Source organism: Anabas testudineus, chromosome 14 (assembly GCF_900324465.2).
Source record: "Anabas testudineus chromosome 14, fAnaTes1.2, whole genome shotgun sequence".
NCBI classification, from domain to species: domain Eukaryota; kingdom Metazoa; phylum Chordata; class Actinopteri; order Anabantiformes; family Anabantidae; genus Anabas; species Anabas testudineus.
Genome location: NC_046623.1, coordinates 8,713,137 through 8,834,744, shown reverse-complemented (window position 1 = coordinate 8,834,744; position 121,608 = coordinate 8,713,137). Strand labels below are relative to the sequence as shown.

The following is a 121,608-nucleotide window of genomic DNA, read 5'->3' as shown; positions in this document are numbered from 1 at the left end:
ATTGTGGAATAACAACACTAGAACTCAAAATGATATCACACATAAGTTTTCTGGAAATCTCACAGGCTTCCCTTAAATACTCTTGTATATGTATATAAAACCGACCTTTAAAGACTGTTCCATTTATGTGCAGTTGAGCCACATTGGAGTCAAGCATATTTTTTCCAAACAGACCTTGTTAAACCGGTCAACAAGGCACACTCCACGACCATCTTCCCAAAACTTCATCTGCAAAATCTCAAGGACAGATTTGCTTTGATTTTACCATATAAAGGTCCATTCAGACCCAGATAGAGCCGCAACACAGCTGCAAATTCCAGTGCACCATCCATGCATGAATAAAGCGAGACACACCTTGATATTCAGTGGGAGTTAATGGGCATTATGACTAAAAGTGATTCACAAGTGGAAGAACACAGCATTTGTGCATACATGTCACCATAATTTTTACTGTTCATTAGCAGTGTTGCAATCTAACTGAGGCTTATTTGCTTTATTTGCCTTTTTGCCCCCTAAGTAATTATGTACATAGTTTACAGGAGCATGTATTAAGGAAGAAATATTCATGCTGTGGTCCTGGAACCAGCCAGCAGGTACAATAGTTACTTCCTCATATCTTGCAAATTTTTTTTTTCCAGCTATAAAGAAGCAACAACAAAAACATCATTGTCTTGTCCCTTGTTATGTATTTCAGAGTTAAACGAATGGCCTTTAAAATGAAAACTGCTAACAAGCTACCCCAAGCTTGCAACATTTTGTAATGCACAGTAAGTTTGCAATGCAGAGAGCTGCTCACCTCTCATCTTCAAAACTGGCTGCAGGCAGATAGTTGACAAGTACAGACAATAACATTGCTTTGTTAGCTGTGCTGCTCTCTCTCTCCTTTTTTTTGTGTGTGTGTGTGTGTGTGTGTGTGTGTGTGTGTGTTGTTTGGTCTTTGGTCTTAATTTGTCAATTATTGTGCCCAAAATAACTGTTTCCGCGGCCGTGCAGCATGTCAGTGACAACATTAGTGTTACATGTTTCACTGAAACTCACAAGAAATGATCACAGATAAGCCAGATGTGACAGCAAATAAGGCTCTTCACATGCTGACAGATGTTTTTTTTTTTTTTCCTTTTGGGTTGGGACTCCTCTCTGTTTCTACTTAGGTGTTGTTAAACTCCACAGAAACTGTTAAACTGCACTTATTTTATTCACGTTGTGCTGCAACGTGTGAGGTGAGACAAATAGTGTAGCTCCTGGTATTCACAGAATAGCACCTACCCTGCCTATAAGTCACACATTGTTTGAGGTGGAGGATTTTGAGAAAACCAAACCAAACAAAAGAGAAAAAACAAAAAAAAACAAAGAAGAAGAAGAATTACTAGCTTGTGCCCCTTCCGCCAGAACAAGTAAAGCGAGGAAATATTTGCTGTATGACCAGATTTACATGTTTGGATAGAACTGAAGTGAAAACAGATACAGCACAGGGTCTCAGTTTTCCAAAACCAACAATTCTTTGAGGAATTTTCCAACTGAAATGACAGGGATTTACTCATAAAGCCACTTTGTGAATGCATTTGTGCATCTAAAATGAAGGATTCAAGAGTTCACCCTATTCACACATTGGACTCATATATGTCTATATACATCAGTAGCACTGTAACGACTGTAAATGAATTGCAGTGACATCTGGAGAAGCAGAGAGTTCACCCGAAACGCTGCTTGTACTTTTGTCCCTTTCAGAAAGACAGCAGAGGTAACATAAATGAGTTATCACAGTGCTGTCTTTTCTGGAACACGGTCCAAGTGGTATAAATGATTAATAGCCTTGTTCACTTGTCTTTCATTTCACAAGAGCCCCTGTCTATGTCAGCCTTGAAGCTGAGACAAAGAATAACATGCCACCAGTCTCCACAGATTCTTGCTCAACTCTTCTTTGTGATTCACACTTCATCTCACCTTAAACATTACGCCAAGTCTGCCATACCCGTTGTTGTCACAGTGACTGTCAACGATTCAAGCCGAGCACATTGTCTCTATTTTATCTGTACCAATTGAAATTTCAAAACAGGCTGTTCATTCATAGTAGTAAATGTTATGTCAGAAAATAAGCTCTATGAGTTTAGAAAGTCATAGCTCAGTGCGAAGGATTTTCCAAGGGAGCCATCATTAGAGTCACTGTCTTCAGCCTTTCCATCAATATGTATATCATGTCAGCTAGTGGAGAGCCATAAACTCTCCTCACCACGTCTGTCTTTCAGCAGCCCCCTTGGAGGTTTCATGGGTGACCACATGATAAGTGCAGAGCTGCAGTGGGCTCCTTTGAATGCCATGGGAAGCTCATCCCCTCGGCAAGGCTGTTCTTCAAGTAAGCTGACACTTGAAGAACAAGTGTCGACGGGTAAAAAAAAAATGTTGGAGCAATTTTGCTTCTCCCTAGGAGGAACGAACATTCATCTTCCAGTGACTGCCCTGTCAGAAGCTTGGCCAAGACCTTGAATGACCACACAGGTGACTGGCTGGCTGTCAGAGCCGTGGCAGGTGGCACTGGGCATGAGAAGGAATGCCGTAGCATTTCAAAGCCCAGATTCTGACATCCTCTTGTTTGTCCTGCTGTCAGCTGCTGGGAGCTTCCACTGACAGACAGCATCCTACTTTTGCACATGGTCACACACGTACTGTAAAATCAGGCTGCGATTGTTGTATAGGGGCAGAAGTAGAAGGTTAAAGTGCCCATTGACAGTTTAAAAATGAGAAATGACTATTATTTGCCTCATTCATTGAACACAATGACTCTTGCATGATGAATGTACAAGTTGGGAGCATAAAGAAGCAGTAAGTTGATGTTCATGTATTCACCGAACGGCTTGAAACCAACGTCAGTGTCACTTATTAATTGTCAGTGTCACTTAACGTATTTTCCTTTCAGGCAATAAATATATTATTAGAATCCCCCTCCTCCCCCTCAGTTGCAGTTCAGACCCTAATACTTGTCACTCAATCAGCTCAAGAGATGAATAAAGTGGCACCTATAGCCTGCGGCTGAGTTGCACTGGTATGTGTGACGCAACGACAGGTGTTGAACCAAACAAAGAACAGACACTGACAGTTGTCTCTGCAGTGTGTGTTTAGTTTGTTTTTTTTATTTCCTGCTGATTTCCTTTTAATTGTTTTCCATTTCTTATGAATTCCAGAAACTGTAGCCACAAGCCTTGGCAGCACCCATCTCACAGGAAACAGTGTACACCCCCCTAAAACATCCCACACGTCACTGAAAATACAGCTCTATGTAGATGGGGTTTATTTATTTGAGGATTTATACAAAGGGTCACAGACATGCAGCAGTGACACACACACACAGCAGACATTTGAACATGTCATTGCAGGAAAAGCACAGGTGTTACAAATAATGTTGTCCTCAGGTAGCAGTAGTCAGTTACAGTGAGTCAGCGTAGACAATACAGGAGCCTAAAAAACAAGCGTGAAATTCAAACATCATTTATTTTATTATCAGCACATTGACTTTTCCTGCTATGACATGTTAACAGACTATCCCTCTTTGATATTAAAATCCAACATAATGCAGTGGTGTACTGATTATAATAATGTTTCCCCATACTTGTTTCCTTTTTTTGTCAGCGTGAGCTATAGTAAACACATCTTCTTTAAAGTAACGTAATAATTAGTGATTATTTTTACTGCATGATTGACTGAAGCCAGTTTCTTGTAATACAAGCTTTTGCCAGGAGGTGGTGTTTAACTCCATGTAATGAGATACCAGATTTCCTAAACCTCACCCACAGCACAATGCAACAGAGCCTGACATCTGTCATTTTACTATTGGAAATCTGCCATTTAAAAAGTTCAATAGTGCAGAATATGTTTTATACTTTAAAATGTATTATTTAAACTCTTACAGCAGTGTAAGACTAAACTGTACACACTGTGCAAATTAAACATTTTAAATCTACTATAACATTAGAAGATTTATGTTTTTTCATGGCTTAAATTCATAACTTAATGTTATGAGACAAAAACACTGTTTCGAATGTACACAATAAACAAGGTGCACATTTAGTATTTATTATGGAGCCTTTTCTTTATTGTCCTCATTCAACCAGGGTAAATATTATGATTCGTAAATGTCTAATTAAGTGGAGACTTGAGATTTTCCCTCTGGCTGAGAAAACTACTAGAGACACTGACTGACCCATGCCCTGTGGTTGGTCAGGTGAAAACTGTTAATCAACTGCTGGCAGCAATGGAAGAGGTGAATACCTTCCAGTCGACACTCAGGGTGAAAAGGGCCCTGTAGCTGATGCTGGTGTCCTCATGAAATATAATATGAATTACGTACAGACAGTTTTTATTGTCAATCAACTACTAATTTACTAATATATATGTTCACATGATCACTGCTGGGTGGCACAGTGGTGGTGTGGTCAGCACTACACCAACACTCAGGTTAATTGGTGACTCTAAATTTGTCTGTCTCTCTATGTCAGCCCCTATTAATGTTTGATACATGCATTACTCTCAAGATCAGACTGGAAGTGTGCACTTTGTCACTTTAGGCAGTTTCAGAAGTCTCCAAAAAGAGGAAAAGCCACATAAAAACACAAAATCTGTCTAGTTTCATATCCAGTTTTATGGAAGTGTACAGTTCACAGGGGTCAAGATCCCATCTAGCTAATCTAATCTACACTGATAGGATGCTACATCGCCATGTGTGTATTTTAATTAATGTATGAGTTAGATTTTCCTAACATAGGTGTAGTCGTGTAGTCCAGATTTGTTTGACTTAAGTACAGTACTCGAGTATATGTACATAATTATTTTCCACCTCTGGCCACATGTAACATGTTTTTCACTCAACATAGAGACATTAAAGGCTTTAGAACTGGAAAACCATTGGAACTCCTAGCACCAGCTCTGCTACTGAGACTGATATACCAGGAGGATAATTGTAAGCTACAGTGTGTCATTACGTGCTGCCGTGGACAAGTGAATGTATTAGCAGCCCTGAACGTCCCCTGCTGCTTATTAATTAGGAAGCTGGGGATTGGAGAGAAATATTAGGGAGAAAAGGTTGCTGCAACCTAGGGATCCTGGCTACTGTTAATTAGAGGAGTAGCTTGTTCGCTGTTGTTGCATTTATTAGTGGGCCAAATGCCATTTCACCAGGCTGTCAGTAAAGCAAGCAGCATGCACTGTCAAGAGGAAGTGACTAATCATAGAGTAGTGCAGTAGTGAGCTAAAGTCACTTCACTTTTTGTACATTTGAATTTATTGGGACTTGGGTATGTACAGTGTGGCTGCCTGATCATTTCACAGCTTACAGAAGATAAAGGTGGAATATTGTGGATTTACCGAGTCAGTCACCTTATCGCAGTCTGACTGAGATGGATTCAAATTGTAGAGGATCAAACTAAAGGCAAAGACACGCCACAGCAAACAAGAGCTCAAAGTGCTGGGAAGTCGTGGAGGATACTTTTTTTTGTATTTAGTTTGTCGAACTACTTTGTTAACCCTAAACATTAAGCGCTATGGTTAAAAGGAATATAACTCAATAATATTGAACTTAGTAATACCTGAATCAAAATGTGCTGACTGTTGATTGGTCGTTTGCGAATGTCGTCAGGCCACATCACAGCCGTGTTGAAAGAGATTAACATGTTTTTTCACACTTCAACTTATACTTTCTGCACATTTAGTAATAAAAAAGAGAAATAAGTGAGGTTTGATAGCACATTTGTTGGGAGCTTTACCCGAGAGCTCCAAAGCTGAGGTGTGAACAGTCAAACACACCAACCTTTTTCAGATTAATCCTCCACACATTATTTTGCCTTTTTCAAAATGTCAAAAGCAGCACAAAAAAGAATGAGGGTACATTATGTTTTTAAAGACCAGCAAGCAAAGGGTGTAGGTAGAATAATCAGCTTTTTTTTTTTGGTAACATCACATAGAGTTGCACAGCTGTATGGTAAGGTATCTTGTGATTGCGTGATTACATACTGAGGCTCCTATTCTCACCTGTGTCGAAGCTTAGCAGGTGTACAAGTCTCGTGTGATAGGTATCTAACAAACCCCAAAGCCTGCTTCCATGCACATACACAGACTATGCAAAATCAACCCGTTGAGATATTTGTCCTTCATGCGTCTCACAAAACAACACACATCAGCTAAATCAGCGAACATCTGCCTCGGGACACACGAAAATCCCAGAATCCAAACTCTCAGTCTGTTTTCATGAAGAACTTGCACGTGGCACGTCACACTCTTCACCTGCAATGAGCAGAGGGTAACTCAGAGGAAAGCTGCAGTGACATCCCTGCAGCAAAACTGAGAGCAGGCAGACCCAGCTACCAAAATTATATTCACAGCGATGTCTCTGCACAACACCAGAAAAGTGACACTTCCTCAAGCAAGTCTGCCGACACCTGTGGGTGTCTCATGTCTTTAACAGCTCAGAAACTGTCTATTAGATTTTATGCTCCCTGAATACTATTGATACTTTTTATATTTGAGCAGTTCTTTCAGTTTGTGTTTTTTCCTGAATGATTATCACAGAAAAGCATTTATCATTTATGATCATTTGAATGTGTCAGCTCTAATGAGAATTCTACCATTAGCCTCTGCCAGTAATAAATCTTTTCAGTCCGCAGCCCCGTGTTCTAGATGCTCTGCTTGGATTCAGCCTGTTTAGATGACCAGAGCTCGTCCTTGGCCTACTTTTCGGTCAGAGGCATCCCGTAGAGCCAAAAGACTACAGTCTTTAAGCAAAGCAAGATGGATGCAACATATTTATGGGTGAGTGCAATCCAAGTCTTAGAGAAGATTATTATAATGGAGGTGTGTTAATATACAGTAGAAATGCTCTCAGTACTCAAGCTTGTCCACGGGGAAAGGTTTTTCCTCTTTGCTACTTCTGGCATGATATATTTTTAACAGCCCGTGCATGTGTAAGCGTGTGACTGTGTATGCGCCTGTGTGGGTGATGTGGGGGCGATGAAAGGCTTTTGTGTTTAACATATATGCTTTTTCTTCATTTACATAATTGTCAATACCATGCAGTTTTTTCCTGTAAGTCAATATTATGTCAGTTGAAGCTCGAACTGTTCACAATGTGCAACAGAAGGATCATAACTTTGTAAATGTGAGAATACTGAAGTTTTGGCAAGGAAATGTGAAAACTGAGCTGCTTGCTCACTCAGAATTACATAATCTTGTATTAATATCATCTTGTGAGAGAACATGTGTGTGTGTATGCTGTAGTACATATGTAGGCCATAACTCCAACATCACATTCATATGCAATAGAAAAATGCATATTTACCACCGGCGTTCATGCCACTAGCCTACCTCACTGGCACACACCCTTGTATTAATTACCAATGCCTAGTATTAGTATTAGGAGTATGAGTATGATTTGATTCTGTTTTCCTACACACAGAAAATGTTCCCTCCTTCATGTATGGACCGTTTTTCTAACAGGTTTTAGTTATAAGTAGAAGAGAGCCTCTGCCAAAACTGTTAAAACAAGTCCACAGATGTGATAAGTGGATTTTCTAAATGATCTGTGACATTTACAGGGGATTTCAAAAAACGCATTTCTGCTGGCACTTAGTCACTTAGTAGTAGTACAACAGAGCAGAGGAGCGTTCCACCGCACACGACAATGTCACACTGCAGAGTGAGCCACAGATTACAATAGAGTTTCTTCATTTTGGATGATTTTTTTAAACGTCCTGGAAAGATTGATGATGATTGATGAGTTTATACACAGAGAAGTTCACAACAACACTTGGTTCATATATTTTTAAATCAGTCTCACATGATTCATATATACATATTTATATAAAGCCCATATAACATTCTGTTGACAAATGAAAAGTTTATCCGACACTACGACAGTCTGAGTTAGACAAGTGGGCGTCTCCCTCTTTGTACCTCAACTGCACTTGATTTGATTTAGTCGGATTTAAGCTGCTGAAGCCTCCTATTGAGCTGAGATGTGATCATGTTGGGATCTTTTAACAGCACTATCAGCAGGAAGTTTTATTGTTCATATGGGCATGTAAAGGATGTTATAAAAATGAAAAATGACGACCTATCCAATAATCCTTCAATTTAATCAATTAATAGAACATATTAATATAAATGTTAATAAAAAACTAGCATATATTTGTGAATTCTAGTTCCTCCGATGCAAATTTGCCTATATTCTCTCTCATAACAAAAAGATTAATGCCTTTCTTGAAACCACGTTTTATTAAAAAACACAGGACTCCTGTGGATGATGTATAAAAAAACAACAAAATATTCCCATTCTAAAAACCAACGAGCTAGGAGATAAAAACATTTATTCCTCTTCGTGGACTTCTAACTCATTTTTTCCTTCCTATTTATAATTGAAAACAGACTAAAGTACTCATAGAAGATCAATCTTCACAGAAAAAAACCTTTTAGTCTTTAAATGTATAATAAATAGAGTTGTCGGAAGACGTCAAAGGCTAGTGGGAGTTATTAAATGATACATGACGGTGAAATATTGGGATCTCTGCTGGATATCCCAGGAAACTACTGTCACATTAAGCTGCTGTACAGTTTCTAACAAGTTAGGCTATCAACTCACTGAATCAAAAAATGACAATACGCATAAAACTAGTCTAAGAATAGATTATCAGGAATGTTTTAGAATAAAAAGTTAGACCGTCCTCGTGTTTAATTACAGTGCTTGACATTTGTGAGAGCATGACTGTGAGTGTATTTATAACAGTGGCCATCTGTGGATGTGCAGCAAGTGTCTGTGTTTGTTGGACTTCACTGTACATTGCGATCAAAGCCTGTACTTTTCACCCCCGGGAATAAATGTGTGTTCATTATGGAGAATGGCTTTACTGCTACACCATTGCTCCAGCAGTGTGGTGTGTTGGGGAAGTGGGGATGTGGTGGGTTGAGCAGTGGATTTGTACAATTATAGAGCTGATGATGTAAAGACAGTGAAGCACACGTTCCCCCTTACACAATCCACAGTGGCACAGTCCACAGCCTTAAAGGCAGAGTGCATACATTTTATTTTACACCATCTTATAGCTAACACAACAGTTAACATGATGGGAAAAGGGTTTCGAAATAACAAACTAAATGGCTTTTATTAACCAGACGTGATGACATTTCTGGTCATTAGCTTTCAGTGTGTGTGTGTGTGTGTTATTTAACAAAAACACACGTGTGCACAAGTGCAAACATACACAAACTGATTGTGATGCACAGGTGTGTGTAACCAGTGCAGAGCCCCTTACCGTGTCCTCTGCACTACAACGGCGACCATATGATAACAACAAACCTCCCTATTGCCATGGCAACAACTGCACCATTGCTAAGGCAACAGCTGCAGAGTGCTACAACAAGCAGGAAAACCTTCACACATTTTTAATCTCATTATGTCTCCTAATGCTGGTTAATGCGCACTCCTGTCTGATTTTGGATGATTTTGGGGATGCTGGGTGTTCTTTAGGTCGCTCTCACGGTACTTCGTGTTTGCTTTTACTGCGATGCATATGTAATTCACACTCTCCTCCTCAACACATTTGCTTTCGGTCTAATTCCTTCTGTCTCACACACACACACACACGTACACACACACACTCACCCACTCTCCCTCTCCTTTTCTCTCTCCTTCTCTGTCCCCTCCCTCAGTTCTTCCTCTCCATCCATCGCTGTTTTGCTGTCTTATTCTCTGTTTCTCTTTTTCCCTTTCTTTCCTCGGTGTGAACCTCCCACCCCTTTTTTAATCCCTGCCACCTCTGCTTTCCATCTCCATCCTCCCCTTCCTCCATCTCTTTTCATATTCATCTCATCTTTTCTCCTTCTTTTTCTCTCTTGCCTCCAAAAAAAAGGACATACTCTCACCTTCCCCTTTCTCCGCTCTTTCTCTCTCTTCCTACAAAATTCCGAGACCACCCTCTTTCCTCTCCTCTCTCTTTTCTTTGCTCACTCTCTCTATTTCCCTTTGGCCCTCCCCCTCCCTTTTCACGTTTCCCCCTCCCTCCATCGTCTCTTTCCCTCGCTGGTTCAGTTTAGTCAAAGAAGAGATTCACGGAAGGAGAGAAAAGGGGGGAAAGGCAGGACGAGAGTGAGAGTGCAGGAGTGGGGCAGGCTGGGGAGAGGGGTGTGGGGTCTCAGCCCTCTGTCGTGGGGGGTTGGGGGGGTTGAGATACACCCCAATATTTTGTTCTGAGTACCATGGACTGCCTCTGCATTGTGACTACAAAGGTAAGCCTAGCTGTTGTTCATTACTCTGCCTGTGTGCGTCTGTGTGAGACAGAGTCAGTGGTCCCACAACTGTACTGTATGTATACAGAAAAGAAGGAAGCACTCATCTCCCTGTCATCTGTCACATCTCAAAGTATGCTATCTACATCTCATTTCGTCTCGTCTAAGACACAAAAATTTTTCTATTTTTTTAGGGGGTTTGTATATTTCTCAACATCTCAGGCTGAGCTGAGCTACCTGAGTGGCGTGTTGACACAACGCTCTTTGATATCTCCATCTCTAGATGACCCTCTCTCCCACTCTCTCTGCATCTCCTACTCTGTGTCATGCTTTGTGAGTGTATAAACAGCGGCTGGCTGACCTGCGTGGATGTAGTAAAAGCAGCAGCGGACCGGTGCTAGGGTATCATGCTGGAGCTGCAGAATGTGTCAGGGAGAGACCATGGGAGAGCATTGATCTTTTCAACTGCTCAATCTTAACCTCGGCCGTAGGCACACGTTAGAGCTTCCCACTGTGCATCTGCATACATCTGCCTCTCGCACATAGGCTGAGGGATGTGTTATATCACACACATGTGCTCAGCGTCAGCCCTCAGCCCGCCCCCTCCGTGGAGGCGGTCATAAAATTGGCTAATGAAACCAAAAAATGAAGGTTTTATTAATGTAGTCTGACTCCATACGCACTCTGGGGTCTAACCCTGTTTGCTCAGACAGCTACAGTCTGCACTAGACCTTCAAATAATCCTGGTGGACACACTTATTCACACACAGATTAGAAAACAATGCACTATAGCAGCTGCACTTGTATGCAGTTTCTGGCAGGAAGTGATGACAATAAAAAGTGGGAAACAGAAATACACGTCTTCCCACAGCAACTCACGGAAAAGGTGATGATTATTTCATCATCAAATTATTCTCTGACTTGATGCATGTAGAGCAGAAGTGAGTGCAGCTGGCCCTTTCAAATGTATTACATAAATTTGTGCTTAACTGTGGCACATTACATTCATTTGCTCATCAACCTCTCAGTTTCCTTGGCAACAGAGATTATTGGTCAGTTAAAATAGATAAGTAGGTGCAGTCAAATGAACAACGAGACAGCATTTTACAATGTCGAGGTTTATATTAAAGTGCATTCAATACATTATTTGTTCATACGAGATAAAAATAATAGATTCTTAAAAGAGCTTCATCTCACATTTTCCTCAAACTGATAACTGCATATTCGTTTTACAAGCCTATTTTTGTTACCTAACACGGTGCAGTGTGACAAAGTCTTTGTGAGAAAAGAAAAGATGTAAATGTCAAGGTATCTCTCAGTAATCAGTCCCTCATGCACCTTATTTGCCTTGAGTGTGACTCACTGAGTTAGACTGAAAAGAAGAAGAAGAAAAAAACTGTGTGAGTGAGAGACCACAGTTGGTAATAGTGTATATTTTACCAGAGTTGCTCCAGAATCCTGCATCGCTTTCTAAGCGAGAAAAGACTTACTGTAAAGCTGGCAAAGAAAAGTCAAGGATTGCCAAGAAACTGCAAGACAGATGGTCAGTTTATAAAAAGGAAAGTTAGTGCACAAATGTGCATAAGCAGATCTTTCACTATTGACAATCAACAACTTTAAATCGCTGTAAATAGCTGAACATTTCAACAGTCGTCAACTTCTCTTAAACCTCCTTGGTTTCCAAAAAGGGAATACAAACAGGCGTCCGCTGTTACTTCTATTAACAAAAATGGTGACAAGATATTAGTCAAGTGTCATCTTTTGCCATGAGGACACAACTGACATCATGAAACAATAACTTGGACTAAATCTCTAGACAACTTTCCTGGCAATGAAAGAGGTGACTAAAAGGGTGTCAAAATGGAAACTTAAATCTAAATTCTAGTTGAGGACAACAAGCAGACAAAACTTCTAGTGATATTTTTTTAATCAATGACACTATCTAGATAAGCCTTTTTCCCCTCTCCCTCCGAATGTTCAAGTCATTTTTTTCCCTTAAGGTATTAATCTTTATCAAATTCCAATAAATAAGCTGCAAAACGTACAAGTCAAGCCAAAATTGTTGATTGTTGATTGGTTAAAAAGGTGAGGTGAATAGCTCAGCAGGGCTGCCAGTGGCATTCAATCAGTCACAGGAAGTGTTCATAGCATCTCACCACATTTTGGAGAATGTTTCCACTCAGATGTTTGAAAAAAAGTATATACTTTAGCTTTAATTCAACTACTAAAGGCAGTAGACATGATGTGTTAGCATCTTGCTATAACGTGTGATTGCAGATAGTCTCATTTAAGAGTCAGATAACAGCAAGATAAGATGGTTAAATGGTTAAACATGCTGTCCATGCTAAAGCAAGTTCATTCATGTTTATGCAGCTAAATGTAATCATCACATTTGTGTTTTATAAAATATATATATTTGTTATATTCATTATATATATCTTCTTTAGTTTAGTGATGAATCAAATCAAATGAACCTTTCTGGCACCGTCCTGACAGTAACCTTACATGGGATTTATTTATGGCAGTGCTGCTGTCCAGGACTTTAACTGTGTAGAGTTTTCTTCTTGTTTTTTTTTTTTTTAAATACAATAAAGGTTTGTGTTATGAAACATTTCAATCACAGCAATGACTGACTCATACTGAAACAGTTAGGTTTCATTTGCATGTTTCCAGACATTGTTTTATCCTCCTTCATCCCTGAATGTAACAGAATTACTTCCAATAAAAACATGAGGACAGACTCTCTGCAAAGCTGCAGTTTTGCTCATACAGCCTATTATGTAGTTTAGGTTCATTTAAATTTTATTTTAGCCTAAAACTACTTGGGTAAAATCTTTTCTGAAAGCACTTTTTTGACAAAAACGCCCACTCTTCGTCTTGACTAAAAATACTAAAACAATCAGAGTTTGAATGAAATGAAAGGAAAAACATAAGGATGACTAATATGACTAAAAAAAGGTGAACCTTTCATCTCAGCCCTAAAAACACAGGACACTAAAAATAGCTTACCAAATTTAAATGACTGAATGTGAACAACTGTGCAAATTGATCTGTATCACAGGTCTGATTCACTCAAAACTTGGCATATTCCTTTAAATGTGAGTTATTAAACTTTAATGGAGGCAGGCTGCATTGCAGGTGAGCAGTGTGGCTTGTCATCATGTAGCAGATGATGGGTGAGCAGCTCCCTGGGTGAGCTGTTCCCTGACACCCACATACTGTAGAACAGGTTATGTGAACAGCGTTGCTTCTCCGTGCAGCTCTGTGCACAAAGTTTTGCAGTGTGGGTGAAGCCACAGTGAGCCAGTGGGTGACAAATATCTAGAAACAAAGCACACCGAGATGAACTAAAGGACCACTGTGCTCGGTGTTAATTTTAGCTTGAGCAATAGCAGCCATACGATACAACACAGGCTCCTCTCAGCCATCTTTACGACTGAAACAGCATCCCCCTGAGCCACCGTGTTGAGTACTATATCTTGATAGAAAATTCACCTAAACCAGTTAGATGTAATGACTGCACTTCTTTTAATAGCAATAGAGGCAGAATTAGAGCAATTCTGTGAGGAACAATACATCAGTTTGAGCTAAATATGAATCTAATGTTATTTGAACAAGACTTTTTTTTTCCTTTATTCCTTTTCCCTTGAGGCAACTGAATTAAATTAGAGTATGAAAGTATTTCTTTTTCTTATAATGCCAGCATTATCTTTACATGACTGTCTACCTTATGGCTGGGAGGATTCTGATTTTGAGAAGTGTGCAATTTCATCAAATTTACAAGACAAACGAGGCAGGAACGCTCTGACTTTGAATTCCTACCGAATAACGAATTCACGTTTTCTCTCCTGGACTGTTTTAACCAGCTTATGTAATTTTCTGCTCCTTCCTACACTAAAATCTAAGCAAAATAAATAATAAATTGCAACATATGATAGCAATGCATCATACAGAAGTGCCATTACATAACATTTGGAACTGCAATATCAGGGCATATCAGCTTGAGGAGACGTCAGAGGATTTATATTTGGTTGCGAGCTTGACAATACCTTTGACTCTCCCTCCCTGTATGGCACTGAGTCAGAGAAAGATGGTTTGATGTTTAAGAGGCGAGAACAAAGATGGTGTGCACAGAAAAGGGATGTGAGCTCTTAAACCAAGTCTGATGGAAAATGACTGTGTAAAGACTCAGCTACTGTATGTCCATGTAGCTCTTGTGTGGAAAGGAGGATACAGTAGCATACAGTATTTCTGTTAACTCTCTGTTCCTTCCTCCTGCTTGTCTTACGCTCCTTTGATTACGACTCTCCCTGTTGTCTCCCTCGTTCCACTTCTGTGCTCTCACATTTCCAATTCTACATTTTCTGTCCTCTCTTCCTCCTTCACCTCTGCAATCCCTCATTCACTCATCTCCGTCCATCCTCCTTCCTCTTTTGTCTCATTTTACCCCCTTTCCCCCTTCTGCTAATGCTCCTCTTTCCTGCTTTCTACTCTCGAGCTTACCTCCTGCCCTCCTCTTGAGCACTTTCGAGGCTTCCCTAGTCAGTGCTTCTTCAAATAAATTATACATCTGACAAGATGTAGGCAAGTCAGCAGGTCTGTGTGCTCGTTACTGGCTTCTATGTATGGCTTCATGCTCCAACATGAACATCTTCTTACCTGGAGTGGGTTTTCGTGTTCACAGTAATTATTTGGTGTCTTTGTTGGCTGTCGTATGGTTTGATATATTTGAATATGTACAATATATTGTGAACATGCATACAAGAAATAGCTTACTCTTGTCCAGACTCTCCAAAATGGATTTTAGAGGATGGCAAACACGCTCGTCAATATACACTGAGTTTTCCTTAGCGTGCCTTCACGTTGCTGTGTGTTGTGTGTCTGTCTTGGTGTGTGACATACAGTACAGTGTGCTATTGGTTAGCATTAGTAATCCAGTGGAGAGCTCATATGATCTCCACTCAAGGGCACAAGAGCCCATGCGGCCTTTGTGCGCAGCCACACAGACACTGATCCTGCCGAGTTGCTCCCAGGGCACACCGAGGCGAGGCTTGCCCCGGTGCAAGTCTAAAGCCGCGACTGCACAGCTCTTAACTTCTCTGCTGTCCAATAAAACAAACAAAGAAACTGCACAATTGTGGGGATGACAGAGATGTTATAGAGACAGATCTTTGTTCTCTTCCTTGATTTCTCTGTCACCTTTTCTACTTAAATTGCATCCTACTTTTGTGCTCATGAGGAAATATTGCAGATGTATGTGGTCAGCCACGGTTTTGTTTCACCCACACATTCAACCACATGAACACACACCTACAGGATCAGACAGAACTCACACAAAATGCAGGGCATCCTGCACCAGCACATGTGGCTTCTGCACCAGCACATTTGGCTTCTGCACCGTGAATTGTAACTGCAGCCTTGATTGAGTTAAGAAATGTGTGCAAGTTCTTAAAAAAACTTGTCAGGAGATAGAGACTTGCTGGATGGTGTCCTTTTGTTTTTACTGCTGGTGCTAAATTAAAGCATCTGCAATTGTTGTGAATGGTGTTTTCCACATGCAAATTACCACTGGTGATGGCTTACTTCAAATTTCACATTAGTCTCCCTCTATGATAATGCGTTGCCAATGCTAACCTCAAGTCTCTCAACTACTTTATAATACCCTCCACCCCCACCAGAAGACTTAGCCAGCAAGGAGGCTGTTAAGACCTTCTCTTTGTCAAATGCACACAACACAATCTGTGCCCCACTCTGTTCACTTCACTCTGCTCCACTTATCTAGTGAGAGGATGAGCAATGCTGTATAATTTCTTACGAATCTAACTTTCAATGTTTAGATTCTACTGAACAATAGTCCTTCTTGCTTCAACTTGATTTTCCCATTTGGACAATTAGATGTTTGTCTTTATTTTATTTATCTGTTGTTGCTTTAGAGGACATACAATAACCAAAACAGCCTACACATGATTTAATAAAATGTATTTTGTATTTCACAACTAAGCTGCCTACTTGCTGTCCACCAGCTGACCCTGCTTAGAGGCTCTGCCATTTAATTTCAATGTTTTGGCTGTCAGCATCACTGTCCATCCTGAAATTGTCCATATGACAGGTGACAGATCAGATCCATCATTGGATGTTTGGGATGAGACTTTGTCATCTCACATTGAGTGAGAAGGCTAATGGCGAAACATGAACCTGCTATGGTGGACAAGGAGGAGGACTGAGGCAGACATGCTGTTCTGTCCTGACACTAGAGGAGGAACACGACAAATTGTTGTGTCGGGGGTGTAAACAATACTGAGAAACAGGAATATCAGTAAAATGGTGATGTATATTTAATGATAAGAGTAGATTCAATACAGTTAGTCTTCTTCCCACCAGGTCGGCTTGTGATAAAACCATATTATCACACTACAGGCATTTTATGCATGTGTGTGATATGACTGTATTTGACAGTGTAAGTATGGGAGTGGATGTGAGCAAGTGCTGAAAAGAGTAAGATGGGAGGAAATGACAAAAGCAAGAATGACGAGAGCGGTGGTTCTGATGTCTTCGATGTGAACAGCACTTGCATTAGCCTTGCAAATGGGATCAGATTTTAGTACAGTGCTGTGATCATTTCTTTCAATACAGCACACAATGACACCTTGTGGCACATTGTTAAACTACAGCACAAAAGTCCATGACAATCTAGCTCACGGATATGATCAAATTTCAGCTGCTATCTTGTCCAACAGCGGGATGCTTGGACACTACTTTGCTCTATATTAGGCCGAGCCTTAGAGTACTTACATGACCTGCATTCAGTTATGTCATGGACTTTTTCTGATAATCAATTAATGAATTACTGGGTCAGTTAGTCACAAGTTATTCATTTTTTGTCACAGCCTCATAATGTTCGGCTCTGAAATTGAGCTCATAGGGTCTGTTTGGCATAGAGCTTAAGACTTCCCAGAGTAGAAGACATATTTGAATTATATGCTTTCTAAGTCCAATGATACACCTTGCTGACTAATACAAAAAAAAAAAACCCTCAACATTTGAATGAAAAACACGACGTGAGCTAATGACAGTGAGAGAGCTCACACACTCAACACAGCAAAGTACAAGCTCACATATTTTGTGTGTTTTGTTTGTCTCTGGCTTTTGTATCTTCATGTTCCTCTTATAGGTGATGTCAGTTGCCTAGCAACCAAGCAATCGGGGCCCGATTGTTGCCATGACAACACGGCAGGGGTATCATCATGGAGAGAACAGAGATGAAAGGAGGAAGGGAGGGAGAGAAGAGAGGAAAAGAGAGATAGGGAGAGATAGAGAGGGCGCTGCCATTGAAGGGTGTTGATAATGTGAAGCCCACAGTGTTCAGGTAGGAGGATGACCTCTGTGTAGGCAGCAGCAGAAAATGCTCATGAATGTAGAGAATAGAAAATTAATGTTTGGTCTTATGCGGCTGCATCCGCGGGTTACGCAGCGATTGACACTGTTCTACAAAGTATGAGCCTCACTCCAGATGGAAATGTCACAATGGACTCCAGTTGTCTTTAGTCACAGAAAGTGAAGCTGATGCAGAAGCCACAGCTCAGTGTGTCGCTGAGGTCCAGAGGGCTTTGGGCCTAACCTCTGCAGGTGTCATAACCCATCCATCACCCGTCAGCAGTCCACCGTGAAGCAGTCCAGTAGGGTCACGGTGCGTTTGCTCTGTTTATACCCTTGCTTCCCCCTTAATATGGCCGAGCAGCAGCAAGAGATGTGGCCAAGGAGAAGGCAGGAACTGCAGCTACACACAAATACACCCATTATGATGCCAATTAAGCTAGTACATGGATCAGATTAGACACAGAATTATATTCAGTGTAGATACTGACTACACTGATTGAATTAGTGGTACAAACAAAGGTTATATTGTAAAAACTGGTCAAGCGTGTCTACGCTTCAAAGACTGACCACACAGCACAGCTGTGAAACACAACAGTAATCCATTACAATTATAGTAAACAAATATGCAAAATGTTCAATTTGGACTAGATGTGTTTTGTAGGCAAGAACTAGAAATGCCTAAATAGAGTTTGACTTGGAGACAAACAGGTTTGCAGTTCCACTTATATATGTGTTATATGTGTTGTTTTAAACTGATATGGATCAGTACAGTCGGATAATAAGGCGCTAAACACTGTCACACACTTTGAAAAGAATGAAAAAGAACGCCCAGCCAACCACACTGGAAGCTATCACTCTAGTTTTGAAGATGAATTATATGTAAATCAAAATGACATCAAATACTGTAAATAAAGGCTTTGGATATTGCCAAGCCTTTTGTAATGCAAAAATATATTCATCCATTTTGGGACATTAGGAAATAAAGCGACTTTCATGTTACAGTCAACAATATGTAACAACTTGAAAAAGACAGAGTATGACTAATTTATAACCTTTAGAGAAAACAAGAGTGAATTGGATTCACTCAAATAAATATTTAATCAATATACACAAGCAGCATATTGGCCCAGCATATCCCTGCTAAAAGTAGATAGAGTAGTTTCAGGTGCATAAACAGTGTTAGAGGATGATGTTGATGACAGAAGTCACTGTTTCACTGACCTGAAGTCTGTGAAATTGAACTTATAACCAGAAGTGATTCTGAACTGCTTCAGCTCAGCCACAGTGGGAACGCCTCCTTTCATGTCATTCCACAGCATCTCTAATGGCTTGAGATCTGGGCTCCGACTGGCCCAATCCAAAAGGTGGATGTTGTGTCTCCAAAGCCATTCTGTAGTAGATTTACTTTGATGCTTAGATATTTTTTCCTGCTGCATCGCCCAGATTCCTCTAAGCCTCAGCTTGTGAACAGCTACCCTGACATCATCCCTGTAGGAGACCTTGATAAACTCTACAGGTCCAGAGGTGTGTCAGTGTTTCGCTTATGGTTAAACAGGAAACCATTAAAAAAGCCCAGGAAACTGCAAACAGTGCCATTAGTTTTTCTTGCAACTTGAGTTTCAAGTTGCATTTCCATTGTTTTTCAAAGTACTTCTGAGCCCATGTGGCTATATTCATCACAGAAGCATGACTGTTTCTCATGCAATTATGCCTGAGGGCTCAAAGGTCACATTCAGCTGTGGTTTCCACCTTTGGCCTTTATGCACAGATTTCCCCAGAGTTTCTGAATCTTTTCACAGTATTATGTATTGCAGATGGTGGAAAAGATGATGACAGGAAAGACCTCATTTCTTTCTTGCATTGACAAATATTCTCTGATGAACTGTTCATAACCTTAAATTTGATTAACAATTTAAAACCATAAACCATATTTTGTTCTATCAACTAATCACTTCATAATTTAGGATTCAGAAAATCAAATGTACTGTAAGTGTGGACTTGAAGACATAAGCTTGGTTGATTTGTTTGCTGTCTTTTAGTGTGAGCAGTAGAACTGTTCTGACCAATGTCAAGACAGAAATGATGCCAATGAATAGAATTAGCACCTCACAAATAAGCATGTAGGTCACAGTTAAAACACTGGCTGCAAAGAGATAAATATGTAATTACATAATAGTTGCGTAACAGAAATATCTGTGTCAAAACCTCCCTCCTTTTAAATCGTCATATTAGGATTTAGCCTTCACTTGATGATTGCATACGTGTCGTGATGTATGCAATGCGTGTGTTGTGTTGAGAGCGAGGGCAAGGAGCCGCGTGGATGGCAGCACCCAAGAAGAAGAATATTTTAGAGGTTTACTCTCCCGTCTCTATGTCTCCTTCTCTCCCCTCCCTCGCTCACCGTCACTAACAAACATATTTTATGAGTCACGGCTGGAGCAAGCTGCCAGTTCTCTCTGTGCAGACCCCTGTCTTTAAAATCAAGAAATATCAACACCACCAACTCTGGCTTCCAGGAAAAAGTCTCTCTCCTCGTCTGCTACGATAACCCCCCCATCCCTTTCCCTTTCTCCCCTCCCTCTTTTTTTAATTTCCCCTTACCCTTCCCCAGCCTCCCATCTCTCTCTCTCTCTCCTTCTCCCCATCCCTCTCCTCCTCTACTGCGGGTGTCTGGGAGGCTGTTTTTCCTCTGTCTCTCGCTCATGAAGGGCCGCACTAAGCTCCCTTCCCTCTGCCCGTGTGTGGTAGGTAAATTCACCTCTCTGTTTGTGTCGTCCTTCTCCTTCCATCTCTATGTTGCTGCCTCTGTTTTGCATGTTAGCCTAAAGTCTGCTAGTCAGTCTGGCAGGCTTTAGGGAGATCTGCATCTACATTTGTGTATACTGCATCGAACATTTTGCAATTTCCTCTACTGTCATAGATTAATCAGAATTATATGTATGAGCATTGCTTTTATTTCCTTGTGCATTTGCTCTGGGTAGGTTTAATCATGCACTTTGAGCATCACGTATGAGCGTGGCCTGGAACATGTGGGTGTGTATGTACCAGTGAACATGTTTAGGTATGCCGAAGGAGTAAAACTCTGCTAGACTTGTTGATTAAAGCATTTCAGATTGAAGAAAGCTATCGTCCTATTCTACGTTTGGGTAGTTTCCTCTATATGTGCAATATTTGAACACAATTGATATTTGTGTGCACCTCTCACTTTGTGAGGACGCTAGGACACGAGCCTCAGTGTCTGTGAAAAATTCACAAAAAGCAGAATGGCGTCACTTTGAAGGAGGTCATTTCGTGTTTAGGGTTAAAGGTTTAGCATCACCTTCAGGGTTAGAGGTGAAGGAACGGGTTTTCTTCCCACGCCCAGACTATTAGACGTCCCATTTTGTTGTGTGTGTATACATATGTATATTTATATGTGCAATTGTGTGTGTCCATATCTCCTCCCATCTTAATTAGCTCAGTGGACATGAAGAGCTGATACTGTGCTGGTTGAGTGTTACGACATTAAGATGCCACTAACAATTGTGCATGTTCATCAGTGGTCTAAAGGAACCCTGCACCGGTCATTATGCACATTAGAGCTGTAATTGCAAATGTGAACACAAATATAGTCCGTTAGCTTCAGCAGGTGGAATTCACTGTGCAGGTTTATTCTGCAAGCAATTTGATAAAGGAGAATGATTTCTTATTGATTTTGTGATTGGAATATATGGAACAGTCAACGTATAGCACACTGACATATCACTGTTGTTTTGACTGTGCACCTGAAAGTTAAAATCACGTCTCACTGAGGTGTTTGCATCCACATCAGAGGAAATAAATGTACCCCAATTTTAGAAAATGACTTATCAGTGGACCTGGAGTCAGGAGCATCTTGGTAACTGAATAGTTACAGATCATGTCATATAGCTGCAATGTTGGAGCCCAACTGGGGATCCTTGTTGCACGTGACTCTCTATCTCTCTCCCTCATGTTTCCAATCTTTCTCTTCACCATTCACTATGAAATAAAGGTTAAAAGTGCCCAAAAATAAATTTCTGGAACTGATTCATTAGCTCATATCATGCTTTTCATTCAAATGTTTTTTTTTTTCAGGCATGAAGCCAGCAAAGTGTGTAATTAGACTTAGAAGGTGCCAGTAAAGTAGGCCAACGTGAAGCTGAGCAACTAGAATAAACTGGTGTTTGTTACTGTGTTTGGGAAATGTGACCAGGGAAGACCAGAACAGAGTGAATGAAGGAAGAATAAGAATCAAGAATCATGCAGGTGCATAGAGACATGGATGAATTTGTAGGTAATTATCCGCAAAAACAGAGGATACTTGAATTATCTCTGAAAAAACTTGAAAGTGACAAAAGCACACGCAGATAAGCGATTTCTGAGACTTCTCCACCAATCAACAGGGAGTTCAAGCCACTCTTCTTGAACACACTGTCTCAGATTTAAAGTCTTTACCAGGCCGCATGTTCCATCTCTTTCCATAGGTGCTCAATAAGATTTAAATCAGAGTTAATCAAAAGCCACTTCAGTAACCACCTCACTTTTTGTCTGTGAACGTGCTACCTGCCATAAAGCATTTGTCTAAAGTACATTCTCTTAGAAGCATTGCGGCGTGTCAGTCTGCATTTTAGCCAATTCCAGTCTGGCCTCTTTATGTTTTTCTTTCAACAGTGAGGTCCCCTATGGAGCCTAGTTTCTCGAAAAGCAACCAATGGTACGATCAGACACCGATGCTCTAATACACTGATCTTGGACTTCAGCGTCTATCTCTTTGGAAGTTGTCCTTGGTCCTTTTCTACCATATGCGCATTTCCTTCTTACAGCCACATTCTGCAACTTTGGCTATAAGTCCTACGGATCTAGCTGCATTGAGATCGTCTTAAAGCCTTTAAATGCTTTTCTATATAGTAATTTTCTTATCTGTGAACGTGTGTTGTGTCAATTACAGTGAAGAGTTTTCATTATCACTATTAAGCAGTTTTTCACAGTCTTTTCTGTCCAAAACTAATTTTGATTTGTTTTGTGAGTTTAATTGAGTTCAATCGAAACGTAAGCAAAAGCAAAGTCTGTTCCTTTTCATCTGTTTAAAGTTATGCATTCTTTCTTTTTCTGTTCTTTTTTTTTTTGTTGTTGTTGAAGGGTACCAATAGATTTATCCACGTCTGTATTAGAGACAACCATCAACACTATACAATGCCTATATAACCTCAGTAGAGTCAGCACAAGGTGCACACCTTCAGACAACCAAGTTTCAGCGAGTACTTCTGGAAATGTTGAAGAGTTCTTGTGAATTCTTGTGTTGAGTGTTATGTGACACCTGAGACAGAGATTGGTCTGTGCTGGAGCGATAGATAAATTAAACTGTCAAAAAAATACAAAGAGCTCATAACTCAAGGCATTTCACTTCATCTGTCAAACATGGTAAAGAGGGTGTCATGGCTTGGACTTGTATGACTGCCAGCTGAATAATATGAGTTCATTGATCATCTTATTTCTAACAATAAAATGGCAAACACTAGCTTCATTACTTCTTTGAGTTCTAGTTAGTGAGAGAGCTTATTTTACTTTTGCAGAGAGCTTGAAGAGTAACGTAGTGTAAAGGTGTGTTAATGGTAACTTTCAAAAAGCAGATTGCTCCAGTTCTCTGCATTTTATTTTATGGTCCTCTTCCTCGTTTTCCTCTTTTCTGCGACTCTGATAACAGCCTAGATAGTAACCAAACATTGCTTACTAGTTAGCACACTGGGTAATTATGGTAAGCTGTTAATTGCTATGCTCTTATGTCAGTCCTAGCCAGACAGCCTACTACTGTTACTTTAGTTTCTCCTAATTGTCGCTGCCCAAAATAAAACTGTACCACAGAGACAATTCATATTGTCAAGGAAGCCTGCATCTGCCCAAAGACGCTGCACATACCAGTAAGCACGTGACATTCTCTGTCCATTTGTTGGTGGTGTTTCCTGCAGTTTCAAGTCACACACCAGTACTTAGTTATGCTTGCAACAGAATTTGATGAAAACAGTCTGTGTGTAAATCTCATGGCAACATGGATCATTTTCAGATAACTGTGGCAAGCGACTGGAGTATAAATACAACCATGCACCTGTTGGCACCTGGTGGCTCTGTTTTTATCATCTTGGCTAGAAGCAGTGCCATGGCTGACCAGACTGGTGCCACGCTGTGCTCACTAAATGCAGAGCCAAAGTATCAGCGGTATTCTGAGCCTCTTTGTTGCATTTCATCAGAGGTAACTCCAAAAATATATACTTTTACACTGTTTAAAGTGGGAGGCAATTTATAACTTTGAGAATGTGCACACAGCAAGGTGCAGAGCCTGCAGGCCTGTGAGCTTCAGTGTGAGCCGATTATAATTAAAGCACATCTCATACTGTAACTCTTCTCTAGCACACAAAGAAGCATCCGTAAAGAAAACTGCTCATTTGCACCAGAATATATAGGTACATAGAGAAACAATATGGACAAATCACTCTTGTTATACTAAATTAAACCAATTATACATCGTGTTAACTGTTACCAATGTGCAGCATCTCTGTGGCAGCAAGTAAGGTAATGAACCAGCTCTCTGCGCCCTAATTAAAGAAGAATCAAGGTTGTATGTTAAAGCATAAACTTGGATAGCAATGTACTGTCCACTAAGTAAGTCCTGGTAATGGCCATACTAGAAAATTCACACAACGACACAAAGCTAATTTCATGTCTAATTATAGACTGGGCTGTAGTGACGTCCCCAGGCAAAAAAAAAAAAAAAGCATTTCTATTTCCATCAGTAAGTGTAGTCTCATTATAACTGCTTTAACTTGGTGAAGAGATAGTAAGACATGAAAGAACTGTAAATAAATTAAGTTTAGAGCTACACAGTGAATACCGTGCATAATATTAGTGCCTACAGAAAAGCGAGCATGTTCGTTAAGATGCTCGTAAGGTTAAATATTACGGTGGATGGTGGCTGCTTTAAAGAGCAGACAGGCTGGGAGGAAGCCTTTTAGCTTGTGGGTGGTTCTGGCTTACGATGGCCAGATTTTGGTACCAGTTGGAGCCTCACTTCACAGTCCATAGTGTTCTTTTGTCCACATTTTTACCACTATACATGTTTAGGTCTGAGATGGAAGACAGCTGGCAGAGGACGGCCTCAGCATTGTGGACAGCACAGTGCTGTTGTCTTTAGTGTGGGAGGAGGCACAGAAGAATGAGACTGCGACAGAGGAAGTGAGGTGATAGCTGCACAGAATTAGACCTGTGGTTTCTGTGAGACATTCCTCGCTTGTCACAGGAAGAAGATCATCTGTTGGACTTTTCGTGATTATGGTGTAATGTTCTTATCGCCATTGAGGGGGATGCAGATAATTATTCCCAGGAGCTCAGTTTAACCATTTCATAGCTGTCTCAAAGCATATTTAAAGCAACCAAAGGATAAAACAAGAGCACTCCCAGGCTAATCGATTTTATGTCTTCTGAAGTGTGTTGAAGGTGTAGCATGCGCACTATATTCATGCATAATGCATCGCTCTAGTCTGTCGGCGATGACTCCATTCTGGCATGTTAAATTTACACAGCTGGATGGTTTTGCAAGAGACAGAACCACGAATATCAGATGTGAAACATTACCATTTGCCTTTATAGCAACCCTTAAGTGCTACTGTTGGACACGTAGCTGATCTAAGGCAGGACTCTAGGAGTGAGAGTGTCCAGGGTTTTGGTTTAATATTGTTTTGTTCATTGTACCAAGACGAATGAATTCCTCTGAAACGTATGGGGAAGGAGGAGCGGGGTTTAAGGGTGAAGAGAGACTCTAATTTAGTATAGAATAGTACTTTGTTAAGATGCATTTAACATGCATTTGATAGACCTCATTTTTACTACATTTTACTTCTTAGTGTTTCTCCTACTCCTATGTACACTGAATGATACTACTGATGGTAGCGGGCCACATTATTACCCCTCTACCACCTCGCCTGAGTCAAACTAGCGTGCCCTGTGTCCATGAAGAATCCAACCATCAGCCCAGAGTGGAGTGAGTAATCTGTCTTTGGCCAATTCTTGGTGCTTCAGTTTGTGTTTGTTATTTAATGGTGGCTGTGATTTAGTCTGTGTTGCCCTGCCAAGAACTTGAAGGACTCTAAACCCTGCACTTCTACAGATTCAGGGCTGTAGTTTAGCAAAAATAATGGCACTGAAGGCTAAAGGGTTTCTGCCAGTTTTATACTTATTATTTTTTTATTTCTAATTTCTAATAGTCACTTTATTATTTTTAATTTGCAGCTTTCTTCTCAACACTTGTTGTGCAAAAATGTCTACCCTCATTAGCAAATCCAAGTTATCACACCTCAACATTCAGGATATTTTTAAAAATGTGATGTTGCATCCTTAGTGTTTTTGGATTCTAGCTGCGTTGATTTTTTTTATTTTTATCACCAGAACAGGTGGCAAATAGTTTTCTTCACTAATGTACATTTATTAACCCATGTAGCTTACAGCTTTGTTAAGGATGAAGAAATGCACTCACTGGCCACTTAGGTACACTTGTACAATCTAATGCAATCCAATACAGCAGCAGTGCCACAAATTCTACTTTTACCAGATTGTAGTTTTTCCAGTGTTGAAACTGTCAGAAAGGTCATACTTCTACTGTACGTTTATTATTAAGATCATAGTTGGTGGTGAAGTCGTACTAATGTTTCATATGTGGATTACCTTAGATTGTACAGGTGTACCTAATAAAGTGGCCAGTGAGTGCATAACATACAGTAAGTTAAACAAAGTGAACATTTTCAGATGTTCATGCAAGCCAAGTTCAATGACAACTAGTTCGTCCTGTGGGTTTAAGCCTATTCCACAGTGATACCTTCCTATTTCACATTAATTACTGTGACTCTGCATCTAATTAAACAGATAGTTTGACAGTGTCCTAAATTACTGACATCTTTAGGGAATACTACTGAACCTTGGGAAAATGTTGCACGTTTGTGAGGTTAGCTCTCAGTAGAAAACTTGAGAAATCCCTCAATAAATGTCCAAAATACTCCAAAATAAATGAACAAGTAGACCATGAATAACCCTGTATAACTTTGTGGTGGTTTAAGCTATTGCTCCACTACCACACATAGATACAGGTCATCACTGCTGAACCAAATCCCATGGGAAACACTGCTTCTTGTACATTTTTGTTATTCATTTTTTTGCTAAAAGAATAGGTGAAATCAGATATTCCAGCAGAAAGGAATCTGATATAACAGGTTCTGTGTAGGTGTGAATACTACAATTCTCACCTTGGGTGTTTTCCTAGTAAGTAGAGCTGAGGTAGTCTCAACGCCTCAGGAGATTCCCCGTTGTGTTTGCACTTTAGTTAGATTATTTCAGTGTCAAAGCTTCTGAGTGCTGGATCTTATTGAAGGCTCAAGACTGGAGGCTTGTTGTGTAAGAAGGATTCTCATTCACTTGCTCCCAAGTTAGGCGGCGATGCACTGTTCTGATTAATTTAGAAGCAGTGCTTTCTTTACTTGACGTCGGTCAAAAATACACTGGATGTGGTAGCTTGAATGTGCTGCAGTCTGAAATGATATCAGAGCGGAAAATCATCAGTTTTACATCATAATCGATGTTGTAAATGAATTGTTTAGAAAAACTTCAGCGAGGATAAAAGAGTGAGAGAGAGAACGGGCATGAAACTCTAGCTCGTTCCTCACAAGTATCATGATACAAGACAATCCCTTCCCATTTCTGATGCATACATTTGAGTTCCTTATTATGTATGTACGTAATATAATTCTAATTACTGCAGAATTACCAGTTCTTCAAAAAAAGGCCTAAACTCTGTTGTGTAATTAAATTTTTTATAAAAATATCCTGTATACAGTTCAATCTGAGATGGATCAGTATATGAATCTGCATATTTTTAAAAGGAAGCTCCATTATAATTAAGACTTGTGTATAAGATGTAAATATTAATATTAGAAATAATATTAAATCCACAGTTTGACAAAGTTCATCAGCAATTACAGATCACATCTAAACTAATAAATGGAGCTAATCTAAAATTAAGGTTCAGCAGATTCAAACTGCAAACAGAGATATAACAAAAGGGATTAGCTAGAATCTGGATCAAAGCCATCAGTACTGATACAGTCAGGGGCATTTACGTGGGCTTTTGATCATGCTTTAATTTCCTCTACTACTTACGTAAAGCTAAATTATTAATCGGATGTCTTTTTCTCAACCACTTTTGATGACAAGATTCAAAGATGGCTGCCGAAAGCACAAGTGGCCAGGAGAAAATATGAGAAAATGGCACATCTGGTTTTGCATACAGTGTATTAGGTTTAGCACAAATAGTGGCACTTGCAGACTTTGTGACCTGCTGTAACAGCCAGTGGTGAATATGCTCTAATGGTCGCAGTGCTTCTTGATATTCGCTGTGTGTTTGAGAAAACACTGGCATGTGTCACACTGGTGTCGCGTGCAGCAGCAGCATGAGGCACCTGCTTTAACGCACACAGTCGCCCGTGAGAGATGCAGCAACGTTACTGATCTGTTGACCAGAATGCCGCTGACAAGTGGACTACTTGTTAGAGATTGGCCACCCCCTGCAGATGTTGTCATGGAAACACTGGCTCTTTTGGGGTTCTCGCTCTCTCTCGCCCTCTCTTTCTCTCTCTCTCTCTCTCTCTCACTCACTCTCTTTCACACAATGCAGCGTTAGGATGTTAATGCTATACTCAAAGCTGGAACACCACAGTTCAGGTTTCCATGTGACTCCCACGCTTACATAATACTGTAGTGGAAGAGGGAAGTCACTTACAGTATATGACAGCATACAAATTATACTGTCCCTGTGTTGGTAATAGATAATGTTAGTCATAGCCATCACTAGGTATTAGTTTCTCAAAATGCTGCTAGAGCCAAACTAAGTGTAGGTCAATGTATTGAAATGTTTTTGAAACTTTAAAACCATTTGTTACAGCTGATAAATGATACACCCCATAATAACTGTAGCAAGAATACGTTGTGTTATTGCCTATAACTAAATAAGGCTTCCTTTCTTGTATCCTTCCCGTTTGTATATTGTATAAAACATTTGCAACATGACAGAGTGCTGATTAGATGATAGGATATTGTCATTAGATCCCTCCTAATAACCTTGGGTTAAGAACTCGGTCACTGTCTTTCATAGTGCAGTTTGATTAAGAGGAACATGCACAGAAACTGTGTGACGCAACATTAAAAAAAGAGTAATGTGTGGAACCACCTTGTGGGAGCTCGTAGAGGTGGCCTATTGTAAGTCTGTTACTCATCGTTGCGATCTTTTTCAGTGTACGGTCAATGCTAGAGTCCCTTATTAAAATGTATTCACTGCTGCAGTCAAGGGCAGAGTTTTCATTTTTAGAAAGCAATATCCATGGAAACTGTTACGGGTTTGAAAAGTCTTCTCACTCTCTCCTTGTATTTGATGAGGGATAAACGTTTAAAGTCTTATCTACTGTGAAGAAATGGCTCTTAATACATCAGAGTACTAAAAAAAAACTATGTGAGGACCACTATGCCCACACACTGAAACATACATACACACAAAGCTAAATATTACAGAGGACCTGAGAGCTGAATAGGGTATTCATGTCCTTGTTCTGGAAATCGTATTATTATACAATACAGTACATTGATCTGTTGATTTACAGTGCAGGAGATTTCAATGTAAAGAGCGTTTTAACTAAACAAGTGCCACTAGTGTTGAAACGAGCGGCCTTCCTCTGAAAGCCTGTGACAAACCTGCTGATGTACAGAATTTGGCACATTGCAGATTTCCCAGGATATCCCTAACGCTCTGGGAGGGTGATGAGGTTAAAAAAAAAAAAAAAAAGACTCAGCTGCACACTGGTGTATTTGGAACAGTCTGTGTTCGATTTAACGCTGACGTCACCCAGGAGTGTTGAGCCCTGCGCCGCAGTCAGTCCTGAGATGAATGCACAATATTTAAATACAGCCTACCTGGTTCTCTTACTCCACCCTGTGGGCTTAGCATGTCAGCACAATCACACACAACCTGCCTAAAAACATTTAAAAGATTATATTAGTATTGCTGGTTATCCTCAAAAAGTACAAATAATAATGATAATATAATAATATTTTAAACTGCTTTTATTTGTAGGTATGGGGTGATGCTATGTATTTAAGTGAACAGTAAGACCAAAGAAATAAAAGTAAAGTCATCTTGTATAATTTTAACATGAATTCATTTTATAATTTTAAATTTGTTTGTATGTTTAACACTTTTACAAATAAAAAGGAAACTTTCTGTCAGTGCTTCGGTGAACTACTGTCACAGTTTAAAGCAATTTGATTGTTCCTAAGAAGCTTTACACCAGAATTTTTAATTTGCACTTTGTCAAACACATCAAATTTGAATTAGTTACCTTAAACCCGCTGAAATTAAACTCTTAACAGCTCCTGTGTGATAAGTGCAAATACTATATTCATGCAGTCATGAACAAATATTCACTAATCTTCCTATTTACATAAGAAGGTTAGTGAATATTAAAGACATGCTGATGTTGTTGTGCAGCAGCAGTTGAATCTATATGTTCTAGTGAGTTATTCACTTCACTTCATTGTTTGTGAATGCACTTGTTTCACAGGGACATGCATGCAGATCCTCCCTGTTAGCTGCTGTGAAGGATTTCTGTTCTGTCTTTGTTAGAAAATGCCCACATGTGGTATTTGGTCTTATCTATGACGCTGGCGATAACCTTGAGCGACGGCTCCGTGACACTTGGTTTTGGCTCAATCGGCGAGGCGGAAACACGAAGACATTTTGGAGCCTTGTGCACTGATGTGAAACATTTCAGCACCCTGGACAATTCCTGCAGCGCATCTTCGATCATCCATCAGGGGGCGCAGTAATCCCACTGTAACACGTTGCGGTGCTCCACATTGTTTGATGTGGCAAGACAAATGTTTCCCCGTCTTCACAGCTATTGAGGAGCATGCCTTGATGTTTTCTTTTTCTTTTAGAGCTCCGGTGCCATTATAATTTAATGCTGACTCAGGGAATAACTGATGCGCGCCTACACCTCCTGCAGTCTCTCCAGTGCGCACCCTGATTCCTGCTGCGCCTCTAGTGCACACTATACGGTCAATCAAGTGGGAGAGAGAGAGAGAGAGAGAGGGAGAGAGGGAGAGAGAGAGAGAGAGCATTGTTGCCGGTGTCAATCCTTGGTTAAACATGACCACGTATAGCGAGTGCTTTAAAACGTGACAACCATGCACGACCTGAAGTTGCACAAAAACACGCCCAGTGGACCCGAGTGTCGCCACGGTCACATCTAAGCGTGCAGCCCCCTTCTGAACAGGCAGCAGCGACCTCCTCCTCCTCCTCCTCCTCCCCCCCTGTCTCTCTCATCCAACGGCATCGTGGTGGAGCGTGTGGCGGCGGACCGACGAGCTGTGGTCTGTGCTGTCCGTCTTGGTGTGAGGCTTTGGACTGATGTCTCTGCCTGTCAGGAATTTAAAGTGTCTCTCGCCGGTCATGTGCCAGTGTAAGGTCATCTGCAGCAACCGGACCCTCTCTCTCATGTTCGGGTGCAAGGTAAGGAGCAACTGAACTGAACGGACAACGTGGACTGTCACTTTGTACGAATGTGTAAGAACAAATGAGACAGAGGGCCTCTTTGGGAAAATGCGCTTTTACGCGTTATGTTGGTGCCAGTGGTCGGATTGCCGTCACCTGCTCATCTGAACCGCGCTTTTGTCGAATCAGATGAGTGATCCCACTCACCCACTGCTTCCATCTCTGGTCCATATGCTCTCAGACACCAGCTTCCAGCTTATTCCCAGCAAATAATGGTCAGCAGCGTCGTGAAAAGGCACAGTGGGTTGTACAGGCGACAGCATCCATCGCAGGTGACAGTTGTTCCTTAACATACAGCTGGTTTACATGTAGTGAATCAAGCATCAGCCACTGTGAGATGTGCCCTTGGCTGTAAGGCAGGTCACGCTAAGGTAACTACGGGTCAACAAGCTGAATTATACTCTGTTGTTTTCATTCCGGTGAAGCAAACTGTGTGCAGTGCTTGTGACCTTGGGAAATGCACTTTGTTGCTCAGGCCCACTTAAACATCATTCATCATCAGACACAGCACTCAGCAAGAGAGGCCTGTGATCCCAGTTTGAAATCAGGTGGCATGAACAGTGTCCCCGCTGATTTCTGTGCCCTACTGATGAATCAGAACCAGGCAGGTCGTTCTCAGCCATTTCTCATCAAGAACAACAGGCTATTATGTTTCGCTGTGCGTTTTGCATTGTGGTTTTGCTCACTGTCTGTTTCAGCCACGATGAGGACTGTGTGATCCAAATAGAGAGCGTGCTCACTCATTCATTCACTGATTGTCCATCGCATCCCAGATTCCCCTCCCTCTGAGCTTCAGGTGTTTCCGTTATGGCAGCCAGCTCAGAGTTCCCCTCCACATGGCACTGGAGTCTGTTAGCTCTGCAAAGCCAAATCCCACTACACTGGACCGCTCGGGCCAGGAATTGTCCCCACACTTGCCAGAATGATGTGTACTTGTGTACAGAGCTCCAGATAATTTGTTTGCTGATTCAGGTCCAACATTTTGGTTTGTGTTCTGTCTTTTTTGTTACAATCGGATCCACATCTTGAATTTGATTAGTCACGTATCGTACGATATAAAAAAGATGGATATCCCCATTACTTCATTCATTACAATTATGTGCCAATTGGGGCCAATTTCCACATTTGAAAGACACCACCTGTAAAAAATAATATGTATTATTGCTTTCTGTGTTTCTGAAACTGTGTCGCTGCTGTGCTCAATGTTGAGTATTAGTTGCACAAATAACCTCGTGTGTCCCCACGCCACACTCCCTCGTGGCTCATATCTTCCCCCATATCTCCATCTGAAACACCATACTTTCCTTGTGGGAAAAAAAAAAAAAAAAAGATCTCCTCCTCCCACAGACTCATGTTGCCTCCACAGTCATCATGACCAAATACTGAAATGTAACACCAGAGCAAACAGTTATTCCGTAATAAGAGCAGATTTCACAATGGGATTAACGGCTCAATTAAAATCAATTGTGCTTTGTTTGCAGTATGTAACTCTGGTTAGAACAGATCTGGCTTTTCATTTTAATCTAAGTTACACATTACAAGCAGATATGTGGTGTTGGAGCATGATATTAGCCTCTGCAGTGTTTTTTCATGCCCAGACTCTGGTCTGTGAACATATTTCCAGCAGGTTCTGTAGCTCTTACAGCTTGTGTTGCAGTCTCATGGCGGGTTGTTATCAGTTTTACAGGGATATGGTTTTACTGTTCCTCTACATCAACTCCCCTGTTGCTGTATATATTCTTATCCTTCGCTCTTGGTTTTCGTTCTTTCTTTCCCCAGGACGTGACATAGTTTTGCTAAATGTCCATGTTTAGCTATCACATGACGTGATAGTAATTTACAAGGTGATCTTCCAAGGTTATTTGTGTCACACTCATTAGTCACTTCCTGTTTTATTTTGAAATTTACTGCCATGTCTGGTTGCTCTTTACCTGAATTCGTCAACTTACCTGTAATCAATCAAAATATTTCCACCTGTGCCTCCCCGATATGAGCAGCACCTTCTTGAAGTCACTCTCCAGCACTCATTACTGGGTCTGTTCTGTGACCATTTCTGACCTGCCAGTACTGACCCAGGTCCTGTTCTTCTCTATCTTGGCTGTGAACTCCTTTCTGCCTCTGGACCTTGACCTCTGCTTCTGGCCCTTATCTACTCACTGGCTCTCGACCCTGGCTCTACTCTGGACCTCCCTCTCTGGATTGTTGGCTCCATCTGGATCTGTCTCTGGCTTTCCCTCCTCTGGCTTTATGATGTGAATTGTGTTTTGGACCTGGTTACTTGGATTCTGGATCTGAGAAGGCCACCATCTTGTTCACGGGAGCCATCCGCCATCTTGCGGCTCCGCAGGCGCTTACCCTCAGCCATCCTCCTCATGCAGCAACCCCAGGAACTGGCGACCAGAGCTCACTCTCACCACACCAGACCTCTACACTGACATAAGCCTCACTCACCTGTTACTCTTGTTATTTCCCCTCAGTTCCCCCCTCAAAACCAAAACCCAGGTTTGTTCGACCTTTTCTCATTATTATTATTTTTTTTAAAGAGAAAGCGCAGCACACACCCCCCAAAGTCATTTTTAGTTCAGGCTCTTCATACATTTTATGTGTTTGAATGCATCCACCAGTGTTTTAATGTGCTCTTTTAAGCTTAATGGTCATTGATGGCCTCACAACATTTAAAAAAGGCAAACTGAAATCTGTCTTTAAGCCACAATTCAGTGCGTTTACATAGAAGGTTGCTTTCTGTAAATTATCCAGAGGACAGTTTAAGTGCAAACAGAGGATCAGTATAATGAGTCAGGATGAGTGTGCCTTCATCTCAATATCAAGATTGATGATTACCTCACCCCGAGAATCGATTCTCCAACATCTTTACAGGGAAACGACACACGTCACTCATTGCCTGCCAAGCATCAGAAGGTGAAATCAAAACAGAGGTGTTAGACATGTAGTCTGTTCGGTCGTATGTATGTGTGTGCAAGATCACTGCTTTTTGTGTTTCACGTCTTTACTGTAACAGTTTTTTAGTTTGCAAACACACATTTTCTCCTATGGCTTTGACCTATTTTATCCTGCTGTTTGTGTCATCTTCCTTTACAAAGAGCAGCGAGCCTCCGCTCTGACAGTAAGCTCAGAGAAATGCAGCAACAATAATGTGCGGCAGCAGATACTAATGCTCTGTTAAGGTCTAAAATTGAACCATTCAGGGTCGACCCTACCTTGCTAACTTGGTCTTCTTGATTTGTCCGCTATCAAATACTGCAGCCGGCGTTGTGTAAGCAATGGGTGTACATGATGTAGGAGTAAGTAGCACACTCAACATAAAAAAACTACCACTACAGAAATGGCCCTCGCCTATCTATAAAAACATGTAACCTGATGCTGCTCATGTTGGTAAACATGCTGTGAATCGAATGAATGTGCAGAACATATTGAGCTTTATATGAGAAACTTAATGTCCTTTTTTTATATTTAAGAACAACATCATCCTTCACAAATGTCAAACCTATGAGAAAGAAACCTGCATGTTGTTGTAGGACAGTTTGCCTATTTACACAGTTTGCAGAATGGAAATCTCCTATATCAAAGCAGCACCAATGGTGGTGGGCCAATTGAAGAAAGAACTAGTCACTGTTAGGACCTGGCAGAACTGGAACAGACAAACGTATGGGGGTCAAAGAGAGCACTTCAACATTACAGTAAGTCATTGACCAAAGAGTTGACAATGTTGGTCCTCCTCCTTTTAAAATCTGGATTTGGTTTGGATTGGCATTATGTCCGCAGGTGAATAACACTGCCTCTGTCAGTTCATTTTAGCGTTTATGTCTCTTTTATCACAGGGAGAACAACAGCCAAACAAAAAGGGAAAAAAACATCTTTATCAAGTTTTCTTTCTTTTTGTTGGTCTAACATCTGCCGTGCTTTTGTGGTGCAACGTCGGGCTTTTCACATTTTCTGGCCCAGGGTTTTTGTTTGAAGTGGTGAAACAAATTTGAGTCTCCCTTTATTTGTCTGTGTGTGGTGAGAGTGCATCAGTAGAACAGGTGTGAATAGATACAATAGATGTTTGGAAAGAAATTACTCTTTATCTATTATCACATAAAACCTAGCTTGTTTGATTATTAGATGCTCTCCCAAAAATATTTGTTCTTCCTAAAGCTTAATGGTAATTTGCACCACACATGTATACTATTGTATGAGCTCTGCAGTTGAGCATAGCACAGCATACAGTATGTACAGTAATCAGTGTGTGGTAATATCACAGGTTTTACAAGGGGAAGCTTTAAAAGTCAGAGCCTGCAACCTCGGGTTCTTATTTGTCTATAAGATTGTTGAACAGCAAAGTGTAAAGCACACAGTTTGTCATATTGCATTTAAATGTTCTTTTGTGTGCGAGGAGTATTAAATGTGTACTGTACTTGGAAACAAACAGAGCACCTGAAGTTTGTTTGTTTCTTCATTTTTTTGACTATAATAAATAATGAAATTCATTGAATTGCATAAAATCACTACTTTGCATCGCCCATCGTCGTTGGGGTTGAATATTGTATTGCATTTATTTAGTTGCTACATATGTGTCCTATGCACTCTATCAGATCAGTGTATCCGTGGTGCTCTGCATCAAAGAGTTTTAGACCTGTTTTTGTAAGTAATGCTGGTGATCATTTGAAAAAAAAAAAAGAAAAACCATTTGTGCTATTACAGCACATTTGTTCCTAGTGAAACCATTAACCAGTGCTACAGTGCAGTGTATGTGTGTCATAATGGCCTCTTGCATGACTATATGTGGATAGAGTACGGGGGAGGGTTAATTCTGCAAGCACCCACAACATATATAAAAATGTATTTGCTCAGCATAAAAATGATGTATGTACAACTCTGTGGGGAGAAGCGGAGGGTATAAATAATCAAGACTACTGAGCTTTGTGGTAAGGTTTAAGACCAGTCAAATAAACTGAGGAGAATAGGTTGCACCTACTGCATGAACTACAAAACACACAATGAATGTGTTGTTCTTTTTGTGTAATTGCATATTATATATTACAATATATAATATTTTATACTGTTAAACTATATATACTTTAACAGTATATTGCATTTGTGTGAAAATGATGATGTGATAACGATACATCTGTGTGGGTCATATCAATGATGAATCATCCTACAGTAGATTTAGTTGCATTCATTTAGGTTAGATGGACACAAATTAACAAGCAAAAGAAGAATATATGTATAAATATATATCTTGAAAACAGTTCTGAGCATTTATCCAGGGAGTACTGTTTTCTTTCTTTATTTTTCATGACTTTATCTGTAGTAACACAAGGCTTCTGGTGGTGAAGAAAGCCTAACAGCACTTCAGGGATATTAGTTTTATTTTTAGAGAAAGTTTTAAGTCAGTTGGGACAATAATAAACTTCTAAACATGTAACACAGAAAGTATTTTTATATGTTTGATCAAAGCCTTAGTCTGATATTTTAAATAGTGCTGTTGGGCACAATGGGCACCTAGATCATCTCTCTATGGACTGAGTCAGTTGAAATACTGCTCATTGTAAAAGACCTTCACTCTGCTGCCCAGAACCAGAATAATCTTCACATTTTATAAATTACAGAAATACACGCTAGAAAGTGACTTATTTAGACGCCTGTTGGTTACAGTCTTAGTTGGATTTTGGGTGGACTTGATTTAACAATGAGACCGTGTTGCTCTGGGCAATGATCTCTTCTTTAATCCAGCTGCACTCAGCTGATAGTAGTAGACAGCGAGCGTCTGCGGCCTTTGTTATTGTAAAAAAAACGATTAGAAATCTGGTGACGCGTTTACTTGTCTGAGTAATCGGAGTTCTCTGGGAGAAAGCTACCTCGGGAAATCAGGTATCTTTAACCCTCTACCCTGATTACATGACAGTTAAGAAATGAGCCGACTGTAACTTGGTTACAGTCGTCAATCGCTGGTCCAGACTTTGGAAGGTCTTCTGTGTAGTAGCCCCACATTTTGATTTAGGCAGATTGGATTCATGCATATAAATCCCAACTTGTACAGCTGTAAGTATTCTGCCCCATGGTGAATAAAGTCTGTTGTTGTTGCTGTAGCATACATAGCTTCAGGATACCAACACTTGTCAAAGTGTTATGTTGAAGCACCTTGGAGAATAAACTGAAGTTAGAATTGGATGAAGATGAGTGAATTTCCTGTCTTCTGCGGTTTACATATACATGAAAAAAACTATTGTAATTGTGGGTGTTGGCTGGCAACAGCAGTTGTGATAATGCAAATTAGATGAAAGCTGTGTTTGGGGTTTGGCACTTGTGAAGACACTTGAAAGTGAAAATCAACTGAGAAAGCAACAATGGCTGTATTTTGATGGGTGGAAGTGGAAAAGAGAAAGTTCAAATGACCATCAAAGAGGAGCTTTGTTCTCTAATCAATGGTTTGTCGAAGTGATGATGAATCATGATGCTCTGCAGCAAATGTGTAATTTTTTTTACAGTGTCCTTCAGATACTATTTGTGGCCGATTTATAAGTTCTTGTGGGTTGGTGTGAGGGTAAGCCTGTAGACCGATAACATTTGACTGAGTCGCTGACCCAGTGCGCTCTGTGCTGGCACACGTGGTGGAGCATACAGCAGCGTTCACAAATGGTGAGTGACAATTACAACAGATTACAATTTCAGAGATATCATTAGCGGCTGCAGGCCTTCTTGTCCTGTGTTAAATTTTTAATTTTGTATCTGTTCAAATGTACTGTACTTCATTGAGATTGTGATGTGCTGCATACAACTAATTCTCTAATAACTCGTTAATTCTTACAGTATGAAGCATCAAACAAACTTAACACATACAAGATACCATCCCAATTCATCCAAGCAGCAAATGTTGAAATGAATCTAGATGTATAATAAAATTGACTCATTATCAGAAATTGCAAATAGATTCATTCAAAAAAGCTTAAATTCTGTGAAGATGCAGTAAGGATTTGCCATTGTTATTAACACCTGAAGAGTTTTGTACAGTTCCTGTAACACCTTACACATCAAGTGCACATTTCTTGGAAATGAAATACCTGAGAGGTGAGGTTAGATTTCATTCTATTACCTAATGCGAATCATTTAAAAGCACAGACTTGGTCCAGCATACATTTTTAACCATTGGACTGAGATCATTTTTTTAAAAAGGGAAATTAGATTCTTATTTAGGGTTAAGGTAAAGTAAAATAAGTGTGTGTGTGTGTGTGTGTGTGTGTGTGTGTGTGTGTGTGTGTGTGTGTGTGTGTGTGTGTGTGTGCAACAGTACAGGTGCTCCAACAAAACAACTGCAATACTGCTAATACTGACCTTTACAGACTACAGACTAATTCCTTAAATCTGTACTGGTTGCCTTCCACTATGATATACTGATACAATAAAGCCTGGGTACCCCAGAGGTATTTTGTCGCAGTGGTAATTTGTACAGTTAGAAGCAGAATTTAATTGTTGCAAGCTGTTATAAACCTCCTGCTTGTGAGAAAGGAACCTTAGGAAGCCACATTTCATTGACAAAGTGTCCAATTATGTTTATTAAAACAGATGATATATTACGTTAGCTTGGCTCCTGGTTTTTTTGCCTTTCTATTATACTATTGCAAAGTTATCTTCATATACTGTATTATAAAGTCTGTTAGTACCTCTACCCATCTCTTATTGTGCTCAGGTTTATACCAGTATGCAGCTTTAATAAAAGCCTGGATTCAAATTACGCTGTGAAGGAAATAATCAGTTGTATGTACATTGCATATTTCTAAGGGATTGAATGTACTAATGTAAAACCCTTGAGTTTTATAAATGTATATATTGCCATTTTGCATATGGATTCATGTAAAAAGGAAAAGCACTAACAGCTGCTGAACCTACAATCATAAAGGTAAATGTCACTGTACAATAAGGTGTAATCATGTGTGAAGTCACAGCTGTTTGTAATTGTTCTGCAAGTTCACGTGGCAGTCATGATGTTGTATAAATGTAACAACGCATATTTTCCGTGCAGGGATTCATACTGTTGCACTTCACACACACACACACACACACACACACACACAGAAATAGTTGGAGAGAGAAGTTCACTTGTCGGCTTTGGAAAGTTACAGAAATGGCTGAACACAAGGGACCCATGTACTTCTCCTGAAATCCCCTCTCAGTGATAAATATTTTTAACTTAAATCTGTATTCTGAACGTTGAGTCGTGGTCATGGTCATAATCTCACCTGGGTGACTGATAATCTTCACCAACAACTTTTACAACATAAGATTATATTATTTGCGTTTGTCATAATTTGGCTCCTGCTGCCTAATTGGGTTTCAAAAACCGCGTTTTATTTTCAATGTCTAATTAGTCAGTCAGTATTTATTAAGAGGGAGCAAATGCAAATGCTCTCTAGAAAAAAATGCTTTGTAAGATTAAGGGTCACATCAGCCCTCCGGTGGAACAGAAGGAAATGTGTCAGCGTGAATGTTGGTGGTACAGTATGGGATAGGCCGACAAAGACGAGACCAAAGAGTTCAGGGCTACTTTAAGCTGTGGTTCATTTAAATATCTTTACAACTTTTTAATTACAGTATCAGCTCATCTGTTAGTTTGTTAGTTAATAAAAGTCTAAATTTGTAGAGTTTAATGACATAGAAAGTCATGAGAACTGTTTAATAAACAGCAGCTGTTCAGTGCTGTAATATACTGTAATTGTTTGTATTCAGCTACATAACCATTAATCTGTGTTTGCGTTTATGTGGCGATGCTTAATGAACAAAAATCTATTTACCAACTTGTAAATATGTTTCTGTTGACAACTATTAATTTTCTCTCTGGTTGTTTCTCATGCTGTTATTTTCTGCTAGCCTTTATTGATGGTCTCACTTTTTCATTTTTACCCATCCCCCTCACTTTCTCCTCTATCTCCATCTCTGTTTCACTCCTCCTCTTTCTTGCTGTCTCAGTGTAATGTGATCCAGGACTGATGCTGGCAGCCCCAACTGTGGCACTGCAATCTCTGCTCTGGTTGCTAGGCAGCCTGTCTGAGACGGGGATTGGTGATGCACCTCCCTCTCCGTCTGCCTCCAAAAAGGAAAAAAAAAAAAAAAGAGGGGGAGAGTGTCAGGGCTGGACAGCCTGTTATCAGCCAAAATTCAGATGATCCCTCTGAATTTCTCAATTTCCAGAATGGGCAGCCTCACATCTGCAGTGCAGCAGAGCGGGGCTAAGCTTTGTACCAAAAATACAAGGACTAAACCACAGGATGGTGGCACATCCCTACTGTGATGTTGCCCACCTTCTGATGTTTGTCATGGAAAATGCTGTGTGCAGACTTTGTGTCATCACGCCTAGAATGAAACCTACCATGTGTGGCTAACACAGTGGGTTGCTGGAAGACTGCCCATGTGTGGGATATCAGTAGGGGAGTAAGGTTACTAGGAAGAAGTTGCATGATCTGCTACTGTAGAGCCACTATGAGTCATAAGTTGCTCCATGTGGTTGTGGAGGATGAGCACTTTACTCAGTGCACAATGCTGAATGAGGCCTCTGTTTCTGTCATGTCTTCACTTTGCACTTGTAGGCGTCACACATGAATTACAAGCCGTGCACAAAGATTGTCCACAGCTAAATTTCATTATGGGTTGGAAATACTGCACTGTGTGCTTAATATTTACACTGTTATCTGTAAAAGGAGATGAGACACTGGCTCATAATGAGGCAAACAGTAGGTTCTGTTTGTTAATTAAACACTGTCAACCTTTGACACAATGGGCATTGTTTTTCAAAATGAATTGCACTCACACACAAGCAATCGGACTGCAAGCATTATCTGAATCTCTGTCTGTGTGTGTGTGTGTTTCTGCAGAAGTACAGGTACCAGGATGAGGAGACGCCCCCCTTGGAGCACAGTCCAGCACATCTGGCTCCAGGGAAAAGTGCCGAGATGCTTCATATGAGTGACAAGAACCTTGCTGCCATGGAGGCAATACATGGCTATACACCTCATACACATATATCTCCTGTCAAGGTAGGACACACACACACACACACACACACACATACACTTATGTACCTTATGTACAAAATAAAAAAAAGAATTACATTTATCATATAGCAACAAATCACAAGTCATCTCTAGAGACTTTACAGTGTAAGGTTTAAGAATTATATAGGAAACCCAACAGATGCCACTTGAAAAAGCTCTAGGTAAGAATTCCCTGGACGAAACGTCTAGTGGAACTAGGGTCAGCGCTTGCGGCCATCTGCCTCGACTGGTCGGCGTGAGTGGAAAGTAGAGAGACAACAACAAACAGCCAGCAGCAGACGAAACACTGGGCAGGATAGAAGTGGATTATTTTTTTCAAATGTTGATGTCAAGGTGATAACTTACCAAATTAAACTAAAATTAGATATTTATGAGGCGAAAATATCCCCAGCTACAAGAAGTAATTCTGCAAATCCCCAATTTAACCAGACAGGTTTATAGTCATAGTAATGTGATTTGCCTTATTCAAAGCTCAAGGCTTTGTACAATTTATATTAGGTTTCATTTGACTCAGGGCTCATTACAACATTTTATCTATTATAACTTTGCACTTAAGATTATGTGTTGTGTGAAATGCTAATTCTTCAACATAAAACGTTTAATGGCGATATAACGTAATTAAGGGGAAATACAACCCTTGGCATGTGTAAGTGTCAGATGAACTTTAAACCTACATCAACTGTGAAATCTGAGAACCGCCTAACAGCATGAAAATCAAATGTGGTCAGATGAGTGTATTTTAATAGGTGTATTTTAATAGGTTTAGGTTTGTAGAGGAAAAATAGAACAAATGACCTGACTGACATATGTAGTTACATGTACAGGTTGCATCCTCTTCTTCTTATCCAGTGGTTTTGATCATTTCCCCTAGCACAGACCCTGCACTGTTTATTTACTGTATTTACTCCAGACGTGTCTTACACATGCAAAACTGAATCGCCATGACACCTCAGTGAGAAGTGAAGAGACACTGACACAGACGACACAAGAGCTACTGGTCATAGAGAGGCCAGAGATACAGCTGACATCAGTAGGAACATGAGCGCAGTCACTTTGCCCGGAGTGCAATAACGATTACACACTGTAGATACAAATGCAAGCAGGTGTAAGCTATGAGGCTCACTTAATGACTTAATAATGATCCATGTCATATGGCCAAATCTGTTATTAAACAACCCACTTGCTATTGAGACTATAAGGTTCCTGTAGTTATTTGTTTTTAAGTGTTTCTCAATTTCCCACCTGGAGTACACTGAAATCCTTGAGGACCAGATATGTCCAGTAAATTATCACTTTTAATGAGCAGAGAAGAGAAACTAAGCGCTTTACTGCCATTATTTAAAACTGCAGTGGCCGTGGAGATGTCTCCTTCCTGGTGCTAAGAAGGTGCTCTGTTTAGAATCGCTGTCAGATTGAAGATCTGCGCAGTGGCATTGGAGAACTAGCTTCAGTCATCATATGAGACACTAGAAGCATTGCAATGTTATTTTATTATTAAACACAATAAGCATCAAATCCACATTACATAATCACTGCAGGAAATCCAGGGGTACCGCAGTAGATGTGTAAACACATGAAACTGCGTAGATAATGTGCTGTCCCTTTCTGACCTTCCTTGCTAATTTGATTAATTCACTTTGTCCCTATGGAGTTTGTCATTCAGCACATACCGTCAGTAATATCAGTAATTATTATAATCAGTTGACGGGTGCATTTATTACAGTGTTGGGGAGGGAAACTTACCCATTTCGCTAAAATCCACCATTATGATACCATTTAAATCTGTTTAAGAGAAAATGTAATGTGTGCCCTCAGGCATTTCAGATCTATTACACAACTCATTTAGCCATTTACCAGGGGCTTGTGGTATCAGAAACTGTTAGTAGTGTATATTGTATCTGTGATTCACATGCAGGATCTATCATTTTATGAAAAAAGGTTCATATCTTTCAGATTTCATTAAAATATGAGATGCCATGGAAAGACTAGAATCAGTGAATGCATCATAACAGTAATGTGTGCAATGATCAGTATTTACAGTAAAACTACAGAATTTACAGTAAAACAATAAAACATCAAGTCACAATGTACAGGGTGGCATGTTCCTCCATTATACACATGGGAACTCTAGTTTAGTTTGAGTCACTGTCAATCCTGCCGTTCTGCTTCCATAGATATTTAGTAGCAGAATATTCCCCCTCAAAAAATGCACAATTACACCATCTACTCCTGTTGGAGAAAGATTTGCTAAAAGCTACAGTCTCCAGCTATTTTAGGAAATGACTGAGCCCTCTTTATGTAAATACCTAAGTCTAAGACTTAGCATCTTTAGTACCCAAACAGAGTGGAAATTAGAAAATATTGTTAGACTGGCTGTCAGGTTTAATCGCTTCATTAGATTTTATGAAAATAATATGTGTGCATGTGCATATATATATATATATATATATATATATATTTATTTATTTTACAGTAATACCTGATATGTCCAAATTGAGCATATTGTGAAGCCTTTGTAGCTACAGAACATATATTAAACTGGTTATCTAATTCAAACTGCATATCTTATTCATATCTACCTGCAGTGCTGCTAATAAAACGTGGGCTGCTAACTGCACTTTTGCATAGACAGTAATTGGTAGGAGGTAAACAGTCCAGATTTCTCAATATGCACAGAATGCAGTTTGCCACACAGGATGTTAATGTTATGTCTTTGCACTGTGTACTGGCTGCACTACAGTCATTAAGTGTCCTAGTGCATTTCTTTGAAAGCACTGAACAAAGTGCATTTTGCTGGATGGCTGATCTTGTACAAGTGATTTGTGATAAAAGAAGGAGCCGAAACATCACTAAAAGGCAGCCGAGTTCAAGAAGTTGCACAGTGCTCAGCTCATCATCAGTCAGTGGTGTTTCTGTAACATGACTTTCTCCCCTTAATTAGCTCCATATTCTTTATGTGATTTTCTGGAGTGTCTCTTTTGGTCTTATGAACCTATTTTACATATCAGTCTTAAAAAGAGCTGACGTGGTTATCTACTGCTTTGTGTGAACTGAGAATGTTTCATACATCATGTAATATGACTATGTATAAACATATGAACATCTGAACACATTTGACAATTGTGTAAAGACCTTTAAGACTGTAGTGTGGTTGTCTTCTCACTACATGTTCGCTTCTGTCTGGAGAAAACGTGTGGTTGAAAACACGGCTGCAAAACATTTTCTTCATTCTGTCCCTCCAGACATAGACTGTTCTTTTGTGCAAAATTTATTAATCATAAAGTAGAGATGAGTCAGAGAGAAATGTCCAAAGGAGAAAACTTTGTTTGTCCTAACATTGTTTCCTAACAGTAGACACTGGAGAGTTCATTCAAATGCAAAAATGAAATTCTGGTGCTCAACATGTTGACTGAATCAATCAAAACTGACAAAGCAAGTGAAATAGAACATACAGAATATCAACATGCCGCTGTTATTAATATACCTAGGCTGCAGCAAAATTGCATCCTGAGAATATTTTTTCCCTTAGACATGAAAGGGAGGATGTTGATGTTGTTTACAATGTTTTGGGAACCAGGATTGTCCCTATTTCTATTTCTGGAATGCTGCCATTATTTATGAAGTCTTGTGCCTCTCTTCAGGGACAATTCACTGAATTCACTCTGAAGTATAAAGGTTTGGGCTCACTTAGTGCAAAGTGAATTGTTTGCATAATTTTATGTCGGTGTCCTGCATCTGTGAATAGTTATAAAAAATAGATATAAATAGAAACCACTGAACCCCAGGCGTGGATAACTGAGGACAAAGACTGTTGGAGCCACTTTGTTCCCACTAAGCCTCATGTCATGATGATGATCATATTGTATTGTGCTTTCTTCTAACCTATTATGAGGGACGTACAAGCACACAGGCCCATTTCATGCAACCAATTATTAAAAGTGAGGATAATTGTTATGATGTTAAAGAGTTTTGTTTTTCTATTTGATGCTGCTCATTCCTGATGATGATGGTTGTGGTGGTAGTGATTGGTTTGTACTGGCATTGCTTCCTCACACACTCTCATGTTAATTCAGTCTCGATATTTTGGTTTTGTTATTATGTTTATTATTATTTTCTTTTAGCTTCATATCTCTTATCAGTTAAAAGGTCCTCCTTCTCTTTTCCACATTAGACATTCCTGCCTACAACCCTCTCCCTGCTTCTGGATTCTGCTAACTGAGATATTAAAGACAGCGCCACTAGTGAAATCTTTGGCATTTTCAAATAAATTAGAAATGTTCCACTATTTTGCAACTGTAACAACTAGCCCTGATGTGCCACTGAGCAAGCAATTGAAGCCCAAAGTAAGGACACATTAATAGAAGGCCATGTCTATATTAGGAATGAGAGGTGCACAGATAGTATCTGCAAATATCATGATCGGCATGAATCTGCCTCCCAGGTTGTCCTACTTGGATCAGCATATACAGCTGCCCCAACATTCATACTGTAATGATGTGCTTTGCTGCAACATAAAACTTTTTCCAGCGGGAGAAAGAGTGTCTCCTGACATGTGAAAATGCTGCACTGCTGCTATTTGTAAATTCATAGGTACAGGATGTATTGTTTAGAGTAGCAACTTTGCTGTGTGAGGGTAAAATCCCAATCCCGCAGTTCCTCAATGCTTAACCAGTTCTGAACAAGCTGTTTCATTAGTCCATGCAAATTGTGCATTTTCAGATTTTTATTATTAGTCATCTTGTTTTGTGGTTGAAGATACAAAGGAAGTCTGTGCATAATGTGATCAGATTCATTTATACAGGGAAAGCATGTGTCTATAAACACAAAATCTATAAGTCACAAATATAAAACACAAAGTGCTTAAGCTAATAACACTTAAATAATTCCAATCTTTCTTGTCTTTAAACATATTTATTCGTTCCTCGTGTGGGTGTTGGTAGAAAAAAAGCAAGTGAACCCATTGAACCTCATATGGCAGCAATAACCTCAAAGTGTTTCCGGCAGCTGCAGATTAGGCTGCACAGCATTCACCCGGAATTCTTAGGATGTCTGGTGTGAATGAATCTCTTGAGCTCATTACACAGCATCTCTGCTGGGTTGAGGTCTGTGCTCTGACTCTGAACCACTCCAAAAGGTGGATTTTCTCCCTCCACCACACTTTATAACACAGTCCAGATAATGTTTTCCTGTTGGTATACCGTTATCTTTTTGCAACATATGGAATGTTGTGTTCTCTCCCAAAAAGCACCACACGTGAAGTTTGCCACCTTGACAAACCACAGTGCTACTGGGAAAATTAAAGTAAAGTAGAACTGTTTCCAGCAGCACACATGATGTAAAAAAAAGGGTAAAGCAACATGAAACACCATCCTAACAGTGACATATGGGGGAGGGAACATCATAATTTTGGGCTCCTTTGCTGCCTCAGGTACTGGACAACTTTCCATTTTCAAAGAGGAAAATTAATTCCCATGTTTATCAAGGTATCCTACAGGATAATCTCAGTAAGCTCAGTGGAAGTTTGGGGATGCATCAGGACCATGGCCCTAGACATCAAAGCCAGTCTGCCACAGAATGGCTTCAAGAAAGAAAATCTGCCTTTTGATAATAATTGTTTGCATACTATTAGCTTAGGCACATTGTGTTTGTTAGTAAATTCTTTCTTTATGGTACATCAGTGTCTTGTATATGTATGATTCAAGTATGGGCATGTTATATTTAAAGCAATAGTAATGCATTATTGTGGGTTTTATTAATAATATACTAATATTCACACATCAACATTCATAGTAGCCAATCTTGGCCTCTGCAACTCCAGATGTGAGTGTATGTGACCCCTCTGATGAAACAAGAAACAAACAAAAGCACAAAGCGGTGCCCGCTGTTCTTCCCCTGTGCCCATCTGCATGCTCTGCACAATTACCCTCTCCCTTCTGTTGTTTTGCAGCCTGTGTTGATGTCTACGGGACACACTCCAATGTACACCTCTGCTGTTTCCACACTGGTAAGAGCACAGCGATCCGTGCCGCTCTGTCACCCCGAAAGTTACCAGTATCACCATCAGCCGTCATCATCAGCGTGATCTGTATCCTCATTTCGTGTCTTTGATGGATTTGGTGTCACTCAACATTCGGCTGTCTGATTGCATAGAGACAGCTGCCTGTTCAGCCCCATTGTAGCTGTACTGCCAACGAGTGTGAGGTCATCTGTTTTCTGATGATATCAGTGTGTTCATGCTCATTGTCATTCAAATCTGCTTTGTCTGACAGATAAGTCGCTTGCATTCGGTTACCATTTTAGTAAAACACTGTGCTTCTATCACACTATGTCATATTCATAGGAAATTATTCTATTCATATTTCTATGCAGAAAGTGAAACAATCACAAGAATGACATTATTATAGCCACATCACCTAAGCTGCTGTGCAGTAAATGCAATAAACATATAATGTGGATCTTGTTGCAGTGTAGCATGAGGTTTGGTAGACCGACCTCTTTTTGCAGGGAAGACTGAAACCTGTAGGTGTCAGTATTAGACTGTGCACTGACTTGCACTAATATTGAAAACTTGGCTAAGCTACATTCTCAGTAAAACATTTTTATGGTCGCTTTAGTCTTACATGGCATGAACTGCACACATGATTTTTCTAGCAAGACAGGAGATGAGTATACATACTGTAGTAATAGGAGAGGAATTCATACTTAAGTATGTACACAAATGTGGTTGGCAGTCTCTTCTTCGCTGTTTAATAGGGAGTTACTCTGTTAACTACCGTACACATCCTTTCTTGTTTTTGTCTGCTCGCCCTGACTCTGAACATACCACATCCAATATTGCCTTCAAGCGCTTTACCATATGAGGCATTTTGCACGCTTCAGCAGAAAGTCTTAAGTAGGAAAATGTATACATCCCCTCCCACTCATACAGCAAGCACTTCAGTCTGCATGTATTTCATTATCTGTGCCGGTTTGGTAAAGCATGTTCTGTGTTCACGATGTGCCGCAGTAACGCTGGTGCATATGGATCTCATCGGAGCCAACGTAGTTGTCATTGATGTGTAGGTGGTGTCGTCAGTCTGTCTCTTTATTACTCTAATGGTGTGGGGATTTGCCAGAACCACTCCAGACCCCATTGATTAATGAGAAGGATTGTCTCGAGAAGCACTGCAATGGTTTGGCAAAGTAAGGAGAGATCTTTGGGTTATGTACATGATTAAACGAAAAGGTGCTTTAGCGTTAAAAATGACACCTTTTTGGTTTTAAAGCAGAGCATTATGTAATTAGATTTTTTTTTCACGTTTGATATTGATCTGTTCTTTTATTCTGTTCTCCCCACCTCTATTACTGTATTGTGTGTGTGTGTGTGTGTGTGTGTGTGTGTGCCACCGATAGTGATCTGTCAATGAGCACAACAGCAACAACAATGCATAAAGAATATTTATCTTGACAGATTGGAGTTCTTGGGCTGAAAACATTACACAACATATTTGCTATGTATCCTTCAGTGGGAGTGAGAACCAGCAGGGGCTAAGTGCTTACAGAAGAACCCCACCGCTTAGTTTATGTTACACCCTGTCTCCTCCAATGGAAAAGGATATAGATCAACATTTCTCTACTCGCAGAATTGTTCATATAGATACTACTTTTCACACAGCTCCTCTTTAGATTAAATGCTCACCCCCTTTTTATGACATAATGTGGCACACAATGATCACTTTATGTAAGGATTCAATTACTGATTTCTGTAGTGTCTGCCCAAAAACCTCCATTATCACCTCCCCTGTCTGCTTGGCACTCGCTGTCTGGTCGCTATCTGGCTTCTATCTTCAATTCCCTGTCCTCCTTACTTTTCTTTAATAAATGTTTAAAAGTGTCCCTGCAGCTTCGGTGTAATTACTGTGCAGCAGCAGCTCAGGTCCTATGGGAAGAAGCAAGAGAGAGAGAGAGAGAGAAGTGAAGAAAAAAAACCATGCAGAAAGAGGAAGGGAGAGTTATTCATGCTGAATGGTGGAGTAAGACAGATAGAGGGGGCCTTGCAGTTAGAATGGTGAGAAAATTAGATAGGTAGATGGATGAATTTTATTTAATAAAATGAGAATGTCAGCTGACAGCTTGTCCTTCAGCATGTCCTTACATCCTTAAGTCTGTGTGTGTGTGTGTGTGTGTGTGTGTATGTATGTGTCCATAATACACGCCTGTTGATCCATCTGTCTTTCAGAAAGAGACAGCGCGAGAAAAAAGCAGTTTTTCCTGTAATAACTCGAGTGCCCTCCCAAGGCCACATCCACCATTTAACAATTTGTTTGAGGAAAAAGAAAACGAAATGGCAATGGCAAGCTGGATTTTGTTTCCTAACAGTCTATGGCGTTCGCTTAACCCTCGCTGCTCGTCAATGTAAGGCTGCATTCAGACAGACATTTGCTCTACCTTATAATAGTGCAGGGTACTGAATTGGTGGTAAAAAAAAAACAAATAAAATAGAGGAGGTCCAGATGGAGGAGCAGGCGTAGGTGTTGAACACTTAAAAATTAAACACTAAAACACAAGACAGTGGTTTGTAATACTTTACAATTCTAGAAATTTCCCAGTGGCAATTGTTTCATCTTTGGTTGTGACGAGGTAAACAAAAAGTAATTGCCATCAAACTTTCCTGTGCACTCCTTTTTCCTCTCAGCAGTGGGGATGGGAGGGGTACAGTAGCAGCAGAAAATATGAACCGCTGAGCGCAGACCAGTAGCAGGGAGGCACCGCTCTCGCAGTCCACTGCCACGGATAACGAAGAATGGAAAGAGCTGTTTGGAAATTCTCCTTTTTCTCTCTGGATGGGTGATTTCTGACGACAGCGCGACTGTCTCTGAGAGAATAAAGAGCCCCACCGGCGGCAAGAAATTTTTATAACTCGAGCCTTGGTTTGGAGAATAGTATTGGCCTTCTATGAAATCAAGCTTCCAGCACCGACTCACCAAGAGGCAAACACTAATTGGACTGTGCTTTTTCTTTCCGGATTTAAAATGTTATAAATATGCATCCTCTGTCTAAAGCATGCTATCTATAGTACTAAGTTTTAATTAGACTGAGTGGAAAGTAGGCTTGAAGGCATGTGCTAAGTTAAAAGAGGCAATCTGGACTCTCTGTGGTTTCTGATCAATTGTTATGGCAGGGCCTAGATCGAATGCTTCACAGTGCAATTATGCTTGTGTGGTTTTTCTGAAGGCACACAGTGGGAGTGTATGTCATTTTGGGAGGTGAATACAGTTTGTTTTCCGACATCAACAAAAAGCCAAAATTTGGCACTCGAAGCAAAATGTTTCTGTCTGTGTGGTACGCCAAAAAGATGGGTTGCCGATTCCTCAACAATGTGCGGAAAGTCAAGAAGCATCAACGTCATAAATTGGTAAGCATGTTTTCAACATGTTTACAGTTTATTTACTGTGATTGCACCTAAATATCATTAGGAAAATGTTGTTTATAGATATAGACGTAGGTTACATTCACTTGCGCTGCTGTTTTTATAATGGGACCAAGTCTTTGTTTACACAGCTTAGGTCATGGCTCCACTTACGGCCTGTGATAGATATTTAATCACACTGAGCTTGAATAGAGCTGTGCAATATGGGGATATATCAGTGTTTCCTATGCATTCATCAACACTGACCACCACATGTTAATTTTTTATTATTTATTCATTTAAAGTGTGCAAGAGGTCATATTTCACTGTAGAGCTGTGCAGTTCATTGATTAGTGTCTGTCTGTCTGACTGTTAGTACATGTCACTGTCAGTGCTGTGCTCATGTGTGATGTGTAGTTGTACAAGCCCAATTGCAAAAAAGTTGGGACATTTTTTGTTTTTTTTAGTGGTACATTTTCTGATATGTTTACTTTGCTCTATGATTACATTGAATTAAATATGGGTTTGCGAAATTTGATTACATTCTGTTTTTCATGCAGATTTTTTCTGTCCAGACTTTTAGCTGATGAGGATAGCTAAGCCAACATTATAATACAGCAAGGATCGTGTGAAATTGTACAGAGTTAGTCTACAGATGAGAACCTAAAAAGTACGGTTGAGTGCTCAAAACAAACCCCAGACTCAGATGTTGCAAGATGCTTCCGCCTGCGGCACACCATATGGCGGAGAATCATGAAGGTGGAAAGAGATGTAGGCTACTATTGCAAGTTACATGTGTAAAGACATGGCCGCAATTTATATGGTCATGCATGTTATATGCTTGGTTGAAACTAAGCACAAAGGTTCTAAATAAAAGCAGATAAAGAATCAAATATGAGCAAGTACAGAAAATGTGCTATATTGTGATATCTATCTGAATTTGAAATTACCTATATCAGCATATGAGATTTTGTCACACAGCCCAAATAATCAAAGTCTGGATGATTTAATCACTTAATACTAATAAAATCCTACTAATAAAAGTGAGTGTGTGCGTATGCATCAGAATTAATGTTTGTGAGTCTGCTCTAAAGGTGTGAAGGTGCAGTTTTGATCTTTCATTTAATATTCAAACACACATGGCTGTGCATGACCACTAACTTCACACCCCCACAACGCACACACGCTGCCACCTTATCCCACGCTCCGCACATGTACGTGGGATTTAATAAGGAGCAGACAAGTGAGCAATGTGCTTTATGTGACGTCCAAATTAGCCTCCGTCACATCCTGCACTAAAACCCACACACCGGCACAGAGGTAGCTAAATCACCAGCCATCCAACCTGCCACACGAAACTCCCGGCTACACGTTAAAAACACTTCTCACAAGTCTTGTCTTCTCATTTCCATTTCTTTAATAGCCCTGCACAGCCCTAAGCTAAGGGCTCTAAATCTGGAGTCTTTGGTCCTTACTGTTATCTGTCTGTAAACAGCAGAACAGCTGTTCAAATACACACCCTAACTGTACAATACCCACGATGCTTGACTGCAAAAAAAAACATCTTCTTTATTACACACACACACATAGTGTATGGTTTGACATAGCATATTTCAGGTGAACGGTGTTAAAGGATTTAAAGTTGCATGGTGTGCAAGATATGCAGCATGAAAGCTTCTCTAAATAGGACTGAACACGTTTCTCTAAATCAAGTCACAGTTTTATTAACACTTCATTATTTAGTGCGATCACTCAATCATGTTCAGACCAAAACAGTCATGCAATAACAATGAAATCATGCGTGCAGTATAAAAAAAAAAAAAACGGAATAATGTGTGATGTATGTGTATGTGTATGGTATGGAGTGGAGTGGCAGCGGACTCGGGGAGGGTGGGGTTGTATCACAGTTCCAACCTCTGGTATCGCAAACAAAATGGTGGATGTTTGTATGTTGGTTTCAGTCAAACACTTGATTCTAAAGCAAGCATCTCACATAAGATGTCATCACCTTCAATCATACTGAAGTGGAAGGAAAGACGGCAATTGGTGTTTTCTTATATGTCATTATCACTGGGGTCATTTTACCTCTTTCAGTAAAATTCCCACTGAAGGCACCTAGGGGTGTCAGCGTTTACAGGATGGGCTAGACAGGCCATGCATGAAGCAGTAGAGGTTGATCTGTAAGTCTTGTCATTCAAATTAGGAATAAGCATGTAAAGTACACTACGCACAGCTTTAACACTGCCGTAATGCTCATGGGACCCACTGCTAAATTGCCAACAGCACTTAATTTATTCAGTATTTAATAGAGAAAAGAAATTGATTTAAACGCGCTGCTTCACCCTTTTGCTGCCCTGTTTTCTTGTGTCAGCATAGTGCAAGCGTGGATATTGATTTCTATTCTTTTATTAAGGAAATTATTTTTTCAGCATCACACAAGCGAAGGAAAATCTGGAAATCAGAGCAACTACACAGATCGAAACAAATCAGTTTTAATGTTTTCGGTTGTTTTTGACTGTGTGTATTCTGGCAATTTGCTCTCAGCACACCAGGCCATCAAACATGTGGGTGTGGATGGATGTAAAGACATAACAGAGAATGGGTTAGTTCAATAGATGGTGCTAAAATATAGGGGGCCAAGAGCAGCCAAACGCTGTAAATCCTAACAATCCTACCGGTGAAAGGCGTGAAAGAGCAGCGAGAGACAGAGTGAGCGAGAAGGCTCTGTGGAAGTCCCTGCAGGGAAACTGCCTGCACTGGGTTTAGATTTCTGCTGGCTATACTCATTATTTCTGTCTAGATAAGGATGAATTTGACGTAATGCTCAGCAGCATGGCCCGTTAGACACAGCTACGTGATGAAGCTCTGCATGGACAACTGCTGTAATCAGACAGTGGGCAGTTAAAGATGAGCTCTAGTGTTCTGTGGGGAGCTGGTGCACAGTGTTATGTCTTTACCTTATGTGGACGAGTATATTTTTAATTACACTTGTGACAAACATTCAGCTTGTGCGTGCCTGTTTGCTGGAACTCTGACTGAAACAGAGCCACTGTTAATGTCATTAGCTACATGTGTCCTGTAATGACAAGTCTGCCATGAAAAAGGTCAATAGGTCTTGTTTACTGGGACGCTGAGTGGAACTGAGCCATTGTTAACAAAATGTGCTTTTCCTCCACTGACGTCAAAATGTCTACCATGAAAAAGATCAGAAGAACAGAAATTTGCCATTATAATAATAAATATCTTTGTAAAGAAAATTGATCAGCTTGTTGTAAAAATACATGTATGATTTAAATATTTGTGGGCAAATTTTACACTAGAATTGAAATCAATATTGATATAAGACCTTAAAAAATGATCTGACTGAACCGGATGTACCTTTTCCATAAGGACATTGTCACCCGTGGACCAGTGTTAGGCTAAATGTTGCACTCTGTAACATTCACATCCCTATTTTACACTACATTATGATGCTAATACCGTAGATTTTTTTTTTTTTTTTGGATGTGTACAGAATTAAGTTCAGGAGTTTTCAAAGGAAATATAAATCACTCTAATATATCTATGCAAAAACGCTGAGCATTTTTTCTTTGAGCACAGATGACAAACTATCTTAAAGAGAGTGTTTACTGTTAGTACATTTCCATTGCATCCCATAAAGCTCACTGTGTGTAAATGTAAATGTGTTTTTCTTAAAAGCTAAGTTGTGTTCAGTTTGGTTCTGTAGCTGTTTGTGTGTTTTCAGAGCTGTCAGTCCTCTAAAGGTCAGCAGGCCGGTTTTATGCTGCTCTTTGCTGTTCTGTAAGCACTTTAGATGTGTAGCATCTTTCCCATACTAATCAGCGTGGTACAGAACGATGACAAAAATAAATACAGAAGCTCAGATAGGCCGTCAGACGGTGTTTTCCCAAGAGCACTGTACATAATGGTGCATTTACGTCTTCCAGCATCAGGTACCTTGATCAGTGTAAATCCTCAAAAGAAACATGAAACAATGAAAATATAAGAGGATTAAAAGGAGAATTTTAAGCATATTGTGTAGAGGTTAACTGTCACACTTCAGACAGGCTGACAGAGAAAAGTCCCTGCAGGTAAACCCAAACCACATCAATAGCAAAAATCTCACCCTCTCTTCGACTGTGTGGCTTTGTTCATGATGAAATGCTGACGTGTTGATTCAGTCTGGTTTTACACTCTGCATAGACTGTGCTGCATGCAGCATGGGAGAACAATTTTGATGAGAGTAACTGACCACAAGGCGAGCTGACGTGAAACTCATTGATAGATGATAATCAGAGTAACTGTGCCGCCTGTCGCCGCCTTGTCACCACGCTACTGTTTCTTCATCATCGTCTGGGCGTGCTGTCAGTGTGCCTGCGACTGAATCACTGAGAGATTTGTTTTGAAAGGACTGGTGGGTGGGAGGTGGATGACCATGTTCACAGTATTCACTAGATAGCCATGTGAAACATCAGTAATATGAGCTATACTGTAATTCAACCACTAGCTAACACAAAGCAATAAGATTTCAGGGTATAAAATGTGGCCTATAGAGTGAATTATGTCTGTGTCCACAACAAATGGCTTTCAAGCTGTGCTCTCTGTCCTTTATCACGGTGACAACCACAGCACAGTGAGAATTGTGTTATCACAGCTAAAAGCTAAAATGGCCATCAGTCTTGGCTGTGACTGCAGGTTTCAGGAATATAGACTGAGAGTTCATCCTGGAGCTGCCTCATCTTTGAGTTTCTGCTGTTATTTCTTAATAATGCTGCTTCTCTCTCCGCCTCCAGGGAAATACTCCTCCAGTGGTGGTGAACACCGACACACTCGATGGCTCCCCATATGTAAGGATTATGTTTAATCTTACATTTATTGTATTATTATGTTAGCCTCAGCCACATGACTAACTTCAGATTTATTCTGCATTATCAGGTATTCCATTCATTTCCCAGCAGGCTTTTGCTCATTGTTTCAGTCTGAATAATTAATTTGAGTCTATTTTAATTATAATTAGTTTTCAGTCGGGTGATATACATTTGACAGAACAAAAATATGACTTTGTTTAATTTACAGTTCTTTAAAGATACCGTTTTAAAATGAAAGCAGTGAGCATATCATGAACTGCGAGGGATTAATGCAGCGAGTGAGGCTTCTCAGAGACAAGCCTGCCATCACACACCAGCATTTTTGCACCACAGTAGCACTAAGAAAAGTTGTTTTCTAGGTCAGATACTAAAACAGTAAAGTCTGAAGTTCTTTAAATTCCCACTTCCTCAGGGACTTGCTTAATTGCAGAGGTAAAGCTGATGTGTTGCTAAGTTGTTCAGCCAGGAGGTGAAAGAATAGTGCTGCTATTATCATCCACACATACTATACATCATCTCAAATAAGAGCAAAATGAGTGTGGATGAAAGAAGAACATCTGGTTAATGGATGCTATATGGATATATATTGATACTGGACTTAGACTTCATTTTCCTCATTTGCACAACAGTTAAACTGTGTAATAAATTGTAGAAATATATAAACTAACACCCCTTTCTCACAGGTGAATGGGACAGAAGGGGAAATCGAGTATGAAGAGATCACACTGGAGAGAGTAAGTTAGAGAAAACTGTGATTAAAACAGGCTTTAATCAAATGTATACTTACAAAACTACCATGTTAATTGTTAGTAGTTTTAATCCAACACATGATACATCCTGCTACAATTATTATTATTAAGTTTAATGTGTGTTTTTGCTTGTAATTGCCACTGCAGGGTAACTCAGGCCTGGGCTTCAGCATAGCTGGGGGAACAGACAATCCTCATGTGGGCGATGATCCCAGCATCTTCATCACCAAAATCATACCTGGAGGAGCCGCGGCGCAGGATGGACGGCTCAGGTAACGCCACACACTTAGCTACAATAAATGTTCATGTTTACACATCTAAGACATGTGAAATCCAACTGTCTAAAGCACGTGGTTAGTCCTACTCATGTTTCAGATGAGAGAAATAATGTTCTGCTTCCCCTATTTCACCTTTTATTGCATTTTTTATAACATTTCTGCCAGCAAACACACTTAGAGCAGAGCCAAGCACAGCTTTAGTTGGAGATTGACTGCTCCTGACCTCATCTGGTGGAGGATTACACCTGATTTCTTCACCAAAACAAAAGCTCAAGCTATATTTTCACTCTCCCTCCCACTGTCTCTCTCTACATTTCTTAGTGTGAATGATTGCATCCTATTTGTGAATGATGTTGATGTGAGGGAGGTGACACACAGCCAAGCTGTGGAGGCTCTTAAGGAGGCAGGTGCTATCGTCCGCCTTTACGTTCTCCGCAGGAAACCAGCAGCTGAGAAAGTCACTGAAATCAAACTCATCAAAGGGCCTAAAGGTTTGTGGACTGTTGTACAGCATCAGTGTTGTTTCGTGAGCTTAAGGATGCTTTATTCCTGGCTAAGCTGTGCCCCCTGGATTTAACAAATCTGCTCTGTGTTAACTTTTGCCTCCTTTGCTCACTTCCTGCTCTCAGGATTAGGGTTCAGCATTGCTGGAGGGGTGGGCAACCAGCACATACCGGGAGATAACAGTATCTATGTCACCAAGATCATTGAAGGCGGAGCAGCTCATAAAGATGGGCGCCTGCAGATCGGGGACAAGATCTTAGCGGTTGGTAACTGTAATAATAACTAACTATACTGCTTTGTGTGTGGTGCTACATGCCCACACGCATACCTGTCACTGATTGCTGATTCACCTTTTCATCACAGAGACACATGTTCACACAATTGCAGTCACACATTTGTGTATATAAGTGGCACTGATGTATCAAGAACCCAGGTAATTAACACCTGTGATTTTCATGGCGTGACATTACTTTCATTAATGGGTGAATAGACCCAGAGGATGGAAAAAAATGTTTGTAGTATTTCTAGTAAAGTATCAAAGAGCATTACTGCCATCTACTGGAGAACAGAGAAATGTAACATAGCCGCCTCAAAATGGTGTCTGAGCAAATGGTTTTCCTCTATATGTTCTAAGGAGCATGCCTCTGCTCATAACTTCCTAAAATGAACCATAATAATAGCATTTTTATAACGATGAGACCAATTTTTCAACTCAGAGGGGACTCAGAGAAGAGAAGAAGAAATAATAGCATTATATACATGCATTTTAGGTTATTGTCATAATAAGTGGTGCTGACTAGGAGTGTGACACCTCTGTTTAAGCATCAGTTCATTTTAAATTAGCATTACTATGTTACTGTCTTGACTATAAATGTGGAGAAGCACTGAGTTTGACAGAGCTGTTCAATCGTTCAGCTGATTCTGATTCGAGTTTCCCTTCTTGTCATGACGATCAGGTGAACAACGTGTGTCTGGAAGACGTGATGCATGAGGATGCGGTGGGGGCTCTGAAGAACACAGCTGAGGTGGTCTACCTCAGGGTGGCCAAGCCCAACAACTTGTTTCTGACCAACTCCTACAACCCTCCAGACCTCACCAGCAGTACGCCTCTCTCTTGGCTTACACAAACATGCTGATATGGTTATATATTATAATATTATCGATTCATTATCTTTTTCCAAGAATTTATTTTTTAACAATGAACAGCAAGGCATAGTGGGGATACCTTTATAAATCACCACAGGTGACTGTTTAAAATTTCACTTCTTAAAAAAGTCTTATCTGTAACAAACGAATCATACTAAAGGCTTTAAGAAACTGGCATGAAGATATCCAAGAATGGAAGAATTCATACCAAAGATAAAGGAAATATCACATTACACAAATGCATTTAGTCGCTGGTAAAAGCTAGCGGCCGGGCGTTGCTGCTATTTCATATGACATATGTATAATAATACCTCCCTGGTATATTAAACCAGTTTTATGTCTTGTGTATGTTTGCAGCATATTCCCATATGGACACAGAACTCAGCCACCCGAACTACCTTGGGTCAGATTACCCTCAAGCCCTCACTCCCACCTCACCTAGTCGATTTTCTCCTGTTCTACATGGGATGATGGGAGATGACGACATCCCCAGGTGAGCAACGATCTTTCATTTATTTTTCATGTACAGTCACTTCAGAAAATATTCAGACCCCTGCAATTACTTCACATACTTGTGTTGTATAATGAGTTTTGATCAAATTATTCTGGGCTGTGGCTGCACCACTCAAGGACAGTCAGAAACCGACCCCAGAGCCGCTGTAGCGCTTCCTTAGCTGTATGCTTCAGTTCACTGTTGTGACCAGTCTCAGGTTGCACGGTTTTCTCCAAAGACCTTTCTGTATTTGAATGCATTGGTTCTGTTCTCAGTTCTGACCAGTGTTTCTGTCTCTGTTGCTGAGGCGCATCATAGCGTGAGAGCGTTTCACCATAGGGATGGTATTAGGGAGATGATGAGCAGTGCCTGGTGCTCCAGAGACATAGTGCTTGGAGTTTTGCCCAAAGAGATCAATGTGTGTTTCATCAGACTGGACAGTGTTTTCCTCAATGAGCTGTCATGTGCCTTTAACTCAAAGTGGCTTCAGTCTAGCCAGTGAAGGTCTGCTTGATGGAGTGCTGCTGAGATAACTGGTCTTCATGCAGACACCCTGAGCTCTGTACAGGACTTGTGTGACTGTTACGGACCCGATAACCTCATCAGAGTTCCTTGAAGTTCATAGCAATGTGATTTGTGCAACATTATATATTATATCCAAATGCAAAAAGTGAAGTCTCAACACCTTCTGACACAACTGCAAGTTCAATTATGATCAGTAGCAATAGCAGTGATAGTAGCTGTAGTAGGATTCATGGCATTAGTGAGTCTGTTTTGTGCATAGTATTATTGATAATGTCATGTTTTTCTCTTTTCACCATGTTTTTTACAGAGAGCCTCGCAGAGTTTTGATCCACAGAGGCTCCACTGGTCTGGGATTCAACATTGTTGGAGGAGAGGATGGAGAGGGGATATTTATCTCCTTTATCCTGGCAGGAGGCCCAGCTGACCTCAGTGGAGAGCTGCACAAGGGCGATCAGATCCTCAGTGTAAATACAATTATTTTCATCAAGCTGGCGCACAAAATGGCACCCCCTCGACACTGACACATAGTGGATTGATGATTGTTAACAGTTATGCTGTGTGTGTGTGTGTGTGTGTGTGTTAGGTGAATGGCGTAGACCTGCGTATGGCCACACATGAACAGGCAGCGGCAGCACTCAAAAACGCTGGCCAGACAGTGACCATCATCGCTCAGTACAGACCCGATGGTAAAACCTCCACACAGATAAAAGCTTTCTCATGATGTACAGATTTTCGAGTTAGGGTTATACAAGACAGCCTGGAAATTTTGAGTTAGTTTAAATTAGCTATAAAATCTGCTTGTTCTTAGTCTTTTATGAAAAACCATTTATGTGCCTGTGTGTAATACAAAAGGCCTTTATGTGTTTCTGTTTCAGAGTACAGCCGTTTTGAGGCTAAGATCCACGACTTGAGAGAACAGCTCATGAACAGCAGCATGGGCTCTGGGACCACAACGCTAAGAAGCAACCCAAAGAGAGGCTTCTACATCAGGTCTCACACTGTACCTCTGATACAATATTACATGAATTAATTAACTGTGGCATTGTGGTCTATTCATCTTTTGACTTCCATATAGTGGGAGTCCACTAGTGGTGAGATTTTTTACATTTATTACAGTTTTTAATAACATCAGTGTCTTGGCCTGTGCTGGTTTGATCCACAGTTTATAGTTTTAGCACATTGATTTTCTGAAACAGAGAAAATTTGTTGTTTTTTTATTCTTAAGAACAAGCTCTACTCAAACCATATGACGTGCCTGGTTTTTAAATTGGTACATTAAAGGTTTAAACTGTAAACAGATAAACACCAAACATTTACACAGGAGACAAAGCTTATGCTTGGGGTAAACTGCTGCCTACACATTCCCACCAACATTAACGCCATGTTCATTATGGGTTCCTGTGTTTTTTTGTTTGTTTGGTTTAGTTTGGTTTGGTTTATTTTGTATTTCTTCTATTTCCCTGCAGCTGAATTCTTCTTTGTATTAAAATTTGATCTGAGGAAACTTGGATAATTTGCATGAATATGTGTTTTCCAGCAGGTAACAGCAGGTTGTGCAAGCCCTGAACACCTAGAGTGTTACATTTGGTGCAGCCTTGACAAATTATATCTTGATCGTTTATTATACTTTAAACGCTTTTAAAAGACACCAAAAGCCTTCAAACTGTGGGAAAATGATAATTATGAAGCAAATGTAAAATGTAAGAAGACATTCATACAATTGTCAGTCGAACTAAGACTTTTTTTTTATTAACTGACTCATTTGATATCCTTCATATCCCTCAGGGCTCTTTTTGACTATGACAAGACTGCAGATTGTGGTTTCCTCAGTCAAGCACTGGGCTTCAAGTTTGGGGATGTGCTGCACGTGTTGGACTGTGGAGATGAGGAGTGGTGGCAGGCCCGTAAGGTCAGCCCTCAGAATGAGGCAGAAGAGGTCGGCTTTATCCCCAGCAAGCACAGGTTAGACACACTTTTCACTGTGCGTGAGTGTGGGAGAGAAAATGATTCTTCCATTGTGTAATTCACAGTAGAGCGTGATTCAGCTTTTCCAGTAGCTTGTTGACCATTTCAGCTTGATTGTGTTCTGTCTCTGAAATGGTCTTGTTCTTTCTCCTTGGCTCTACAGAGTGGAAAGAAAAGACTGGTCTCGTGTTAACACCAAAGAGAGGGTACGTTTATTCATCTCATCAGTTCCAATGAGGCCAATTCTCTCAAACTGTCTCCTAAGGCGTAATTCTCTGCTTTTGTTTCTGCTGTAGGACCATGGTCGAGACAGCTTGGGTACTCAAGGTAATTTGTATGAAGTATACTGCTCATGCATATCTACAAAGCAAGCTACCATTTAGACATTTTACTGTTTTTAAAGATCCACAAATGGACTAAAAAGAGAAACTGGATACATACACTATGTGCATGTTTATACAATATAATGACCAAACACACAATGTCGGATCCTGTGTTGTGGATCTATGAAAAGATTAATACTCAACTGAATGTGCAAGAATCAGACTGCAGATTCAAAGTTTACCAAATAACTTTTTCAGTCTTTGGTGTCTCACAACCAATTTGTGGAGGTTGACACAGTGCCAAAAGACACAAGCAAGTCGTCCTTCACATTTTCTGCACCAAGACACCTCTCTTGTTCTTGACAATATCCACATCTCATGCGTTGGCTCCAACATTTTAAAAGATGTAGGCACACAGATAAACATAAATGTAGTTTTACAATGGTAAAAGTAAAAGCGTCTGCATGCTTCTGTCTTCTGTTTCCAGGGAGAGATAAAACCTCACACAGTTATGAGACAGTCACCCAAGTGGAAGGTAGGGTCGTAAAGAATAATGTTTGCTTATTTAATATGAATAATTATATCAAATGTGCATTCTCCATGTTATCAATCTCTTTCTCCTGTGCTTCTCCTCATGCTAAGTTCATTATGCGAGGCCCATTATCATTCTTGGCCCTGTGAAGGACAGGATAAATGATGACCTGTTGTCGGAGTTTCCTGATAAGTTTGGATCTTGCGTCCCACGTGAGTAATTATGCTGTCAGTTACGGAGACTGATCCGCACTCTGGTTTTTATTTGATGTCACTGCTGCCACCTGCAGCCATTTTCTGGTGATGACTGCACAATGCATCCCCTCTCTGAGAAGTAATTGCTTTCATTTTTAGTTGTAGAGTGGTATGAGTGTATGCGTTGCTTTTATTAGTTTCTTCTTTGCCTGACAGACACCACACGGCCCAAGAGGGAATACGAGGTGGATGGTCGGGACTATCACTTTGTTTCATCACGAGAACAGATGGAGAAGGACATTCAGAGCCATCGGTTCATCGAGGCGGGCCAATACAACAGTCACCTGTATGGCACCAGTGTCCAGAGCGTGCGTGAGGTGGCTGAACAGGTGCGCAGCAACATGTTATACTGGGAAATAAGAATTCTTTGTTTCTTTGTCCATTAGAGAAAAGGATGTTTCTTGTTTAAAATGCTTGTATTCAATATTCTCTGTTTCCTTGTATGCACGCACGAGTAGCAGGGGAAACACTGCATCTTGGATGTATCAGCCAATGCTGTGCGCAGGCTACAAGCAGCTCAGCTTCATCCCATCGCCATCTTTGTTCGGCCCAAGTCACTGGAGAATGTCCTGTATGTACTGAAGAAGTTTTACTTATTTTAATACACGTGTGAAGTTCTTGTTTGAGAGGCAGTGAACAATCTGTGAAAGTTTGTTACAAGAGGTGATTTTGTTTGTGATGTTAACAGAGAGATCAACACTCGCCTGACAGAGGAGCAGGCCAGAAAAGGAATGGACAGAGCTCTCAAACTAGAACAAGACTTCCTAGAGTGCTTCTCAGGTAAAAACACAGAAGTAGTGTACATGGACTATATAGGCACAGGAATTATGTGTACACAAAGTAACACACACTAGCACTTTGTGCCAAACTGTACATACACTGCATACTTAGTAGTGGATTTGGGTTTGCAATATGGCAGCCAGCGTCAGATGGTAAACAAAAGCTAATACACCTGTGGTTGCACACCACTGTACACTGACTCATAATCCATTTGATGTGGAGTGATGAGCATAAAAACAGACAAACTTTTACAAGCAGCAGCTTATCTGTGCGCTTGGATCATCGCAGGTGTTTGCGCATACTTTAGAGCGAGTAAGAATACATGCATTTTTTTACTGTGTTTTACTGTTAAATGCTAAGTGGCAGTGATAAAACACGTCTCACCCACAATGATGAACTTCACGTCCATGTTCCAATCTTTATAAAATATGTTAAATAGACAAAATAAGTGCAGATTTAGGGCCTTTTTTAATTACAACACAACTCAACAGAAAATGAATGTTTCCTGGCAAGTCCACTGCTGTCTACAATTTCTAACAACTGTGGGCAGCTGTTGTGTGTGTGTGTGACATTTTATCAAACACTGAAAGAATGTGTGTGAGATTGAAAAACATGTGCGAGACTCCCTAGAAATACATTGAGAATGCAAATGCAACCTTTGTTTATGTGATTTCGCGCAATATTGACAATGTTCACAGATTATCGATCAGTTTTAATGATGCACAGTACAACAGTTGATTACACTCCACAACTTCTTTCAGACACATCTGATAAACATCTATCGTCCTCTGTGTCTGCCTTTTCCCCCTCTGATGTTTACATTTTTTGCCTTCCTGCTCGCTCTCTCTTGTCTTTGTTTGCCACTGCCTGTGCCAATTTTTTTCTTCATTCCTCATTGTCTTCTCCTCTTCCCGTGCACTTCCTGTGTCCCGCTGCAGCTGTCGTGGAAGGGGATAGCTTTGAAGAGGTCTATCACAAAGTAAAGACAGTGATCGAGGAGCAATCAGGGCCTTACATCTGGATCCCCACTCGGGAGAGGCTGTGATGCTGCAACTACCCCGGCTCCCTCATCCCTCCTAACCACCTACCAACACCACCCTTCACCCTCACAGCCAAGCCAGCCTCGCCTGCCTGTCTGTCCTCCAGCAAAGTCAGTGCTTAGGCAATCACCAAGAATGACACAGAGAGACTAATGCGTACTAAGACAAACACAAGTGACACAGCGAGGCGAAGAACGAAACCAAAAAAGGAGATGCTGAGACAGATGTGAACACAGTCATGTGTGATTAGACTGAAAGAGACAGAGAGAAGAGACTTTCAGTATTCCACTCTAATGAGACAGGACTGAGTATCGCGGCCCTGCTCACACTTAGCATTAAAATGCATATTGGCCACAAGTGGGCAGCTCCAAATACAGCTGTGGCTGTCCCCAAAACTGGTGACACAAATGTTGTAAACACGGTTTAATTAGCAATGCCAAACAACTTAGCGTGTTTTTCCTGTTTAGATGCAGCCGACATTTTCCAACAGATCAAATCAAACGTGAAGCCGAACCCAATCATAAGTGATTAGTTGAGAGATTTCCAATGCATTTTGATGCAGAGTGTGAATTGCATGTAGATTTAGATACAGCCTGGATATACCTGGATAGAAGGCACTACATCTGAGCCGGGCTTGAGAGAGAGTAGGGGGATGGACCCTGAGGTAGTATTAAGACCATCTCACCCTCCCCAACCCTCTGAAGTGTCACACCCCAGTCAAACACCTTGACACACCTATATTGGAAATGGATGTGTGCAAAAAGACACTGGCCTCTCTTTTTATATCACATCCTGGCTTTCTCTCCTCCTCCTCCTCCTCCTCCTCCTCCTCCTCCTGTCAGCTTTGCCTTGTTTCAGGACAGGAAAGGGGAAGATTGAGAACAGAGGGCCCAGATCCTGCAGAGTCCCTCATGACCAGGAGTCTTTTCTCAACAAAGAGTTTCTTTTTTGTGTGTGAATCTCTACTTGGTTCTGGGTATGAGGCAAACCTCAGTGATCAAAACCGACACTTGTCAATCACTCATGTTGAATATTGCAAAGCATTATTTAAAAGGAGTTCAAATAATTACAATGCTAAAAAACTAATATCCTGAATTTGTGCATGCATCCCTCAAAAACAACGGAGATAGGATACAACAAACTATGGAAAGCCCCAAATAAAAAAGAAAAAGGAATAAAAAGAATGGTGAGTATGTAGGGTGTGTTCTCCTTCTGCGCCTCCTGATTGAGGAGGAGTTTTTTTTAGCATGTCTCACAAAGGACAAAGGAAGAGGAGTGAGACACAGAAATGCGATTTGGTCACGAGAGGCCAATCCTGAGCACAGTAGATGCTCTGACATACTCTTTAGCCTCTGCTCTCTTATGCACACACACTCACGCATCCACACACAAACACAATCACACCTATCCACTGGCACACACACACACACACACACACACGTAGAGTTGTAACCTCAGCTGTAACCTAGCACACTCCTCTACGGAGGGGACTGGCTGTTCTGATCACCTAGTCAGAATCCAGGATGAATGTTATCTCTCTAGGCACAAACAGCAGAGCTGTTAGCTTCATCGCACCACAGCCAACTCATCGATCACTCTTCCAAAAGAATCCCTCAGCCGCAGACGTACACACTGTTTCCAGTGGCCGCAGTAAAAGCCATGGCATGTGTGTGTGTGTCTGTGTGTGTGTGCGCGCGTGCGCATGCGCGCGCGTGCGTGTGTGTGCGTGTCTCTTTGTGCAAGCAATTGTGCACATTCATGTATGGAGACACCTCTGTGTGGGAGGAACAGGTCTTCTTTTATTCTTTCTCTTCCACTTTTTCTCTGCTTCTTTCACCCTCTTGTGTCCACACAAATTAAGCAAAGTCATGTTTAACAAATAAATGGCCTATATATATAAATATAAATATATATATACATATATCTTTTTTATGACAATTTCTAATGGAACTAAGTCTGTAAAAATCAACATTTCCAAACAGTATTCCATTGATTTCTTTGGATAATATTGCAGTTTGGTTGTTGAATTTACTCACGTTCCCATTTTATTGTTGTAAAATGCAGCAAAAAGAAATAACAGAACCATTCAAGTCGATGTAAAAGCAGACCTCACACTGGAGCTTTGAAAAATGACATATTTGCTATGTCCTTACTTATATGAGTTGAAGACGAGCTGAAACACATATACAATGCAGCTGTGTGCGTCCGTGTGCGTGCGTGTTGCTGCTTGTGTGCGCGGGTGACGAGAAAGAGTGCGATATGTACAGTATAAAACAGAAATTTTATGAGAATAACTATAGTTTATAACATTCACTAGTGGTTACGATGTATAATACATAAATGGGCAGTGTGTGTATGTGTGTGTCAGAGCGAGAGAGTGAGACACACATGAAGACGAAGTGCAATATTGCCGTGATGTTATGCAATGAAGGAGGTTCGACGTGTGTCTAAGACTGCAACAGTATCTTTGACGTTTGCACTGCTACAGGTATCAACAGGAAAAAGATGAGTGGAAGCAAAACGACTCCAAGACTTTATGAGCATGTGTTTGTATTTACATTGTCCTGAATTATAAGAGTGAAGGTGGAAGTATCGATGGAAGTGACCATTCATATTTATTGTTTGTTTAGTTTTGCTCACTTGCTTCTCTCAGCTTAAGGTGGAACAGCAGAGGCTTGTCAATGAGTATCAATTTCTGTTTTTCTTTCTGATTTAATATTTATTTAGAACTGTCACTGGTTCCATCTTCAAGTCTGTATATTTTTGTAGTATTTTTTTTCTTCACATTGAGGGAGCTTTTGGGCTTTGGCCAGAAATGCTGTAAATAGAAAGGAGTGTGTTGGAGTGCTGCGTGACTTCAGATTTAGCCGTGCACACTGCTGAACTGATGCAAGTAGAGAATCCATCAGAGCCACAGCCCAGTTTAACTGTCCAGACACTGAAACAACATCAGCACACTCCAGGAGGGCAACACACACACACACACACACACACACACACATACAAAGACATCCACACATTTCATTTACATCGAGAGAATCACAGGAGCAACAACACACAACAACATGTCCATGAATGGAATAATATGTTTTCAGTTTCTTTATTTGAAGGTTCGGTGTGTTTCTTAATATCTCTCTCAGCCATCCGTATCATAGTGTGATATTCCTTATAAAGTATATGAATTTTTACAGAAAAGACTGATTACAAAGTTACAACAAAGTCAACTGATGCAGAAAAATATATTTAACAATGACAATATCGAGCAAAATAAAATGTTCCTGTTCAGTGAAGCGCTTGTTGTAAATTAGCTATAAAATAATAAAATGAATTTAAAAATGCTTTCGGAAAATGGACTCAGCCTTGTTTGTTTGTATTGTTTGTCTGCGTTGATGATCTGATGCCTCGCTGTTCCACAGGTGAAGACTGCAGGAAATTAGCAGCGCCACCAGGGGAGGGCACTCTTTCTTCATTTTCAGTTGCTTACACAAGCTCCTCTCAGTTGCATTTGCACATACTTACTGGTTCCTATTTGCTAGTGGCTCCCCCACCTCCCTTCCACCCATCAGGGGAACCATTTTCTCTTTAGGAAAGCACACAGTGACGATCTGTTTATGTGATCGTATGTTATGCTAAAGTGTGTGTGTGTGTGTGTGTGTGTGTGTGTTATGATACATATATCCTTCTGGCTTATGGTATATTTGTATCATCTGTGCGGTTTTCGAAGACACAATCCCTGATTCACATCAGATAGCTAAGCCACGCAGCAAAAACATAACATTTGACTTGTGTAATACGCCCAGACACACAGCATCCATATTTTTGTCATATTTTCTAATGATGTTTGGGAATGGATTCCTCCTAGGGCGAAACAGCATCGCATTGTGACATCTGTTTGGTTAAGATTTAATTTGTTTCCCAGAAGTCTTTCTAACTTTGAATTTGCATCCAGTGTAAACAGTCATACAATGAAATCCTTTTTTAGCTTAGCGCCACTAACACCGAGCTCAGACAGCTGGATTATCATCCTTAGAGGTGTGTAAGGGAAAATGAGAACTATGTAAGTGAAGAGGTTTAAACTGAGAAATGTTCAATTATTTATCCATTTTCTCAGTGCTCAGGGTCATGTGGGGTGTTTCATTCTGTAATTACCTGGTTGACCTCAGGCTGGTCTCTTCTGCCTTCCACCAGCTGAAAGTGCCATAAAGTATCACACAGAAAGAGGAGGACATTCAAAGGTCGTGAACAGGATTTAAATCTGCAAACTGCTAAACTCCTTTTAGTCAGGCTGCTCCCATCCCGTCCACATGTTTCTGCCAGCCATTAACAGGTGTTTGCATCATATACCAGGGCATGCAATGCATCTACCCACAAGCTGGTGCGAGAGTCCACAGTTGGATCCTGGTGCAAAACAGACGCCTGACAGATGGATTATTAAAAAAATTGCCAAAGTAATGTGATTTCTTCAAAATTAGAACTTGAAATTTCCCCCTGATTAAGTAACTGACTCACTGGATAAACTCTCTCTTTAGTCTTTATAAAGTGATTCATCTTTTGAAAATCCTCAAACCCTGTATGTCACAGATGTACACACAATCCACTGCAGGCGTTCTGTTTTTTTTTTTACTGCCAATCGTTTTAAAAACAAGGACAACTGAGTAATTAATCTTCCAAATGGTATAATTAAATCAAGCTAGTGATGAGAATCAAATTTTGCTCCAAACTCAGGGAAATGAGGACGATAGTAGAGTAAAATTAGCAGGATGATCGTCAAACAGCTCACATCTCTTGATGAGATGACGAGTCACTCCAATTCCTGTATCGCAGGCAGCTACGGTGAGCCTGTTTCACCGCAAGGCTGATGATAGAGTAATACCTCTGTCTGCTTGCTACTGGGGTCCAGAGCCGCAGTGACATGGATGGATTTGGATGAAAGGGCTGCTGACACGTGTCTTGGAGTTTTGGGGGAGAAGACTCAACGGAGAATTATCTCAGAGCAATCTCAGAACTGGGTTAAACCTGTGAAGCATTTCAGCACAGCCCAACCCATCACACAACTCAGTGCCAATATTATCAGCGGACCTGAGGTGATCCAAGCATCAGCCATCCCTGAACCCTTCATGTTTAGTCCTTTACACGCCCAGATGTTGGATTAAGACATGAAGTGTTGAGATTTGAATGTGTGTACATACAAATTTTGGTACAAATTATTTTTTTCAGCCAATAGGTAGATGTATGTTTTACTTCATTATGTTTATACACTCTCTCTGTACCTGGCCATTGCATGTATCAGATGGGTGTGCCTGTGTTTGTCTGCTCAGATCAAATTCTTTAGTCAAGATAATCCTCTTAGATCAGGGATAATAATATAGCAGGATTGTTTTTGTCTTGGAGATTCAAAAACTACAACAGATATTGTTAGTCACGGACTTTAACAAGACATTTTGTTTCATCAGTCTACTACACTCTGGCTACAGACACTAAGGCTATGCACAGGAAGTTGTCAGCATCATTTGTTACCTTCATTACTACATGACAGCTACAGCCCCGAGTAAAGGATCAAACACAGATCCTTTCCATGTTCATATTTTATTATTCATTTCAGTCTCCTGCATCGTCTACTACCAGATTCTTTGTCCCATCTTGTCGCTCCTCCACCCATGGGGTCCCAGCTGGCACCCATCAAACTGTATATGTAGGACAACTTGACTTCTACACTGATGATGTCAGTCTGGGTTCTTTACTGCTCTTTTCATCCACACTGACTGCATGAAAATCAGATGATTCACTGATGCACAGGTTGGTGTGTGACGGGGTGTGGTGCAAGGTTTTGCTGGTAAGATGCTGCTTTATGCTGGTTTGAAAAGCTCTAGAAGATAATAGACCAACATAATGCAGACTAGTGACTGTTGTTATGTGCCAGAGCTTTTCATATTGGATTAAACCTAATGTGCTCTTCTGCCCTTTTATGACTCTAAAGTCCCTATAAAAACATTTGACCAATGCCAAATGTGCCAGTGAAGATATTTCTATACTTAAGGTTATGTGTAAAAGAAATGAATGTGAAGTGTTACTTTAAATTTAGCTAAAGAAAGGTCAACTCCATACCTATTCTACTTATTAAAACATGGCATGCTGCCTTTGAGGGAATATTTGTGCTGGTAATCTTTATCAACCTCTAAATTATTATTATGAAATGACAAAGATTTGACAGCAACATGACAGTATGAGGGCAATAATAATATACAGCCTTCCAGTGTCATTTTATAAGCTGCAAACGCAGAGCTTAACCCACGAAGACTTATAATGCCACCTGGGCCAAAACACACTTTCATTTTGTAGTGACAGAAAAGAGAACACAAACATGACTTGTGCACAGGAATACAAAAAGATGCTTTGGAAAAATGCTTTGACTAACACACCACTGAAATACAGAGAACGATCAGATTGAGGAAAGATAATTGAAACATAAAGACTTTGGAGGACATTGAAGGTAGATATGAAGCTTCTGTTCTGTCACATAACACACATAAGGTGTGTCGTCTTCTGAGTTTTTTTGTGATAATCAGTAAACCTGAGTTGACATTCAGATGTGTGATAATACAACCTCTCTAGAAAGATACATAGTGTAGCACATAGTTGACAAATACCTTTTCTATTTCCCACATTTGCTGGTAACATAATACTAACATTATATCTTTATTTGCAATTCTTAGATACCAACAATATTCACAAATGGAATCCAATATTATTTACATCCAAAGTAAACAAAACTGGAAAACCATTTATGGATCCTCTTGTGTTTTAATGGACACACAATTCTAGCAGCACCCTACCCGGTCAACTACCTCCACAAACGTCAGCATAATTTTACAAACTGTGTTTTAACAACTGGTAGGTCAGTCTTCCGCCTTACATATTGGAAGGTGAGGCAGGAAACTGGAACCTCCCAAAGACATTTCACAATTCTGTTTGTTTCACGATTACTTCCTGTTGAAGTTCCCACTGCAGCTTGTCAGTGCTGAAAGTGAGAGCCAGATTAAAGCTTACGAAGACGAATTTTATGAACTGCAAACAGCAAAAGTGACAGCTTTGGTGAGCTGAATACCCCTAAGCATTGTCTTTATGCATGCTGTTTCTGAGATTATATTCACTTATGTAACACACTAACATGTGAACAAAAGAACAGAACAAAAAAATTGATTTGTTACAGAAAGAGAACACAAAAGACTCTGTCACAAAGGTGGGATGAGCGTTTTGTTTCTTCCTTATTCAATTGGCTTATTATAATGAGTTGCCATACAACGGAGCTGGGCACAAAAATACAGTAGGAACAGCAGCATAGCACAGGCATCTTATAAACAAAACACAAATAAGTACAAATCCTAACTTTGCTCTGTTCTTATAATTCAGTTTCTCTTCTCTTTTCGTATGAAGTACTTAAATAAACACGATCATGCTGAGTAAAGCAGCAGTATGCAAGACTAAGACTCATTTGTCGTATTCCTCCTACCAAGACGTGTTTATTGTTGCTTAAATTTTGGAATATAAAGCACTGCACCATGTGGTAGCCCAGATGATGTGAAAAGGATGGATAAATTGAATGTGACTCAGAGTTTCACCCACTTATTCTGCATTACAGACATTCGAAGGAAAAACTTAACAAGTTGAACCCATAGAAAAAGAAACAGGGCTCTCCCGCCTTGCCAAAATTAAACACTGGTCTGGCCTTGTTAGTGAGCTTGAATTGCTAATGTCTTATTTACATTTTGTCATTTAGACTTAAAATTAGCATTTTCTCTTATTTATGCTGCTGTCTTTCCCAGATCTTCCTCTAAAAGTGATTCCATTCAGTTCCCCTTGAGGAAAACGTCCATTAATTAAATAAGGCTGTGCTGCAACACTGATGTAATGAATCGGCAATGTTATGGCTCTCATTACAGTTTGCTACAGTCAGAATGGCCAGTTGCAGGAAAATATGCACATTTCAGAAACACATGCAAGTTTCAAAATGACCAGTGAGAAGACACAAGCGCATGACGGTTAATGCGTTTTAATGTTAGCAATGCTCATTATGCAAAAACATCTGTTTTATTATAGTGTAAAAGAACAAATCCAAAATGCAGCATGGGAGGATTTCATGAGTCTAGTGACTAATTTGATCTATTTGCAAGTTTTAGATTTCTGATTATTTGACCTCAGCTGGAGATGACACAGGAGACATGTGGTCAGACGTTAGAGGTCAGATGGCCTGAATCACTGGTTTGGCAAAAATTAGAAGTTGTTAAATGTTACAGGCTGTCAGACATATTTTGGAAAAGCTATACTTTTTTTTTTTTATTAAGCTATCTTAATTTTGTTCAGTATGATTCCTTATGTTTATGAACACTCAATCTAGTTGGGCAAACACTGACTCACTGAACTCAACACTCATCTGCAGGATTGATCTACTGGATAGTTTCCTGGAACAGCATGCCAGCACTTGTAAAGAAGACTGACTTAATGACTGATTTAATTGTAATTTTCGAATCGGGACAGATAGAAATAATCTAAATAACACCGGACGTTGTGAGAAGTTGTCGTCAAAATAAAAGCACAGGTCTGTCTTTTGCCCATTGTGTTTAGGTGCAGCATGCAGAACAAAACACAACAAAACAGAAAATCTCCACTTGTGTTAGACCAGGTTATATGCCTAAATTTAAAACAGTTTAGGTTACCTTTCCTACAGTGTTATTAATTAAAGTATGCATAGTATGAGAAAAAGGTTCGTCCCAGTGGAGCATATGTGAAAGGTAACCAAGGAAAAACAGGCTGTGATGAATGGGTTGGCATATGAAATATGCTACTCTACAAGAACAAGCATATAGGCTGAAAAATTGTAATGTCAAAACAGCATGTGGGCCATTGTTTCAAAGTAGTATTGCAGCATAGGGATTGTACTGTGTTTATGTAAGTGTGATGAATAAAGATAAAGGCTCTTTTATAGGGAGTAGATGGGATCATTTTGTATCTTACTTTTAACCTGTTGTGGTCGTTTGTGCCAAAATAACAGAATAGATCTGAGTCACTAATCAATTCATCCATGAGTTATCAGGCCTTTGCGAAAACAAGACAGAATAAAGCCCAACTGAACCGTGCCTTCAATTACTAACCTATTTGCAGACGCTGTGGGATTGTGGATTTTATTTTGAAGGCGCTCTCCGGAAATCCCGCATCGTAGCGCGGTGCATTGACTCCGCTGTTATGGAAACGGGAGTGGGCGGGGCTTGTTGGTGCGGTTCGTCTCAGGGTCTGATGCGGGTGTGAGGCGCTCGGTGTCCAGCTCGCGGGAGTCAGACCTCGGAGCTGCCGTAACGCACAACTTCACGCAGCCGCTGCGCGTCCTGCTGCGCACACGTAGCCAAAGAGCAAACTGGACAGTTGTGTGTGTTTCGGTGTATGTTACCCTGTTAAACCAGGCCAGTCTAGACCTGTCGCGCAATAGCCACCTTTCGTGTGTGTGTGCGTGTTTTTCCCCGCAGCCAAATAGTCTGGTGCTCACAGGAGAAGGGGGAAACACACTTCGGCGGATTGTATGCAGAACATGACGAGATGGAGAAGATGGCAGGAACCGAGTGATCATGACGATGATATCTGCCACTAACAGATTTGCAGCGAGGTGCCCTGGTTGCGGATTGAGCCTGTCCAGTCATCGAGCCGAGGGGGGAAACCTGGGGAAAGTGTGGAGCACGAAGAGCTTCTGAAAACCCAGCGTCCAAGTTTCAGCCATGCACCCCGTGTGCTGACAGGACCGAGGAGGGAGAGCAGCTGCAGCGCCCGTGTTTGCTTTGTTGACTCTTGTTTTCTCCCCAAGACTTCCACCACAACCCAAAGTTGGACGGTGCGGAGAAGTTTCCAGCCTGCAGCAACAAACGCTGGTTGCGTAAGGAGCTGGATCCCAGCGCGCTTTGTATGCACAAAAACAGCAAAACGTCTGTTTTTGACCACAGTGCGAGGCTCACTGATCGGAACTGTCCACTTTAAATGCGGACTGGTTTGCAGTCTGCGAGCTGCAAGTGCCCCTTGATTTTTAATTCCTTGCAAAATACAAGTCGGGTCATTTTGGACCATTTGGTATCACCACCATGGAGTTGACATACTGGAGCATCATCCTGCTGGGTTACATCTTCCTGCACTGGGCTCTTCTTGCTTCTGCAGAGGAAGGTGAGTGATTTTATTGTATTTATGTTTCAAATAGACTTGTTTTCTGTGTCTACATGGCGGAATGACTTGTCCAGATATTGTTACATCCTGCTACTTTAAGAGCAGATGATGCAAACATCACAGAAAAACTCAAGCAAAATCTCAGGGGAATCATCATGGAGACATTATAGCAGGATATGACTGCAGCCCCAAGTATTGTATGATACCAGCACGGTTCATCTCAATATGAATGTCGGTGTCTTTCTTCAGGCACTGGCAGGATTATTTAATTTATTTTAAATTAGTTTTTTCCACAATGTTGCCAAAGAAATGCCAAAAAACAAATTTTAGTTTTGTCCTCCTAATGTCATCAGGGAGACCATTACTAAGACCTGGTAAGTGTTAGTTTTCACTTTCAAGTCATCAAAAGATTCCTAGGCTGCTTCCTGAGGGACCTTTAACCAGCTTGTCCTAAAATCAATACTACCTTTTAGAAGCTATTAGCCAGAGGGAAATCACATCACTTTGTATCAAATATATAATCGGGATCATTAATTTGCATTCATTTCTGGCAGCAGATTTGACACGGCAGGCAAATTAGCCTGTATGAGCTTTGTGAACCTTAAAGGAAAAAATTGAGACAGCCTGAAATTATCTGTCATAATGTTAAAAGGAGCTGATGGTTTTCGATTGTCTGGTTTTACAGGTGAGTATAGGTCTACATCATCAACATAACAACATGTCTGGATAATTTGCTTAGTGCAGGGGTGGAAGACACAGTTTCAATGAGCCCCTCTGACAAGTTGGGTCGTGTTGCGTTTGTTTTAAATTGCTTGTGTCTCTGTCTTTTTGTGACATTAATTGGAAAGTTTCAGCAAATTGACAAAAAAAAAAAACTGATTTTAGTTTTCAAAATGTTGCTGAGACAACGTTCTGTAAAACCTTTGATAGAAAATCATCTATGGAGATAATAAGCCTGTGTTTACGAAGGATCAAAGGAGCACAGCTCTCTAAAAGTTGTTGAACTGCAGGGTTTTTAAAAGTATCTTATTTGCATGTGGTTATGTTTGTGTGGAAGCCTGTTATTTATTCTCCATCAGGCATTTTTCTGCTTGGCGCTGGGCGTAGCTTAACCACAGCTGCTTACATTAATATTGCTTCATTGTGACATAATGGACATGTTTTTGCAATTTCCCTCAGTGGTTAGCATCAAATGGACATATGGACACAATGCACATCAACGCACATCAAGGCACAACAGCCATTCTTCTGGCTGAGTCCCAACATACACTGTGATTGCAATACACTGAGATTTGTAAGTTCAAATACATGCCATCAAAACAATGACTGTTTTAACAGTGAAACTTTCCCCAAGTTTTGTCACTCCAATCAATAGCTGTTATAAACAGGAACACGGTGAGCATGCACGATTTCACAAACTCAGTGGCAGGAACACAAATCTGTCATCAGCCTCTGCTTTAAGGCTGGACACTATGTATCCGCCGCCCTTTCTTCTTACAGGGACTTGGTGTATGGCTTCTACTATACACTGTACAAACACATGTAGGGGACGTGACATCCCCCGTGGTTTTCTTGAGGGTGTTTTCAGTCTTGTATTGAGAGGTCGATGTAAAACTACCACAGCTACTGAGTCTGAATTCTTACAGGAAGAGTGCAGTTGACTTTGTACTCGAGGAGAGAAGTTAGGGATTTTCCCAGACAATTAATTTTGGTCATGAGTACTCTGGAAGCCAGGGATCAGGCCATTAGTGGAGCTTCTTCCCCAGCCGTGGCTGCAGGTTTCACAGCTGCTGTCCAGCCAGAAAAGAGTTATTCCGTCTTTTTTTTTTTTCTGGGATGCAGACGATACTTAACCTCAGATCTGTGTGTGGGAAATGTCCGGTAGCTTTTTCCTGGCAGAATTGCTAAATGTATCCCCTAGAAAATCCCTTAAAATAGTCTCTGTTGACTTGCTTCTGTTTTCCCCTCGCTGATGTTTACAAGACGTTGGTTCCAAACAGGTGCAGCTCAGATGCGTTTTGGAGGACAGCAATACAACTGAGGGGTTCTAGCGCCTTGCCGACTGGCTCCAGAACATCTGCGTCTCACCAAGTGTGAACAAGATGTCTGATTTCCATGTCTGGGGTAATGGCCCGCTCTTCTGTCAGCACACTCTGGATCATCCTCCTCCTTGTTCTTGACCTACTAGGGAATTCTGTAATGATCTGATGTGAGGGCAGATGAAGCTCACAGCTGCCAAATCTCTCCTCCTTTCCCAACTAAAGGATAAATGACGCACTAACACACACCACTTGCTCGTTCAGTGCGTGGATCTTTCTTTCCTTCTGTCTGCCATTAAGATTAAAACACAGACCTCTTGATCAGATAATTACTTTGGGTGGAAATTAATAACAAGCTTTGGATGGAAATTAGCAATGAGGATTCACACACACACACACACACACTGTCACAAACAGAAACAGAAAAAGAAAACAGCTGTGCCTTGCATATAAAAAATTAGATCCTGTACAGAAAAGCATAACGGAGGCCTTAAATTAAAAACGCACACGCTTTTTATCCAGTATAAATAATTCTCACTAATATTGCCCTACTACAATTTTACAACATATTTAACTTTATGAATGTCAGCTATTAAGGTTCCCTATCCTCCTGCACACAGACCCAACCTAAAAAGTACCAATTTTCTTTTCCTCCCTGCCTCTCCTGGTCCTTGCACATATAGTCTCTGTCTTTTAATGAAGGCAAGATGCACCCAGTGACAGTAGTACTGCAGTCTGCTCCACAGTTATTAGCAGTGTTCATTGAAGTGACTTAGACATGTTGTCTCTCATTGAGACACACACATTTCCAAATGGATTTCTGTGTAAATAATTCATAGCTGACAACACACTTAATCACCTGTCTGATCATATGAGGTGTAAAAGGTTTACAATCCAAATTGAGTGCGTTTTTTTAATCAAAATTTCACACGATCTGTAAAGGAAAATCCACGTTGATGGACTTTTACATCTACTACGGATGATTATTGGAAGCTGGCTCTTGAAAATAAACAACAAGGTGCTAATTCTCCAGCTGGGGTCTGAAAATTATTGCAGAATAAGAAGGCGCAATGAGATGACGTACTTAAATGAGCACCATCAATTCACAAATGAACAGAAACCATGTGAAAACATGGAAATGTGGCATTTAAGTTTGTTTCATGTATTAATTAGGGGAAGGTTACAGTGTCCTCATTGCTCCCCACAGATCTAATGTTTTTCCTCTGCTGCAATTTTCCCTCTCCCTGGTGCAACAGAAGCATCAGGGTTGAATTAGTCACATACTTCATATAAGTCATGATTAATTAGCTAATTCAGGTCTTATTGCGCTTTGACGCATTTTGTTTTCATTGATAAGCTTTTTTTTTCATCTCAGCCAAATGTAAATATATATTTGCAATATTTTTTATTAAGTTTTTTTTTTTTTTTTGCACAAAAATGTGACAAACAAACACCGTCACTGGAATGCACCATAAAGCTCTTGTTACAAGTTGACCGGAGGTCAGCTGTGGTGAAGAAATAGCTGAGATTCTGAACTTGATGTGTGATTGTCTTCTGAACTTTGCAGTATCTCATGTGCAGAAGTGTTTATTTTTGGCAGGGAGGCTTGTACTTAGGGCTTTGTAAATCCATTTCTCTTTTCACTGACAATGGGGAGTATTATTTTCTGCAGTGTAGTATGTTACTGCAGCTGTTGCCTTCTTTTCTCTACCGTAGTAAGCAACAAGAGAGTACAGCTGCCTGTGTAATTTGTTTAAAGTGCCCCTGTCTTGTTGTTGGGTTGAGAAACATTGACAGCACTTTTTAGCTTCTGCTAATGGAAAGATGGATGAAGTGTCATCCTGTCCCTTGCAAACTTTACCAACAGCAGTGGCTTATTCCATCTAACTCTCTCCAAAACCAAAGCAACCCTATACAAAAGAGGTGACATTAACATCTTTTGTTTGGCAGCCTCCATGCGGCCTCTGTTCTGAACAATGAGCTCACACAGCTACAAGTAGATGGACTAGGGGCAAAGTGGCAGTAATGAGATTCATAAATTCACGTTTCCATTAGAGTTACATGATTTAAAACATATTGTAAAAAAAAACTATATAATCCATTATAAAAGCTGATGTATTGTTGCCAAAGGTGCTCAGATTTTCTCACGAGCACGGGCTTACTGAGGTTTTTGTGCATTGGTGTTGATTGATGGCGGTCGGGTGGAAGCAGCTAGGCCGATGCACATCTGTGTCTTGCTTTAAACAAGTACTGCAACACTCAACAGTTGCTCATATCCAGCTAAACAAGACCTAATAGTCTTGTTAATATGGAATTAAAACATTCAGGGCTCTTATTTATATCTTCTGCTGATAGCAGACCCCTTTTCTGTGGAAGGCATGACCGAGTTCAGCTCTCAAACCCTCGAAAGGGTGGATGTTCTCATATTTTGTATACAGTCCGTCTTCTGTTTATTCTTTCACCCACTGACTCGTTTATGGCGTATTAGCATGATGAATAGCATAATGCTTAACAATCCAAACTAAAACTCAAGTCTCAAATGCAGAAAGGATGTTTTTATCTAAGAGGCCTAACTTGAGCCTCAATCCCTTCTTTCACAGACATGTAGCCTTTTCTTTTGCTACTCTTTCCACGTCCTCTGTCTCCTTGATGTTTGACTGGTGCTATGCTGTTTTCTCTTGCTGACTGTCTCCCCTGCCGTGGAAATGTGGATCGTTTCCCAGAAATCCTTTTAAATGGAACCGATTTTTATAAGAAAGGGATTTGCATTTAAAGCAACCTCCCCCCTCTCTGAAAGCCCATAGCCCATCATCCTCAGTACCTCAGTCCGATGATTAGCTTCCTCAAGAGTTAAACAAGCATCCGAGTGTCACAAGTACTCTCCCTCCACGTCCCTCTCTCTCCCTTTTCCACCACTCAGAGAAGGATGCATATGGCAGCTGGGAATTGCAGGTGGATGATAGTTTAGCTCTGTGAGAGGATACACCCCCAGCCCATACATCCATGTCAGACATTCACTTTGGAGAGCCAGTCTGTCCTCCACCCACACGCTGCTCTCTGAGAGTGGGACACAATGGGGACAGGCTGCAGCAGAGAGGGAATGAGGCCACAGCCTATCAGCCATAAGCACCAAGGAGAATGGCACTTTTAGAGGGATGGGGGTTCTCTTTGAAGTGAGTCAAGGAGAGATTGGGAGACCGGCATGAGTCGACAAAATAGAAAGAGCAAGTGCAGAGAGGGCAAGGAGGGTGCGAGTATGCACACGTCTGCACACTGCATAATGAGCAAAGTAATGTATATTTGCATTCTCTAATGGTACACACCTGGGGCCAGATTGTATTGGAGATATGAGCGATGGGCTGAATATGTGATTATAATAAAGGGATTAAAAAGGCCTTTAATTAGGAGACAACAATGGAGAAGGAGATGTTTATCTCAGGTCCATCTTTCGCATTTATCTTTCACACTAATCACAGCTGTTATTTGAGGCACACTGAGTCCTGCGTTGGGAAAAAAAAAAAAGCTTTTGTGGAGCATTTCTACATGCCATTGTTGTCTTACGCCTTGTAATGTTTTTGTTGTTGCATTCAAAAATAGAATCAAATCTTAAAGGGGAAAAGGCACCAGCAAGCTTGTAAGACGTCTGAGGCTGGCTGTACAGGAACTGATTTAAAAAAAAAAAAGCCACCTTGATGTAAGAATTTCTCTGCTCCAAGCATGTGCCTTCGGCAGAGTGGATTCAGTACGAGTCTGGGATATTTTCCTCCCTGCATTGACTAGGTTGACCTACATCTTATGTTTGCTATGCTGGCTTTAAGTTGAAACGCAATTTACTTGGTTTGACATTAACCTAGCGAACACATGCATATTGGCTTCCACCTGCACATGGCTTCCAAGCCCTGTTTTCATATACAGCACTGAACCAAGAGGGCTCAGCTATATACGGCATAACAGGCATTCCTGAGCACTAGTGGCCCACCTACAGCTCGCACACAGCTGAGAGCTTTAAACGGGAGTCATTCTCCAAAATACAGTTCAGTTAAAGGAGCATTAAATATTTTTTATTTTATTTTTATTTTTTGCAGCTTAGTGTCTTATTCTCTCCTCTTTGTACATATCAGTGTTTGCTTCAGTGGTAACTGATTGCTGTCTCTGCTCAGCCCTATCCAATCTTCGAAGAAGTCGCAATATTAAACTCGGACAATTTTTCCGAGGGGTGGTATTGAAATTCAAACAGTTTGTAAACTGCTGAATTCACCCCATGCTAAAAAAACATTACATGGCTGGCAGAGGAAGCAAAACAATGCTCTTTGTCCTCCAAAGATGAGTCTTTTCTTTTTTTTTTCCTCTAGAAATGTTGGTCAGTGCCACACAGACACACAGTCACCAGGTTTGTAGGAGCAACGCATAGCCTGATGAAGAGAATTATCTCTCAGTGTGTCTGTTGTTGGTTGAGTATGAAAAAGTCTGATGTGTCAGAGTAAAAGAGAAAATTCTTGCACAGAGTCTGTTCTCTTGTATCCTGACTTAGATGTGTCAATCCTTAGATGGTTTATTTAGCTGGAGTCTGCACTGTTAGCTTCAAGCTGTCCACCTCCCACAGCAGATTAGTCACTGAAAGCTGTGTGTGTGTGTGTGTGTGTGTGTGTGTGTGTGTGTGTGTGTGTGTGTGTGTGTGTGTGTGTGTGTGTGTGTGTGTGTGTGTGTGTGTGTGTGTGTGTGCTTCTTCTTTGGCAAGATTTTTTTATGACCAAAATGAATTGTAGATTTTGCTTTAAGGCTTTGATAAAAACTCTGTTTTAAGTACAGCAGTAGACGTTTTTGGGGCTCATGGAGAGTTCGTTAGATACATCACAGCAGTAGATGAAGCAATGTGGGTTTTTCATCATGCTAGATTTGAAATAAGATTCGTCGGCCGTTACATGTTATTTTATAAAAGTTGACATTTCCATGTTTTTTTTTTCACTAATAAATGTGAGTTAATTTTGCTGCCTTACAGTAGTATAATATATAATTTCAGTCTTTTATGTGAACATTTTAGCTCTTCAGAGCGTATGGCAGCTTTTTTATTCATGATTATATGACTTATATGAAATAGCACACAAATGATAAAAAATAATCAAAAGTTATCTAACTGGCAAATTATCTGATCAAATTATTAAGAGATTGAGCAGAGTCTCCTGCTGCTTAGGAAGATCATCCCAGCTTTCACTGTTGTAGGACTCCATCAAGTATAAGTGTCCACCCTGCAGCAGTGCCAGGGTATGATTGACCCCGACCTCAGGCCTCCCTGTGGACAGGAGAAGACGACAGGATGAATATCCTCTTTAAGGACTGAGAAGGCATTTGAAAACAAGCACACAACCTGGAGTTTCCCATGGTGCTCTTGCAGTGATTACACATAGCTCAGCTTTTACTGACAATCAACTACCTTCAAGGCTTCTGTGAAGAAGATAGCTCGACTTTAGGCTTGGTGGTTTGTAGAGAGCAATGTTATGTTATCAGTATGATGGGTGATACTTCCCAGGTGTTGAGCAGAGAAGCGTCTGCATTTGGTTCATGCTGATCTTGGTGCACACATGCATTGACAGCTTTCTATCTTAGTTATGTGTGAGAAGTCCCTCCAAGACCATAGATGATCTTTTCATTTTTTTCTGTTATATAACAAACTGAAAATGTGTGACATTTGTTTGTTTGCAGTCACACATAGAAATGTGTGGTTACTTTTGCACACTCTGATCACAGGATCCAGACGGCTGGCTCTGATGTAGACTAGCACATCACCCAGATGATAAATCAATGGCCAGAGAGTCATTTCCCAATGTAAAAAACATTTTCTCAGTAGATGAGTATGGCTTTGAGTTTTTGTTTGCCTCATTTTCTTTTCTACTCTGCAGTTGTACAGATTGAAGCATTTGTCAGCATCTAACAAAGTAAAACCTTTTACCAAAAAGCATCACAGAAATTGTTTTTCAAAAAGACTAAAGTGCTGAAATGCCTCGTGCAGTACACATTTGTTCACTGCGGTTCTTGCCTTTTAATCTTCAGTCCTTCAAAAGAAAGTAGATATTTGGTGAAGAGGTTACAGAATGAGTTCAAAGCATCGATTTTAAAGCCCCCAAAAGCAAGGCGTTCTTTGTCTCATCGTATTTGCGTGTGTTTTGTCCATGAAATAAAATAGTATCATATTGTAGATTTAAGGTATATTTCTTAATTCTGCAATGTCACTATGGACACACTGGTGAATAAAAATGTGTCTGGCAGCTACACCAATCAATACATGTGACCCACATTTTGAGAAACCTTCCTGCTCCCATCTACAGCAGCGCATATATAGCATTTAGTGTAGTGTAGGAAATAAAGCTACATTCAGAAATATAAAAAGCATGTGGTGGGGAAACTTGTAGTTGAAGCATGTGGCTTCTGATCATCAGACACAGGGAATTGAAGGTTAGGAAATAACAGATGATGAGGGAAGAGAGAAAATGAGCATAAAATGTGTGAGAGGAAAGTTTGGATTATAAAGGATACACTGTTGTGGGGTCAGCTATAAGATTTTTAATCTTTAAGTTTTTTTTATAAACAAAATAATTATTTGGTAATGACAGTAAATATAAATGCTAGGTGCATCCCTGGCCTTGGACTTTAGTAAATTAGCCAAGTCAAATAATAATAATTCTGATGGCTTACCGGAAAAACGGTTCATACACCACTGGTTTGCTTCACCTCCACTTTTGCCTCTTTTACCTTACAGCACTTTTCATTTGAAGACCAAGCCTAGCTTGTGGAAATGCAGAGTTTTTCAAAAGTAGTGCATACCCTCCCAAAAATGAAATGATTCTTTAAACAAATCTCTTTTTAAGTTTTTCTTTCATTCTGTATCAGGAAGCCACCAGGGAGCTGGTGTAGCCTGCAACAATGTTCTCAAGGAGTCTTTCAGTTTTTCTCCGAGTTAGGTTATTTTTGAAAAGGGCTTGAGAAAATGGTGCCCATAATTGGAAGTAGCAGGAGGTGAATGCACAGAGTGTCAGATCAATATTTCAGAGAAGCCGAAATATGCTGTAAAGCAAAACAATTTAGTCAATCGTTCTGTATGAGGAATGATGTGGGGGAATTATGTGTTTAAAGTCTGACGTTCATAAAGGTGTCTACTTGGAAATGGGTTCTGAATGATTAACAATTTAGCCAGAATAAAAGAAGAAAGTAGTTTTTTAGCCTGGAATTAAATGTTATAATCTATTGCTTTCACTTTTTCTTGCCAATATCAGCATGCTCCTGTTGTGCACAGCAAACACTTTCCATAATAACACTCTAATCTATTGTCAAACAGTCATAGATGCCACCTTTCTGTAGATAATGTTCATTCTTGATCTAGTGCCGTCCCTTTGAGAATATCTCTTGGCTCACAGCTATGTGAATTTTGTACGTCTGAGGAGGCAAAAAGGTTGTTTGAGTCCAGGATGCACGAATGCTGTTCAGCATTTGACACTACAGGTCAAAACTCATTACTCGTAGGCGTCAATATAAAAAGACGTAGAAGCATGCTCATGTCTCATATCCTCTTAACCTCAACCTCTCATTTTATATGAGGGTCAAAACTTTTATACCACTGTGATTGAAGTAAATATTCTCTTTGTACTGTGACTTGAATAATGCAAGAGTTTGCCTTTCATTTTACAACACTTCATTAAATTGGAAAAGCAGTGAATCACAGATGCTTCTACCTGTGTTAAGAAGCATTTGTGTTCTAACACCAGGGAAACACATCTGTCTCCTGTTATAATATGTATATGTAGTAATGCTTAAGAGTGAAAAAGAATAAGGGGAAATTAAAAAAGGCGAGTGGTCCAGAGATCAGAACATGTTCTCTTCTGAACAACAGCTGGAAATCGTTTTTTTATTGTACTGATTTTATTATTAGGTAAAGAAGGGAAGTCATCAGACTTTTAATACAAGCTCTCTAGTGTGAAATTTGAGAGTTGTCTACTTGGGGGAAAGCACATCTTCAACTAGAAATAATTAATGTAATGAGTCTGTCTGTCTAGTGAATCTCTGATGGCGGTTTAAACTTAAGCCAAACATTAAGGGGTCAAGTATCACAGACCTGTACTTAATCCTCAGTGCTTTGGGTCAGCAGGTTTGATTCACAGCAGTGTTGATCCTCTGTGGTAGCGTCTTTGGTTTGTGTCCAGTACGAATCTCCCTTTCTAACTGGGTCACATCCTGTTCTGGGACAGAGACCAACTGCAACACTTATTCATATGCATCCCTACAGACAAGAAAGAAAAGAAGGGTCAAACAGTAACACCTTTTCTTTATCCCACCTTTGTCCCTTTTCATCTCACTACTCTATCACAGACACTTAAAGTGGCCGAGCTCATGCACACGTGCCACAAGGCTTTTGTTATACAGTAGATGAGGAGTTAAACAGTTGCTCAGATGCTGTGCATGTGAATGATGTGCGTGTTGGCGACCGGCCCCCCACCACACCAGGAGACAGGAAGGGGATAGGAACAACAGAAGGCTGAGGTTTAACCTCAGTAGACACAACTCTGTAAAAAAAAAAAAAAAGAAACACAAACATGGTTCCAACATACACGCACACACGGTGCCTAAGTTTTTAAACATCCATGTGCACACTGACCTACGCTCACAAAAACAAGCAGTGGAAAGACACGTGAAGGAAAATCATTTTTTGTTTTCATTTGCATCCTTATTGTACATTATAGTAGACAATCTGAGTGACAAGGGCACGCAAAATTAGTGTTTTTAAAAATTAGCCAAGAATATTGTTCAATAATAGCTGGAGGACAATCGCTCTTACAGTATAAAGAAGGTGATAATCTTCTGCAAAGTTGTTTTTGGACAAAATAAACTAACTAAATACACTTAATATTGGATGACTAAGCATTTGAAAAGAAAATACTATTGAATATCACTGTATTATTGACCAACAAACAACTTTCTATAAATGTCATTAAAATTCTAAACTTTTTCATATCTCTTCCCCTTCTTGCTTTTTTCTTTTTCATTATCCCCATTCCTCCCCTGTGTCTCCATTTCTCCAGGTGTATTGGGGTAAATTCTGTTTCTTTAATTAAAATGAGGCCTAATTGTAGCTGAAGCAAGGCAAATGTTCGTAGGCCTATAATTTCCCTATCACACTCCATAGCCACAGAGAAAGTGGAAAACGGGGAGGGAAAGGGCACGTAATGGAGAAATTAACACAAAAGTGGCATTTGTGAAGGCAAAAAAGGACTCTGATGAAATGAATTTGAGGTCAGTTATCTAAAACCTGAAGAGAACTGTATAGAAAATGAGGGTGTAGTATTTGCCACATAGTCCCCCTTTGTCAAAAATACAGGGTCAGGTTTAACATTTCAAAAGAAAAAAGTATATGACACCCTCTATTGTTATCTGCTTTTCAGACAGAAAACTTAATACCTCTCCCTCTGCTGTGTCCTTCTGACACACTTTCATGATGAAAATAAAACTATACCTACAACTGTGCAATGTTAATTCTGACCCACCTGACCCATTTCAGACTCTGCTTTATATTGGGTCGGCAGTAGCTCAGGTGGTAGGGCAGTCATGTACGAACCCAAGGGTGAGTGCTTGTCTCGGACAGCGAAACCCCATAACAGCGCTGATATGTTATGCTTATTTAAAATATATTGTAAAAAAAATCCGTGATTGTAATTACAAGGCTCAAGACTTCTCGCCACTGCCCGTATCAGTTTAGACTTCTCAAGTGTCTTCTAATGTGGACAATTGTACTGTAATTATTGTACAGTTGTTTGTTTTGGGTGTTAAATATGGCCAGATGACGAAGTTTCATTGTTTCTACATTTTTCTAGCACTCTGAGCAATTTTCTGGCAGTGGGTGGTCGCCGCTGCTGAAAGAATGCAGGGGAAACGCCGGCTTCCTCTAACAGGGCTTAAGTCTAAATCTACTTCAGTGAAAGGCAAGGCCGTGCATGTACATAATAGAAACGCTCATGCTCATGCATCCTGTCTCATAAACCTTAATGATAGAGCCGTGATAAACAGTGATTACCATGCCTGTTGGGGGTGATGGGGTGTGTTTTCTTTTGCACTCCAAAAAAAAAGCAAATCACCATATGAAACAGAAGCAGGTGTGCATATGAAAAGTGGAGATTGGGCAGTCTTCTGAGTATTATGAAGGTGTTGTTTTTTTGTTTTTTTTTTAAATTATGCTGCAGTGAACTGAAGGTAGGCTTAATACACGGAAAGCACCGGCCTGAACTTTGCTACCCAATTATCCTCCTCATCCACCTCTCTCCTCTTTTTCTCTGCTCTCTGCAGACTTTCCTTTCTTTCTCTTTATCGCCTCAGATTGTTGTTATAAAGCTGCTGGGCTTCTGTAGTGTTGAAGTGGAAGAGGATGAGAAGTGTGTTTGTGTTTCTTAACGTGGAGTGTGGAAGGACTGTAGAATTGGTAGATTCAAAGAGAGGAAATGGTATACGGTGTATACGGATGTAGAAGTGATCGATTAAAGTCAAATTTACCATTTACCTCTCAGTGTGGTACAATGGCAGACCTTATTCATATGCAACACTGATGATAAGTGATGTTATTGCATTCATATGCTGTGCATGACGCAGGTGGCAGAGAAAAACACTGATGTGGAATACAGTAAGAAAGATTTGTTTAAACATTTAATGTGGCTGTATGGCGGTGGGAGTGGGGTCGAAGAGAGGATGAATTTTGTATTTTTGTTTGTGTGTGTGTGTGTGTGTGTGTGTGTGTGTGTGTGTGTGTGTGTGTGTGTGTGTGTGTGTGTGTGTGTGTGTGTGTGTGGATTGTTCACTGAGGAAATGTATTTAATTAACAAGAGCTAAGATGTGAGCAGCAGTGGTCGTGAGTGAGTGATCATTGAAGTCATTATGGGAAAAACAAGGATATAAAAAGTCAGGTATTTATAGACACCACTGGATAATGTCTGCCTATAACACTTGTTCTTTTATTGTTAATTGTTTTGTATTATAATATACACTGCCCTTCCAAAAAAAAGTCACACACTCTAATATTTAGTTGGACCGTCTTTAGATTTGAATATGGCACGCATTCACCTTGGCATAATTTTAAAAGCTTCTGCAATGTCACAAGATTTGTTCCCGCCCAGAGTTGCATTAATTGTTTGCCAAGATCTTGTATTAATGATGGGAGAGTCGGACCGCTGTGCAAAGTCTTCTCCAGCACATCCCAAAGATTCTCAATAAGGTTAAGGTCTGGACTCTGTGGTGGCCAATCCATCTGTGAAAATCATGCTCATTGAACCATTAATTTACTATTTGAGCCTGTGCCATCAGGGAAGAAAAAAATACATTGATGGAATAACTTGGTCGTTCAATATATTTAGGTAGTCAGCTGACCTTACTTTTTAGGCACATAACTTTGGTGAACCTTGACCTGACCAACTGCAGCAACCACAGGACATAGCACTACCCCCACAGGGTTGTATGGTATGGCATGACCTTCTTCTATCACTCTAGTGATAGAAGTCCAAACCCTATAATCCGGCAAATTTAAGCCTCATTGACAAATGGTTTTCTTAAGACTACAAATCTATTTAGTCCCAATCCCCTGAGTTGCCTTTACATTGTGCATGTGGAAACTTACTTTCCACTTTGCGTAATTTCACTATTAGGCATAGCTGTTGTTTTTCTACAATTTGATTTTACCAGACGTCTAAGTGATGGACCGCTTGACAGGTCTTAATCCAGTTTTAGTAGTTTTACCAATCTCCTTAGATGTTTTCTTTGCTTGATTCATGTCAATTATTTGACCCTTCTGACCACAGGATGTGTCTTCTGACATGGTTGTTTAAGAAATGAATAGCTACTCACTCACAGTTTGGGTTAAATAACTTGTTGCCAGCTGAAAAATAATCCTTCATGCAGTAATTATGCAGTGGGAGTCTCTTACCTATTTGCTTAGTTAAGTCCAGGTGTTGAATTTATTTTATTTATTTTTTAAAATTTTTTGGGAAAGGGGCCGTGTTTGTGTATTGTTACACATTTCGCAAGAAAGAAAAGGACAGTACATCGAGTTGACCAAAGCTGCTGTATGTATCTATATAGAAATTCTGCCTTGTGGTATCACTGGATGATCCTGTTAAAGTGTCCTATTAATATTTACTAGTAATTAATTAAAGCGGTGAGGTAAAATAACAGAGGTTGACTGAGTCACCTTCATGGAGCACTATGGAACAACAAACTGATTTACTGGGTACTACTTGCTTAACATTATCCCTTTATAATTAAGTGTTTGCACGCATGTAGTTTACAGACATCCTGAATAGACCACATTGTTTGCAGTATCTGATCTTTAGCCAATAATTAAATATCCATCAGTGCAGAACGATGACGTCTGTGTCTGGACGGCCACAGCTAGAACATTTTCGAAGCACAAGTCAGATTCTGCTTTTCTATTGCCTTTATGTGTATTTCATTGGGATGTGGGCTGATAAGTGGTAAATGTGATTGCCTCTCACTTCTGCACAGGATCACAGAGATTAGTAACTGTAGGCGTTGTAGTTATTTTGGTAAAATACTACAAGTGTTGGTGTTGAACAGTGTTGTGCAAAATATATTCATAGCGTACAAAGAGTCCCTGACAGCCCTTATGTCTTCATAATGTTCAGTGTAGCTAAAAACCTTATCCCTCCCTGTTATTATTGAGATTTACATTATCATAACAGATTTGGTCACGAAGAAACTGTAAGGTCACAGGATGTATTCTGGTGGCATTTGTCACAATGAACAGGGGAAATCCTAGGTGTTGTGGTGACAAAAAATATTTTATTGTGGTTTTAGTATGTTGCTTAATCACTTGCTGTGCTGTGTCCCAGAGCCCAAGGTCATGTCCCCAACATGTTTGAAATGCAAAGATTCAGCATAACTTTTGACATTTCATGATAAATATTAAAATAAATGACTTGATGAATTGATTATCACTTCTGTTTCAGCTTTACTTTGTGTGAATCAGCTAAACATTGAACAGACTACTAATTTCACCACTGCTTAACTTTAGGGATCACTAACCTGAAGTTACAGACAAATATAAGTTCTTTGTAATGCACATTTCAATTTTCAGCATGAATATAACTGCGGAAAATGTGGATCAACCAGTGTTATTGGAAGCCATTATTAAATCAGTTGAAGAAGTGTTATTAAAGAGGAACTGTGTGGCTTCATGTTGAGTTAAATACAGATTGAATCACTCAAACATCACACTAAAATTAGATATTTGGTTTTGACAGTAAAGGAACGTGTTCAAAATGCCATTTTAATAAACAGATTTAAGTGGATTTTAAGCTCTGGTTAATGTGAAGTGAAAAACAAACCTATAGAAAACAAAACTGGGGAAGAAATCTGGGGTATGCTGGGACACATGCAGTATTTGTGCCTCTGTGACTGCAGACTGTGTATTAGTGGGGTTATGGGATACAGAATTTACTGTCAAACCTTATATTAGGAGCTTAATTCAACAAAACATCTTAATAACCCCAATAATAAAGTCAGACTGAAACCCCCATTTCCTCCAGCATCCATTTTCATGCAAGTGCTCTCCTAGATCATGGCACACAGGAGAGCCGCATTAAATCCTGTTTATTGGCAAAACCAAACTGCCCAACCCCTACTGCAGGGAACATGTAGGGCTCTAAAAGCCATCCTGTGACAGAAACCTCATCCCATCAGTATAAATACGAGTCGCAATTCAGCAGAGACAATCTGCTAAGACAGCTGGAGGGAAAAATGATGTCCTCACATGAAAAGGAGCCCTTTCACTCTAACCTAACTGTGCTTCAAGTTACATACAGTTCAGTTCCCGGATATTATTGGGATACTGAATCATAGCCGAACTGCTCAGATTGTTTGTGAGCTGGCAGCCTGCCCCTCAAAAGATTACAAAAAATCAGTCCTATTGTAATCACAGATCGTGACTGGAAGAGCTTAAATCTTTGTATGTGCATGTCTGTGTAAGTCTGGTCGATAGCCTTGTTCCCACTAGTTGTCCCTACTCTCTCTGGACAAAAGCAAACTCTTTGCAGCAGGTTTAGTGTGACCACAGGCATGGTGTGTTGCTGGGAACAGAGGGGACACGGGGGAATAAAAACAAACATGAGAGGGAAGACAATTTTAGGGTGGTGGGAATGTTCCTGTAGATGTAATTGACTGGTGAAACTCCATCTTCTTCCCTAATCTCAGTGTAAGCAATAGCTGAGACTTGACAGAGAGCTTGGGACTCCAGATATGTTCACTGCGTGATTTTTAAACTAATTTGTGTGTTCTGAATGTAAATGGGTTTTATACATGTCATTTTTATATGTCCTGCTGGGATTGACATTATGTTTTTGATCTTTTTTCACAGAGGTCCTGATGAACACTAAGACGGAGACATCTGATCTCAAATGGACCATCTTCTCACATGCCAAACCTGAGGTATGGCACCCCGGCCTCACTGTGTTATCTGTATTCCTAACACAGACCTCGTGGAGACTGGGGATTTTTGGCTTCCAGCTGTTCCTTTGTTACTTTGTCTATAAAAGGGTTCCTTCTGTGGCAGGTGACTGACAGATTAAAGGAAACGTCAGAGTGAATGTAGGATTCAAAGTATATTGAAAGCAGATGCTTTGATATATCCCACAAACCTAGGAGTTGGAGTCACTGGCTGCCCACAATTTTGAAACTGCAGCCAGAAAAAGACATATTTGTAATTTGATCAGCTGAGGAGTGGTTGCTAGGGTATTTTTGCCAGCAGCGTCAGTGACCAAAACTGCTCAACATGCTGATGTCTCAGAAGAAAAATGATTACACTGACGCTGGCAGGGAGATTTCTGGGACTGGACAGAAATATACTCAACAAATGTGTCTGCGCTTTTGATTAAGCGGCAAACGCAAAATAAACCAACACTCCTTAAATAGTTTAAACAGTCGTCGTCATTTGAAGCAGTTTATCAAAAGCTTCACGTTGTCAGAAACATGAATAGATTGTTTTCTGTAACACTAACGAGTGCAGTGATTTAGTCAATGATGACAGGCGGCAGTGGAGCAATGCCATGAGCTGTCGGCATCAAAAATGACAGATATAAATGGGCTACTATATGCTTTATTTTTAGTATTAAAGTATAATGAGAGCTGCATAGTAGATGGGTTTTTAACAATTTCCAACCACATCACATACCACTCAAAGGTATTGTCTAGGACTAACCATAATAATAAACTAATATAGACTCGGTAGGTTGGAAATCTTTGTCTGCCCCAAGTTAAAAGTTTCATATTTGCCATTTCTTCACACTAGACAGATGTTATTTTACTGTATATATACATAATATGAATAAAGGCTTTAAATTTGAGTTCCTGTCTTGTTGGTAAAGTAAATTAATACAGGTTAATGGTGAAAAAGGGTTAAAGCAGTTATCTGTTTGTTTACGTTGTCATTTTTAATTAATGAAAAAATAAAAACATTCAGCAGCTGTTGACGTTCACTTTAACTTTGTTGCACGGGTTGTATTTAAAATTTGGCCAGTCTTTCTTACAGTGTGAAACCACATGTGAGACTTCCCTTTCTATTTGCTTTCAAAACACATTTGTAGCAAATTCTCTAAATGATTTTTGTCAAATCCAGATTAGTATTATATGTGTCCTCATCAGAGAAAACATTTTGTTCACAGGAATATGTGCTGCCAAAGTCAATAGTACTTATTTTGTTGGATTAGGGGGGGGAATTCTCCCTTCAAGAGAGTCAAACCTGGCTCTCGGTGCTCTGCTGCTCTGTAATTCATTCAGACCAGTATTCTGCCTCACTCAACACATCATCTGCAAATGGATTTTTAAAGATTTACATATTTATATAACTGAATTTCTGAGCCTCAAGTTCAGCAAATCTGCTAAATTCTGCCCCAAGTATGTTAATTTCTTGCTTGTTTCCCGCTCTTGGGAACATAGTGGTGATGAACGTGTTTGCTGTTGACTCAGAAGTCAAACATTAAAGTGTTTTCTGTTGCATTTGGCTCCCAAAACCCAAACAAATGCAGATTTCTGTGGAAGGTTCTCTCTTCATACACATTTGTGATATCCACTGTGTGTTCTTGTATTTCAGTCTTAAAGTGTATTTGAGGGGTGACGGCTGTGTCTGTCTAAGATGCTGTGTGCAGTAGTGTGCCTTGTTTGACAAGTGAGACTTGTATTCCAGCTAACTGGGCTGCAACTCAGCGGGAGGAATGATTTAACAGCCCAGATTCAAATTTGGACTGGATCAAAATCCACAGCAGGCCATATCTATTCCTTAGGCCTCTGATAGGTGTAGTATAGCAGAGAGCCAACAAAGAATTGCAACACTATTGTGATGAATAGGACTTTTAATGTGACCAATTATATAAGGACCCTGGTGAAATCTGTAGCAGAATTAAATAAACCCAGGGCTCACAAAAATGTTCACAAGTTTTCTGGGTCAGATGTCTTTTTAACATGCGACTTGACAGCCCTTTGTTCTCCTCTTCCCTCTCAGTGGGAGGAAGTAAGCGGTTTAGATGAGGAGAACAACAGCGTGAGGACCTATCAGATCTGTCAGACCGAAAGCTCATCCAGCCACTGGCTGCGCAGTGGCTTCATCCAGCGAAGAGGAGCATCTCAGGTTTACGTGGAACTGCGGTTCACGATGTTGGAGTGTTCCTCCAGGAGCACCCACCACCGCAGCTGTAAGGAGACCTTTAACTTGTACTACTACCAGGCAGACTCCAATGAGGCCACAGCCACTTACCCACCCTGGATGGAGAACCCGTATACCAAGGTACAGCCCCCCTCTGATCTTATACTCATGTGTCTCAAGTTGTTCAATAGCAATATCGGAAATACAGAATCCAGTATTTTAGCCTTTTTACTTATGCATTATTTAAAAAAAATAATTTGTTGGTCTTTTGCATCAAATTTGACCTTTCTTTTCTTGCCAGTGCCCCAACTTAATGGAAGTGCAGTTTTAGCTCAAGTGCCCTTTAAAGGAAAAAAAAGAAAAGCCATTATGCATTCAGTGCATAATGTCCTAATCAGTCAAAAGTGTGACTTTACACAAATTCTAAGTTCTCTTGTCCATGCTTCATCAAAGAGGTTTATTTATTTTTAAGCCTACTACATATTGTAGTGTATGTAAATTTCCACTGCAAGCTTTAAGAGGGACCTCCTACCTTTGAATATAGAGTTGTTTTCTTCCCAGTATCAGCTTGCAGAGACTGAAAAGTTTCTCTAGTTATTTAATTTATTACAGCCCACACATGTTTCTTTTATTTTGGGTCCAAGTTGCACTGTCATCTCATAGGAGCTAGGACTATTTGGAAAATCTCCTTGTCGGTGTATTCAATCTGTTTCACAACCTTCTTGTTTTGCTGGTTGTTTATTTGCTGGTTTTCATTTTCCATACACATACACTCTGATGCGGTGGTGTCCTTGAACACACCACCAAAGAGGTTTTTGAAATACACCCTGCTCCTGGACTTCATTACCACTTAATAATGTAACTTTGACAGAAAAATAAAAGTGATGAAATGTTTACTGTGATAAATTATGTTTCTGTCGAGCAAGTTCCAGCAAGTTAAGGTTCAAAGCGCAGTGTAACAAATGGAAAACAATGGCTGCCAGGAAGGTACTAAATCAGTCTAAAATCACTACTTTGGAAAAATGAAAATAATATGAAGCAAATGCAATGTCTAATTGCTAATAGGCGAAACACAGCTAAAGCATGTTTAACCAATTTGTTGCTTTTAAATGCTGAATGCTGCTGGAATCTGACCATTACATAAGATCTTTTCTCTTATTTCCTGTCCTAGGTGGACACAGTGGCTGCGGATTTTCTCCTGAGGAAGGGTGGGGAGCGGAAATTTAATGTGAAGACCTTAAGACTCGGCCCTTTATCCAAGAGGGGCTTCTACTTGGCTTTTCAGGCTCAGGGCGCCTGCATGGCCCTGCTCTCTGTCAGGGTGTTCTTCAAAAAGTGTCCTCCCCTGGTCAGTGCCCTGTCTTCTTTCCCAGAGACTGTTCCCCGCACTCTAGTGCAAGAGGCACAGGGCGTGTGCGTGGAGCATGCCGCCCAGCAGGGTCCCCGACCTCGGCCGCCTAAGCTCTTCTGTGGCGAAGATGGTCAGTGGGTTGGTCAGCCAACAACCTCCTGCGCCTGCCTGTCAGGATTTGAACCCGCTGAGGGGAACACACGCTGCACAGGTACGAAAAAGGCAATGTTAGGCTGTATCAGTATAAGAAAACCCCCACATAGGCAGCAGATCAGGCAGACTAAACAAGAAAACAATGGTAAGATGAGGGTGGGGTACACTGAGAGGGTTGAGGAACTGAGGAGGAAGTGAGAGACCGAGGAATTTAATGAGGCAGGAGAACGGCTGTGACACGAAGAGGACAGGGAGGTCAGGTGGAGCAGCACTTATCTCAGAAAGGAAGAGCAGGGTCAAAGGCTTACTGCTGCGACAACTCATGGTTCCGCAAAGATAGAAGGAGCACAGGAGAACGGGAGAGGTGAAGAGAGCGAGAGAGAGAGTGGAGGGGGGGGGGGGTTGCTCGGGGTAAAGATCATATCACTTTGAGAACATCAAAGCAAAGCAGACAAAAAAAGAAGGAAGAGGCAGGATGATTCTCTCAGGAGCTGTGCAGCAACTCTGTCTAATGAGTCCAATTAACAAGCCCAGCGCATGAACACTCCCACACACGCGTACACACGCTCACACACTGCATCACTCCAACACGGATTAACGTTGAGTATAAAAAAATAAAGAAACGCAGGAAGAAATGCCACCTTTTCTGAAGGAAATGTGTGGTTGCATCTGTCTGTGTTCGAAGGGATGGCTCAGCCTGATCTCTGTGGGAGGTATAATGATTTTTCATAACAAAAAAATAATTTCCGACATTTTGCTTCTGGTGTAGCGAGGTTGGCATTTGCAGTGTTCTGTCACTGAAGAGAGCTGTGAGGAAAACACACTCACCAGACCATAAAGGGAAATTGCCTTGAAAGCGAGATTGAACAGTTAATTTGCTTCGTAGGCCGGTCATTTCAGAAAATGAAATTGACGTCTAGGTTTAAAATTAAATTAATTTAGCTGTAATGCCATTATCTCCCATAGACAATACATATATTTTCTGGGTCAAACACAATCCTCTAATGTAAAACTTATGAATGCTGTCAAGATGATTCAGTGTTAGATGAGCTTGATTAGAATATTTGATCTTGGAAGTAAAGCTCTAACAGGATATAATTACTGCTACATAGCGGGGCATGTTTTTCCATGTCCTGGTTTAGCTTCACCAATGTGATATAATACACAACAGCACAAAATGACATCCTGAACATTCCCTGTGTAACAACCCCCATCCAAGTGACAGGTTAAAAAAAAAATATTTTGTTATAATTCAAGACTTTGGAAAAACTGATTTGAATCAAAAACAGCCCGGAACTCACATCAGTAGCACATTAGCACAAACTGCTGCACGTTCCTCCACCTGAAATGTAAAAATACCGCTTAGTGTCTCGTGACATGTCATTTGCATTTGATTTGTTTGGACTAGCAACTGCACAATGTTTTGGCTTTTCCCCACAGAAAAGAAATCATTTGTGTGCAGAAAAAACAAGTCAGTTTGGACTAATAACTCTTGGTGTGAAAGTTTATCCTTTTATTCATGTGGTTTGGCAGGAGGAGCAACACTTCAGCCGTCACACTAAACACACAACAGAAACACTGCAGGTTTTACACGGACTTATTTTGAAGTTACAAGGTGACAGCTCATTACACATGCCCATGTAGCACAAGAGTTGTTGTGTTCAGTCTGCTGTGTAGCATGTTCAAATATCGTGAAATGTTGTTATCACCATCAATTACTCTCGCTATATAATTTAATGAATTAAAATCTCAGTCTCAAAAATGGTTATTTTGATATAACAGAGGAAATGTGCCAGAGCTGGAACCAGAGAAAATTCTGCATGTTTACATTCATTGATTGTTAAAATTGTTGCCAGTTGATTTTCTGTCAGCTGAAGTTTTCAGCACCAGTTCAGACTCAATTCACTGTGTTTTTTTTTTTCACACCTCGAGAGCCACAGTATTGTTTTTGATTTTGCTGCGGAGAGTTGGCTCAATAAAGAAAGACTCTTCCACATTTTTGGTCTTGTTATTCAGGAGACCACGTAAATTCAATGGTAGGCAGTATCCTAGTGACGGGTTTATTCACTAAATTGACTGTTACTATCAGATTCATTGCAGTGATTGTTTTCAGTTTATAGGCCTCATTACTTGGTTCTGTCTGTCAATCTGCAACCATGTGTCACTTAAGCTCCCTGGAAAAACAGAAATGTTTTAGCTAAGTCAGTTTCATCCAGGACGTGTCTGACTGTGGGACACACGATCAAGGTCCTGTGGTCTTCACAAGTGAAGTCATCATCACTTTGCTGTATTCATTCTCCTTTCCTTTTGTCCTCAGCCTGCCCTGAGAATCATTACAAGTCAGGCACAGAGGGACAATGCACTATATGTCCAACCTACAGCTACACCAACAACAGGGGGGCGTCAGTGTGTGCGTGTCGCCCTTCATACCTGCGTGCAGAATCTGACACTCCTGAAACCCCATGTACTCGTAAGTATGCATACAACAGTACTTATGCACGAATCCACATGCAAATGCGGAGGTGCTAAGCAACACAAGCATCCACTTGCTTGTCCTCACTCTTTTCCCTGCTCTGGGTCTCTCCACATTCTTTATGGTGCTGTTTCTCTTTTTCCTCTGGTGTCATCTGCCAGGCTCCTCTAATCTGCTTGGTGTCCTTTGTCCCTGTGCTGGGCTTTGAGATGCGTGTCTTTTGTGACTTGTTGTTGGGGGTAGGGCTTTCTTCTCCAAAGTAAAGTAGCCATTGATGGTCTCAAGTGACACCTCCATGCAGATTCAGGAATTTTAATTCAGCCACATGTTGGCTGTGTGAATGGGAGGTACTTTGTAATTAGGTGCACTCTTTTAAAATGACCGTAAATGGGACGTGAAACAATGTGAAACTTTGAGCTGTTGACAGTTTCTGTTCCTTGCAGGTGTGATTTCAATGCCAACTAGAATTTACATCCAGCCCTTTTTATTATTACTGATATCTTTAATTACAAAGGCTTTATCTTAATTATTAATCACTCAATTTGGCCATTCCTGTTGCACATTATGTGTTTCTACTGGATTGCCAGGGTAATTCTGCCCATCACTTGTATTTTCAATTTGCATGTAAAACACCATGCCATCATCTGTAAATGATGCAGCCATTCTCCCCAGAAAATAAGTGTTTTACAATTCGGTGACAGCCGGGGTGATTTTAATAAAGTGGATTCTGATTGTTAAGTCATAAAATGTATCACCTCTAAAAATCCTCATTCCCAAATGTTGAAATCGGAATTCATATGCACCCAGATTTTCTGTGATGTTCCCCACTTGGGTTTCCAATGAGAAGACTATTAACACTTAAGTTAGCTGCAGGCTCACTGACAAAGCTCTATCTCCTTGGCAGGAACAGAAAGTCATTTGCACTGGCTGAGTGGTATTGCTGTTTAGTTATGCTTGGCTTGAGGCAATAGCTATCTTCTTATAATTTTCAGACGGTGATCATTATCATCCAGTTTTAGACAAACGTAATTGCACCAGTTAAATTCTGCAACACATATGCTCCTGCTGTGACGCAAAGCCACTGCAGGAACATTGTTCTGCTTTGTGACTACATGTGCGGGCTGAGTAAAATGTCTTCAGTGCATATGGAAAAACATCAACAAATGGTCTGTGCAGGTCATGGAAAGGTAAAGGATCAGTGGAATGACACAGAAGAGATTACAATTTTATGTGACAGAGAAATTTTATACAGTGCGATTGCATCTGAACTAAGCGATGTGGAAAATGAAGTATCATATTTTTTAACTGACAATATGACGATATTGGGGCTTTGTTAAAGTATTTAGTCACAAGAAGAAAAAAATAGCACAGTGTTATTAAAAATATTCAGGTGTCAGGCAAGGAAACTATATTTAAAAGCAGTTTCTTTGGAATTAAATGAGAATATCCTGACACTTCTGTCTTTAAATTAAATTAAATTAAATTAAAAATAAAATACAGCCGGTATCTGGTAATAAGTGTACTTCCCAACTTGTCGAACTATTCCTTTAAGCAGAATTATTTGCTATTGCAGGATCTCAAAGGACAATTACTGTGTTCGTTTCCAGTCTTGATAACTTGGGGAAACACTAAATCAGTTTTCCTTTTTCATCACTGTAGAGCCTCCCTCAGCCCCACGCAGCATCAACCCGCTGATCAACGACACCACTCTCGCTCTGGAGTGGAACGAGCCTCTGGATAATGGCGGCAGAAAAGACCTGAGCTATGCTGTCAGGTGCTCGGTGTGCAGGTCTCCCAAGGGGCCGTGCCTGCCTTGCGGAGACAGCGTCAGCTACCGGCCTGCGCAGCATGGGTTGCTGGGACGCAGGGTGGAAGTGTGGGGCCTGCTACCTCACACCACATACACCTTCACTATCCAGGCACTCAACGGTGTGTCTCAGCTCAGCGGCAAAGACCCTGCCAGTGAAAGTGTCAACATCACCACAAGCCATGATGGTAAGAGGTGGAAACCAAGAGGAAGAACTGTATGTGGTAGAATTTTATGTGATATTTATAATTCTTCTGCCCTTTGTTCAGTGCCATTGCTGGTGTCTGTGGTTCAGCAGAAGGACTCCACAGAGAGCAGCCTGACTCTGAACTGGCCTGTCCCAGCTCAATCACCCTACAACATTCTGCAGTATCAGCTACGCTACTGCGAGAAGGTAAGAGCTCCTGATAACTTCTGTCAGTGTTACTTGGATTTTCCCACATGGTCCAAAAACACAATAGTAGTATAATCAGTCAAACCAAAATGTGCTCCTTGTTCATGTATGTTGATCAGGGCGAGACACATTTGCTTCCAGTTGTGAATTGTCCTGCCTCTCTTAGACCTTAGTCCGAATTTTGACCTGACTAAACTCTATTCTGCAAAATCACAACATTCCCAGACAATTTGAGAGAGAGGAGGTGGGATTGACCCCATTCATAAAATGTTTGTTTGTATTCTTGCTCTATAATTACATGGAGAAATAATCCAAGCAGCAGAGAAGTAGAGATGCGGTATGACTCTAATGAGTGTGAGGATAGTGACAGAAGTAAATAACAGTGACATGTATGACAAAACACTGTTTCATTTACAAATCTGGGGACTGTTGCTATTACCCCAAAGGCCATGCATGTTCCAGGTTATGTTTAATGCTGTTTCCTGTCCTCTCCTGCTTTTGGCCACACCATGCAAGTTCATTTGACTGGACAGGTTTTCATCTGACTGCACCTACAGTACACTTGAGACAGCCTGATACAAACAGAGAGACAAGTTTCTGTGAGAATGAACTCAATTTTGAACACACGCAAAATAAACCTCTATAATATTAGTTAATGTGCTTCTGGTTAAGACAGTTATGTGCAATTATGTTTTAATTTACTAGAATTAGAACAAAATTCTGGTCAAATTGAGTTCACACAAACAGTATTAACACTAAGGCTTTTTAACACTTTTCTGGGTTTGGCTGTGTTTTTTTATGCTGCAGTTGTGTCAGGTATTCCTATTTAACACCGTCTTCCAGTCTGGCTAACATTGTTTTCATTTTGCAGGAGCGACGTAGCGAGGATCAGTGCCACTACACTGAGAGCAACAGAAACCAGGTTGTGCTCACAGACCTCCGCAGGGCCACTCAGTATGAAGTGCAGGTTCGAGTGCGCACCATGGCCGGCTATGGCAGCTTCAGTCGAGCAACCGTCTTCCACACCCTGCCTGATGGTAAGAATAAGCCCTGTTGATTGACTTTCATACACATTTCATTTTTCACATTATTTCCCAGCACAGTTTAGTGTTACGAATGTATTGCCTGTATCCTTGTATTGAGCGAGTGTCCTTGCATTGAGCCTCTTTAATATTAAAAATATTCCCTCTCTTGAGTTCCTCTCACACAGTGTAAACCTTGTGATGATTTCTGCCAGTAAATGAGTCTGTCTGTCTGTCTGTCTGTCTGTATGTCTCCTTTTCTGTCTGTCTCCTTTTCTTTCTTCTTTGTCTCTTTTGTTTTGTCTCCTCTCTCAGGACGTGACTCTGCCTCACAGTTCTTGATACCTGGCATCCTTATCGCTGCCGGGATGCTGGTTCTTGTCACTTTGGTCTTGGTGGCTGCCTACTGCATACGGTGAGAACGGGGGAAAGGAAAAGAGACAAGGGAAAAAATTTGGAGAGCAAGTAACCAGACAGAAAAACAAGAGTAAAAAAAAAAAAAAACACGGAAATTGAAAACCAATAACAACCATGACCCTTATTTTACAGTTGTGTGTCACTTTGTTCATGTGTTTATATAAGTCATAGCTTATCAACAGTAGAGTTGCACTCTGTTACCCACACCGTTTTTTTCATTGTGAGGCTGTTCAGACACAAAGCAGTGCTCATGATGTCTTTTGCTTGCACAGCTAAAATTTATCCTGCTCATTAGAACATTTTCCTTAGGCTTCATTGTTTGAGTAAATAGTGTTGGATGCCATCAGAGGGAGAAAAAGTGTATGTGTGAGAGAGATGACGATAGAGGTAGAGGGCAGGGAGAGACAGGATGCAGGCGTCCCAACCCTGTTTCCACAGGACAGAAGAACAATAGCTGTGACCTTGTGACACACACACATACACACATACACAGTTAACACACACACACAAACACACAAACCAGTGGCTGAGGCCCAGATCTGCCACTAACCGAGGGTGGTGTATTATTGCTATTTTAGGCTTATGAGGTGGGAGAGGGAGAGAAATGGAGGAAGGCAGGAATCCAGTAGCTACAGGGTTGTTACAGTCTTGCAAGGATGAGTTTGCGCCAGCAGAATTATAATGGAGCTGCTTGTGTCAAAGAGCAGAACCAAAGGGGTTGGCTCAGGTAGTCACTATTACCACAAGCCGTCGAGCATTGTGTGCGTCTGAGGTCACTGAGGATTGTTTAAGGCGAGCAAAAGCCTTTTCACAAAAAGGCAGAGTTTTTGTGTTAAAAAATTATGAAACGATGACGGTGTTTTTGGAACAGAAAGTGTCCTTCGAGACACTGTATCTCTGTCGGCTATACTGTATGGTATTGCTCTGTAGCTGACTGACCTGACCTAGCAGAGTGTTGCTGAAGGAAATAAGTAAATTATCATATTTTGCTTGCATTAAAAGATTTTTGACATTGAATACAAATAATCATACAGTGTGTTTTTGGTCAGTTAAATTTTTTTGAATTTGTACTTTACTCATTGAGGCATTCTGTTATTGTTATTGCATCTGAACACCCAGTCACGCTGTAAGATCATTGACTTTTATCAAGCTGATAAAGAGATAGGAATGCTTTCCATAACATAAAGAAAACCAATGATGTTTCTATTAACTGCATCGCCATCCTAATCTTGCTTTATTCATCTCAATCTCTCTCTACCTGCAGCAGACACAGCCGAATAAAGGATCCAGAACTGGGCGACAAAAACAGCCAGTACCTTGTCGGCCAAGGTAAGAGATCACAGACACAAACATGTGAGGCCTCAGCGCTGATTTACAACTCAGTCATGTCCAGAAAATCATTTTTAATCTGGCTTTCTACTCATAGTTCTCCAACATCTCTTCATTTCCTTTCCCACGACTCTTTTTGTCTATTTTGCTCGCAGGGGTCAAGGTTTATATCGACCCCTTCACCTATGAGGACCCTAATGAGGCGGTGCGAGAATTTGCCAAGGAAATCGATGTTTCCTTTGTCAAGATTGAAGAGGTTATCGGTGCCGGTAAGCCCTAGCCATATGCTTTTCTCATTATTCATAAACTTAATCTTTGTACTGGTTGACTCTGACTGTAGGCTGACAGACTGAATGCTTTTTGTAGCCTAGCAGTGTGTCCTCTTTCAAAATTACATTACAAACATAACAATGTATCTAATTTACTAAGTTAAATAGATTCTGTGACATTTAAAATCATTGTCTGTATTCTTCTTTTTCAGGCAAATTCAATATACGCACGTAAATAAATCAATTAACTGATTAATATGTTGACAATTTTAGCAGCCCTCATTCGAACCAAAGGGCACCAGTAGCTCCAAGCAAGCTTTACATTTACCGACAACAGTCATTCTCCTAATGTGCAGAACACCTGCTAAAGAAAACAGCTCTAATAGGTGTTTATCTATCTGTGTGCTGCAGGAGAGTTTGGAGAGGTTTGTCGTGGGCGTCTGAGGATTCCAGGGAAGAAAGAAAACTATGTTGCAATAAAGACACTAAAGGGAGGCTACACTGAGAAGCAGAGACGTGACTTCCTGTCTGAAGCATCCATCATGGGTCAGTTCCAGCACCCCAACATCATCCACCTGGAGGGGATCATCACAGCCAGCTGTCCAGTCATGATCCTTACAGAGTTTATGGAGAACGGAGCTTTGGACTCGTTTCTGCGGGTTAGCATGCGACTGTGAACACATACGCTGAAACACACCACCGCTTCACTCGCACTTAAACGTACCGTCACTCCTCTCACTCTCCAACTGAAGTGTTTTTTTTCCTCCCTAGCTGAACGACAGCCAGTTCACGCCCATCCAGCTGGTGGGTATGCTGCGTGGCATTGCCTCCGGCATGAAGTACCTGGCAGAGATGAGCTACGTCCACCGAGACCTGGCTGCCCGCAACATCCTGATTAACAGCAACCTAGTGTGCAAGGTGTCCGACTTCGGCTTGTCACGCTTCCTGCAGGAGAACTCCTCTGACCCGACCTACACCAGCTCTCTGGTGAGACGACAGTGCTCTTCAGTTAGCGCCTAAGAAATCCATTCATTACATTCAGCTTCTGTAAATCTGCCTGCAGGAAGGTATTCACACCTCTGTATATGAATGAAAGCAAAGAAGTCATGTTAGAGCTCCAGCATGTCCATGATGAGACATCAGGACAGTAACTTGACAAATACACCAATCTGCAGTTGATTAAGATTTATTACATTATACGTTTCTTAATCCACCAGGTTATTGCACACATTGTATAATCACAAATGGCTGAAGTTCTTCAGCATTTGACAGTTTGTGTTTGTTGTTTTCTGCTCAGGGAGGTAAGATCCCAATCCGTTGGACAGCACCAGAGGCGATAGCCTTCAGAAAGTTTACCTCAGCCTCAGATGTCTGGAGTTATGGCATTGTCATGTGGGAGGTCATGTCCTTTGGAGAGAGACCGTACTGGGACATGAGCAACCAGGATGTAAGTTTGAGAAGTGATTTTTTTAATAACCACAACACGAATCTGAGCTCTTCTGACAATTATGTAACATTTGCATGAATCTTTGGTGTTTATTTTTTATTCATGATTGTACTTTTGCTAATCAAACAGCCATCCAAGCATCTCAGTATTGATTCAAAGACAATTCAGTTACACACTGGTTTGATCTTTCCCCTTCTTATCAGGTAATCAATGCCATAGAGCAGGACTACCGGCTGCCCCCGCCCCCTGACTGCCCCACCCACCTGCACCAGCTCATGCTGGACTGCTGGCAGAAGGACCGCTCGGCGCGTCCCCGCTTCGCGGACCTCGTCAGCGCTCTAGACAAGCTGATCCGCAACCCTGCGTCTCTGAAAATAGTGGCTCAAGAAGGAGCAGGGTGAGAATGCAGATGTGTTTGGATGATTGACAGAAAACCTGCATGATAAAGTCACAGTGACAGTAAATACACAGCCTGAGAATGAAAAAGGAACTAGGTCTGTCTTTTGATGATGTCTCTTTCTTGGTGCCTGCTTAGAGTTCTGACAGTTACAGGACACCCTCCTACTGCCCAATCTTATGTACCACCTTAAAGTCCTGCTGTGACCTGTCAGCCACTTGCTGTGCCCATTTCCCTTTATCCACATTCTGCCTGTCAGCTGGTTGCATAGAGCAGAGGACACTCCACCCCTGACAAATCCCATTGTTTGTCCCTGTCAGTCACTCAGCCTCAGATTATACCTCTGCTTGTCAGTAGGAATGTTGCTGCAGGATACACATAAGCTCTTCACTGTTGTTTTGCTGACAGTGTGTGTAAGTTTGAGTGAGTTTCTTTGTTTCTTGATTCTGCCCTCCAGGCCGTCCTACCCCCTGCTGGACCAGCGTGCACCTTTAGCCCTCTCGTCGTGTGCTTCAGTGGGGGAATGGTTGAGGGCCATTAAGATGGAGCGCTACGAAGACAGCTTCCTGCAGGCCGGCTTCAACTCGGTGGACCAGCTGGCTCAGATCACCACACAGTCAGTTCCTGCCTCTAGTTTTATTATCTAAACTGATACTTATCTCTGGAGGAACATTTACACATTTTCAATTCACACCTCCTGGCCACAAGGTCAGAGTGCGGCCAGCGCTTTTAGTAGTAACAGCTGTAAGCGGGCTAAATTACTTCTTGAGAAGTTATGACCACAATTTCCTGAAGTCCAGTTTTAATTTACAGACCAGACTAATGGTGTTTGCCTTTAGTATTTAGACCAGACTTATGCAGAGAAAGCCCATCACAATCAAGCTGAAGGTAGCTGTAGTGAAGGAAGATATAAAGCGACATAGTGGATGGCAGTTACAGATTGTAAAGTCATTTCCACAAAATATAAAAACTTATTGTTATTGCTTTATGTACATCTCTAAACTCTGAGCACCATTTGTTAAAGAGGCTATATCTCCCACACACTATTTTCTATATTGACGTAAACCTACTCAAATTAATTTTGAAACTCAAATTGGCACATTAATGCAGCAGCCAGTATTTTATTTTAAATTGAATCTGAAGCACGGAGCCCGAGAAACAAAAAAATGCATCGAGCTATTCGGGCCTCTAAGTATAAAAGGCAGAGGAAACCCAGTGAGCAAAGAATGTAATGAATGAAATATTACTTTTACAGTGTCCGTGAAATTACATCTTTTAAATAGTTTTATATTTTTCCTCTTTAATACGTGATTGCTTTTCTTATTTAGGGATCTGCTGCACATGGGAGTGACTTTGGCTGGGCATCAGAGGAAAATCCTTTCCACCATCCAGACAATGACCTTTCGGAACAAGAGCACTACAACTGTGACCTTCTAGCTCACCTGTCTCCGAACCTGGACGCAAACAACAGCACACAGGTGCAGCAAACTCTGGATCCTCTCTTGTGACCTACTTTGAACATGGACTCCGAGAGAGATGGCGGAAAAAAAAAGAATAAAAAATCAGCAACTTAAGACGACTTTCAGGATGAGAGAGTCATCCAGACACCGGCGAGTCCCTGTCATCCCCGGTGAGAAGGGGATGAAGCGGACGTTGCGTAGCTCTGTTTCATTTTTACAGTTTGATGGTTCATGTTTTTCCACGCATGATGAGAGACAAAGCAGAGTTTACAAAGTTTCTGTTGTATCATGTCATGTCAAAACTGGCAGTTGACAGCTTGTTGTCCCAGTAAAAAAGTATCTTCACCAAAGGAGACTGAAAGAAATGTCAGTGCCAATCCAAGGAATCAGTTTTCATGTCAGTGTGTAATTAAGAGGAAGAACTGCTTTCATGCTGGGTGTGTTGCATTAATCAGTGTGGACTGCGTTTCTAAGTAGACACCTTTCACATCAAGACTGATCTCAGCTGTTGGATTTTACTTCTTTTTCCAGTTGATTTCAATACGACTTCCTCTATACTCAGGTGTGATGTGTGACGCAGACTTCGGAGAGCGCTGTACTCATCCTAATCAGACTTCTCTCATCTTCCTCAGTCTCGCTCTACCCTCACCACATCAGCAATGTGTGAGGAGACGGAGACATATCAGCACTTTTTTTTTTTTTTTTTTTTTTTAATTTCAAAGTAAATTGTAATCTTCAGTAACTCCATGAGTTTGTCTTGGAGTGCCGTTGGTTATTTCCACTGCCTGTGTTTCCGCTGGCAGCTCAGATTTCTTTTTTTTTTTTTTAAATCAGACTGAACAAGGACCAAGTGGACTCAGAGACCAGACCATACTGTAGAATTGGTTTTCTTTGTAGAAATGCACCACAGAAGCAATCTGGCCTCAAACTTGTTTTTCTTACTATAACTGATACATTTTTAATTATCTTCTTGTGTATTCTCTTCTTTCAATCTTCCAGTGCCATTCAGTCGTCTTTGTGGATTTAAATGCCAATTTTATAAAGCAGAAATCTCTCATGGGTGATTCCATTTTTGTCTCATTTAAATGTACCTTAAAGGGTCGACTTTGACATTTTGAAGTTTAGTGTGTAATTTTCCCTTTCCGTGTGCTACACAGAAATTATTTCTTAACATTTCGCATGCCAGACGATGCTCAGCCGATAGACTTGCTTGTTGATAGCAGCATCCAAAATAGTTTGTTCATTAATCATGAAAAGACCTGAACATTTACCAGCTAACAGGCTAGTGTGCACAGACCAGTATCTACTGGTATCGGGCTGGAGTGCAAACAACCTTGTTGAGTGTTTGTTAGAGACCAATAACTAACTAGAGTTCAAAATGTCAAAGTATTGCTCAGTCAAGGATAATACCAGCCTTTTTGACGACTAGGTGGTGTTTATTGTCCCCAGGCAGCACAAAGACCTGGAGTGAATCAGGACAGTGGAGATAATTAAAGAATCAAGTTGAATATAAAATTAATAGTTTTTTAAATAGTTGACCCTTTTGTGTGTCTTTATGCTTTTGTTGTATTTTTTTATTATTATTCTTCAGCGGGCAGGTTTTCTGCGCAAAAACATTACATTTCCTAACAAGAAGTTACATCAGTGGAGCAATTTTTTGCTAATGCAGCTCCTCAGATGTTACATTGCATTTCTATGTGATTTTTATACGATTTAAAAAAATGGAGTGGAGTTTGCACGCACATAAAAGTTCAGTGATGAATAACAAATTCAGTGTGGTTGAAGCAATCCAAAAACGATGTGTGATTTTACTATGTCAGAAATGATCAGACGTGTTTGAATCGTCATTAGAGTGAAAATCATCTGTTCTCTTTCCTAACATAAAATGATGTTAGTCAAAAATACTGGTATTATCATGCACAAGCCTGAAGAATTCCTTTAAGGATTACGGGAAAAGTGGTCTTCATATTGAAGATCTCAATAAAATAACCTTTGAAGTAATGAATAGATACAGTATTTTTGTTTTATTACCATGTTGTGTGTAGTTTATTCTGTATTCAGTATTCACAATAAAGAAACACAACGGTGTTTACAATGAAGGACTCATTTCTCACATGATTGATGTCAGATCTACTCGGCAGATATTCAGTCTCCATAAAAAAAATCTTAAAAAACCGCACCAACATATGTGAATGTCATCATATTGATGTCATAGGAAGTCTCTATCTGACCGGAAAATAAAAAAACCCCACATATTTTACCAGCCCCCAGTCTGGTGACAGACCTTCTCTCCCATCTGCCCCAGTGACTTTTGTCCTGGATTCCCAGTGAAGCGGCGGCTCGCCGTAGAGCAGCGCGCCCTGAAGTTTCTGGATTTGCTTGAGCCTTTATTCTCTAATTGAGATTCATTTCAGTGCTCAAAGACGCAAACAAAATGAATGGTTCTTGGTTGTCTTGTTTTTAAGTTGGGTTAGTTAATCTCTTCCCTCGGCTGTCAAACATCACAGAAAAGTGTAAGTAAAACATCTAATTGGGTATTTCTCTGACGTCTTTGTGGTGCTTGTTGAAAGCATGCCTCTCATCTATCCAATTGCCTCTTTTTTTAATAATGAGAGAGATTCAGAAGACTGCAGGGGCGAGAATTCACTAACACTCTCCCTGAATTTCCCAGCTTTGCCATCTCGCCGCCTTTCCTCTCGCATTCTGTTTCTCCAGAGAGCCTTTACCCCCGAGGGCTCAAAGCTTGTCCTCTTCTATGTTTCCCTTCCTGGTCCTCAGCCCTTTTAATCATGAAGAGATGTTCTTTTCTTCTCCAGCGCCTCGGGCTGAGAGCAGCTTATAGCGCAGCATACGCTTAAACTCTTACTCACACACACACATTTCTTTTTCTCTCCCTCTCCTCCCATCTCTAAAGCTACAATAACCAGGCGACGCTACCAGAGCTCCGAGAAGTCTTTAGGTTCATTGATTAATGTACTTTGATTATCTCTGTGTTACTGACTCATTGCTCTTGTTCTGTTGCTCTCGTGTGGCCCATAAAGTACAGAACTGCGCAAATGGTTCCGTGTAGTGGAGATAAATAACGATGACTAACTATTCTCATAAGCATTTTTCCCTTGGTGTGTTTTGTTGTTGTATCAATCTGTGTCACAGTGATTCACAGGCTGAGGCAGAAAGACAGGCATTCATCTCTTGTTTCTACCTCTGTCAGTGTTTTCAGTGACCCTTGACCCCGCCGCATAGTACAAAATCTCACTTCAGCATTGTCTCTGTATCTCAATGGTCATTCATTAAAGCTGCTGTTGAGCAGAGCTCGGACCAGGCCAACCCCGGTTTTCCATTCGATGGATTGTGTCATTCCTTTTGCATTCCTGTGTGCAATCGAGTGTGGAGAGCGGGTGGGTGGATGGTAGTGGTGGATGGGGTTAACCAGTGTGACAGGTACATGTGTGTTGAAAGCAAGCGCGGGGGGCAGGGAGGGAGATAATCTGAAGAGGTTTCACTCGGTCTGGAGCAGAAAACAGCAAAGAAAATAAGTGTGGGTCTGAATAAAATGTGTATTGTTTAAGAGGTACGGTTGAGGTTGAGGCTGATTAAGAAAAAAAAAAAGTGGTCAAATTGGAAACAGATGAGGCTCAAATGTCCCGAATTACAGCTTTTAGCATGAGTCAAGCTCCAAATGCACTGTAACCTACAATTCTTATAATGTGACCAACAGCATCTTTCTATTAGACCCCGAATTCCCGCTTCTTTGGCTTCCACTCCACTCTCCAGTTCATATTCAGGCTATTAAAAAGTTTGAATCTCAAGCCCAAGCCGAGATAACCCTGATGACATCATCAGGGTTATCTTGACAATGTCATCAGGGTTATCTGGAGAAACCTCCCTCTTGAACAACTGAAGAGACACGCATGCATTTCGGACACTGGAATTTGAGGGGGCTGTGTTTGACAATCTATTATGTTTCAGTGATTGGGCCAAGGATGATAAAATGAGCCGAGTTTGAACTTCCCTCTTCAAGCTACTAAAAGTGTCTTCGCACAAAGGAGTGCAAAGCCATCACTCAAATGGGAATTCATCCCCGAATTCGAATGACTGTCATATCTCAGGGTGACTTTTTCTTCCCGTTGCATTCAAAGTCACACACTTCTGCTTTTCAACATATGAAAAGTTGACAAAAAAATGTGTGTGTGAAATTCGTGCAATTCCCCTTTAACATCAAAAATAAGATGTTTTCGTCTTCTCCACTGACTGATTTGACTTTTTTTCTTTTTTGAATCTGTAGGAGTGCTTTTATTTAACTCAGGAGCAGCAGAAGAAGCTCAAAGATACCCCCCCCCCCCCTCTCCTTAGATGCCAGATTTCCTCCCTGAGATGACTTGCAGACCATTTGATTGAAATGGCCGAGTGTTTCTCGGCAAATCCACGAAGCAGCCAGCTAAGATTATTTTTCACCTGTGTACGCAGCGTGATTGTGCTGAAAGATGGGGAGGCACATTGCGCCACGGAGCGCTCGCACTCTGTTTCGTATTAAATCTGATCACTTGGAAAGTTGTGGCTCCCTGCTGTTCCGCAGCGGATCTGTTGACTTGGCAGGAGCCTGTGCCAGACCATTTCTGCAAATACGAACGTCTTCTTAGCTGACCCACCTGGTCAAATAAATGTTGTAAGAATTTAATTATACATTCATACTGCAGTACAGTTTGATGTGGGATTAAACATCTACGTTTCATCATGAATCTAATCCACTTAATCAATGTAAACCTTTAGATAACAGGCCCCTGCTGTCTCCTCAGTGCTATTATTTGTTAGTATTTGTTGAAGCAGAGTATTCAAATGTTATCATACTATCTACATCCGGGCTGTCGTCTTCAGAATTCATTTATTTAGTCTTATCTCAATTTATTTGAAATTCCCACAGTGCTAATAAAGAATACATTCAGCTATAGCTACACTTACAGATTCACACTCAGCACGGTCTGCTTCTTTGTGCATCTCTTGGCTCATAAAAATTGATTATTCATAAAGCCAAATAGTTTGCTGGTACATGTTATAACTCCAAAACAACCATGTCACATTTTTATAGCTGGCCTCAAACTTTGAAAGAGCAGATCACGTAGGTATTAGCGGGAGGAAGAATGCAAATATGAACGTTAACACCTTCAGGACGAGTCGGTGGCCCCTTCCAAGGTGCAGGTTTCTGCTGTGGCTCAGCTTTCAGTAAACACGTAGCAGCCATCCATCTCCCCTGTGGCGCCCCTTTGTTTTCTGCTCCTCTAAGATGTGCTCGTTGCGTTCTGTGAGGAAATGAAAGGAGTGTGACCTTCCCGCTTCTCATCCCCTCGGCGTGAATCAACCCATATTCTGAAACTCAATCCACAGGCATCAAGGACCACTATACGGCGGGGGGGATTAAAAGTGGGGGCAAGCTATTAAATTACTCTAAAAAGCCCAATGAAGAAGTAGAGCGACTTTGCGTGACAAAAGTGTGTTTGAAGTGGTTCAGAGAAAAATAAGATCCACAATCAAAAACGGTAAACATCTCATGATGAAGATGTTTGTGATCAGCGTGACTTATCGGCTTTTTGAACTCACCCAGTGATGTGTTGAACCTCTCGCAGAGGCCTCACCTCCAAGTCCTAACTCAACCCAACTCCTACTCACCCCTGACCCCGACAAGAATAAATCCTCAACAGGTATCCACTGCAAGATACATCATCTAAAACTTCAAAAAGGGCTGTTTTGTGTTGTGCAGTGAAGCCCCCACTGATCTCTGCTGATTTTTTTCCTAATTGCAGAGAAGCCTGGTCTTTGTATTTGTATTGTGGTCGGAGCTGTTTACCTTCACTGGATGTTGCAGCTTCTTTTTCGGATTGCAAATTACATTGTTTGGAGACCACTCGTCTAAATGAACTGTTTTCATAGATGATTACGGAGCACATGAGCTGTAAACACTGACTGCTCAAACAAACGACTACACAGTCATGTGAGTTACTGCACCGAGAGCAGAGTTTGCTCTTAAATGTAAAGTTTGCATTCAGTAGCTCTGCGTGAACACAGCTCCTCTTTGCAGCGTTTCCAGACCTTCTAAAAACCAACACCCACTGTTTCAGACTGCTTTGGATAAATGACAGACCATCACAGCTGTTGATTATACTATAAAAACATGTCCACTCACGTTTAGTAATGACCCCGTGAGCAAACTCTGCTTTTCTGAGCTGGGATTGTGACAAACTGCAGAGCATTCAGACCCCTGTGTGTGTGTTTGTGTGTGTGTGTGTGTGTGTGTGTGAGTTTGTTGGTGCCTCCACCTTTGTTCTCCATGTGCCTTAGAAACCTGAGGAAGGAGCATATGGTTCTGATTTAACCAGCATCTGGCCACAACACAACTTGACTGACAAAGTAGAAAGTGTTCAGTATCGAATGTAATCAGATTACAGACATACAGTTGGCTGGGCTCTCCATCTAAACACTGATCATATGCACACCGGTGCACACCACCCGTCTCCAAATACATAACATACCCAGAATAGACTGTAGAGCCACAAAAAAAAAAAAAAAAAAAAAAAAAAAAAAGAAGTATCCCCGTTGTTTGTTGTAGTAGGGGCTCCCTCTAGTGGGCAGAAAGTGTGGTCTTATTATAAAACATCTTTCTCTTGTTTATTTCGACTTGTACAAGAAGCTTAAAACGTGTCACAGCCCACAGCAGCACCGTCTACATACCAGACGTGGACTGATGCCTCTGCTCAGAGACATCAGTCCAACTTAACTCCCAGAAAAACGCTGAAATCGATGAACCCGTACGTGTCACGACCGCAGCGACGCGTTTTTTACGCGCGATTATCGCCTGTCGGCCACGGTCTGTGCGCAACACGCTGCGCACCCTCTCTGCGCCATTGCCTCCACATGTCTGGGATGGTGAGACTGTGGTCTCGACTGACAAAGTGATGCGGAGAGACAGCGAGCACAGAGAGCAACACGTGTGCAACGACCGGGTCTGATCATCTGCAGGGTTTGCAGCCATCCTCTGGCCTCTGGATGGAGATGTTTCAGCGCGCAGTGAGGTCGCAACCATTTCAACTCTTGACGACCGTGTCTGGCTCTTTGGCACAGGACGATGAGGCGTCGTCAGCCCTCAAAGTGAAGTGAAATTCGGGCTCCTCCTGATTCATGCACTTTAACTTTGTGGCGCTGTGATTCACCGGCGCTGCTTTGTCGCCCCCCGGCGGCCACGGGACAGTTTGGCACCCTGAAGGAAAAGCAGAGTCACGTTTTGCATAGTGGGCTTGAGAGGAGTCAAATGAGTCAAGTCTGCTGTTTGATTAACATTCCCAACGGAAAATCAGTGTTGAAAAAGCCTGATTAAGATCATGCACATGGGAATATCAGGCAAATATAATCATGATGACCTTAATGTAAGCACACATTTTAACCCAACGTCTCTAACTTTAACCATTTTATTTATGTATTTGCATCAATCTACATTAATAATTGTATTGTTAAGTCCTAAAATACATTTGTTGTGTCAATGTGATGTTCCAGAGGGCTAGGACAAACCGTGTAGTTTGTGAAGTTAACTCAGAGCACTTGTTAAATCTTTTTCACGGCGTCCCTCAGCATGGTTTTATGATTTGCCACCCTGACTTATACTATAGCCAGTGGGTGACTACCTCAGTGGTGGCATCATTTTTCTGCCACAGATCCGAAGAGAAATGCCTCCATCTGCAGTAAACCCTCTCACCACTGTACAGTGTGTACAAGATGGCAAAAATAGCTCGAGTCCATCATGTTTTTGTGCTCTATATTCCTTAGTTACTATATTGTCAGACTGTCTAAATCTATCTTTGCACAGTTATGCAACAGATTTCTAAAAACAAACTCCACTGTTCCAACCCAGATATCTGACAGTTATACAATGTGCAGACCAGGAGTACTCACAGAAATGCAAACATATATTTTTCAGTCTGCTACTTCCTCATTATACGTGTATAAAAGCATATCGTAAAAAACAAATCACACTACTTTAACGACAGCAGAGGCAATCACACAGCCTCTCTGGCCTAGAAATACACAAGGCTGTAATTTATACTGAAGATCAAGACCGACCTCCGCCAGCTGCCTGTGTGACTGTTGTCTATCGAAAGAGCGATTATGGCGGCTTAATCCCAGATGATCTGTGCTTCTAAAAGCCACTGCAGCAAAGGCAGGACGGACCGCAGCTTAGTTAGAGTGCCTGACCACCATCAGCTGGAAGATGATGCATAAATGGATTTGCAGTCAAGCAGTGCACTTGACCTATTTGTTTACTGATGCACTTTCTTTCATTCAGGTCTTTGATTGATTTTTTAAATCCTATGTATCTCACCTTTGACCTACTGTATGCTACATATGAGCAAACATGGCTGTGGAGCCGCATAAGGTAAAAAAACTGCTAGCACTGCTGCTAGTGCTGACTATTTACAAGACCAACTGCAGCCTCTTGTACGTTTATATAATGTCTGCCTTTCTTAATTTCTGATGACATCTGATCATTTTCCTCAGTGGGAGGAGATTTTTACTTCCCCTTTCAATGGACAAACTCCCTTTTTATGGTTTGTGTGATAAACAGGCACTGGGAGATTGGCTTGGGTTCGCCCCAGACCCCAACAACAACACCCAGCATTGGCCTGGCGCTGGTGACAGGCTTTGGGAGGATGCCACTCTCTCTTTGTTTAAACCACCAGAAGCTGGAAGTCAGTGAGAGTGTTAGTATTGATGACACTGCATGTGCAGATCAACTGTTCAATTGTCCGTGTTGGTGAAAAATAAAATCAAAGGTCAGAGATGTGAAATCTCAAAGCCTCCACTGAGTCAGATTATATGTCAGTCACAGAAGAACAGATACTTCATCCGGGCACTCTTTTAATCTGAACAACTGTAAGCTGCTGTGGCTTCAACACAAATCCCTCACTGTCCCTCCTTTGAGGGATAAAGAGAGAAAAGAATGAGAAAGAGAGAAAGATGCTGATTGCTTTCCTATTCGTTTTTACTCAAAGAAGCACCTCACATCAGCAGGAGTCATTGTTTGTGACTGGGTGTTCCTGCTGACATGTTGGGACTGGCTTTGTTTTATTTTGGATTTAGACTCCTCAAAGGAGCAATCAAGACCTTTTTATATTTTCCAGGTGCTTTAAGTTCTTATTTCCAGCAGTTTGATGTCTGACAACCTCGGGCCGGATGTTTCAAATCTGCAGGAATCTCTATCAAAATAGCACTGCCTTGTTGTTTTGTATCTAACTCAGAAGCTGCTTTTGCCTGAAGTAGATGTACCAGAGAAAACCGAGCGAACCAGGAGAACGATTGTCACCAGTTCCAGTATTTGAGTTAAGATAGCCATGTTTGCAAGTCGTGGTGCTAGTGGTGGAGGTAAAGGAGGGAAATACTCTGTGGAAGACCTCTATGGCATCAGTAAGAAGCCCAAGGCGTCGTCCTCCTCAGGGAGTATCGTGGCCAAATCTGGAGCCCGGAGCAGCAAGACCCCCGAGCAGAGGACTGAGTCAGAGGCCCTGGCTTCTCAGATTCTGGAGGCAGCTCACAGGCTGGTCGAGCGGCGTCGACTGGAGCTCTACCTGAGGGAATGTGGCCTCTCCCTGGCCGAGTGTGAGGCTGAACGATCTGCAATGACATACAGGTGAGCAAGAGGCAGAGAGACGGGAAAAATAAAGTCAAACAACATGCAATGAGGGATTTGCTCCTAAATGAGATCGCTAATCTTTGTGATGTGAAATCTCACTGCAAGTGGATTTTTGAGGTTAAAAACATATCATTAAAGATCAAGATAAGGCAGAAAAAGGTAAGTTAGATTTAGACAAATGACACCTAAATGTTTCTATGAAACTGTCCGGAGCATCTGTGGATGATCCATTTCAATAACATTATTGATTTTTCCAGAAACATTACCAACACATTAATTTAGATAAGACATTTGAAGAGTGCTGCAGTTGAAGGCGGTAATTTGAGAAATCATTCATGGATGAAAAAAAGAAATTTTTTGCAGTTTTTTTTTTTCCACCCGTGACCTAGAAAGAAATATCAGGCGTCTGATGAAATTTCAAAGCATAGCAGTGTTGAATAAATGAGGCTGGGCTGCAAAGACTCCTGGTAGTTCAGGACCACTAACGTTAATGGCACATACAGCAGCTTCCATGGAGCTCGTTCATCAACTGTTGTCTATTTTCACCCCCCTGATCTGGTCAACATCGGTAGGGCAGGAGTTGAGGATCGATGATGCATGATTTGACAGCAGGGGACAGGCAGTTAGTTGTTCCACTGCTTGGAGCCCTCTGTTGAAAGTGCTCAGCTATTTCGGGATAATAAAGGTGTCCACAAGTCCATTTTCACTGAAAACAGGACATGCATTACAGCATAATCCTAGAAGATAAGAAATATTGATATTGATGTTTCAGTGTTTGTGTGCATGTGAGAGTACCAGTGTTGTATTTGTGAAAGCCATTCACATCACACTGGCTTCTGAAGATTATTAGTATATAAATATCCTTTCTAGAGGGCACAGTTCTCACGGCAAATCATGACATTTTTATTTGATGCACTGTACCCGAAACGCTCCACCAGCATCAAGGCTCCAGTGAAGTTGCCTGTAGGTGGCAGCGTCACCCTGGTGTGAAGATTCATCAGTCCTGTGGCACAATGACTCAAAACCCATAAACATACAAAATCTACGTCTTAAGCTGTTTCCTTTATGTGCATGTTCAGAAAACATGCCTCACGTACTCTCTATTGAACTGACTGCAGCAGACCTTACTGCAGCATTCACAAAGTAGCACACATTTTATGACTGACATAAATTAATGTCATACCAAAGTATGATTCAGCTGATTCTCCTCCCGCTGGAAGCACTGCCCAGCTCTTGTCAATTTATTTTTTAATGGCAGCAGCCCCTATAGCGACTGTTAGCCATGGTGATTTTGTGTAATGATCACACCATCCAACATCTACCTTTGCCTTGTCACCAATTTGCTGGCTATTCTGGAAACAATTCAGTTCAGACAAACATTTTAAAGACTGAATGCATAATCTTGTCATTTGACATCATAAAGCTTAAAGGTCAGATGTTTTTAAATATATTACATATACCTATTATATGGATAGACGGGAGCATTTGTAGAAGGTCATTTGATGGAGACAAACACCTACGCCTCATCTATTCCTATCTTGACACCATCTTGATGAATATATCTGTACAGTATCGACACGCATCTTAGTTTCTTTACTTGCTCTTTAAAATGCAGCGGCTGGTGCTCCATGAGAGTTAAGTGAAGAACCCGAGTGTAAACGTTCCCCGAGCCATCGATTCAGTGTCACTGCTCTTTAAATTGGGATTGTTTGGGGTGAACATTAAGTCCATGTTTGGACGAGAGTGCCGTGAAAGTAGCTATAGAGGTTTGAATATACTGATGATTCATGGAAAACTGACTGACTGTGGCTGCCACATCCAACTATCTGTGCTCACTGTGCTCGAACAGGACAAGAGATCATTAAACCTTCTCCTCTTTTAAAATGTCACACTGGGTGGCACTCACATTTTCTTTCTGCCTATACAGCTGGAAACGTCCCCCCACCCCCCGACCCCCTCCCAACCGTTTACTGAATAGCTCTTTTAAAAAGAGCTGATTGCCAACTCAGAGCTACATTTTGCTGGCAGCTGAACGCCATGCAATCTGCTCTGGGATCATCCTGGGACTGCAGATTGCTCTAAAGCAAGATTTCATTAGACGTGAGAACAAACTGACAGAAATGATGAATGTTTGTGTGCGTGTCCGTGTGTGTGGCTGCATTTTTATTTGCAGGAGTTTGGTATTTTGCAGATGATCCTGCTGTGAAGAAGCCCACAAGCACTGAGCACTGAAACTTTTTGGATTGGCAGTCTTCTTTCAGGACGTGGCAAGATGATTTGGATTGTAAACACAGCCTTGAAGGGACTATTATCATTGCACGGCCACCAGCTGACACGTCAATTATAATTAAAAATGATGTGATGTGATGCAACATGATATACTATAAGCCACTCATCTGCTGTGGGCTCTCATGATGATACAGTGGTTTGAATCATTTGCTATATAGACACACAGCAGATCAAATGGGAAAGATGTCCTTTGCACATGGAAACATGGGATATGGTAGATGGAAAAACTGAAACCATGTGTGAACAATAAGCAGTACTACATTAGATTTAAAGTGACATTAATCATCAGTGATACATATTGAAAATGGTGCATTTTATCTTTCTCTCGTGCATCAACAAAAACAGTATAAGCTCCAGTAACATAATATGACGAAGTGATGAAACGTGTGTACACGCGTATGATGAAAAATGTAGAGATCACACCCCAGAGAGAGAGAGAGAGAGAGAGAGAGAGAGAGAGAGAGAGAGAGAGAGAGAGCACCCTGCAAACCCCCACATCGCCTGCGTGTCGTGAACATTTTGCAGCCTCTGTAAAAACAAAACAAAAAAAAAAAAAAACAAAAAAGTGGGACTCCTGACTGACAAGATGAAAAAGATGCCCAGAGAGGAGGCATCGAGCGTTTCAAATGTCCGCTGCAGCTGATTTTTGGTCCAGCATGCCGGCATTTTTTTCAACTCGGTGCACCGCGCAATTTGGTCGTATAACGGGAAACCTGCACAGTTGTTGCTGCTGCTGCCGGTGTGTGAGCGACTTCACACGCTGAAGGTAATACAACCCTTGCTGCTCCTTCTCCTTCTTCTCCTCCTTTTTGATTTTTCCTCCCCTCTCTCTCTCTCTCTCTCTCTCTCTTTTTCTCTTGCATCTGTTTGATGCTGCGTGAGGCAGCTGGGCGATGATGCATCGGTGGGGTTTGACTGTGTGATTTCGCATCCTATCAAGTCTGTACACCCCGTTGGGACCTCGGCAATGTAAATTCGAGCAGCTGAGCCAGTTCTTTTTTTTTTTGCCGATCCACCTTGCGACATATAAAAAAAAAAAACCAACAAAACAAATATGCCTTATTTCGACGCGAGGTGCGAGGATGAATGTAACTGTGATTGTGTCATTGCTGCGGCACACTCCGGAGCTCCTCAGCTCAAGATCGACACAACTAACCTCGGCTGAAGAGAAGACAGCAGGCTGGCAAGTGCTTTACCACCCAACATAAGCCATACGAGCCCGTGCATGTATGTGGGAAAAGGCCGAGGGAGGCATCTAGTGCGCTGAGGTTTTGGGGCTTCCCAAGAGCTGCCACATCCCCAAATCCGTCTGAGGACTGCTGCGAGCTTACAAGCTTCCTGATGATTTTTGGAGGGCAGCCCTAATGCATCTTGTGAGTGTGAAAACTCTAAGAGCCTTTTGCCAGGTTTGCATCACCAGACAGGAGACAGAGCAGACGGTAACTCTGTGTGTATCATGTTAGAGGCTGGACTCTCGCCTGCTCCCTCCAACTCTCAGCCAAAATTTCTGACCTGCCCTGTCTGAGCCCTTTGTATGAGCATCACGGCTTTGCCACAACAGCACAACGGGAAACAGTGTCAAGCAGCATCAACAATTTGCAGACATTACTGTTTGTGTGACTCCCTGAAAAGGTTTATTCCCCCCCAACACTCAAAATAAGAGACACCGGAAACCAGGGTCAGGATGCAGGTGTCCTTCGCCTGCACTGAGCACAACCTCAAGAGTCGCAGCGAGGACCGGCTCTGTGGCCTTCGCACCGCTCCACCTCCTGGTGGAAGCAGTGGAGGAGTAGGGGGAGGTGGTGGAGGAGGAGGAGGTGGTGGTAGTGGAGGAGGAGGTGGGGGAGGAGGAGGCGGAGGAGGAGGAAGTAGTGGACAAGGAAGTAATGGCAACTACATCTCCCAAGGCTCAGTTAAGACCAGGGAGGGTCCCGGGTCTCGGCAGACCCCACAGGGCCATGCCCACATGAAGGAGGCCATTGGGCGCCACACCAGTATGAAGTACAGGTGAGTATGGGACAAAGGGGGGAGGTGAGGGGACGGTTTTTACTATAACCTCCAGGTTATACCCAATGAGCTGTAACATTATGGCCACTCACAGATGACACGGATATTGATTATCTTGTAACAAAAGCACATGTCAAGGTCTGACATGTGTTAGACGGTTCATGTAACCATCATAGTGTGGGACAAATGGCCCGGGTGTAAAGGCTGAGCAACTTTGACAAGGGCCAAATCATTATGGCCTGACAAGTGGGTCAGCAAAACTGCAGCGCTCACAGGGTCCTTTCAGCCAGCAGTGAAGAGCAGACAGCAGTCTGGGGGTGGAGGGGGCGGGGGGGCATTGGTCCATGCATGGACAAACCGTGAACTAGGTAATGAGAACTGTCCTGTCTGGTCCAAACAGAAAGAAGAGCTACTGTGGCACAACATATCCAAGATTGTAATGATGGTTATGGAGTGTGTAGAGGTCTCACCACACACAGTGAATCACACCCAGGTGTGTGTGGGCCTGCGTAGCTGCAGATCGGTCAGTACGTCCACATTGGTTTTAATGTTTTGGCTCATTAGTACAGCATCTCGTACGTACAAGCCTGTCGACGGTATATGATTGGGCCTTCACTCATTATAAAACTAGTTTCATGGTGAAGTTGGGCTTTCTTTATACCTGTCAGTGTCTTTGTTGAGACGTAAGGTGAATTTCAGGTGAGCTTCCACTGTCACCAACGTGCATTCTATAATATACTGCGCAGACTGCCTACACACCCATTAGGAAAGATGAAAGCACCTCAGTGAGTGCACAGCAGTGATTTTACTGACATCATAAACAACATGACATTTACTCTTCAAATGCTTTTGCTGAGGGATGTAGAAATGCTTATATAATCCATACCGCACAGCCCTAATGTTATCACAGGACAACAGACAGTCTGCATATAGGCGCATTTGCCATAGGCTTATGTGTCTTGCGTTGATTTTGTCCCGGCCTCTTGCTCTTCACAACAGATTAATAGAAAGTCTGCCTCCAATAACAGCTTTTCTAAAATCGCCCAGCTTTTCCTGGAGGTTTTAAAAGCCTTTCATTTTCATCAAACAGTGGTGCAGCAGAGTATCCAATGCACAGAAAAACCATTGTTGCACATGCCAGGTCTGAGTCATGATGTAGGAAAGAAAATCAGAGCAGATAAACTACAAGAAAAAGAAAAGTCATTGGTGGTTTTTCTCTTTTCGTCTTTGGCACAGAATCTGATTCAGTTCACCTTGATGGATTAGAGCTTCAGCTTGACAAGGACAGCTGTTCATGCAGCCTCCACTCGCAGAGAGGATCTTAGAGCAGTGGAAAATAAACCATACTTTTATAACTGTGCATGTAAAAACATACAGCATGCACTTAACATTACACCATCCATAATGTTTAAGAGCAGATCCTCATACCATCTGTTTCCTTCATTTCAACTGTAAAATCCAATAAGTAGAAGGAGAGTTTTAATGACCTGTTTTCCTGTTAATCAGGTTGATTGAATTGCTGCCATTCTCTTCAGTCAATTTAGCTTTCACCTAATAGGATGTTTAAAAAGGGAATGAGGCCTAAGACGAAACCCAGATATCTCTGCTACTCTTTTTTTTCTACTTCTTTGAGAATTGTGTCCGTCTGATTGGGTTGATTTATTCTGGTTGCTCTGTTGTCTCTTGAAAAGTGTCACTAATAGGCAGTGCAGCAGCACAATAAGAGCTCTATAAAGCATATGGCCAGCTCCAGTTGCCAGTGGCAACACCCCAGGCATTGGCTGTAGTTTTTGTCTTATTTCCTAATCAGCCAGCACTGTTGTCGCTTATCGGCTCCTTCTGCAACACAGTCCACTCAAAGCTGCACCACCTGGCCACAGAGTCTGCTGATGGCACCACAACGTTCACGCCTTCTTTGTTGAACAGTGTTGTCACAGTCAGGCTGAGGTCAGGAAGAAACGGTAATGAACATAGAACAAATCGACATGCTGTATGAGGGAGGCTGTGTATGTGTGCAGAGAGTACAC

At 41.0% G+C, this 121,608-nt stretch overlaps 3 protein-coding genes across 6 annotated transcripts in view; all 3 read left to right on the top strand.

Moving 5' to 3' along the window:
- The first annotated feature begins 10,196 nt into the window (after positions 1-10,196).
- Positions 10,197-67,400, top strand: LOC113171103 (disks large homolog 4). Of its 4 annotated transcripts, none has more exons than XM_026373478.1 (22): positions 10,197-10,263; positions 41,152-41,313; positions 47,279-47,335; positions 55,513-55,566; positions 56,271-56,321; positions 56,484-56,608; positions 56,936-57,105; positions 57,244-57,380; positions 58,075-58,219; positions 58,622-58,757; positions 59,590-59,746; positions 59,866-59,968; positions 60,158-60,272; positions 61,068-61,244; positions 61,411-61,453; positions 61,544-61,574; positions 62,058-62,105; positions 62,213-62,314; positions 62,513-62,685; positions 62,815-62,927; positions 63,045-63,136; positions 64,075-67,400. In XM_026373478.1, the coding sequence occupies exons 1-22, from the start codon at positions 10,234-10,236 to the stop codon at positions 64,179-64,181; spliced, it is 2,328 nt and encodes a 775-aa protein (XP_026229263.1). In that variant the 5' UTR covers positions 10,197-10,233; the 3' UTR covers positions 64,182-67,400. The 4 variants fall into 4 exon arrangements, with proteins under 4 accessions (XP_026229263.1, XP_026229262.1, XP_026229264.1 ...); XM_026373477.1 differs by lacking the exon at positions 10,197-10,263 and adding an exon at positions 31,136-31,237; XM_026373479.1 differs by lacking the exon at positions 10,197-10,263 and adding an exon at positions 31,174-31,237 and having other exon boundaries at positions 57,053-57,105.
- Positions 67,401-74,297: 6,897 nt separating this feature from the next.
- Positions 74,298-107,707, top strand: ephb4a (eph receptor B4a). The gene is made up of 17 exons (XM_026371824.1): positions 74,298-74,376; positions 90,814-90,884; positions 92,953-93,234; positions 94,265-94,655; positions 96,915-97,067; positions 98,730-99,065; positions 99,147-99,271; positions 100,143-100,308; positions 100,609-100,708; positions 101,975-102,039; positions 102,195-102,308; positions 102,720-102,967; positions 103,080-103,295; positions 103,606-103,755; positions 103,959-104,152; positions 104,610-104,768; positions 105,481-107,707. Exons 1-17 carry the CDS (start codon positions 74,298-74,300, stop codon positions 105,587-105,589), a joined length of 2,958 nt encoding a protein of 985 aa, XP_026227609.1. The 3' UTR covers positions 105,590-107,707.
- Positions 107,708-118,614: 10,907 nt separating this feature from the next.
- LOC113170563 (voltage-gated potassium channel subunit beta-3) overlaps positions 118,615-121,608 on the top strand; it is a 17,648-nt gene continuing 14,654 nt past the window's right edge. Inside the window, exon 1 of the mRNA XM_026372694.1 lies at positions 118,615-119,581. Coding sequence (XP_026228479.1) covers positions 119,259-119,581 — 323 coding nt within the window. The 5' untranslated portion in view covers positions 118,615-119,258. The remainder of the gene's footprint in view (positions 119,582-121,608) is intronic.

What these genes read in the sequence shown, in the direction of transcription:
- LOC113171103 (XM_026373477.1), top strand. Translation starts at nt 31,136, where the DNA reads ATGTCTCTGCCTGTCAGGAATTTAAAGTGTCTCTCGCCGGTCATGTGC. An exon ending in AAGAGATCACACTGGAGAGA is followed by an intron (nt 56,322 to 56,483) that starts GTAAGTTAGAGA and finishes TTGCCACTGCAG; the next exon opens with GGTAACTCAGGCCTGGGCTT. An exon ending in ACTCATCAAAGGGCCTAAAG is followed by an intron (nt 57,106 to 57,243) that starts GTTTGTGGACTG and finishes TCCTGCTCTCAG; the next exon opens with GATTAGGGTTCAGCATTGCT.
- ephb4a (XM_026371824.1), top strand. Translation starts at nt 74,298, where the DNA reads ATGGAGTTGACATACTGGAGCATCATCCTGCTGGGTTACATCTTCCTG. An exon ending in GGGGAACACACGCTGCACAG is followed by an intron (nt 94,656 to 96,914) that starts GTACGAAAAAGG and finishes TTTTGTCCTCAG; the next exon opens with CCTGCCCTGAGAATCATTAC. An exon ending in TCCTGAAACCCCATGTACTC is followed by an intron (nt 97,068 to 98,729) that starts GTAAGTATGCAT and finishes TCATCACTGTAG; the next exon opens with AGCCTCCCTCAGCCCCACGC.